General features: G+C 45.0%; 1 protein-coding gene across 6 annotated transcripts; it reads right to left on the bottom strand.

The window, feature by feature from the left end:
- Window positions 1-1,388: 1,388 nt before the first annotated feature.
- On the bottom strand, window positions 1,389-90,877 carry TNRC6C (trinucleotide repeat containing adaptor 6C). Of its 6 annotated transcripts, none has more exons than XM_088523434.1 (23): window positions 90,563-90,877; window positions 74,296-74,395; window positions 74,052-74,073; window positions 51,162-51,473; window positions 34,287-36,878; window positions 27,708-27,914; window positions 26,469-26,635; window positions 25,139-25,219; window positions 24,441-24,498; window positions 23,943-24,088; window positions 18,633-18,806; window positions 17,240-17,386; window positions 16,691-16,810; window positions 15,373-15,456; window positions 14,811-15,042; window positions 13,161-13,328; window positions 11,645-11,836; window positions 11,351-11,494; window positions 8,630-8,746; window positions 6,298-6,492; window positions 4,956-5,026; window positions 4,114-4,253; window positions 1,389-2,957 (listed from the first exon to the last, which is right to left on the bottom strand). In XM_088523434.1, exons 2-23 carry the CDS (start codon window positions 74,356-74,358, stop codon window positions 2,594-2,596), a joined length of 5,796 nt encoding a protein of 1,931 aa, XP_088379560.1. In that variant the 5' UTR covers window positions 74,359-74,395; window positions 90,563-90,877; the 3' UTR covers window positions 1,389-2,593. The 6 variants fall into 6 exon arrangements, with proteins under 6 accessions (XP_088379560.1, XP_088379561.1, XP_088379559.1 ...); XM_088523435.1 differs by having other exon boundaries at window positions 18,633-18,782; window positions 27,708-27,917; XM_088523433.1 differs by having other exon boundaries at window positions 27,708-27,917.
- Window positions 90,878-144,179: the final 53,302 nt, after the last annotated feature.

The following is a 144,179-nucleotide window of genomic DNA, read 5'->3' on the forward strand; positions in this document are numbered from 1 at the left end:
ACCAGGAGTTTTTCTACAACTCAATGCTAAACTTCAGCATGGAAAATTGTATGTAAACACGCACATACACACATACATATTTTATATAAGAGTGTGTGTGTGTGTATATATATATATATAAAATATATATGTAGGAGGCGTGTAATGGCAATGAGATGCAATTACTCTGAGGAAAAGTTATTCAGCTAAATACACTACTAAAACTTGAGAGAGAGAGAGAAAAAACAAGTCTTGAACCCAGTTTGTGCATAGTTCATGATCCTCTATAAAACCAGCTTTTGTTAATTTGCAATCTTGCAGGACCCTTTAAATCTGATAAAACCATTAAAAAGCTAATCTTCCAAAACAAGAAACAAAAAACAAAAAACAAAAAAGTAATGCACAAGTTTCCTGATCCAAGCAGGCAGGGAGCACAATGTTCATATATTTTTTTAAAACATACTTGACATGTATGTTATTCCATTGTCTTTCTTCCTTTCAAAACAATCAAAACATTGATTTTTTTTAAACATAAAGCAATTTTTAATATATAAAGCACTCTTCAAACATCTATTTCTTTTGAGTCCATTATTTGGTAAATATGTAACTGCTACACATTAGATTAGGTATTTTCTTCTTTCTTACTGTCTTTTTTTATTTTGTTTTTTTTTTTAAATTTTTTTAATAATATCTTCAGTGCTAGGAGTTGGGTTTTAAAAATACATGAAATGGTGTGGAGTTGCTCCTCGGGAAACCCGGCTTTCCTGAGACATCTTCCACCATGTGCAAGATAGTGATCACAAAGTTTTCGCCACTTTGACGAAGAGGAGGAAAACAACAACAAAAATAGTACACAGCAATGGCCAAAGAAAAGAATAATACATCAACACTGTTCAATCCCAGAGCTCTGAAGTAGCATATCTTCATTCTGAAAATAGTTTTCTTTACGATGGAAGTCTTTTTTTTTTTCTTTTTCTTTTTTTTCTTTTTTAATTCCTTTTTTTTTTATGTTAAAGTCTGAAGGAGAAAAAAAGGTCTGTAAACAGGTGGGAGCCAAAACTCCTGGCTCCTCCAAAAGCAGTCAAAACCTATGTCCAAGTGCTTGTTTCTGTTCCTGCTTGCAAGGGAACTATCCATTCTTTACAATTATCTATGGCCACAGTTCAACAAGAGTATTTTTTTTCTTTAAACTTTATATTCCGAATGGAAAAAACGGTGCAATACTCCGGTAATAATTTTCTTGCATTAGTCCACAATAAAAAGCCGCTAAAGGTAGATATACATATTATTCTCCAGAGATACACACTGTAATTTTTAAAATGCGATAAGAGTCCTTGAGTAAACATTTACACGTGAATTGTCGCCAGCCCCTTCTATCAGTTTCTTTTTTTTTTTTCTTTTTTTAAAAATCTTTTTAACATCATAGAATTAGTTACAAGAAGGGCTGCGGACACTCAGTGCAAAGTTAGAAGCTAATAACAATTAAACATTTGACCAATGAGCAAACAAAAAGCATATACTGAATAAAAGGAAAACAAGAAATTCACACGTTTTCAGTTAAAACACACGCGGCCGCACACACAAGCACACGCACACACACACGTCTGTCCCAACAAAACATATAGTCCGAACTTAAAAAAAGCAATCCTTAGAGCCTGTTTTTTTGTGTACTGATGCCAACCTGGAAGTGTAATAATTAGACTTAGAAAGTGTTCACATTTTGTTATTGGCCTGCTGGATTCAAGTATATTTGCATGTTTGATATGTTTTTTTTTCTTTTTTTTTGTGTTTTTTTTGTGTTTTTTTTTAAACTTTTCTAGATTTTGGGGGATTAAAAAAATGCCATGGAAAAAAAGTCATGAAAACAAGGGTAAATGTGCATAGGCAGATCCATGGGAGTAGTGGACACAGAGATACCCCGACCCCCCGCCCGCCTACCCCGTCCCCCCAGTTCAACCTGTACAGTCAATAGTCACTGTTCAGATTCCTTCCGTGCCGGTACCAATGCTAAATATCACACTTCACCCCTTCTGATTACTGGGTCCGCCTCCGGTAATGTGCATAAGAGTCACAGGCTCATTTTTAAATAGGCTTGAGTTCCCCCCACCCCGTCCCTCCCCATCCTGTGTCGACAAAATAACCCTTTCCAGCCCCAATTCTGAAAAGTGCCCTTCATGATAGACCTATTCTAAGCAGCTTTTAGACTCGGTTTGTAAAATATCACCGTACGAACAGGAAAAAAAAAAAAAAAAAAGACGACGTGAAACAAAACCAACCAAACAAAAAGTCATTGGGGCAGGGGGGAAAGGGGACTAAAACGTGTCGCTAGCACGGGACACTGACCAAAACCAGCCCATACTGTTGCCTTAACAGTTCACAAGGGCTTCTGCAGTCTCAGCTTCGATATTGGACAGAGGTACTGAAAAAAAAAATAGGGCTGCCAGTCTCATCTGTTAAAGCTGGGTTCTTCGCTAAGCCCGGGACTGGAAAGGGTTACGATGTTTTTTTTTTTTTCCATTTTTATATTTTTGTTGTTGTTCCATTTCGTTTCTCCATTAGTGCTGCTGATTGTGCCTTCCGCCGCGGGGCCTCTCCTGCTGCGGCCGCCGCTCTCCTAGATGGACTCGCCGCTGAGGAGGTCCCCGGGGAGCAGCGTGTTGAGCGGCGTGGGGCTGCCGATGACGCGGCCGTCGTCGGCGCTGGGGGGGCCCCACAGGCTGCTGGAGTACTGGGGGACGCCGCCCCACAGCAGGTCGCTGCTGCCCTTGGCGCCCAGGCAGGGCGCGGGCCAGTGGCCGCCGTCGCCGCGCACCAGCCCGTGGCCGCCGCCGCTGCCGCCGGAGCCCAGGCGGCCCTGGCCGCCGCCGCCCGACTGCCAGCTGGAGGTGGGCGGCAGCGGCTGCCCCTGCGCCAGGAAGCGGTTCACCTCCTCCTCGCCGGCGAACTCCGCCAGGATGGTAGTGTTGCCCAGGACGCACCTGGCCGGGGAGAGAGGGAAGGGGGTGAGCGCGGGGCCGCCGCGTCGCGCGCCACCTCGTTGTGGCGCCCGGCCGCCTCAGCGCACGGCGGCGGCGCGCCAGCTTCGGCAGCGACTGAGAGCCACCCAGGACCGCGCTTCATAGCAAACCCCTCAGCTCTTCCCCTTACCTTGCCCTCCCCAAGTACATTTTGATATTTAGATCCAGGAATTTGTTGTGTATTTTAAAATCAACTAACTAGATGAAGAGCTGTAAACTGATTCATGCTTCAATGCAACTCACTGTTCAGCCCTGCGAAGTGGAAGGCTTTTTCACTTAATTTCTTAAAACGTCACTTTGCTCTAGCATTGCGTTCAATTTCTAAGTGTTTGTATCCCAAGACACAACAACAGTTGCATGACTGATGGAATGGGTGCAGCATTGTCCCAAGAATCTAACACTTACTTTCTTCTGGCATTTGTTTGGCAACCCAAGAACTTCCAAAAATGAAAGAAAGACAAAGCCACCGGTGCACCAGATTCGCTACTTCAGTCTCACAACTGCATGGCATGAAACTCAGAACATATGTATGATGACTATACTTTTGTTGAAATAAAAACTGGTCTGTAAGCAAGCACTAGCAATGTTTGAGGGGGCTCTGGCCGCCATCCCCTGAATGCAGGCTCTTGCTGGGTTGCCATCAAAAACAAGTATCTTTTCTTAGTTTTATGATGTCAGTAACTGATTTCAAACCAACTCTGAATACTGAAATTAAAAGCAGTGGCCACATGATTTTACTGCAATCATACCGTAATTTATCAATCAGCTCTGTTATTCCTTTTCATACAAATCTAACTTCCCTTTTGCTGGCCTGGAAGGTCTAGATTGCTGAGGAATTCAAGATCCTTGCCACAGAAGTCCTAGAGGTGACAGCTCCTTACGGAGCACATGCTTAATGGTGAATATCTATTATTGCAATGACCTCTCAACGAGTAGTGCACGCAATCGAGTGTCCTGCAATCACTGTATTCCTCTGTGCAACTTTCTCAATAGGCAATATCCAAAATCAGATTAAACTAGTGATCAGTTCTGAATCCCAGCAAACAAATACTTAAAAAAAATAGGCCCTGGGATGTAACTGGCCTCATAAGTAAGGAAAGACAGGGCAAAAACGTACATATGCAAAGACTTTTGGGCCTTGGCTGCCTCTTCCTTGGAACTGTATCGGACCACAGCGTTCCCTTGGGTCAGGTTCAGGTGGAATGTTATTAGAGGGCCATGCTGCAAACACAGTGTCCGCAGTGTGGAACCATCGATCTGGTAAGAGAGCAAGGACAAATGGTTATTTGCATTTCTGTGATTTTACTTGCAATGCTTGCTAACCAAACACTTCTAAAAGCAAAGAAGTGCACTTAAAAGAAAAAGATCATTCTACAACATCACTTTAGCTATAGATTGTCTTGACAGAAGTGAGGCATCCTGTCTTTTCAAGACTTCTCTATAGTCTAGAGCACAACATTTTCCAGTTCTGGTGATACTAGCTGTATTTATCACAAAAAGTCTACAGATAAGTCAAAGGAAAAACAAATTGTTCATAAATATAACATTTTTTTTCCCAGATCACTTTGGATGTCTGCATTCATTGCTTTCCCGCTTATGTTCCTCCTTATGAATGAATGATTCTGTGGGAGGATGAGAGGATTCGACAGACTCGAGAAAAATCAACAGGAAACAAAGCTTAAATCTCTGAATCTGCCTTCAGGTATCATTCACTTCCAAACTTACACACATGCATAATTTGTGTACAAAGAATGACTAATTACATACTCTTGAAGTTCACATTTGACTCTGTAAGAGCTTCACTGATTCCCTGTATAAGACAGATACTCGTAACAAATGCAGAATAATGTATTTTCCTTTCAAATAAACTAAATGGCCAAGGTTGATAAGTGTTCTTCCCATTCTTTCTTAAGTAGAAGAGGTTTCTTTTCATACCTAGCTACATATAATGGCATTTACCTGGGGTGTGAGGTTTCGAAGAACCAGCCAGCTGCTTGTTCTTCCTGAGCTGTCAGTACTCCATGCAGAACCTACAAAATGGCACACAAAATATTTTGCCATGATATAGACAAGCACACAGCAATAAGGAAACTCATCTGGAATTGCAACATAATAGCAAGTGTAATTGCTACCGAAAAACAATTTAACAACAGTTTACCCCCGTGTTGATTTATTGCCTTCTCTGAAATGAAAGGCTGCTGAATGAAAAGCTAGTTCTGTTACATGTAAAAGATCTGTGGCATTTTCCACATTTCCAAAATAGCTACTAGAAAACAAGAGGATGCAGGTATGTCACTGCCACTAACTGCATCTGCAGGTCACAGCAGAGTTAAACTGGAAGAAACCTTTTAAAAGCTATTCAGATGTCCAAGCTCAGATTGCTGCTTGCTCTTAAGGATTTTTATAGCACTGCAGCACTCTGCTGTCCTGCCAGTGATACATTACTGTGTATGAACGTTTTCAAAAGAGGTATTTCCGCACTGACAATGTTCTGATTAAAGATCCCGGGATACAACCGGCGAAACCTGCTTTTCCAAGCTCAGCCTGGTGTTTTACAATGAGGACCTGAACAGGCTTGACATTTATTAGTGGCATTTGAAAAACCGCAGTACTTCTCCAGTCACGTGGGTGACCAGGCTCTGGCTCCCGAGAGGATCCGGCACCTGCACTGTGCGCCCACCAGGTGGGGTTTTGATGAGGAAAGCAGACACAAAATCATGAAAACCACACAAAAAATGGCAACAGCAGGGAAGAACATTCGATTCCAAGCTCACTGAGGCCAGATTAATAAAACAGATAGACAAAATAGGTGGAACATTTATTTTGGAGCAGACAACACTCTGTAAACAAGCATGATACGTGTTGACAGAGCCATACTCATCATTTCCCTAATTCGAAATTAAACAAAATAATCGCACCTAAAGAAAGAGACTGCATGAAAAAAGTAAGGTGCTCCTGAGAGTCCTGCAGTCCCTCAGGTCCTAAATACTTCACCAATGTATCCAGAAGCTATTTTTAAAAGTTAACAGAATGGAATAAAAACCTTGTTGGAGTGAAATTATTTGGCAATTCATTGGCAAAATTACTAATACGATCACCTGACTGATGACAGTTCGATTTACATCCTATCCCACGTATCCACCCCTGAAACAGATGTGACCTTGTTCATACTGAGCCTCAAGTACTTGCAGCCTAATCCAGAACTCTGGACGAGGGTTCCCCGCTGTACCACAGAGAACGGACATGAACAGCCACAGAATGAAGGCCTTGAATTAATATAAAATACAGAATCCAGAAGTACCGGAGGAGTAAGAGCTGGTCCAACCCAGTGGACTGGCACCCCATGTAGATGATGGCTTGGCGTTGGTTAAGCCTGGAGGTGGTCTTGTAGGAGCAGTAGTGTTTCTGGGTACCTTCCAGAGTTCATGGGATAGAGAGGCTTGCGTGTGAGAGATTGGGCCAGAGGACCATGTTGACTTGATGTCTGACAATTTACCTGCAACAGAAAAAAAAATATGTGTATTGCTAGCTAGCAACAGGGTTTAAACTAAACAGGATGGGTGATCTTCAGGCTTCTGCAACAACTGTGTTTTTTCCATCTATGTAGGAGAGAAACAGAATAAAAGGCATAAATCCTACTCCCATTGAATTTAATTATACTACTGTTTACATTTTCAAATATTTTAGTATACTTTTTATACTGTATACTTTATATACAGTCCCCTTGTTTCTACCTCCTAGTATTTCTCTTTCTCATAAAAGACTGCACAACACAAAAAAGACTAAAGGATAGACCTAAGCATTTGAAATCTAATTTCATCAGAATTAAAATGAAACTTCAAAATACTCTCACAGGTTGAATAGAATTTAACCACTTTTTGTACTCAACTCATTTTATCTAAAATAAAGCAACTTCAGAGCTTTATAAAATAAGAGACAAACATGAGAATAAAAAGTACAATTTTGCACTCAGAGCTTCACATAAAATTGAATCAATTTATAGATACTGAAATACAACCTGCAGAAACACCTCTGGATTTGCACCCCGTAACAACACATGTGCTGAAAGTGGGGAGTCCAGCTGCCTTGTCACAGCACATTCCCACTGTCACTACCACCAGCAGCACACGGGTGACCAGAAGGGCCTGCGATGGTCGCAGCGCTGCACCTTCTGCCATAGCAGAATTGTTGTATTTATGCTGGCTCAATGCCTTTCCGTCAGCTGCAGCAGGGAATTGGTCTGCCCCAGTCCAAGATGCAAAACTGACACATAAAATTTTTTAAAACCAGATTTGAATGGGCAGACTAAGGGCTTTGCAGTTAGGCAGAGAGGTTTTGATAGCAGCTCTCGAGTCTAATTTACCGATCACCAAACCATGGCCTCAATTTTACTATTTATATTATGATTTTATATTGAATTATAATAATTTGAGCAAGAGGGCAATAAGTCCTCAGACTTTCTGCAAACTATAGTAACAAAAAGCATTTAGCATGATGGGTGAGAAATTAACAGGAGAAAAAGGGGGGGCAGGGGAAGGAAGCAGCCTGATTTTTAGAACTCCGAGCAGCTCAGCTTGCAATTCAAGCATGATACGTACATGTTACCGCAGATTAGATGTTGCTATGCCACTACTTCTCATGGGGTTAACACAAAGATTAGATGAGATTGCAAAAAAATAATAGCAAATAAAGAAGAAATGCATAGCAGTTAGAAGAAAAGCAAGCCACCGCTTTCATTTTCTTTGCTCTCATTGGAGCAAAACCTTTTAAACAAAAGCTTTTTCTGTTCTGAGAGCATGAAGTGCATTCTGCAGTTTGACCTGGAGGTTGCAGCTTCATTTATTCAAAGTGGAGGTTTTCTTTGATTAAATACAATACTGATAATACAATCCATACATCAGCCCCTGCACATTTTTCTAATGGGATAAATTAGATATTTAGGTAGCCAGGTAGCAACCAAAGTTTCTGTGACTTGCAGAGAGAGAGGCTTCAGAATTAACAGCTCATTAAAAAGATTGGGACAAGTCACGTTATCTAGACCATCTGCAAGCTCAGGCATATAGGGTGCATCAGGCTTCGGATTGGCTATTTAAAGACTTTTAAACATATGCTTAATCTACTTAAGAGGACACACCCACAAAATAAACCTGTTCTTTAGGAAGCTTCCTAAAGCAAACAAACAAACAACCCCCTCCACAACAGAGCACCTCCTACTAAACCTTTTCCTAAGTTAAAGATGGTTCAGCTTTAAATGTGAATTTATTAACAGTTATTTCAGATCCGTGCTTACTGGAAAGGTCTGATAACAGTGTTACTACCGAGGTCCTACAGAATAGGACATACCTCCATCAAAGCTGCAATGGAAACTGTAATTAAGAGATCTAGATACCAACCCGCAGTGACAGCATATGGCAGCACGTGGAGTAAATACATTTTTCCTTAGCACAATTCCAGGCATGCCACACAATGCTCAGAGCCCAAGAGTTGCCAGGGGCTGCCTAACTACCACAGGACTTAAAAAAATGTGCTTGTGTCTACAGTAGCACCACTGTAATAACTGGGAAGGAGCACTTTTCTAGGGCCTTTTTCCAGAACGTGGAGGAATGGGAAGGTAGAAAGGCCGTGTTTCGTACCTGCAATGCTAGGTGCGGATGCAATGCTGCTGAAAGAGCTACTGTAGCCGGAGGCACTAAGCGGCCAGGCACTCGATGAAGGCAGCGTGGCATTCTGAGATGATGTTGGGGATGACCCTGCAGAACCAGCAAAGAAGCAGCTAAGAAAGATGGCCATAATGAGGTTTGGTGTGACGCAACTCGATCGTGTGCAAATACAAACCATGCAAGTTATTGTCCTGAATCGGCCTGGTCTCTGAAGTCTAGGAATGAAATGTTGTAGAAAGCATGATAAAGTGAAGCAGAAGTCTTCAGTGGAAAAGAAAAGGCTGCCATAGTGGCAAACGTATTAGTGCCTGTGCAGAAGACAAATCCTGCATTTCCTTTTAATATGCACAGCTCTAAAATATCAGCATTAAACTGTTTAGTCTCAAGGAACAGGCATTATTTATAAAGGTTTTTTACCGACTGACTTGAGCGATGGCAACTGTAGATGAGCACAGATGTATATGATAAACTAACCTCTTACCATGGGTGATTTGTCCTAAATTACTTGAGGTAAGCACTTTCACATTCTAAAGCCCACACAGATCTTTATTTTTTGTAGACTTGTGGTAAAACAAAGATATATTTTAGCAGTCTCTTTCCAAACTAGTAACATTAAAGGAAACAGCCTGAAACCATCTTGGTAAATCATTTACAATCTGAGGATCTATCTAAGCATACATACAATTTCCTAACTGGCAGCAAATGAAAGAAACTGAACATAAAATAAAATATCTTCATTATGAAGACCAAAAGAGTTGGAAGTGCTCTCTCTAGGCACCAACAAAAATAAAGTGTGTATCTCGGGTGATTTATCATTACTGACATACAGCGATACTCAAGTGTCTTTAACCGACTAATAAAAATAGGCAAGTTCTTTGGGAAAAGGCACAGAGTGATGCACTGAGGTACATAAAAGGGAGGACATAAAAGGACAATCTGATCTCTCAGAGTTCAATAAACGACATAGGTTACATGTTCAGCTGTAGCAAAACCCAAACTTTACTTTATCCAGACTTATTGGGTCCCACAGGACACACCAAAACAGACACGAGTCTCAAGCAGAATAGCTAAATATCAAGGTCTTCTCTTGCTATAACCCATTCCCTACGCAGACACCTCTCTGGAAGCCTGGGGGAAAGGGAACTGTGCCCCTAGATTCAGCAGATCCTACGCTCGCAGTGCTGGAAAGGATCCTGATTTCATTGACTAAGACTTCTAGCTTGCAGCAGATGTTCCTGTAAACCTTCATTAGCCATCAGGGCAAGCCAAAGCCGAGCTCAGGTTTTGTGTATTTGCTCTGCAGAATGTTTAATATTTGAAGCTGGTCTCTTCCCAGCCACGTGCCATGAAAAGTTCCTATCTCACACGAAGCGGTGCTTACAAGAGTGCTGTGGATTTTTAAAATGCAAACGCCTAGACTTACACGCCTACCAGAAACTGATTCTGCAATGACACGTTAATTAAAATTATATTATTTACATTAAAAAGATAAAAAGCTGATGAGGAAAGGAAGCTATGGACTCCAACAGGCACTGCTTTTCACAAGGTTTTTTCTCTTGGAAGCTCTTTACTTCTGCAAAGGTCATCTACTGACATTCAGTTATGTAGTTTAATTATTTCTTTGTCCATAGATAAGATTACATACTGACAGAGCTAGCATGCATTTTCCTTCTATAAAGGAATAAGACCTGCAGGAGCTGTCATCAGACATACAGGTGTAGCTCTGCAACGCTGTGTTTTTGGCCTAAAGGGAGAATTTCTCAGATGCATCTGATCTCAACTTTGGCTGAATTACATTTTTGTACTGTTCTATTTAGCACTGAAAAGATCACTTCAAACGTTTCCAGTTGCCTGCAACTGAAAGTACACTGGGGTCATTAAGAGTTAATTCATCATTATACATGTACATGAATACTTGATGTTTCAGCTTAAATAAAGATTCCTTTCTGGCAGTTTCAAAGCCAGTGAGAGACACAACTTCACATTACTCCAGGCAATGAAACTCCAATGTCTCCCCTCCCTCAGGTTCCATGTCCTTCCACCTAAACTAACAAGCTCAGACCTGGAAACCAGTTTCAAGGGCAATTCTCATTTTTAAGATGTGCTGATATCACCCATTTAACTACTCTAACAAAATACACATTTTTAATCTTGTCAAGTCCTTCTGACAACCTGACTAGAAACCTCCTGTGCATACTACAGTGCTCTAACAGACACTTTTCTTCAGATTACTTGCCTCTTGTGACATACTAATCACAATTAGACCAAGCCATCTTTCATATAATCCACCCTCACTGGTAAACAGTATCGCCCTACTGCTTAATCCTGGAGAATGCCCTTTTAATTTTGGACTAGACACACCTGGAACAAAGGAAATGGAAATGGCACTGGGAAATTACTAGTTTACAAGCTAATTCCCTTTTTTTTTCCTCATCTTTGAGGGTTTTTAGGTTAACACAGGTCTAATTCCTTTTCCTGATTGAGCTTTTAATGGGGCAACAACTGTGTGTGACAGCAGCTTGCTGCATCTGCAACAACTGTGGAAATTGTTAATACTTTATGACTATTTCATATAGGGTCAAAGATTGGTCAGTATGTGGAGCAAAATCTTGTGCAAAATAAAGTGTCAGGCATTACAGAGCGTAGCAGAACTTCCAGGGACCATGAACGTTCCTAAGAAGTCTGTGTGTTTACCTCCACTTTTGAGAAGATAGCGATTAACATCCTGTATGGTGGTGTTTATGGTGGGCCCAGTCGGAACGCTTCCAGGAGTAACATCAGGGTCATTTTCAGGGTCAATGTTCTGCAGGCCTTTCCATGGCACTCCTGGATGAAATTCTGTTCCAAAAATTAAAAAAACCAATAGGAGATAAGGTCATAATTGTTCATTCTAAATTCTTCTGGAGGTAAGAGGGTTCAATAGACAAAGTCAATGATAGTTTTCAAGGAGATGAGGAAGTTTAATGTGAAAGTTTCATGTTTTCTTACCTGGTGGCCAGTTTATGCTGGAGCCGTTGGAAATTTTATCACTATCAGTTTTGGCACGTGACCAGCTGTGAGGAACAGCTACGGGTGGACTGGCTGGTGACTCACTGTTTTGGATCAGATCATACCGGCCGTAGGAGTCATCAATGGAGGACTTTCCCGGAGGACCAATACTTAAACCTCCAGGGATAGCACCTGAAATGAACAGCACGAAAAAGCGTTGTTTAGGACAGGACTGATTTTTCAGTATTGAATTTCTTCTGAACCTACATTTGATTATTATGCTCTTTTCTCTTTTCAAAACTTTTTTCAAAACTCTTTTCCACAAAAGAAAAAAAAAGTAAACACAGCATGCAGGGCTTAACAGCTTTACAGCCTTACTAGGGATTACAACTGTGGCGTGTACTAGTAGTACATTAATATAGGCGTTCTGGCTAGCTAAAGAAATTCAGATTAGTTCACCACCAGAAAGACACTAAGTGATTCAAATAATTACTAAGCCTGTAAACAGAAATTTGCTGAGGCAGCATATTAAGAAATATCACTGCAGGCAATGCCCTGCGCTCATCCTTCCTTACATATTCATTACTGGCTGCGTGGCTGACTTGAAACGGCAGTTCTGGGGTTCTTACAAATTATCACACAGCAATTTGGCATCAGAAGTACAACTGCGTGCAAGAAAAGAAATCAAAAGCACTGCAATGTAAAATACATTGCGCTGCTGATAATAAAAAACAGGTTAAAGTAAAGTTCATGGAGCATTCTGTTCTAAAAGGACTAGGAAAAAATGACTCAGGATATCGGATACTGATAGAGATAAAGGTATCAGATGCAATTAAAAGCATGTATCTGTAAAGCTTTTTCAAACTGTCAGGGTAACTCTTTGGAATCCAGGTGGTTTTGTGTGTGTGTGCATGTGTTTTTTCTGTTTTTAAAATCAGCTCATCCCATGGGGAAAAAAAAGACTAATTGTACAACAGATTAGCAATTACCTCTAGAACACCATAATGTCTGTGTCCCTCCTTCCCAATGTACATACATATATATATATATATATATATATAAAAATATACATATGTATCATACAATCCTTTGTGCCTTCATGCCTGACCAGCTGTGAAAGGTTGATGAAGTCTTGATTGAGATGCATTGGAAAAAAACGTGAGAGAAAGCCTTGGAACAAGGATGTGCAGATCTGGAGTAAAGCGAAGCTTATGGAAGATGTTTGCATACCAGAACTAATGGTTTGCTTCACTTGAAATCCCATTTTCTAACCAATATCATTCACCAAATGAAAAAAGGATTTTTACACAAAGGCAGTAGCAGAAAGTGAAGATTTTCTGCCTATTGAGCATGACTACAGAAACCATTTGAAAACATTACAGCCTGAAAGGGTGCTTTGTAGCAATCTTTTATCAACTCTGAACGAAAAAAAAAAAAAAAAAGAAATAAAAGTGCAATTCCAGTGTGACTCAAGTCTCAAAAAGGCCAATGGACACGGAGGATACGCGTGGCATACCGTGCTTGCTGGAGTTCTGGTCAAGCGAAGAAGCAGCACTAGACAGATTATCCATTGAGTTGGGGTGTGTCCACTGAGGAAGGCGAGACTGGGACTGAGAAGTGTCCTTCACTGACAAACCACCAGTAATGTCCATGTTATTTACATTCATGTTCGGGTTCAGTCCAGCTAAGGTGAAATAGGTCGTTAGATACACACAAGGGTGGATTAATAAAAGGTAACTTTTTGCACTCAAAATTCCAGTCAAAGGAATTACAAAACAATTATTCTCAAATATATTTATATATGTGTAGCAATTTACATTTTCAGTCTGCTGAAAGAATTTTTTGCTTTTGTGGGGAAATCAATCTACAGCGAATTCGGAAATTTTTAAGACATTGCTAAGAGGAAAAACACAAACATACATACATATACAAATATATTTTAACGCTGCCAGTATTTTTACTTTCCTACAGTTGTCCCAGAAAAGCCATTCTGTAAGAACACACTGGAACGCGAAGTTTAAATTAGCGAAGAATTTGAATCAATTCGTTGCTAAACCAAAGTATTCCTGGCACACCTTTATCTTGCAGATCATTTTAGCTTGCTAGCAGCGTTAAAAACTCCTCAAAGTGAGTAACTTACCAGTCATACAGAAAATCAGCTGTTATTCAACAGAGCAGGCATTATACTACTTGGCTATATATTTGAATACAGAGAATAAAATCACGCAGACTAGAGATTTAATTTCTATATTCATGTAAGTTAGGGAAGAATTTTGACAGGCTTCCATGATGTGGGCCTGGATTCTTTTAGATATATAATTGTGAGCATTAGCAGATCACAGACAGCTGAAATATGAGAGGAAATTCTTAGTGTTGGCCCTTAATTCATAAATGCTTTTGCCTTTTGGCACTCCTGCTCTAACAGCTCCCCACAGCAGTTACAGTTACCTTTTTATTAGCTACATGACAGATAAAGCTTGGCAATTCTGTTGTACAGAGCACAAAGAATGGTACAAAGAGATTACATTAACTCCCCTGTGTCGTAAGTGAAGTCTATGGCACAGACCAAACAACCCTAGAAAACAAGTTGCTCTGTTCAACCTATCTCCAAGTTGGATCAACTATTTTGAAATCGTATCTCACTGATCTGTCTAACCTACCACAAATGATCAGTGATGAAGATTTCAGAGCCCTCTCAGGCAATTTATTTCAGTACTTTCCTTAGATTAAGTGATCCTTGATCTTCAACTAGATCTCCTTTGATACAAGAAAAGATTATTACCTCTTGCCTCAGCCACAGTAGACATGCAAAATTTCTTTGAAGCTATTATTTAAATTTCTGAATGTGGCTGCATGTCTCCTGAGTCTTCTCTTTAGATTGCAACAACCAAAGAGTTTCATTTTTCTTTACTTGTCACATTTTTGAAATGTCTAATCACTTGCACTATTCTCCTTCTTCAGGGAAAGAGTATAGGTGAGCAAATATGGCTCACCTGTACAGCTACTAGACCAACATGGACTACTATGACTTAATCATTTTGATGTTGCTTAATAAATAAGACTTCTGAATTTCATTTTTTATGTCCAGAGAAGTCGGACACTGAAAGAACAAAACACAAATTCTTTGCCTTTTCAACACTGAATGGCTTTGATGAAGGACACCCACCAAGAGGGTAAGGAGCAAAGGTGTTCGGTGAAGACTGTTGCTCTTTGGTCTGCAGGTCAGGTAGGCCGGGAGCCTGGGGATGGGGTGAAAAGCTATCCATGGCTGATTTGCCTGCAGAGGGGTGCAAAGATAGATGTGGAGGGGGAGGCTGCTGCTTCATAAGCAGGGCCTGGGCCAGCTGGCGCTGGTGCTGCTGGATCTGCTGCTGCATGTTATTGATTGTACGTGCAACCTGGCAACAAAAAAAGAGAAAGAAGGAATAAATGCACAGAGGAACAAAGGGACACTGGACTTCTTGTGCCACTTTTTTGCATTGAAATAACACAACAGATCTCTCTTTACAAGTAAAATTCGACTGAATTGAGAATTGAATAGCTTTCTTCCAATAACTGAATGCTGTGAGGCAGAGTTATTATTCTAGTATTCCGTCCTTTTTATTATTCAAATCATGCTCTGTGTAATTGTTTCGAAGGATACTTTAGCTGGTTTGGTGCAACACAAGACAATCTCTGCTACTGAAATTAAACTCTAATGGTGAAATTAAGTTAGCTGTTAAACCTACTTGCTGCTCCTGTTGTCTCATGGGTCCGGAAACATTGCGCTGAGCCTGTAACATCTGCTGCTGGATTTGTAAACGTTGGTACGCCTGCAAGATGGGAAGGAGAGGTCAGGGGTCTGGCCACACACAACAAGCCTGACATGCCTGCCTGACACTGCTCCTGTAAATTATAAAATAGTAAAGACCCAACTCCTGGAGTTTTCTGAAAGCTGCTAATGAAACAAAAGCAACAATATTGAAATAAATATTCAAAAATATTTTTAAAACACATTAAGTCTAAAATATATATTAAGTTCAGAGGCTTTTTTCCAAAATCAAACACAAGAATGAAATTACTGATGAGTTAGTTCTGACAGAACATTGCATTTAATCAGTTTAAAGTCAAAATCAAAATTAAACCATATAGCAATAATCATAAGCTTATTTACATTAAATGTATCCTTACACCAAAAAATATCCCCAATATTAATGTGGTTAATTGGGCAGGATAGTCTTTTTTCAATGTATTCTTTCTCTGGATTGCATGAATTTAAAATGCAAATTGATTTCTGCATAGGTATTTTTCAAATACCTTTGTGCTGCCTCATTATCACTCTGGTATGAGACCAACTCTGTTCTCCTCAAAACTGGGAAAGCAGATCCAAAATGAGTCGTGGTGACAAACACTAACAGAAGGTTTCAACAGCCATCACATGACATTAGCTACTGAGGTAATTTGTCACATGCAATTAGCAAGATATATCAGTTTTGCTTTAAAAAAAACATCAAATCTGAATATGTATTTATCAATCATTTTACTTTTAAATGTAGCAGCAGTACGTAGCCCTTCAAAAACAAGTTGTTCTTAGCATATGATGTGATTCCATCATTACAAGAAATGTATCCCACACCTTATTATTTATTAAGGCAACTGAATGACGTTCTTCAGGTGACTAAAGCTGCCCAAATTTCTCTCCTTATGCTGTGACAGATACGCAGAAGTTTCACAGTTGGTCAATCAGTTAGATATGTTGGCATTTAATACACACATTAACGCTGTTTTCAGGATATACTGTCTTACTCACACCAGCGTGACTACAACTGCTTTTTGGATTTCACTGATTAGTTTTAAAGGGTAATTATTCTACAAATGCCTATTTATAAAGCCTGAGGTATAAAACATGATTTTGTTTCTTTAAGAAGAGACTCTATCAAACAAAACACCATCTGACTTGTCTCAAAGCTATGTCACTCCCATTTACGAATTTAGTTAGCATTTCTCCTGTTATCTTCATGCCTCCAGTTCTCATTCAGAGCTTACTTACCACGTCTTTTAACTTACCAGCTGCAGCTGATAGAGCTGGTTCAACATCGTCATATGCTGAGGATTAATTGGCGAGGTTAATAGTGCAGGGTTGAGACCAATGTTTTTTGCTGCAAACTGCAAAAGCTGTGCTTGAACCTGGAAGAAAGAGGTGCATTAAATACTGTGTATTCGCTGCTAACAGTGACAACACTGTAAACCATAAATAAAGAGTCACAAGACATTGGCTGAATAACATGACTATTCTCAGAGTTTGCATATGAACCATCAAAAAATAACAGGAGGCTAAAATACAAATCTCAGTAACAGCAGCCGTTACAGAAAAAAAAAGCAGAGAACAAACCCCTGAGCATTCTAAAAATACTGTTGATGCAAAAAAAGGAAGGAAAGAATCTGCATAGACTGACAACATATGAGAACCTAGCAATGCTCATGAGCTAGTAAATAAACACAGAAACTGCAAGGAAGCAGCATAGTCAAGAACACGAGAGAACCAAAATGGAGAAGAGAAAGCACATAGGAAACTCCAGGAAAAGGGAAAATCTGGAAGAGGAAGTTTCATCTAACCTGAGGGGATAGAAACTGAGGCACTTGAGCACGAAGACTAGGCTGGGATGAATTAAGAGGTTGCACTGGCGGTTGCTGCGGCTGTTGCATGGTCCTGGCTTGTGCTGCTCCGCTATTGCCAAACATACCCAGATTGCCACTCGGTATCTGCAAAGGACAACAGAGGCACTGGCATTTAAACGCACCCTCCAACACCCAGCCTGGATGGTACTTGCCTGCACAGCCTTCATCCTCAATGCCTAAGGCAGGCGTGAATAAACAGAGTGATATATGCAGCTTTATTGACTACCAGGTTTAGAATTAGGCATGCCAAAGATCACCATAAATCCACAGCAGCCCAAACCTGCCAACACTTTGCACGATGTCCGCGCACAAGGCGGGATGTCCATTATATCAAGCACAACCCCAGTGGGTCACGAGATGAACGACGAGAAGCACTTGCCAAATGTCTTTGTACTGATGTGGGAAGGGGTAGGAGAATTAAGTCATTAAGCTCTCAGCATCCTAAATGCTAAATTATTAATGCTGTTCTTGTACACAGTCATTTTCCAAAGCCACTGATGATGGGCATAATATTAGTGCTGTCTCCCCTTCTCAAAGGTATGTTTAATGGGCTGCAAATGCTGGACAAGCATTACCTCAAGAAAAGTGGTTCTAAGCACTTTACTACATTTAAATATGAGTTAACCTAAATAGAATATAGGTAGTCAAGGCCACAGCAGAATGACATATAGAGTTATTCTGTGTTGCTTTTTCCTGTCTTTGCAGGTACAGGATTTTATGACAAAAGTGACCTTTCAGGAGTTTATGACCTCTTGGTGTTTATAAATCAGTCTCCACCCCTGAGTGTTGAGGAATCTCCCCTTCCATTTCCTTTTCCCCCTCAGTCCCTTTCTGCGCGCTCTGTCGCGGGGCCCGAGCATCCCTCCTGTCACGCTGGTTTAGGTGGCCAGCAGTTGCTTTCTTCCACCTGCCAAAGCTACGAGCTGCCTTGACAGCTACGAGAGGAACAAAAAGAGCAATCGCTCCTCAGCCAGCTCGTCGCTGAATAACCATGCCAGCCAGCAGAGAGGAACTGCAGCCACCCCTGGGACAAGCAGCAACGCCTCCCAAAGAGAAAGCTCCATCACGGCAAGGCTGCACAGTCCACTGGTGTCAATCCATAACACGAGAGCCTCCTCTCAATGGCTGCATGTAATTAGGAGGCTAATTACACCCAAGCACTTGTTTTACATCCATAAAGCAGAAACGTTTATGCGGCAGGTGCTTTCTCCGCTGTTTTATCCCCCCACCCCGTGCACAAAGATCGAGTCCTTGTTTCTGCCTGGAGCCAGTTCCAAAGGGAGCTGAAAGGAGTGGGAAGGCGAGCTGTGGTCTCTGCAAGCGGCCTTACCTGTCTAGAAGAATTCAAGTTTTGCATGCCCAGCCCTGAGGCAATCCCGCCCAGGGTCTGATTAGGGAGTGCACTGTTTGAAAGGGGGAGCTTCAGGCTTGGTGAAGGCAAAAATGGTGAAGTAGTGGGCTCTTCCACTAGGCCGCCATCCTGATTGGAGAAACAAAGGGTGAGCTGCGCGCGGCGCCCGGCAGGGCAGCGCACAGAGCCGTTTCCCATGGGAATATAACAGGGCGTGGATGAGCAAAAAGATAAAAAAAAAAAAAAGTTAAAAAAAAGAAGAAGAAAAAAAAGAGGTATGAATAATAAGGAATGAAAAAGTATGGGGTGGAGGAAGAAGAAAAAAGAGAAACAGGGTTAAGGTGCTGTTTTTCTTTAGGCTGTTGCAGCTATATACGCACGCACGCACGCACGCGGTCCCCCCGCGCGGAGCAGGGCCGGGCACGGAGCTGCCCACGCTGCCTCCGCGGGCGCCCCGGGGGTGCACAGGGAATCTGGGAATACTCATGCAGGGCCGACTGATAGCCACTGCGAAACGCTCCTCTCCAGTGGCACAAAATTATTCTAAAGCAGTAAATTATGTTGCCTGTAGAGTCTTTTAAAGAAGGTTAAGACACTGCCTCACCCTCCCCTCAACATGTCCCCCTGCCCCAGGGAGAACCTAGATTAGGACAAGGGATGAGCAGTCCCCCTGCTCATCAACCACTGAACAAGGACGTGGTGCAGGCGGCAGCCCCGGCACACACCGAGTCAGAAGACACATTAAATCACACAACCCCCAGCCCAAGAGGTACAAATCCAGGTCTTATTACAGCAAGGCACTGCCTTGTGTGTCAGACAGGGCTGCGAAGGCTGCAGCAAGCAGGATCAAGTAACACCACGCACCGAGGCCAGCGCCAGAACTATGCAGGGCGAAAAAAAATCCTTAATTTGCCTCGTGCCAGACAAGATATTTTTAAGGCAGTATCTTCACTGCCAAAGAAAGGCTTTTTATAGCTGAGGAGCGAGGTTACTTCAACTGATAAGCCTAAGCTCTCAACAGACTGAGATACTGAAAAACATCTTTTGTTAAAAAAAACAGATCGCTCCTCCAACCAGATACCCAAACAAATGACCTAATGCACTAGGCACTAAGTACATGTGGCATTCTAAGTTAACCCTGAAAAAACACATTAGTGAGGGCTGCCCTTCAATGCAAAGGAGAAGTTTCTCTATGAGCAGGCGCTGCAGTGCGTGGGGCGGCACCCAGCTCTCCGCAGCCGGACACTGACATTTTCTAATGCTATCCCCAAGGTCCTGCAGCCCGGGATACCTGACGTGCTGCTGGACAGCAGTCACGCTCTACAAACAACTGCAGCTTGCATGACAGGAACAGGTTCAAGGACTTCTCCCCGCATCATGGACATGTGTTTGCACATGTCCTTCCCCCTGGCTGCCACCCTTTCACTTGGTTTTAATCTTTCACTGTGAATTTCTTGCTGGACAAATCTGCACTCTTACAAATGGAACAGAAATTAATTCACTGCTTCTGTATTTTAGTCTGTCAACAAGAAGGACTCACCATCCTCAGCCTACACTAGGTGAAATTGTTACCACCGACAATCACTTATAACTCATTACTTTTCAGTTTCTATATTCTTTAATTGTACCAATCATGCCAAATCCAGCACAGGATTTATTTCTTTGAAAAAAATTCATGTAAAATCCTGCAGGGATAGCATTTCCTTCTACACTTATCCAATGCAATGCACAATAATGGTGCTTAATTATTTGAAGGCTTTGGAAAGTATCTTGGAAGAATCCTGTGTACCAAATATTACAGACTGAAAGCAGCATCACTCAGTGGTTTTGATCCCGGTGAGATACGGACAATTTAACACAGGATTCCTGAACACTCTGGCAGTCCCTTGCCAACAACTGCCACCTCATGAATCAAAACGGCCCAACAGATGGACGCCAGACTGCAGAAAGTGCCAAAGGGCTTCAACGAAGTCAGCTACAAAAGTAGCTGAAAAGACATGTAACTTTTTAAAAAACGGAAACAAAATCCTCTTTCAAAGAAGGAAGCTAAAGAAACGAAATTTCACCTTAAAAAAGGATTCCGTCAACCTAACAGAAGTCATAAGAAAACTGCAAGAGGCATAATGCCTGGAAATGAGTTTAACATCAGTATTTTTATTTTTGGTAATAGAAGAATTGGAAAGACAATGAAATGATAAAAAATGTCATTCAGCTTCTCAAAGACCAAAAAGCTATCAACACTCACTAAAGACAACTAGGAAGGATAAGGTTGAAAAAATCCCCATACTATTTGTATTAAAAAGAGGAAATAGTCTAGTCAGCTAGAAAGAACTTTTGTGGAAGAGCCTGACTGCAGTCAACACTCATCAAGACTTGTAGGCCTGGTTTTCTCATCAAAGGGGAAGAAAAGCTGGTCAACAAATAACATAATATTGAAAAGCAGGTTTCCTTTGTAAGGGAAGTATTTCATACAGGCTCCTCTATTCCCCAAAATTTGAAAGACAGTCTGGAAGGAGCATCAGGGCAAAGGTTAAGACAGGATTCGAGGCTGGCAATCCAGGAGAAAGCATAAAAAAGCAAAGCTAGAGGACAGCTGCAAGGGGAAGATGATATGTTTTCACTCTGCTCTGCTTTCCTCACCTTGATAAACATGTCACATCTTTTCAATGGTCTACAACACAGCAGTAGCATCAAACTGTGCTAAAAAAAAGTTAAACAAAACCTCTTTATAGTTCAGGATTTTCAGTAGAAGAGTGGGCCAGTTGTGATCATCACCAACCACCAGTCTCTTCCGAGCTTGGAAGAAACTCATTTCTTCAAGAAGAAACATTGCTCAGTAGCTGCAATGAGAACACACCCCCAAGTTGAGTCCTAACACACAGAGTGATACCCAACCCAAACGTCTGTATGTCACAAAAAGATGCTTTGAAGTACTCTGGACTACCGGGATTTTTTTTTTCTTTTTTATTCTGTTTGCTTTTAGAAATTTGATGGCTCCAGAAGACATCAGGTAGCATCTTCAAGCAAACTTGATACCTAAGTACTCAACTCCTAGTAAAAGATAAAGTGGCTGAGATCATGGTATATATAGGGTAGTGCTAGGCTGGATCTTATTTTCTTGAAGCCACTGGGTTTTCTCCCTTCTCTTTTCACGGTGCTACAGGGCAAGATCCTGAAAAATCAATACAATTAACAAAGCAGAGTAAAGAGTATGTGTGGCAAAGCTCTGAGGAACAAGTCCGGGCAGAAATTCAAAGGAGATGTTTAGCTGCACACACCAATTCGTGCAACTTCTTTATCTGAATAAATGAGCGCTGACTTTATCTTTCAAAGAAAATGCAGTGGAAGCAGCATTGAGACCTATATGAGTTGAAAGAATCAGCTGAAAGAGCAGGAGCAACGAGCACATGAGCCCAGTTTTCAAGTTCACCAGCAACAGAAATTTTCCATAACTTACTGGAGACTTGGCAAAGCCAAATAAAAGGCCAGTGGCTCCATAAGACAACAGGTAAAATCAGGAACGTTGGCTCAGATGCTTCATGCAGCTGTGGCAGAGAAGGACGACCTAATCGGGAAATGAGGCAGCTCCACGTTCATGCTCTGAAATAGGGCCTCAAAAGGGCAAAAAAGGAAGTTTTGAAGAAGAGGAGCTGCTCTAGCAGCAGGAGGTGTAAATATGGAAAGAATATATTTGGAAAAATCTACCCTATTCTTAGAGTAGAGACTATGATTCTTCAATCCACTTAGGAACTTGCTCAGCACTGTGATAACAAGCACATTTTGGAATCACAATTATTTCCTTCATTATAAGGAAGCCACTGTGACAGATCATGGCTAGACTGACAGATTTTGCTAGCTGTATGAATATGAATGATTTTAGTACTCCCTTTTCAATACTTGTGTTTAACATATGTTTCCATAATTATGCGTTATGCTGCATATAATGAACCTCTCTCTTTGGCAATAATGTTACTATTCAAGATACTGTTAAACTAGGAAAGAGAAGGTTAATTGGCACACATGCACTAATTTTGTGCCTTTCGTCAAGAGAAGGATCCTTCAATTAACATATTCATTCAGATTCACCATAGACAAATAGATTTGCCACAATTAAGAATAAACAATGAACTTTAGAATGGCAGGAAGAGAAAAAGAAGAAAGAAGATCTGGCTTGAGTTTGATATGCTGAAAATAATACATTCAGCTAGTCCGGAATAAGGAAGGACAATATACAAGCCATCATACCACTAAAATGAGTAGGGAGTCCTGAGGAACAAAGTGTTACTCCAGAAATGGAAAAGCATATTTCTAATGTACTCATCGATAGAGGAAACTACCAAGATACTACACTAAGAAGCACTGTGACAGCATTTGAACTATCACAACTTTTGCAAGGACCCTCTCAAGGAAATCTTACAGATGCACTACTTTTTCCCTTATTAATCTAAATAAGTTGTATCGTGCTTTGTTTTTAAATCAAATCAACTTGTTTACAGCCTGCACTGCCCCAGAACAAACACACAGGTAACTTCTTAGCCTGCAAAGACAACAGAAACAGTAACGGTTGCCATCAAAAGGTCTGCGTTGCTCAGTTGTTCTACTCTTAACACCTGCATCTGAAGAGCCACTGTTTTTCTTATCACGGTACCTGGGAACCATACCATACCATAATTTAAAAGACAGCACTTTAGTTAAGATTACAAGGGAAAGCACAGGGCAGAGGACCATGAAAATAATTATTATTCAGGGTCCATGAAACTTTTAATAAATCTGTGCTAACACGACTAGATGTCTTTACTACCTCACATCCTGTGAACAACCCACATAAAATTAATTGGTTTCAGTGCAGTTTGCGTAAGGCACTGCCTTCCACATTCAGGAACAAAAAAAAAACCCAATTCATTCACTGTCTTTACTGCCAATTCAAATAATCCGTGAAAAAAAAGAATGGCATCGCAGACTGCCCTTCCTCTATTAATCATTTTCTGGGGGATTATGAGGTGCCCCAGTGGGTCAGTGTTCAGGACTTTATCTCAGGCTGTAAACTGCATCTTCCACTGAAGAGCTGGCTGCACTGTTCCCTATGTCTTTTTTTTAGGCACTCTGTTTTTTGGACACCACTAATTTCTGTAGCTTTCTACTCAGCCTCAGTCATTACCAAGTCCTGGAAAAATGGTCACTGAGCTTTCTAAACAGGCCATGGAAATTATCAGTACTTCTACATCATGTACAATTTTGACTTGTCAGCCATAGCCATATTCCTGACCTTATCCATATTTCTGAGCTTACCTTGTCAAGGAAGGTGGGGCGGTCCATGGAAGACTCTTTGGAGATTGGTGGTGGGCGGCAGCCAAGGGGTTTGGTGACCATTCCATTGTAGTCGGTCACTCCCATTCCACGCTTGTCCATTTCCACCTTCTTTTCCAGCAGAGCACCTTCACACAAAGCAAGGATGGATTTTCAGTGCTTCGAAAAACAACGGTGACGCAAAGAGACTGGATTTGTCAGGACTCTGAACACCAAAACACGCTAGAAACTATTTCTAAATCTGTTGCAAATCACTCCTGTTCTAACAGAAAACTATATATTTTGCCTTTGGAAGCACCTTCACACCTCTGCCCATCTTGATTGAAACTCTCAGTGCTTTGCATTACAAAAAGCCCAAACAATCTAAAAAAACATTAAAAATGAAGTTATCCAATTAAACTGGATACAATCAAACTCCAGAATCATGAATGTTTTTCAGTTGCATTAAAGAAAAAAAAAATTAGTTACACAGCTACTTACTCATGGCCTGATCGAGATTCATATTGTTGCTCTTCAAGGCCTCTTCCGCTGGCTCTCTCTGTTAACAATATGCATTAAGTCAAAAGAAAAAGTAACCACACTTATATAACTTCAAAACAAACCGGAAAAACAGATATGCCTCTTAAATACTTAATTTAATATTTACTAAGTGGCACAAATGATGCTTATACATGTTTTCCCTGCTTTGACCAGTTCCCACATAGATCCAGTTGTTTGTTTGTGAAGTAACAGTTGTACAAGGTCAAGTCATATTCATCTTTTATTAAAATATTTCCTATTTTCTGTGGTTAAATTAAGTATCGCTACTATATGCCTCTCTTAGCAAGCAAACAAAGAAAAAAAATCAGCACACAGCTATACTCTAATTCCATCTGTTAATAAGGGATTGGGGAACTGATGCGTAATTACTGAAGTTCAGAACAACCCCTGTTGTTACAAAACTCAGGAAGTTCTATAAATGTCATCAAGTCTATTAGCAAGTCCTCTCAAAGAGCATTCTATTAATTTAGAGCAAACTTCTGAAATAAGGGAAAATGCCTAAATGCAGATAAGAGAACTAATTCCTTGAAAAGATGAAGACTAATTATCTTTTGTAGCTATAGCCTGAAACACCAGAAAAAGAACTAGCTGCTACAGAAGCTGAGCCATGGAGATGCTGAAACGCGAACACTACTCACAGGGAAGCCCATGTCTGTGAGCTGTTTTATCAGACGGTTCATGATCCAGGCCTCATCTTGCTTGCTAGATGTCTTCATGCCCTGAGTTAAGGAAGTGGGAAATGTCATTAATGGTCTATTTTCTAGAAGCATGCTAATGACATATAGATCAAATATATGACCAGTTTTCCCTCTCAATAGCATATGCTACTGCAAGCTCTGTTAGTGCAGATATTTATATCATATACAGGAAGCCTGCAAACAAAATAGCTAAGATTCTTTTCCCCCACAGAGCATAAATATTTCCTCTCAGTTGCATGGCTGTTGAATGGACTATTTACTATTTGGTTTGCATTGAAGCTACCTTTAATTTTTTCATCTTTATTCTTGATGGAAAAACATGATGAAATAATAACAAAAAAATCTGAAACAGCATAAAGTCCCTGAAAAACATTCTCCCAAATGACTTTGCAACCTGGAAGGTAAGAACGTTATGCCTATTCAGCATATTTTTTAAAAAACACACAAGAACGCTTAGACTTTAAAAGAGCTCTTTAGCTTTTCTCTTGCAAAATCCTCAGGAAGAGCTTTTCAGTTCAACTCTTCAGAAATTCCCAAGAGACAAGTGCCCAGTTGTTTTGGGGTGCGGCCATTGTGAAAAAACAGCCATCCTTCACCAAATCACTGGCTAATCACACCGGCTAACGGAACAGCAGACTGACTGGCTAAATGTAGTCCTAACCCCTTTGATTTGAGGGCTGGCTTTTTCCTGACATAAAACCTCTGTGCAATGGAAAACATCCTAACGTAACTGCACATGCCCTCGGTTGCATGTGGCATTAATACAAATCTACTTTTGTTCTCCTAACAGTCCCACACCGTAGGATTATCCATTCCTTTTTGCTAAGTAGAAAATAGTTTTTGCTAGACCACTTCACCACAGGCTACAGTTTGGCTTTCTGGCACCATGGAAAGCGTCTCAAAGTCCTCTTTATGATTTTTCCATTTGCTTTGCTAACACGCTATTATCTCCTCAGAGCACATAAAAGTTTATAAAAATCACAGAAAACAAAAAGAGGAACAAGGAACCCTCCAGAGCACGCAAAAAGTGAAAGACTTCAAGAGTAATGTGTATGTTGGTCCTTATAAGTAGCAGCTTTTACTTTATTTGTAAGCAAAGCGGTACTTAAATCCGCTTCCCACTATCATCAAGTACATTTTCATCATTCCTAAGGGAATAGATTTCCATTCAATCCAAAGTATTAATGTTAGCAAGAATATATGCAATAGCCAATGTTAGAAATGCTGCAGTTCTATGGATTTTTAGAGACTATCCTCATTTTTGACCTACCTTTTGAAGTCCTTTCTTCGGGGCATTCCCCCAGGAATTACAGGAGGAGCTGCTCTCTTGAGAGGCAGTATTATTCCACATATCTCCTTCTTCATCTTCCCACTGACTAGTACTGAGATTCACTTCATCCCCACCACTGCCCCAGCCTTCTTGCATAGATTTTGAAGCTGGAGGGAGTGGAGAGAGGGAGAAGAAAAGAAGATCACTCCACCTGCTGCAAATTTTACAGTAACATCCCTTTACTATGCCCTATACAAACATCTAAGTATTTTCAGGAGATTCAAAAATGAGCTTATTTGGCATTAAACTATAAGGACTCTTTCCTTGAAGCTATCAAAAAAGAAACATACTCTAAAACTGTCATAAAAGAAAAAAATTCTGTAACAGCAGGTTGTCTTTCTCCTGAACAAGTAAGATCGTTCAAATCTCCCGAGGAACAATACGACCACGCACCGATGACACAATTTTGCTTTCCACAAATCTCACCATTTTAGCTGCCATTTTCTTTCCAATGAGCAAAACTGAATTTCAAGGCTACCAGCTGTCAGAAGCAAACTCATCTGGACCTCAAAAGAACGAGGGCTGAAGCGGGCTAACAGGAACACTTTACACTAACTGATTTGCTTGAGGTGCTGCTGCTTGTTTTCTGCTCTGCTCAAAGGCTGTCCTAACACTTTTTAAGACCTCCCATCCCTCTCTTCAGGTTTTTGGGACTATGCAATTCTCTCTCAGTACCCTGTTTTGCAGAAGTGGAGCTTAAAGACCACCACAGGCAAAAGAAACTGCTAAAAACCACTGTAGCCTCCAAGGTAGTGGAAGAAGGAATGCTTTTATAACTTAGGAGTTTCAAAGCAACAGGTAGCTCAGGATGTTCCTGAACCTGTGAACAGTTTTAAGAGATGAAGAGGACATCCTCCACTTCCTTCACTTTCACAGAATAGTGAAGTTTTGACAAGTCATTCTCAGGTGTTTCTTCTCCCACCAAAATCACTATAATGAGCATAATTGAATCTCCTGGGCAAATTCACTGTATTTCTATTTTTAAATGTATTATCATGGGAGAGAATTTGGTATCTGGAATGTTAAAGTTTTGAGACAGCTTCTGGACAACAAAAAACACAGCCTTTGATTTAAATGCACATAAAACCAGAAGAAATCAATGCTTTGGGGGAACACAAGCAGCAGTAAAGGCCTGTACTCCTGTGTCGTTCCGCGGGGCGTCTCTCCGAGCGCGCTCACCTGGTTTGCACAGCGCTGGGGCAGCAGCTGGAGCGGTTGCTCTTCCGTAGGGCCCTGCCGGCTCGGCAGGATTCTCTCCCCACCCGGTCCCCGTGCTGGGGGGCTTCCCCCACGCCGAAGTGCCGTTGTCAACCGCAGCGGAGGGGGAGGACGGCTCTCCCCAGGAGGCTTCGCTCTTCGCGTGGACAGTAGGCATTTCGCCCCAGCCTGCTGAAACAAGGCAAAGTGCAAAGGTTTTTTTGTCCATCATTTGCTCTCAAAAGCCTTTTTCTTGAGCAAAGAGCAGCACAAAGATACGGATCATTTTTCAGCATCAGCAGGAGCAGGCAGGCTGCTGTGCAAGCACCAGGTCTCGTGGGAAGGTATCTGTGTTACCACCTTAAGTGGTCACGGTTTATATATGTTGAAGTTAGTCCCTAAACCTTTTATTAGTTTATGACTCATGGCTGAGCATGCTCCCTACACACACCTTCATGCTGAAGCTCCGCATTAGAATCCATATGGCTTTTCCAGCCCAACTGGATGTGAGTGCACTCAGAACCCAGAGCACAAATGAGGAATACACATAGGAGTCACTGTCATCCAACCGGGCATCACTTTAATTCATGAGAAGGTGTAAGCTACTCGAAAGGAATGTCTTTAGCCTGACTTGAATTTAATGAACTTAAATCCATAGGGCAGTGATTTTACTTCTGATGCTGAATATACCAAGCCCAGGCATGCGGCTTTTGAGCCATTAAGAGCAACATGGAGCGACACTGAAAAAGCTTAAACCAGATTTTAAATTACAGTTACTTCTGTTTTTTTTTCCTGCACACAGGGGTTCAGCATTTCTGTTGCACATGAACATTTGAGATATATATTTTTTTAAAGTCTTTCAAAAGATTTTTTTCTCCCCAAAACAATATGCAGCTAGGACACCTTCCTACCTTCATGGAAGACCTGTTCGTTTTAGCAGATTTTTCATAAGACAGATTTTGATCATACATGAAACTCCTTTTAAAGACCATATAAATGTATATTTATACACTGGACATAAAAACACACATAAGTATATGTACACAAAAATCCATATAAATGGATACATTTATACAAAGTATACATAAATAAATATTATACTTAAACAACATATTATATGAATTATTTAAATAACACACATATAAAAATAATGTAAGTAAATATATGTATAATATACAAATAACTTGTGTCTATTATAAATGGATATACACGTATGTATACATGTATATATAAAACAAGTCATACATAACAGCAAGAAAACAATTTTCTTATGATTACTTCATTTCTACACCAACAGATACCCAAGAACGTGGACAGCGACAAGGAATCACTTGAGCACATGGGCTAAGCAAGAGGGTTTCCTCAAGCTACGTGTTTATGTTCACTGGAAGTCGTTGCTGGACTTGCTGACTTCAACAGCAATTCTGCTACTGGAAGCTGCTGTCAACGTGCAGTCAATAACATTTTGGATACTACTTAGCCAACAGTGGAAGAAAAGCCTAAAATCCTTATTTAAGATTGTTCCTTGCATCTTTAAGAAAACTAAGTTAAGCAGCATTTTATTTGAATTTCTTTCTCACTACTCAGGAGACAGTTGTCAGACAACTGCATGGATTTATTTTAATTACACGGCATCTGAAAGGGATTAACTGCACACAAATGAAGCAAATAAGCAAAGCACGTCCGAAGGGCCGCCCCGGCGGCAAAGGCAGAGCGGGCAGAAGAGCAGCATTTCTCTGCATTCATGCAAACTCCACTGGAAACTATAAGCACCCATAAAATCAACCACAGAACACAATTCATATGCTGAATTGCTAAAGTGGGCCAGTTTGTGGAATTAAAAAAGGAATTGGACCATTCGTTCCTGTAAATTCAATAACATTGATTAAAGAGCACAGATGTGCAACGCCAGGTCATTTTTGCCTTAAGTGCAACGAGGAGTAAATATTATGGGATTAGAAATAATGAGATAGTCTTCGCTAAGATAATACTTGTAACTACAAACAAACAAACAAAATTCATTAAAATAAACATTTGGAAAAGAATCTTGACAGATTGAATTAAATTCAGGAAACTAGTTTATAAAAGCAGAAGGCTATTGCAGAATTTATATACTCCAAAAATTAACCTCTATGCAAATTCTAGCATATTTGTCAATTATGAATCTGTTTTTTCTGTCCAAGAGGCAACTTCTTTCTTAATGTTGTTATTTTTTTGCCATCTTTTTATGATTCTACACGACTGCTCCATTTTAGAAGCTTGAAGGGACGCACAAGGTCACACTTGCAAATGGATGTTGCAAAATGCTGCAGGTAGCAGGAAATTTATTTCCTTTGCATTCTGCTAACGAAGTCTTTTTAATATTTGTCCTTGATTTTCAGAATAACCTCGTAAGACTTTTCACACCCAGGTGAACTATCAGACAGCTCCGTGCAAAGAGCTTGCCCCAGGCTACGCGGTGCTTTCCAGTACCATACAGCTCACAACGAAGGAAGTTTGCAGACTATATTACAGAAGATCAAGTGAATGCAAGAAATTACTGTTAAAAGTTTCTTTATACCACTGTTTGGAAGGATAACAAGGATAATAATGTGATTTTTTTTTAATGTAGCTAGATTTTCCTGAGAAAAAGCTCCTTTTTTAAAAAGAGATCTGGATGAATGTTGTTTTTAAACAGAGTAAACTCTGTTAAAGGGTTCTTTGGCAGGAGAGTGAGCTTTTAATATGGACATTTTTAAACACTCAGAATTGCAAGAAACAAAAAGATCAGAGTGAGTAATAAATACGGACACATCGGCAGTTTGTCTTATAGAAAAAACAAAACAAAACATAATTAACGCTGGGCCCCAGCCAACAGGAAATCCTCAAGGGAAAGTAAAATGTTAGCTAAACTTTGGCAGGATACAGTTGTTTTCCCTCAAAATAACCCTATAGCCATTTGGATAACAGGAATTGTTTTCCTTGAAGTTGCTTGGTTTGTGATAAATAGCGGAAGCGTCTAACTACAACAGAGGCAAATTTCATACTAGGACCTTCTGTAGACGAAAAAGGATGAGATTCTGCAGCAAAATGAGATTACTTCCTCAATATTCACTAGTTGGTCTAAGAATAATGGAAATGAGCCATGAAAAGGTGCGCGGGGGGGAGGCTGCATGTTTCCAAGCGCCGCCCATGAGCCTTGACCTTTCATGTTGTCATTTTCCAAAGGGTTCCCGTCCCCGCAGCCCGGGAGCTGCTCCCAGCAGGAGCTGGCAGCTCTGCAGTCCGTACGCACGGAGCCGGCGTTCCGCAGGGCCGGCGCCCTCGAAGCGAAGGAGGGCAGAGCTCTGTGGAACCCCCAGGACTCCCTCGTTCCAGGGCTGAGCGCCCTCCACAGCACGTCAGGTTTTTCCAGAGGCATCCTAAGGGAGCTCCAAGCGGATCTTGTTTCCAATCCACTCTAACGCAATTCAATGAAAGTACTCTTGCATTCTTTGCTTCATGCAAATGACATATTATGAATGATATTTAAGTTGCCACCCAGATGATAGTACAAAATGATAAAAGAAAGAGAGGAGGACTTCAGAGCTTTCAGGATTTGGAGCTGTTTAAAATTTCAATTATTTACGCTCTAGGATCTCCAGAGACCTTAACTCTCACTATAAAAGTGCCATAGGTAAATCTACATTATCTTCTATCAGTTCCTTCTTTCAGAGGGACGGCTGGAATCCTGCCAGTCTCCACCTATCCCATATGAACAGGGGGATGACAGGGCCATTTCCGAGCACTTGGAGGACAGTCTGTGGCTCTCCAGGATCCAGCAATTTCTCTCTCTTGCTCATTCCCTACCTGTTAAACTTCTCCGTCCTCACTCTCCTGTATGAAATTTGGAAGAGTTAAGAGTGCTGCTAAGAATTATACACAAGTAATTTAGGTTAACATTTAATCTAAGTCAAAACCACTAGCTCTTTGCTTGTTTTCTCAAATAACTCTCCAGTGGTTTCGGAGGAAGTCCCTAAAACCAGACAGGAGTCCATTTATCACATTAGCTACCCACATTTTGTTTTTTTACAACACAAAAAGAAACTCCTTGGAGCATTTTCATCAAGTGTGTCCCAACATCTGCTTCCCATTACTGGCTTTTCATTTCTGTATGCAAGGAATTTTGAGAACTGCTGGGGACGGGTGACAACCTGAATAACAAGACTGTGACTTGCCCTCTCTTTCTAAACTGATGTAGTATAAACTTGAAACCCCACACGACCGCTGTTCCCTGGTGAACAGTTAACCGGGGCTACGCGGCGTCATGATAAAACATCGTTTTGCTTTGAGCATGTGTGTGCTGCCTTACAGCTGCACCACAGGCTTCCCTGCTAGCACAGCAGGAGAATCCAGCACTTGCTCCTCTTGATGTTCCCTGAATAAGGGCCAATGATAAAAGGGATTGGCAAGGCACATCGTCACCCCTGCGCGAAGTTCAACCGCCAACGTTAATGCCGTGTTCCCACAGCTGGAGCATCTTACACCACCACTCATCAGTGCGCTACAGTTCTGCCTTTCCTTACACATAATCATACCCTTTTCACACAACTACTGTGCAAGGAAAAGGACTGCTGTGCTACTATCTATTCCCAGAGGAAATTCCAGCGATTTTTAAATGCCAATTCTCAAATTGTGAAAGATTCCAAACACTAGATTTTCCTCTGCAAGGTGTTAAGATTATATGAGCAGCATGAACGATGCGGCCTTATCCGTGAACGGTTTTACAAGCACAAGCATAATCAGGCAAAAATCAGTTTAAAGCAAACAAACAGGCAAATACTTCAACGACAGCACAATTCAGAAACGTCAAGGAAGTTTAAGGGAAGGAAAGAGGGAAATTTAGTTTCAGGCAAATTAGAATTAGGCATCGAACATGTTGCACAGACCGCTCGCAAACTCCTTTCAAGTTCTCCTTTTGAATCTCATGTCACTGTATTAAAACACATACCCTCGACTGTTAAAAGACTGAGCCAAAGCAGGGAACACGAGACTATTTTTATACAGATGTTACAGTAAGCCTGAATTATTTCAGAACACTGGCAAGAGAATAAAAATGACAAAAATTAAGAAGTGAAAACAGATCCCACTTGGAGATAAGCACAATTAAAAAGGCTATATTTAGCCACGACCAAGTCAAAACAAAAACTTAGGAGACGGCATTGGATGGAAGGATTTCATACAGAATGGCAAGATGAGATTTCTTTTGAGAAGTCTGTGGGACGTCATGTAGAAAGGCCTTCCAGTAACTTCTGGTTAAAACTCTGCTCTCTTAATGCATTTGTTTTCTTTTTCTTCCTCCTTGGTTATCTACAACAGTACCTTGTTTTCAAAGGAAAAAAAATCCCATAGTTTCTATTCCTAAAAACCTGCAATTGGTACACCTGTTCACCCTGAGCAGTGACATCTTTAACCAATCTTCAACTCCATGAAAAACATAGAAATCTGGGATATTATCCATGTTTGTGACCCAAAGGCTGGAGAAAAATAATTTCTATAAAAGACAACAAACAGAAGACACAGAACAGCAACAGCCTAAACCCATGCAACTCTTAAAAAAAACTGTGTCTGTTGCCAAGAGATACGGTTTGTAGAAAAGAAACAGATGCAGAGTGTCTAAACAAGAACAAAGACTGAAAAAATAGAAGCAGAAGGCAAATAAAAGGAAAAAAGGGTTAACAAAATATGCAAACCCCGCAATGGTCGAATTTAAAGAAGCTGCTAAAACAAAGTATCGTCTCACTGTGAAGAAATAAATATAGACCAAGAATCTAAGAACCCGGCATTTTCTTAATCTGATTTTTTTTAAAGTTTTGCTTGCCTTCATTGTGCAGCCAGTAAAAAATCCTTGCAATTCTTCCTGGACTTTTAATTAGTTATTTTGAATACTTTGAATTAAGAAGATTAATAATTGTATGTCCAGTTCTATGGGCCTTGTTATAAGACAAGAAATTAATACTGCTTCAGTAGTAATGATTAAATTTCTGCAATTTTTTTTCTGCTGAGCTTGAGCAATACTGACTTCAAGTTTAAGAGGAGATCTTGACTTGGGTTTCCTGATGCTCTCTTTCCGCATATGGGTTAAATATAATTAAATCTCTCTCTTTTTTTTTTTTAACAGAATTCCACAAGCTTCTCAGTGGATTTCACAGCATGTCCTCCAGATCAGCAGGATTTCAATTGCTAAATGCACCAAGTGGGAACTTCCAAAGGAAGCATGGACTTTATTAATGCCAGCGAATGTAACACAATCAAATAATGTAAGTTCCCATGAGCGACAGCTGTTTGAAAAACTCAGAAAATTGTTATACGACAACCAGAGCGAACAAAGTGAATAAAGAAAAAATACCAAGCGGATGACATTCTGTTAAACATTGTCATTTGTTTTATGTATTCAAAAGTTGCTCTTCCCTATTCGAAAGTTACCTGTTTATTCCTCCAAAAAAAGGGGGGGGGGAGTGGGCAATAAGAAAACCAGATTTAAAATCTTTGAGTTTCACCTCTGTTTCAAAAGCAAATAGAACAATTTTCATATTTTCATACCTGGACCAAGCAGCGGGGAGCGGTTCGGCTGGGCACTTGACTGGTGCGATGGCTGCGGTTCAACCATGTTCGTGTTGATAATGGTGCTCGTGGTGGTGGTATTGGTTGTGGTACTGCTCTGGATTATAGGATTATTTCTATCCCACATGTTTACAGTCTTGTTGTTGTTGTAGTTCGGGTCGCCCCAAGCTGAGGTACCATCATCAATTTCCATCTTGCGGCGAATGGACGGAGGAGACGGCTCTTCCCAGCCAGTTGCCTCACAGTTCTCTTTTTGTTTGGCTGGCACTGGCCCCCCAACCCACCCCGACCCCGTCTGTTTGACAGAAGCAGCTCCTCCCCAGTTGCTCACATTGCTCTCCTGGGGTTTATTAGCCCAGTTTTGCTGGGGGCCTGGTTTTAGAGATTCCCCCCAACTTGTACCTGTATTAGCCTTGCTGTTTGTGCCATTTCCCCACCCACTGGTCCCAGACCTTGCGGAATCATTCCAACCAGACCCGGATCTATTGTCAGAATCCCATCCAGATCCATTCTTCTTCCCATCACCCAAATGTCCGGGAACAGATGATGAATCTGCCCAATCTCCACCACCCGAAGTCCAGCTTGGATTTGATTTCTGTCCATCTCCCCAGTTTTGAGATTTGGGCTTCTGAGGTTCACCCCAGGTGGGTGATTTGTCCTCCTGATTTGCGGTCCCACTCCAAGCGTGGCCGCTTTTGGCAGCAGCAGCATTAGTAACAGTAGTAGAGCTTGCTGACTCTCCCCATCCCCCTGGGCCATTTGGTGCTTTGTTGTTACTGTCTCCCCAACCTGTGTTTGTTGGAACAGCCGCAGGTGGAGAGTTGACCCACCCGGATACTGAAGAGGTATTTGTACTGTTCATGATGGACCCATCGTTCTTCCCCCCTGAGTTTGAAGATTGAGTAGCTGCACAACCCCAGGCCTCTGTTCCATTGTCATTCTTCCGTTCGGACCTTGGGGACTCTTCAAATTCCCAGGCAGTGTTTTGCTTTACAGGGGTCTGTCCCCACCCTGTATTGGACAGGACCCTGGGGTCAAGGTCATTTCTTGGCAACTGAACTTGCCCTTGGTCGATCATCCCTTTGTCTCTCCTCCTGCCTTCTCCAGCCCCCTCCCTCCCAGCGCTGCCTTCATTTTGGCTCCCACCGCTGTCGTTGCTTCCTTCGCTAGCTGCGGTGCCGGACGCTGCAGCTTTGGCCCAGGAGTTCATTTGTTCGTTGCCCTGCTGCACGGCAGGATTGGGACCGGGAACGCTAGAGCTATCCCACCCCGTTGATCCTTTCCCGCTGATGTCGCTAGTGGAATGCTGGTTTGAGGCCTTGCCCCACTCGCCGTTGACGCCGTTGCTGGCGTTGCGGCTGGGGTGGCCCCAAGCTCCAGAATGCATCCCCCCAACAGCACCGCTGCCACTGCCCCTTCCCCACGCCAGGACCCCAGGACCAGCGGGAGGCCCCGAATCCCACGCGCTTGCTCCATTTCCTTCCTTTTGCACAGCACTGCTGGATCCGTTTTGTTTAGCACTTAATGCTGAGTTCACAGTGTCTCCATTCCCCTGACTGAACCCAGAATTGCTGTTTCCTGTGGCAGGATTACCTGGGGACATCCCCCACACTGAACTGCCCATTCCTTCACCATTGCCCCCACTGACTTGAGAAACTGATGTTCCGTTAGCACCAGGAAGGCCTTGCAGGTGGGGCGGGATGATGGCCCCCATACCAACAGCCATCCCCCAGTTTGGCAGTCCATTTGTCTGCATTGCATTGATAGGGTTTGGTGAAGAGTTCATGGTGTTAGTGTTATTTGGTCCATCAGTGTTAAGGTTCTGAGGTTGTACGCTGAAAGACACATTCTGAGAAGTGGACGTTTGTGGTTCTGTGCTCTCTTGCGGCAGCAAGTTTCCCCAGGCACCTAAGGCGCCTGTCGGGTTCCCATTCTGGTTGCCCATGTTCTGACCTATGGCACTGACCGGACTGCAAATACTGGAAGGGTTGCCTGCTCCCACAGTTCCTTCATGTCCAAGTACAGGCCAGGCAGCTGGATTGGCATTAGGGTTAAGGTTAAGATTAATGCCAGCATTTGAGTTGGAAGCACCCCAGCAGTTTTGACTTCTACCATCTCCAAGCATGTTGTCCATCTTTCCATCCCCACCGCTGGCAGAGCAGTGAGCTAGGCCAGAGCTGGGGCCTGCAGCCACCCCCCACACTCTGGCCGCGTTGCCGTTGCCGTTTGCTCCACCAGCTCCAAGGGCACTCTGGTTAGAAGTGCTTTGGACGAGTGCTCCGTTGGCGCCATTATTGCCATTAGTTTTCTTTGTATGTCCAGTGAAGTTGCCTTGGGCACTCCCTGTAGCCATGCTACTGTTCTCTGAGCCACAGTTGGAGGCAGAGTCAGTGTCTGTAGTACATTCTGAGGCAGATTCAGTCTCAGCTCCTGTAATGGAAGGCCACGCTTCCTTGTCAGTCCTGTCTATTATCACTTTATCCCAGCTGCAGTTGCCGTCACTCCGGAAAGTGGGCTGCTGTCCCCAGTGGGAATTTTCATAATGGTCTCCCAATCCACTGTGACTGAGATCTGAAAGGATCCAACAAGGTTAAAAATGAGTCCACTGCTCCAAGCACCATGAAAAAAAAAAAACCCTAGCAAGGACTATCGTAGACTATTGTACCACTCAAAGTTAAACTCAGAATTATGTTAACAGAAGTGTGGATTGCATTTCTTGAAGTGAAACAGCAGATTTCTTTGCTACCATAAAACACCATGCTCATATTTATGTTTCTTATTCTGTCCAAACTCTCAATTAAAATGAAAGCATTTGGGTTTAGGGCAGACTAATAAAAATGTTTTGCATTTCTGGATACATCAGTAAAAGAATAAACAGATAATATATATGGATAGCAATTATACAATTGACAGGAAAAACCTAAAGAGCAAAGTCGAAAAAGATGCTCTAGGAGATCTTGAGGAGACTCTTGTCATTTATTTTGGCACGATCAATTCTCATTCTTCAAAGAACCACCATAAAAGAGTATCTAACAAAAAGTCTGAACTGTCCACCAGTCATTGCTTATAACAACACAGGCACAGCCCCATCACCACATACTTCATTTAGGTTTTTCTCAAACCTTTCTGTACACAGACAACTACTGACAGTCGGCTTATCTATTCTGTGTCAATTATGCATTTAAAAAAACATTCGTTTAACTTGCTTCTTGGCAGAGAACATAAACTTTCCTAAATAAGTCCGTTTTGCCAGGCAGTTGAACTCTTAAAAGTGTTCAAGTCCCCCTGCAAATCCTTTAACCTGCACGTACAGTCCAGTTTTTTTCCCAAACCAAAGAAAATAAACGTTACCTTGTGAAGATACTCGGAATGCAGGGTTTTCATAGTACTTCCCACACCTTTAAATAACTATGCTCACCCAAAAATTTAACCCAGAGCTCTTCAACGTCTACTTGCTTGCTAGAGTACGGAATTTAATAAACTGCAAGATGAGGCAATTTCAAGCTCACTTCGGGTTATGAATCTGAAGCTTTTATTTATACGCTGATTGCTCTGTACAAGAGAGTTTGAGTACAAATTGCTTCATTTTCTTCCCAAAGAACCTTTATTGCAAATTGTTCAGTGAGGTCCTAGGGATACTGACTAACGGCAACCTGCAGCACGGTTCTTCTAACTTTCTAACTGGTTTTCTGAATAACGGAGAAACCGTGCCTGAACGGTACGTTATGAATTCTGAATATCAATTATTTTTACTTGCTGTAACCCTGCAATAACACAACTTCTTTTTTTTTATGCTCTATTATTCTAGATTAGATTTGAATACGAAATGCAAGAACTATTTTGTGGGCAATTGGTATACCAGCCTCCTCAACGAGCTGTTAATAGCAGATGCCTAATATATATTAATGTAACTCGCTCTTCCTTAATGGCCTCCAGATAAAAGCATTCCAATACCTGGAAAAATTTATTCTAAGAATAAAAAGAGCTTCCTCTCTCAAACCCAGCCCAGTTATTCACACATTTCACTTGTAGCTTTTCAAGCATTTAGTAGACAAGACCGATTACTCAAGTTGCCTAATGAAGATCAGCAATGAGGAAAGAACACTCTAAAGCAGGACAGTCTCTATCGCCATTCTTTGCTTTTTTCTTTTTAAATCCTTAGGTGTTGTAGTTGTTCAAATGTCCTAACGCTCTGACTAAACCTTCAATCTCAGTACTTCCCTAAACTTTTATTTTTGAAGATGCCTCTACGGGACAGTCTAAGACAGGCTCGCCAGCTTAGGATGGACCAGAAGGAGACAGCAGAATTTTTCCATGAGAGAGACCTTCAAGTATGTCAGTATCTAAGAGCTCCAGCTCTCATCCTCACAAATGCAACTTCCACCAATGCATTCAAGGATATTTTTGGAAGAGAGAAAACTGCTGTATAGAAGAATTTGCATTTAAAAACTCATAATATAGACAGGAATGCTATGGAATGCTCATGTCACATGAGCCAGGAAGAAACTGAAAGCTCATCTATTAATTCAGAAGTATTTTTAGAGCAGAGTTCCTGAAAGTCAAACTGAATTTCAGCTAAGTACTACATCGAAATTTATGATTAGAGGGAAGAAGTGTTCCACAGAAAGAACAAAATAATTGAGGCTTTTATGGCAGATCCAAAGAGAAAATATAATATGAGAGGAGCCAGATTTACCTGGCTTTTCTCCTATGCACAGTGGCTGGAAAGGAAGAAAGCATCATATTATTCCCAGACAAAACTGAATGGGGACATTGCAGGTCTGCAACGGTGCCAGAGATGAAGGAGGAGGCTGAAAACTTATCTCATAATCCAGGTTTGCTATGCAGGTGCTAAACAGAGACCAGAATCTTAGGTAAGACACGCAACATGAAAGAAAGCCAGTGAAATGACTTAAAAAGGGTTGACAGGGTCAGAAAAAATGAGCCAAGCAGCATTTTCAGCAGAGTAAAAATAACAAAGGAAGAAAGGGGCAGCAGGCGAGGCCAGAAGATAAGAAGCTGAGGTAACCAAGGAATCAGATAAGAGGAGTTATGTGAGATTTTTTTCCAACACTGTGGGCGGTGAGATTCAGCAGTACATTTCAGACTGCCAGAAAGATTTAGAAGTGGCTTGAAATGTATAGGTCCAATAAAAAAAACCTCTTGTCAAAGCTGCCATGGCGGGTCCGCGAGCGCCCGGCAGAAGGAGGCTGCTGCCCAAGGCAAGCGAGAGCGTCTGCGAGGGCCGGCCTGCCAAGAAGGATCAAGGCCCCGCGCAACGCGGCACCTCGGCGCCCGCGACGGGAAGACCCGCAACACGGGATGGGAAGAAGCTGCTTCAATCTTTTTTTTTTTTTCCTTCTTTTTATTAACAGAAGTGATTGTGAAAGTCCTACTCAAAGATGAAATCGCTTGAAGGGAGAAGGTAAAGAAAAGGGGAGGATATGGAAAAAGTTGGTGACTAAACAGAGCTGTGGAAGATTCCTGAGAGTTACGAAGCAAAATGATTCATCAAGTGAGATACTAGGATTCTGAGGGATGGAGAAATAAGGGAAAAAAAAAAAGAAAAAAAAAACCCACGAGAGGAATTCTTTTGAAGGGGTTACAGATCAACAGATACTGCCAGGTATCATTGGTGCAGTTGCTTTTACTGAGATTCATATACACCCACTATCAATAACCACTGACTGATCTCAAAGCAGCCGCCTTGATAAGGGCTCACAGAAATCTGTTATACGACATAAGATAGGGAATCGTCACGGTACCTGTCCTGGACATTCCCCATTCCGCGGCCTGCTCAGTGTCATCAGGCTGAGCTCGCACAAGTAATACACTAAAAAAAAAAAAAAAAAAGGAAAAAAAAAGCCCAAACAATCTGGCAAAAATCTAAATCCAAATCCAAATCCTTCCGGTATAACACGAACAGCAGTAGGATTATCTGCTACAACACAAATAAAAGGGGAAAAAAAGAAAGAAAGGAATGCACTCAGACAAAGATGGTTTCTTGGAGATTTAAGGCAGATGCTGTTCCAAAAGCTACTTCAGTTACCAGCTTTCTAAACTGTCTGGCTTCAGCTTCTGGACTACATCAGTGAGTCTCAAAAATGCCTGGGAAAACCTGAGGGTGGTTCCCACGTAGCTGAGGACCTGCCGGAGCAGACGACTCGCAAGAGCTCTTTAGAAGCAGCAACTTTCTTCTAGTCTCAGCCTGCAGGACTTGATTCGTTTTTCGGAGAGACACAGTCACTGCGCAGTGCCCGAACGTCACTGGCCAGCTCCAACACCAGGACGCTGCTGCCATAAACCCAGCAGTAACAGGACAACCGAGAGGCAAATGAAGAGAGTGGAAAAGAATGCACAAAATAAACACACAAGCTACAAAAATCCGTGACTTCAGTCCTGGAGAAAAATAACAGTTTGAGTACAGACCCCGGAGAGAGTAATTTTTATATTCCTGCCTCTGGAAGCAAATAAACAAGAGACATTTTTCCATTTTCTCTACTTCCCTTCTCCTTGAGAATAAATAACTAAACAGTAGCTCAGAGTACTACTTAATCCATGAGGATTTAAAATATACAGGCAAACTAATGAAAAGGAAAAATCTTTTTAATGATTAAATCTAAGGAAATTTTCCCTCTCCTTTTTTTTAAAAAAAGTAGAAATTCCCTCCAACATTCTAAGAAACTAAGTCTTCATAAAAATTGCCAATATTTTCTTCTGTTTTATTTTCAAAGCTGTTCAACTGAAATGGGGAAGCCATTAAAAATATTAGTTCTTGAGAACTGGTTCCCCTTTCACTGCAGGCTGTCAGGAGCATTTCTAGCTTTCCTCCAGGAACAGAATGAAGATTTTGAGCAACACATCAGGCACAAGAACCACAAGTATTTTATATTAGCAGGTCTTAGTACTGGTGAGTCACAAATGTGAAACCGACTTTTAAAGTAGCATTTTGTGTTAGAAAAGCTGAAATGTGCATCTTTCATAAAATAATGCTCCTTTGATGAGCAAAATTTCTTCAGCAGTTGTGAAGGAAAAATTAATCTAATACTAACATTTAAGCATAAACACCCAACTTCTGTCAAATTGCAACAGAACTGATACCTGAAAAATGCACAGCCTGGATCAGCATTAGCAATAAGAGTTATTTATAATATCCTTAGTAGGGAGAGGGAAGATTACTGGTATTACTAAGTATTGTACTCAATACGCTTTGCAAACTTTGATTCAGTGCTTACTAAAAATAGAAACCATTTCTGCCTGCGCTCCGTAATTAGTATGAATAATTAGTTGTAAAAACAGTTTAATGTTGACATAGATTACAAGCATAAGCTGCGAGAGTGAAATGTGAGAAACGCTTGTATGGGTTTCTTTGAAATAATTATTGAAACAATACTTTGCCAGAACAAGCTGTTTATCTGAAACGTAGATCCACCTCTGAAAATGTGTTTGAGAGGAGAATTTCTTTTCATTTTTATTCAGCTGAGTTAAAAATAAGTGCGTCTTCCCAACTCCAATTACTGTAATTAGTTTGAACTGTGCACAGTGAAATTAGGCATCCTCAGCTGTAATGCAACATTCAGCTGATTTACGAACCAAAGCATGGAGAGGGTGTGAAATGGCAAAGCCTGACATAAATATTTAATGAGAACCATGTTATTAATAAAGTTGTGTTTATCCCTTTTTAAATCAAATCTAATAGAGACTTCCTTCCTTGCCCCCCTCCCCCAATACTAATTTTATTTTGCAATTCATTTTAGTCAGCATAAAAGCAATGAGATTCATTGGCTCGATTTGTCCTGCCGAAATGACACATTACAGACTGTCTTGTCTTTAGCTTTGACAAGCACAAGAGAGAAATATCCTGGAGGCTGGGGACAGCCCTGGGCGGGGGGTTTAATTATCATGCAAAGTTTAAGGGTTCCGAGCAGGTAAGCTCAACAGAAAGGCGTGTTAGTACCTCCCCCCTGCAAAAAGAAATAATTTTCACTTCAAAAAATTAGCCAAGCTTCAAAACAGACTACACATGACTTTTTTAATTCTCAATTAAACGGGAACTGCCAGAAGCAGTTGAAGTGCTAGAGCAAATATAGTTTATAAAAATCAACAAGATGCAAGCATCAATTCCGAGAAACAAAATACAGCAAAGTAGCAAATCTGTGAGTGACAGTGCTAATATTTAAGGGTACCAGGCACATTTAGATATATCCATATACAGTCTAAAGCTCAGGACCAATTTGAAAACTGCCATCGATTGGAAGTAACTTAGGAAGCCAACTTACAGCAAGTCTCATTTTATGAAATCTTGGAAAGCAGATGTAACGTGGGAAGACAGAAATGGAAGCACTGAATAAAACAGCTTTATTTATTCCAAGACTAAGCCATCGCTAAGTGCCCAAGTGGGAAAGGCTGTTACCCCGCTTTAATTTGCTGCACTACGACATTAAAACGTAGCTCATTTCCTCTGATGCTGGAACCCTTTAAACGCATTAGCAAAACAAGCACAAATAAAACAACAGCTTTCACAATTAGTAGGGATTCCTCTGAACGCTACCTCTACAAAGCAGAAACAGCAGGAGAAAATGCCAGACAATTTCATCTTTCTGCTCAGTGCAACATATCTCTAGCAAGCAGCTCGCTGCGAAGACGCCATTTTATCAAACCTGAAACGCAGCCAAAAAGCTCAGGACGCTGCGCTGCTGCTCTGCCTCTGAAATGTTATGTAATAAATTGATTTAACAGAAGCAGATGCTATTTTCTCAGGCTTAGGGTTACTTTTTTCCTTCCCTTTTCTCTCTTTACCTCCTCTCCTCCTCCTTTGGCTCTGAAAAAAAAGGGCTGTCGGGTAATAAAATACCTGCAGGAAGGAGCCGCCCCACCATCCTAGGAGACGCTACATTGCGTGCAGAGCTGCTGCTACTGCTGCTGCCTCTGCGCTCTCCAGGGCTCTCGGCTTCAACATGTCGGCCGTGCACAGCGCAAGCCTCATCCTGTCGAGCTGCCAAGAAAAAGCGCTCCGTGCAGGCGTGCGCCCGCACAACCTGCGCGCTCGGCCGGGCCTCGGCCGCGCTGGCTATGGAAATGCCCTTGGCGCGCGCGCCCGCCTCCCCCGGCCCCTCGCGGCGCGCCCCAGCGCCAGGTTAAGGTATCAGCGCAGTGGGATTTTTTTAAGCTTTGATTATCTAATTGCGGCTGACACTAAACCGATCTGCCTTCCTCCCTCTCTGAACTCCCGCGACTGTCACGGACCATTTTCGCCGCGGGACCCGGCGGCAATTAGCGGCGCGGCCGCTTTTCCGCCTGCGTCTTGAAAGTCAGCCAAGCGAGCGGGGCGCGCGGTGCTGCCGGCGCGGCCGCCCCCGCCGCGGCCTCCCCTGCCCGCGTCGCCGCCGCGGCCTCGCGTCCCCGCCTCGCGCTGAGGCGGCGGCGCAGGAGCCCCGGGGCGCCGAGCGTGGCCCCCGGGGGCCACCACAGGTTGTTACCTTGAGGACATCAGGACAGCATGAAGAGAAGCGGGGCAGGGTGTGTGGGAAAAACAAGCTCGATGTTTTCAGGAGGTGCCTGACACTTATTTTGATGATGACCTACACTGAGACCTTGCATCAAGGCATATACAAAAACGTTAAAATATATCCACTCCCAGGATTTCTCACATACCCCTTCACAATAATCTGGTGTTTCCTTCCTCCTCCTGCTATCTGTCCCATACATACTAATTGCACGTTTGCCTGTTGTGATTCCGCTCAGGTGGACTTCCCGCCTGAGACTTTTTCCCAGGATTGCACCTAACTTTGCCCACGTTTCCAGAACTGCTGCCACCAAAGCAGCACCCTTGAAAATAGCAAGTTTCTTTGTGAGGACACTTATTTTCTGCTTCTTTGCAGTAACCTCTCATGACTGGATGGCTACAATTTCATTTTAAAAACAACAGCAGAATGAAAATAATAACAAATCCATCCTTTTCCTTGCTTCTGCTCCACTCACACAAATCTTTCAATGGCAATCCTGAATCAAGTTTGACATTCAATTCTGCAAACTGTTTCATGTCGGAATACTGTTGTGATTATATTGCACTGATATCAATTATACACGGCTGAAATTTTCATTACCTAAAATTATGCCACAAGACAACTTCTGACATTTCCACATTTCTTGAAGCTTTGTTGCCAACAGAGCAAACTTTTTCTGCAGCCTATTTCATCATATGGATGCAGGTGTTCATAAGTGGTACCTAATCCGGTGACCTATGTTCACCAGACCAGGACATGTAAGAAAACACAGAACAGATTCCAAAGGCTGGGGGCAAAACAAAGCAGTTTCTACTCCAGCGGCTGCTGCAATGCCTGGCAGGGCCTTTTGTGAGCTCCATCTTCTAACAACTTCTACAGAGGGTGAGTCTGATAGGATTTGAAAATGCCATTTTCAAAAGCTACAGAAAGAAATCAAAGATCTCCTCTTCCAGGTATTGATGTGTCTCTAGCTACCCTACCTCCGTACAGTGAAGGACATAAAAGAGGGAATTCAAGATGTTCTGCAGACCTTTCGCCTGACCTGAGCAACCAGTCCTGGCACGTGTTTAGGGACGTTTGCTCAACCTGTCAGGGAAGTCCCCCTGCAACAGGGGCTTCACATAGTACTGGAGTGCTCCCTCTCATTTAAATACTTTTGGTATGGGCACAATTTTCCTAAGGCCTTATTTTCATCTCTCCTCTTCATATTTAAGTCTAGCGCTCCTATTTTGATACATCATAGGCATACAAAACACGCAATTCTCGTCTTTGTAGCAGTCTTTTAGGTATGCCTTTTAGGCATTTACAGCTCAAGAGTCTTCTCTAGTGTTAGGATTTTTCGGGAACATTTATTGGATTTTATCATCATTATTTGGTATTGTAAGTCTGTCTTCCAGTTGCCTTGCAATCTTTTCTAGCTTGGTATCATTCAAAAAATTTAATGCAAGATGCACTTTATAGCCAAATGACTGACGTCAGCATTAAAGAGTACAACTGCACAATCTCACCTGAAACGTTCCCATTTTGCCAGCAAAGGACTGAGAGTCAGCTGGGTCACAGACCAAGCGAAAATGCATTTAAGGCCCTGTTGATGGCATCTAACAACAGGCCTCCCCGTTGATCAAACCAATTCTCTTGGTCTTGCTCGTTATTTAATGGACTCAAGAAACAGTTGCCTTTCTGTTCTTTATTTTTTATTTTAATAACTAGAACTTATTTAAGACTTGCTTCGTGTAGTACCAGACCTACCAATTTCTTGAGTTGTATGAAATGCCTCCCTTTCTCAGGACGACACACTCATGCCTACTCCTGTTGACCCTGACTCTCCACTAGCAGAGACAGGAACTGCTATTTCGTCTTTTCACATCTTTGGGTCAGGGAATTTTGCACGCTTAGGAGCTTGCCGGCCTGTTTGCCTCCTGGCCTTTTTTCCCCAGCAAACACCTGGGCCATTTATTTATCTGGCTGCCACTAAATCACAGCCTTCTCCGGCAGAACCACAGAGAGAATACAGACCTACCAATTCCAAAGGACATACAATTGTCATTAAGTCATGCTGCTTTTGCACAGCCATTCTCTCTGAAAATCAGGACAGAGAAAATACAAAGACATCTCAGTTATTTATCCCTCCACAAATTTCTCTTTTTTCCATCTACCAGTGAAAAATTCTAATCGCTGTCAAATAGATTTGGAGAAGCAGATTTATTTTTCACGCTCTGCTGCCTGATGTCAGATAACACACACAATGCAGAGAAATTCATTCCCAGGATTAGTTTGATTTTTTTAAAAAAACACTCACTTTTCATTCATAATGTTCACATTTGTGCTCCATAGAGGTTGCCACTTCTCTATGTTCAAAACACTGGGTGGAATTTTTCAAGTTTTTCAGTGGTCAAAAATATCTTTATTAGTCAAGACTTACTTCCCAAATACTTTCCTCACTAGAATATTATTTCAAAAAATGTGGATTGCCTAGGAGCATATGCCAGTATCTGCCTGGCTCTCATCTCTACATGCAATTTAATTTCTTCCTTGCAACCATGCTTTCTCAGTTCCTTTTGTCTAAACATCTATCTGTCCTAGTGACTTTGATAACTTTGATTTCTGGGGATCAGGCTGAACAACAACTGCTACCAAATTCTAGGAAGTCCTGCAGAAAAAAAAAAGAAGAGAAAAACATAACTGTCATCCATGTAAGCTCTGGTGGTATTGAACATCCTCAGTGAGATTCAATAAGACTACCAGCAGAAAGGCTAATCAAAACACAACTATTTTATTTTATACTAATGGTGTAACATCAAATTTGATCCTGCTGGCAGGAGAGCTTTCACTTAGCCACATTGTAGAAAAGTTGTCTACGTGGTAAGATGTAGCTTGAACTGTTACACAAACTACTGTCAAGCAATGCAACGAGTGAAAACTCTTGGGAGTTTTATGGCAGAGGTTCCTATATATAGTTATCTGACTCCCGCAGAAGTAGTAGAAATAGCCAGTTCTGTAGTTAAGTCACCAACATGTAAGTAAGCTCCCTCAGTCAGGAACAACAGTCATTAAATAATAATGCATGTCTTCAGGGCATTAGGTAATACCCACACAGCTACAGCAGAGAGAACCTGCTTTAAAACAGGTCACTGTTGTAATTTTATCTTATTATCTTATTCCTCTTGTAGACCCCTATTTTAACTAAAAAAAAAGGCAGAACTGAATAAAAAAAAATAAAAAAAACCTATTTATATTTTTTGCATCCTTCTAGAGAAAAATACAAACGTATTCAACATGTCCTGTACAAAAGTATTCCTTTGCAGCATAGCTATGCAACAACTCCTGAAAGCCTAGGTTTATAAAATATTTTAAAATCCAGAATCCTTCTCCATTTATATTACTGCTCATCATGAATATTGCTTTACATCTCTCCCTTCGAAGTTTTTCCACCTTTCTAACAGAATACGAGATATTAGAAGTGACTTGGATTAGTGATTTTGATGTAATGGTGATTAGCACTGATTCCCATTTCAGAAACAAACAAAACAGTTCTTTCATATGCATAAAATGAACATATACCATCTGACCACAAAGCAGTGGGAAAAACTGCTACATATAGAAAATCTGCAATGTAAACAAATATACTATCTTTCTATTCTCTATTTTATACTTAAATCTAAAGCTCTATTTTACACTTAAATAGTGCTTAACATTGTAATCATTACAGGTAAAAGAGCGGCTATATGAAGGACCCAAAAGAAAAGTGAAATGCAATTACTGCAGGGTTGTTTTCTGCAACTTTCTGACTCAAAGATATTCTGATAGGGGAATTACACAATATAAGCATAAGGTTCATAGGAACAGATAAAGTTCAGCTAATAATCCCCCAGAAGCAGTTTTCAGCATCTTCTCTGGAGATCTTCCAAACCCGCTTGGACGCAGTCCTGTGCCACGTGCTCTAGGTGACCCTGCGTGTGCAGGGGGTTGGACTAGGTGATCTCTAGAGGTCCCTTCCAACCTTAAGGAATCTGTGCTTCTATTCATGATTCTCTGATTTCAGGTGCTTTTTTAAGAGTTAATCTTCACGGAAAGCAGGCCAGCCCGTATTCCCAACGCGCCTCCCGCAGGGCTGGCTGCGCAGGCCTCGCCTCGGCCCGCGCGGCGCGGGAGACGCGGAACTGCCCGTTCCAACAGGCCTCGGCGAGCACGAATGTCACTACGACTTTGTTACACCTGATGAAATACCTGTTTGCCGAAGTTGTTCTGCATTTTCCAACTGTGTTAGATGGTTTTGGAAGAGATTACCTCTCCTTGTAAACTTGTCTCCCAGTTTGTCCTTTCAAGCACAGAAAACTGCTCTATTTCTGCGAGGCAGAACGCAGTGGAAGGGTAGGAAGCAGGAAGGAACATAACATGGGATGGTTTAAACACTAAGCTTTCCTTATTCTTGCTTCCCAGAAAACGCTCCCAAACAAAGCTAATATTAACGTGCTTATGATAGGAGCTGCAAGCATTCTACACATTGATACTCTGCAACTTTTTACTGTCCACACTTGCTTCGAAACGCACGTGACAGGCCACAACCACGCAGACACAAATAACAGCCAATGAAATCTTGAAACATGAAATCAAACTTCCCGCTTCATAGAAAAAGAGAAAAGAAGTTCAGCACGCAGCCCAGCACCAGCCCACAGCGGGAAAACAACAGGGCTCTGTCGCTGCTACAGAATTCCCACTTCCCAGAACACAACACGCACAGCACTCCAGCAGGGTCACTCTTCCACAATGATTCTGTGTTCTATAGTATTCTAACTGCTCTATGGATTATTTGCATTCCTTTCTTCTAGGCTTTGGAAAAATATGTTACAGAGCCACAGTGCCACAAAATATTCTACTCGCCATAGAAAAAACGTGCAGAAGTTCCCTGCTACCTCCATGCAGGACACGGGACATTTCTTTAGAGTTGATGGACATTGGTTTCTCATTGCTGAATGGCAGAAAAGCAAAAGGTATCTTCAAGAAAATCTTATTACTACTTCTGATCTTTGTTCTTAAAAATCCTCAAATGCACAGTGGTTGCCTGGAGATTACTAGACAAACTTTATACATTGTAAAGAAACAAAGGAGAAAACAGTACTTCTTATTTTTGTTCTCCCGTGGAACTTTCCAGAAATTAAAATTCTTGCAGATCACATGGCAAAAGAAACATTCCTGTAATGCCTGGCTTCAAGAAGGCAAGTTAACTATTTGCCACATAGATTGGTGCTAGTTGAGAAAACGCAGAATGAATTGGGAATACCGATGGGCTTTGTGTGTCGAGGTAGCTCGACTGGAGTGTTGGCTAATGACAGTCCCACACAAAGTGCTCTGAAGTAGTAATTTTATGATAGTTACCAATAAATGACTGTTTTGAAGACAAAAAGACAGAAACAAACAAAAAATAATTCACTCTCTAATCTACTTCACTGATATCTCCAAATAATAAATAAATCATGAGAAAAGTGCATAAGGTGTCATTAATTCTTACTGCTGCTCATCATGTGTCCAAAGGATTTATATATGGATACTTGCTTGGACAAAACCCAGTATAGGTCCAACAAACTCATGTATTTTCAAAATACACTATTTTATATGAACATACATGAATGGAAGAGAATTAGAATGTATTTCAGAGAAATATTCAGCCAGGCTGCTTAAAATGGGGGGTCTGAAATGTGTTTAAATTCATGTGGTACCTAGTGAGCCTCCAATTTACTCTTGATTTAGCTTTCAAGATACACATATGGATCAAATTGTTCAATTATATCATTCCTTCCCTTCACTTCCCTGGAGAACTTTTACCTCCAACAGCTTTTTAGTAAATGAAACATGCAGAGAGCTGGAGCTACATATTGAAAGGAATATAGTCCTTAATGGCAATAAAATGAGGAAGCAGGAAAGTTTCCTTCTGGCAAAGTATTGCTCACTCAGAATGCTCATTTAAAAATAAAAAATCTGTATTTTCATAGTCACAAAAATATGAACTAGTTTGAACTAAATTTCATCAAAAATTCATAGCTTAAGTGCTGGAGGGGTTCAGGACTTTGAATCTACACATCTCCGGAGAGGTAACACACTGCTCTGTGGAAAGAAACTGAGGTGCGGGGTGAGGACACCACGTGCCTGTGAGCCACATCTGCTCCTATCACTACAGAGGGATCTAAAAAAAGAAGAAAAAGACTCTTAGGTGCCCTTGGAGGATAGAAATTCTCTCCGAGGTTACTTAAAGCACAACAGTTCAAAAAGCTTTGGCCTTCCCTGGATACTCTTCTTACTTCCTTGCTCTTTATGCTCATCGAGGTGAAGAGCAGGCCAGTAGGAGAGATCAATTTTGAGAAGATTGCCAACACATGTATTTCACGGCTGCAGAGGTCCCTGAGGAGCGAGCGAGGCCACGCTCCTTGCTGGCAGCCAGGTGCGCAGTGCTGTGGTTATGCAGCCAGCTAGGTATCTTATTTTTCTCCTTTAACTGCTCTTACCTAGCAAAGGAGCTGCTCCACCTGCTGGAAATAGAAGCAAATGAGCTCTGCTATTCAGCGGCATCTTTCTACGAGGAAGATACAACTACCCTTGCATAAACAAGAACCTGACTAGTTTGACCTTGCACAGGAATCACAGCCTGATTTTTTTAAAAAAAAAAAACCAAAGCCTTCGCAAATGCTTTTATAGCAAATTAAATGTGGCTTGTCTTGTTGTGCACAGTATGCATCACACTACAAAGCCAAGATGCTGCTACACGGCTCCCACTTTTAGTAGCCTCTACTATATTCTGAGTTTTTCTGACTGTTACAGAGAAGCAGCATCTATCCAGCCAGGGGTGAACAAGACTATATATACCATTCATTAACTAGATTAATCTCCACTATAAAAATATACAAGATCTCTATCACAGAGAGCAAATGAGAGGAGAGCTGCTTATTTGCTCATCATCAGCAAACGAATTCTTACAGAAGGGAGCTGAGACACCGATTTCCCCCATGGGCTATTCCCAAAAGCCAACAGGCCTTTTTCCTATTTTAAAAAAGCCTAGGATACAGAACTACTCTTCCCAAAATACTATTTTCCAAACCTGAGGAAAGCAGCTGGGAGCATGAGCACGTACAGGTACAGAAGCATCCCGGCACCACGTAAGCAGCGTTCACATTCCTGATTTATAAACAGTTTTACACAAAACACTCTTCAAAGAGCACTGACGTTGCCAAGGAAAGACCAGCAAAGACTTGGCAAAACCCAAACCAGTGCCGTTTCTCTGAGAATGATGACAGAAATAAGTGGCATTGCCGAGGGTGCTAAAGCAACAGAAACCAGGGCCGGGCCTGGGGCTTACCCGTGGGGGTCTTGCTGGGGTGCTGCTGTCCGCCGGCTCCCGGCTGCGGAGGAGGACTGGCCCCTTGCGCGGGGCTGGCGCCGGCGAGCGTCCCCGCGGGCAGCGGCTGCCCCCGCTTTAGGAGCTGCTTCTGTTCCTGCTGGCGGAAGCGCGGAGGCACCTCTCGGGGCAGGTAGCGCGAGGCCGGCGGCTGCTGCCCGCTCGCGGGTGCCCGCTTGCCATTGCTGCTGCTGGCAATAGTGCTGGTGGAAGGACTGGTACCGCTACCGGCAGCTTGGGGCTGGCTTAAACTGGTCTTAATAGGTTCTGGCACTGGGGAAGACAAAAGCAAAAAAAAAGGTTAAAATTAGCTTTTATGAGCGATAGTTTTAAAGGCTTTTTCTTCCTCATCTCCCCAAAGTCTGTTTGAAGCAGAAATATGCTCAACAGTGAATCTCAGAGCTGGTTTATAATGCATATAGCCTCCCAAAGCATTTTATTTAACAACTTTGAAGCCTATGGCTAAGCTCATTCATCTCATAGTGCTGCGACCTCGTAGTGATGTCTCTTCTGCGCGGGACACGGCTGAGGAAGGCCACGCACTCAGCTGCTCCCATGAGCCCAGGGGTCTTCTCTGGAAGCGGCCAAGGACTCCTGCCTTCACGGGCACTTTCCCCCCTTCCCGTGATCCCCTCAGCCAGCAGCACGTCCTAGGAGAGGCGCTGGAGAAGCTGCTAACCAGATCGCGGGGCTGCCCAGGCATTAAAGAGGGCAAGGGAGAAAACCCAAGGTCCCGCTGACGCACGGATACACAACTAAGTCCACACAGAGCTGCAAGTGGTAACCGTTCCCCTACCGTGGTTTGTTACAAATATAATCGTGTCCAGGTGGCTTATATTGAACATGATTTAGGAAAGCACAGCTCTAAGAAGGAAAATGGAACACTGGTTTCCTATTAAATCTATGACAAAGTGAATGAAAACGCTTCTTAGATGCTTTCAGTTCCAGCATTCCTAGGACTTCTTGGGTCATAGCCAAAGCAAGATGCCTAACAACACTTACCCAGGAACATGCTGAGAAATTAATTACTGTACAGAACAGTGATTTAAATGGAAAAGGAGTATGTTTTGGGGGAAAAAGGCTTTATGTAATGAATAGTTATAAAGAACGATTTCTAATAAACAACAGTTTTCTTCAGTCCATCTTTACCCAATCTGTAGATTTAGGTATCTGTGCATATAATGTGTACATATACTGACGCCCAAGTTTGTTCCATATATTGGGTTTTTAATGCTCTCAGGTAACCTACTCAACACATTATTTTGAAGGACGATAAAAGAGAGCTTTCAAAAAGTTATAATTAAAATTCTGGCCATAGTTAGTTCCTTTGAAAGGAAAGGGTGAATGACCCTGCACATCTCTTCTACCATGACAAGTCCATCATTTCAGGTTTTTGTTAAATAGTGTCTTACAAAAAGAGTCAAGTTTTTTTTCTATCACAAGAATCATTACAGCATTTTTGAAAAGTTAAATAATACTGTTTCTCTGCAAAACATTTCTCATTTTTAAACAGATACTGAAATGTAGCAACCAAAGAAAGTAAACCACATTTCAATTTCATATTAAAGGTACATATTTGCAAAAACATTAAAAAAGTGGAGTTGGGGACGAAAATAGACTAGACACTTACTGATTCATGCTTCACAAATGACTAGAGGAAAAATATTTTTCATCTGCAATAAGAAGCATCGACTGAAGCTGCAAAAGGATTCAAACATGTTCAATACAAACTTTGTTTTTGTCATTACAGCAATATTTTGAATAATAAAAAAGATTTGGTCTTTGAAAGAGAGGTACAAATTCCCATTATATGCTGAGCACGTACTTTCCGGGTACCAACCAGGTCACTGTTTCGCAGAAATATACTCCCATAAACGTTCCTTTAGTTCTTAATACATGCATTGCATGTACACAGGGGAGAGGCGTTTGTGAGCAGAGTTGACACTGCACAGAAATAAATACGACACAGCTATTTGTACGCCAGCACTTCAACGCAAGACCAACGTGTACTTCTCTTAAATCTTTCCAGTGTAAAACTCTTCAACACATTAAATGCTTTCCTAACTGCTCCTTTCCATAGCTTTAGCCTCTTCTTTACTAGCTGGAAGAAATACCATGTCCAATAAACATCAGATAAGTTAACATGGCATTGCCGCTCCTTGGGTGTGGGGGCGGCAGGGAGGAGGGGGCGGCCACCGACAGAACTAGAGGAAACGGCTGGAAAGTGAAACACCAAAAGTTCCACAGGAACTTCAGGAAAAATTTCTTGCCAGTGAGGGTGACAGAGCACTGGAACAGGCTGCCCAGAGAGGTTGTGGAGTCTCCTTCTCTGGAGATCTTCAAACCCGCTTGGACGCAGCCCTGTGCCACGTGCTCTAGGTGACCCTGCATGTGCAGGGGGGTTGGACTAGATGATCTCTAGAGTCCCTTCCAACATTAAGGATTCTATGACTCTCTATGACTACGTTTTAAAATAGGATAAATTTTGGTTATTCTTTTCTTGAACGAAATACATTAAACCATGAAAGCTTAACGCAATTTCCAGGTTTCCAATGGCCCCTCAGAAACAAGCTCCTGCTCCACGCGCTGATGCCGTCGCTACCCCAGGCCTCTCTGCTCTTGTGGTCTTCACTTCAACCTTTCTTTCAAGCCTTCCAGGACAGCTAACTCTCCCTATAGGTTCTGCAGACATGTGGCATGCCACAGGTTACACCTTGCCTGAAATAAGGAGGCCAAAGGCACCCCAGTCGGCAGCAGATTCGCCGGCACGGCCTGGCACGGAGACGTTGGCCACGAATGGCGCCCAGTTCCTCACACCAACTGGCTGGGGACGCTCACCCTGCCCCAACAGAGGCCCGTGGGGCTTCCTAGGGGCACATCACAAAAACGGCCAGCCGTGGCTGAATTGTGTTTTATACAGCTCTATGTATTAGCCAGAGACGGCACCCTGCAGGCCCGGCCGCGGGAAGGACACGGCAGACAGGGCCCAGTAGTGCAGAGGATGGTGGCAAAGTGAGCGGGTAGTTTGAGAGGTAAAAACACGCCGAGCTCAACGGCAAGCTCGACCTCGAGCAGTAAACTGAGCTCTTATCTTGGAGGCCTGAACAATTTCACCTATGTTTATTTCTGTAATAAAGAACTAAGCTGGGTTATAAAAACCTGAAAAGCACCAGAAGCCTCTTGACAGCAGAGAATAAAACCTCCTGTGCAAAACACAGGAAAAGTCTTGGAAATGGCAACACAGTCTAAGTCTCACAATTAAAATATAGATTAAAAGCTTGACGATATGCAGAATACCACGTAGAACTGAAAATTACTTTGTTCCTACAATAATTCTATTCTCCACATAATCCAAAATATTATTTAGTTTTAATTGCGTTCTTTTCAATTACTGTTGACTTTAACGTTTCACCTGGCCTTTGAAAGATATAGCATATACCATAAATTAAACTGATCCTCTTAGCAAGGAGCAATCCTGCGGGACATGAACCACTGTCAAGTTCTTTCCGGACAAGAAAAGTAGGAAATTCATAGCTGTTACTTGGTGGCAATATAGGATATGCAATCAAATATCAGATTTACTATGCAGAAAACTCAGGTTCAGGCTATTACCACCTGCGATTCCCATTTGGATAAGTCTGAATCACCTTATATTTGGGCAAGCTCAGAATTTGCATCTAAATGTCTGTTTTCTAAAGTTGATTTGGTATCAAAAGACAATTCCTGCTAAGTTTTGTTCCTTTTCTCCAATCAAAAGTACAATTTCTGTAAGTATCTTTTTAAAATCTTTTTGAACTAAAGGAACTAAACATTCTCATTTCATTTGGGAGATGCAAAGCAAAAGTAGGAAAACAAAGAGAGCTTGAAAATAGTTTTGAAATCTGAAATAGCCAGGTAGCATTTTAAAGGCATTATATTCTTAGTATTATAAAATAATCACAAATGATAGTTCCAAATAGCATAGGTATGTATATACATACTAAAAAACAAATTCCTCATGTCATAAAATACGTGTTAATTTTTGTTTTAAAGAGCAAGGCAGCGTTACTGCAAATGTGTAGCTACAGAAACCTCATTTCAGTCCAAGAAATAATGTTTCTTGTAAATGCTTGACTCCTGTATGAGGGAATTGAACAAAGAAAATCAAAGTATCAAACATGCTGCATTGCAGAATGGAATATTTCTGCATATTAATAAAACTGATTCTCTTGTGATCAATACATCAAAGTGTTTTTCCATTTGGTACTCCAAAATCTTCTGGAAATCAGTAAGCCAGGAGAATCTCTTGCAAGGATACCACGTATATATTTGTGGTAGCTGGAAAACAACCATTTGATTGCATCATCTGTAGGAAATAAGCCAAAAGCATCAGCAACACAGCAAAGGGCTTAATGCCCAAACTAGCTTTGTGGCAGGCTGTAATCTAGCACCCAAACACACTAATAACATCTGCAGTATATTTGTTGCAAAATAATGCAGCATGTACCTAATTCTGCAATACGAGCCCGTTCAAAGCGTCCGTGCTGCATTTTGTCACATTGTCACCCAACACCCATCCTCACAACTTCGCCACCAGCCCTTGGGGCGCCACCTTCACCCCACGGGCGCATCCCGAAACGCGGGATGGACAGATGCACCATGGACAACAACCTCTCGCTTGGCGCCTCCGGGGGCGAAGGGAGAGCTGCAGCCCTGGGCGCTACACGTTTAACGACCCCACGGCCCCCCGAGGAGCAGCCTCCCTAGCCCTTCACCAGAAAATAATACACAGCTCGGGCTCATGTTACTGGGGCAGCAGCTGCTTGAAATCCAGAAATCAAAATTCACCCTCCGATGCCGAGTTTTGCAACCTGAAAACATCTCCCCTGGTTTGCTTTAGCATTTAATGCAATATGATTTTCATAACTATTGCGAACTAAAAGAGCTAAAGCAAAAAAATCTTTAATTAGAACCTTGCAAAAATACAATTAAAGACATTTAAAAATAAAAGCCTTGCCATTGCTTGCTCTTAAGATGTCTGTGATGGGTATCTGCTGACTGCACGTTCTAACGACTGTACGTACACCAAACAATGGGCTTGCTTGTAATAATTATCAGTACTTAATGGTATCTAAACTTCTTAATCCAATTTTACCCCAACAAATCCAATAATTACTCCAGATGCTTTTTGATGATTACAATCTCTGGAATCCCAACTGCATAAAAAGTGTTACGAGCAATTGTAGGTGGATTTTATTAATATAATGAATGGGATCAGTCTACCAGATTCCAATTACAACAACAGCATTTAAGTGCATTTCGATGACATAAGGCAAGGAGAGGCATAAATGAAACCGCCTCAGCCCCATACAGCTGATTTATGGCAGCTTTTCCCCTCCATCCACTTCATTAACTTTTCCCTACGTTCCCGAACACGCAGGGCTATAGAAGTTGCGTCCTGGAAGGCGCCGTCGCACTGGAGGAGAAACGGTTAAATCCCAGCGCCGCATTCCCGGCCGCTGCCGTGCCAGGATTTATTTACAGCTCCGATTAAACGCGGCGGCTCCGTTACAAAGTGCGGGATGTGAGCGGAATTTGTGATTACGGGCCGGCGCTGCCTCGCCGCGTGAACGCATCGCGCCCGCGCGTTATCCGCAGCCCCCCGCGGGGGTCATTGTGCGACGGCTTTAGGAATTCCGTGCAGGAAACAGATGGATCCCATAATTCTGAGCTATTCTCCCAGCCAATCATAGGGGCATTTTTCCCCCCTCTGTCTTGCTTCCCTCTCTCCAAGCGAGCTGTAATGAAGCCGCTTCCTCCCTGTCTGCACCTACATGGGCTGCAAAACAAACGCTGCTCGTTAAGGCCCCCGTGCAAGGGCAAATGCTCTTTGTAAGGTGGGGCAGCCCCCTGTACATGAACCCCCCTCTGAAGGCAGGAACTCACCCCGCTCGGCTGAAGGGAAAACGCTCAGGATTGCAGAGGGCAAAAAGAGACTGCCCTATTTGCAAGAAATTCATTTATTTGCTGCAAAAAAGTCTTCCTCTAGGTGGGAAAAAATAATAATAAAAAAGTGCTGTCCCCCCCCCCCCTCCACTTTGAAAGGATGAATTTTCATTTAGGAAATTACCTCCTTTGTCTACCCAGCGCTGAGATTTTTTATCCACAGTGACATCTACTGGCAAAAGTAAAGGTGTTTTGTTAACCTATTATATAAAAGCCTATTACTTCTTAATGCTTCTCTGCAGAAGTGGGGGCATTTTCCGTCTCCGCTCTTCCCCAAGAACACGAACCTCTCCCGAAAAAAGTAAAAGAACAAGAATATGTCCCCCAGAAAATGTTACAGTCTAAAGCCAAAACAAATTGCAAAATAAATGTATAACAGTCCTCATGATGGGGCTTTGAATATATGCCCAGTAGCTGCTGCTTGATAATAAAGCCTGCAAGTCAGGACTGAAAGTAAAAATACATGTATTATTGTAGCCTTAACAGCAGTTATTTAAAGAAATACTTCAATTTTGTATTACTCCCTGAACATACCATTTATTAAATACTGAGATAATCTAAAATCTTTTCCTGGCTTGACTTGATTTTCCACCTCCATTTTAGCTCACAGCTGAGCGTGGCCCATCTCCAGCTTCCTCTCCCCTTCTCCTGAATTTTGCAACATTTCCAGCCTCCTTTCCCTATTCTTTCAACATCTCTCAACATAACCTACCTTCTCCAGTTTAGTCTGCAGATTTCTCTCACTTTAAGCAGGCCTTCGATGCAGAACTTGATCTTCGTTTTTGCCTTTGCTTATGCAGCACCCTAAGCTTCAAGGGAATAAAACTACGTAGTTATTAGCACTGTTTTTGGATGCTGAATACTCAGCTGGTGCAGCCAGAGGGGCCAACGCTGGAGAAGAGGAGCAGACCTCAGCTCTGGCCGTGCACCCCAGAAGTAGAACGGCCTTTGTTTACAACCACATCATATGTGAAAAGTGGTTTTTACTTTATTATTATTTTTTTTACAATAACAAGACAAAGAAATCTTAAAAATTTGATTCTGAAAAAGTCGGGATTTTTATTGTCCTGGAAATTATTCCTCCTTGCTGCAGGGGAAGGCCTTCTTGCCTGTTCGGGAGTAGCTTTAAATCGTGATTAAACCACTGCCTGGTGGAGCTCTCCAGCCCCAGCTAAATGCCTTAGGTCCTGGATGACAAGTTATCCTTTCCCATGGAGGAAATCAACCCTCTCTCTGCAGCCCCTCTTCTCTGCAGTCTGGTCCGTTCACCTGAGCACATTTCACAGGCTTCAGCGAGATACAAACGTAATTTATTCTAGAGCCCTACTCAGATAGATGATGATTGCATGAAGTTAGCAGATAACTACCCATCATAAATTGATATATATTAAACACTGAAATTTATTTGTTATCTACTGAGTGGATTTCAATTCAGTCAAAAATTAATTCCTAATTTTGATGCTGGAAAACCTCCTTAGAAAGTATGTCAGCCAGAAAGATTTTTACAGCCAGCTGTGGAAACCAATATTTTATGAGGAAATCGTAATACCTTATGGGCCCCACATGACAAGTCGGTCACAAATCATCTTCCCAAGAGTGAGACTTCCCATATTGCTCCTTTCAAAGGAAAGCTTCTATTTTAATCTTTATTCCTGATGCTGCTACAATCATATCAATGATAAACGTGAGCTGAAAAGAGTATTCAATTTGGTTGTACTTTGCCATCTTTGAAGTACTAAACACTCTTTTCTTAAACACACACTGGTATTAATGGTACCGTGGCTTGTTCAAAGCTGCGGGTGGGTTGACTGGCCAGCTGGCAAACTCCATGGAAGAGGTAACTGCAAAATTCCCATCAGGAATTGCCTCCAGACCTCGGCACATAGGTAGGAAAGGGAAGCAATGGCATTGATTAATCTCTGCACCTAGCTGCACCTGTCCATGAGGTCTGCTGGAATCCTCCATCGCCAAAATACCTGCAAATTGGGTCAAAATCAGCCAAGGTTTGAAGGCTAAATGGGGAAACCGAGTCAGGAATGCAACCCCATAAACCTTATTTCCTCAGGAAGGTAGAGCCAATATATACACAGTTTTAAGAATGCTCTTATTTAAGAGCATTCTTCCATGGTTCGATGCAAAGTGTCCGTAAAACTACCATTCTGCACCATTTTGATACAATTTAAGATTCCAAATTCTCTTAAAAAAAAAAACTTTCAGAAAAAAATCTAAAAATTAAAGAAATGCAAGTCACAAATCTCAGACTAACGGAGAAAAGTGCCTGAATTAGTTTATTTTAAATGGATATCTGCTTAGCTACTGATGGAAAAAAATAAAAGAGCACAGTATCTGTGCAAACAAAGAGCCTTAAACATTTCTGCATAAACCAGGAAGCCTCGCAAACAAAACCTCTCTAAATCACCAGCACAAAAACTCTACGGCCGCTTTCTTCTGGTAATTGCTCCTTTTCAGGTAATTCCACATTCTTTGGGCATCCTTCCCTACCCACATGAACCGGCTCCTTCCCTTCCTCCTCTCCTGGTGCCGCTTTGGCTCCTCCTGGCAGTTCACATGTTTCAACCTAGTCGGAATAAACCTGCCTTTGCCCTCACTTGTCTTCACTCAGGCCCGGTCCAAGGAACTTCTCAACCTAATCTCCATCCCTGCAAACTAAGCAGTAAAAGCTTTGGAGATTTCTAGTGGTATTTTTGGGCTAGAACGCACTAATTTCATTCAGCTTTACTCCACTCAGACCCAAGCATCTGCTTCGTTCAAACTGAAATTCTGCCTGTTTTCCCACGTTTTGTTTTGGTGTCTCATCATCTACCACAGATAATTCTCTAAACCTTAGATTTGTAGGGGTTTATGACAGGTGGTTCTTGCCTGATATTGTCACAAGCAAGTTGCAGAAATGCAAGTTAAACGTAAAACTGGTTGAAATATTCTCCAGGAGAACTAACAGCTTCCTGTCAAAATGGAAGTGTCTTCCGAAAAGATTCAACAGAGGTTTGATCTGAGCCTGTGCTGCTCAGTATTTTCATTAACAACTGGCAGATGGACTCAAGAATGTCCTTATTAAATCTGCAAATGACACCAAGCTGCGGAGGAGCAAGCCGGGGTGTCAAATTTGCTGCAGGATACGACCAGAATTGAGCAATTATAACATGGAGAAGTGGTCTGAAAACAAAGCAAAGGACCATGATGCAGTGAGGGGAGTCGAGCTATGCTGCTATGCTGCAGGAAGATGAAATGCAAAACAGCAAACGAGTGACCCCACTGCCGTTCTGCAAAAAAGATGCAATGTTCACAGCAGCTCCCAAGCTGAAGCGAAGTAAAAAGGTCAGGCTGCTGAAAGAAGACGAGCTTTGTGATGGAATAAATAACCAGCTCCCGGGCGTATAAAGCAGCCCTTCTCCTGCAGCCTGGCATCCTCGAGTCTGAACTCCAACACTGTTCCCGTTGTGGCCGGCGGCCCTGGCACGGACACAGGGAGCACCTGGAAGGAGGCCGGGGAGTGCAGGGCCGCCCCGAACGGCGGGGCCGGCTGCAGGGCCCCGCAGAACCCGGCAGGGTCACGGGGACCAACAGCAGCCGGGGGACCAAGATCCGCGTTTCCAACGGCAAGGGCAATTCGGGATTAGGATGGCCATACAGGTTGGGTCGTCTTCTCGGGGCAGGAGGACACAGCAGACGACCTCTCGAGATCCTTTCTGGCCTTATTTTCTACACTGCTACAACTAAATGGAAGCTCCGGAGCCATTTCACTAACTTTGCCCGTTTTCCTCCGTGGTTGCACAGAAACTCTTTTGTTCCTCTTGATTTTCCGAGCGTTGTCCTCAGCTTCTCCTGGGTTTTAATCGAGATGTGGAAGACCTGGTCTTCCTTCTCCAGCCATCCAGAGCTTATCCAGAGTCTCTCCATACTGCTCCTGATTAAGTTCAGAACTTCATACCGCCCGATTTCCAAGGCCTCTTTTGCTGCAGAGATGCACAGCTTGCTTTTTGTGACACAACATATATATGTATTTTTATTTTTTTTTCAATCACATGCTACATCATACTGTGCCAGTTTATTATACAGCAGCCTTGTCAAGTATATTTACATTTTTTCACAGCTTCTTGTATTTTCCTCCTTGTTTTTGTGCTAAGCTAGCACTGATTATAATTTTGATTTTAAAATGACAATTAATTAGCTGGGCCATTTTTAATCCTAACGGGCATTAAAACAGCTAATTAGTTTGATAGGTAGCTATCAAGACTAGTTTGATAATCCAGAGCAAGCACAATGCTATTCAGCACCATGCTCTTCCAAGCCATACTTGCAACACAGCATTTATGAATCCAGGCAACCCAAATTCCAGCTCACCATGCAATTCTCTTGACCTGCCAACCTTTCCAAATACAAATCAATAAATATTCAGAAAGTGGTCTCCAGACTACCCTCTATCCTGACGCACCAACCTCTGATGTTTCAACATCAACACATTTCATCTTTCTGACATATCACCATATATTTAACTTAGACATCACATATGCGGACTCTTCTCCCTCAACAGGACACTGACATGAGCAAGCCAACCTGTCTATTAAAAAAAGAAAATAACAAAGCTATGTAAAGTTTTGCTATTGCTCACATTAAGGAACAAAAACACTAAGAATGGTCTAAAATGGGCAGACGGGAGAGAGTCACAACTGGGACTGAAGTGCAAGAAACGCAAGGACAAAGCGGGAGGCGAGAGGTCCAAGTAGGGCTTAGCTGGAATACGGGAGCATTTGCAGGCTTCTCCTAAGAGGGATTCACACTAAGCAAGTTCAGCCTTCTTGGTAGCCGGGAAGTCATGTTTCTTAGATACCTCCCCACAGGAGAGCAAAAAAAGATTCACACTTAGACCCCCATCGAGTCAGTTTGGAAAGACCCACCAGGGAGTTTTGCAGACATCCAGGCTCAAAAGCTGCCTCATGGTCAACTTATCATCCACCATGACACCCAGGTCTTTCTCCGCAGAGCTGATGAGGTTCCCCTCTCGCCTCTCCTGCTGCCCTCTTGAATCCTTCCTAACCGCTGCTGCAGCAGCCCCATCGGTAACTCCAGGTTGAGAAGGCAGGGAACGACGCAGAGCTTTAACCTACACAAGGCTGATGCTGTCACCACTGCAAGCACCAGCGGGAAAAGCCAAGCACACAGTAATTCAGCACACTAAATAACTCCATACCAAGGCACATAGGAAGTCTGGCAGGCCAGGAATCGAATCTTTTAATTTCAAGCTGACTGAGCACATTTAATATCATTACACAAAGTTTTACACACAGTTTTCAAATTTAATGATTTTTTAAAATATCTTTACTAGTGTCGCTAAGTCACTCTGAAAACATTCCCTCTTTTTATTTCAATAGGGCCACTACCCACACAGGTTGAATAGTAAATGTTCTTTACAGTAGAAATCTGCTTGTTGCTAAACCACCTGTGCAAATGAATATGGAAATTCAGTTCACACTAATTAGTGTGTTCATAAAGCAATTAACAATTTAAAAAAAAAAACGAAATACCCATTAACTTACTGTAAACAAGAGTTAAAAATCTCATTCGCACCTTGGACAGGGATACATCTACAGGCTACAGTCTGCATCAACACATCTTGGAACTTGTTTAAAACTCAGTACAGAAAACAGGGCAACCTGGTGGACTATCTGCTTGCAGGTTAACCTGGAGTTCTTACATTCAAGTAGACAGAGACAAGAATCCTATTACAAACACGCCTCTGCTTTAGGAAGTGATTAGGTTTGAAGCAGCTGGGACTAGACGACCTCTAGAGGTCCCTTCCAACCTTCAGCATTCTGTGATTCTACGATTTCTCCAATTATTTTATATCTATTTTGGGGAGGAGCAGACCACATTGTTATTTCACTCCTTTTAGACATTTTTATTAATGTATCAGGGCCAACTGCTTGAGGAATACGGGCCTGTAGGTGAAGGTAACGCACCCTGCATGATCCTGGGAAATTCCGTGTACTCACGCTGGCAGCGCTGCTGGCATCACAGGCCTAGGGGCACGTGTCAGATTTTCCAGAGCCCAACGTAAACACTAAGGCTTGGCCCTATGGCCACGTACATTACTGCTATCACACAAATATTTTAAGCGCAATACTAAAAAAGGAACAATTCTGCGGGCAAGAACAGTGTTGGTTATCAGCTGGTAAGAGAAGCCTGCGATTTTGGCACATCTCTAAGTTCATACTCTAGCACAACAGAAGCCTTAAGAACTGTTTGTACTGCAGCCCTACAGCCCAGGGCTACTTGGGCCATCATTTTATACCGGTGCCAGCACAGGTTGGAGCACGGAGCAGCTTCCCCTCCTGCTCGGCCATGGGGATAGACTCCAAGGGTCAGGCAGCATTACCCAGATGAATGCTACACCTAGCTGTCTCAAAACTCAAACTGGAATATTTTGGCCTTAGATTTCAAGATTTGAATCTTTATCAGCCTAACTGACACTAGTAGGAAACTATGAAGCGTTCATTTATATTTACCTTAACAAAATTAGCTTGGAAGTGAACCCAGCAAGGCTCTTAAAGATGTACAGGAGTAAGGACATTGCCATCCCTTTAGGAGGCTGCAGTTTACAAACTTTCACCAATTTTCTCCCTAGAAAAATACTTGGAAGTTCCGCATCCTCTTTCGGATGTGATTCATAATACTGGAAACACAAGAAGCCCCATGGAAACGGCAGTCTTTTGTCTTCAGAAGTGAAAGGATTAGAAAAATCTGGACCTCCGAAAATCAGAGCAAGCGATTCCTTATGCAGATAAACCCAATTACAGTCATGCAAAAAACCCACCACTAGCCAAGTCTGATTTCCTGCATACTGATCTAGAAGGAAAAAAGAAAACATACCCAAATTAAAATTTGCATTTCAGCTCTTTTAATATTGCCTTTTAAATTGAAGCATGACTTTTAAGATGCAAATGCTGTTTTTCTGAGCAAGTTTCCAAATACATACAGCCTCTTCACTGCAAGTTTTGGTTTTGAACGAAGAGTTCAACTAGCTGATAGCAAAGCCTGGGCTCACACAGGATCAGAAGCAAACTCATTAATTCAGCTTAAGTCAAACACATTTTTTACGTCTCCAGGGCCATCATGAATTCACACCATATATGACGACCAGGATTTAAATTATTGACAAAGAAAACTGTTCTTGTAGTTTTCAGGCTTTCCTCTTCTCAAATTCCTCATAAAAATTTGCTAGAGAGAAGCTACCTCGATTCAGCCTCCTATTTTGCAACTGCTCTACAATGAGGCCAGAGCTGCTCCGTTCGCTCTGTGAACGCGGTGTCGCAGCAACCCTCTTTTGGGAGGGCAGTGCTGTCCCTCGCTGCCCGGTCATTCCTTCACAGGCTTCTCCCTCTTCCTTGCAAAGCCCCTTTGGAATCTCTAAGGATTTAAACAAGGGAGTTCCCCAAAACCGCCGAGAACAGGGAAGGGGAAGAGCAAGCGCGGAGCGCGGCCTCCGCGTGCGGCGGTGCCGGGCCTCGACCAAGGCGGGCGGCCGTCCTTGTTGTTGGGGTTGACGCTCCCGGTTGACGGGACCGTCACCATGGCAACTTTCCGGGAGGGACTCGCGAGGCGCCCAAACCAAATCCCAGCTAAATTAACTTATTGCATGTCACCAGTGAGAAATGACTCTTCAGAGGTAATTCTCTGCACTAATATGTAATAGAGTTAACTCTCTAAATTGAATTAAATTAATTAAATGCCACTCCCAGTAAATCAGATTCTATTACGGGAGTGTTAAAAGAAATTAAAGATGTTTTAATAAAGATTACTAATAATAACTTAATATTATTACTTCGGTTTAATTCAAAAATTCTGCTCAGTTTATTTTAGACACATGTCTTCTTACTAGGAAGGAATACCCAATTATCCCCCATACGCTACTCGCACATATTTCCTATAGTCTATTTCCTTAAGCTTAGCCAGAGAACTGTTCACTTGGGAAATATATGAAACTCAAAGGCTTTCCCCCTCTCTACACTTAAGTTTTTAGCAATTTCCCAAGCCTTCTAAAACTGTGTTCATCTTCCAAAGACATTTATTTCTGCTGAAAACTTTTTGGTAATACACAGTACTGCAGAGGGGAAAAGACCATACTTGCTCTGGGAGGTCAAGAAAATAACTATTCTTTGACGCCTTTACAGATCTGGCTAACAATATGTTATCATCTTAACCTTTTAAAATACTGTTTCTTGCACATTAGGAAAGGATAATCAGCCATCTCCATTTCCCAGTGTAAATAATGAACAGGTTATAATTGTAAACCGAGGGTATTAATGCTGTACCAGATGACCCAGACTTTATTATTAACGGATATTAAAGAGTCACTCAAACAATTCAGGCAAAAATGGGCCTTATGGAGCATTAACGATCCTATGGAATTACAGACAACCTTTTAAGTATTATTACTTGAGCTTTAAAAAAGAAACGCTCCCGCTACGAGCTATAAGAGAGAGCTATTGACAGCAGGGGGAGCACGAGGTATTTCCACATCTGCCACTGCCAGAGATGGCCTTGACGTCAGTTCTGTAAAAACCCAAACACCAGGTTCATCTCAAGTTCCCTTAAACACATAGGAAATTCAAGGCTTCCATGAAAAGAATACCATGTAAGGTATGGCAGATAAATATTCTAGAACATTTTCCTGTTCTCCATTAAAAAGCAGACATAAAATTAGATGTGAATAGCAAAGATGCATCTTGCCCCGAATTCCAAGAAAAGATGCCAAAATTTTATAACAACAGCGTAACGAAGAGGTGTACTGGATTTCTGAAGGTTACTCTCAAGGAAAGGTAAGGCAGAGACACAGGTTCTGAGTTTTGATGTTTGGAAGGAATAAGACCCAAGAAAGGGCGTCTGAAAAGCGGCGACTGAAGACCTCCCGCTTGACCTCCCACAGGGCACCGGACAACATCAGAAATACAACTATGCCACAAAGGAGAAGAAGTTACTGTTAGGAGACAGCAGATAGGATCCATCCAAATTCATGCCTCGCTATGTCTGACACAACATCGAAGCTACTCGGTTCTGCTTTCCAGCTGGAGACTCTCGCTTGCTGAGGAGAGTCCCTGGTCCGCAGCGGCGTCAGACACTGCCGAGTTTCCGATGTGAATCAGGGAAAGAACAAAAGCGAGGCTGGACAGTCCATCACCCCCAACTACGCAGCCCACTCCACGGAAAGTGCGTGTCATCCACTGGACTGTATGGATGGTGTGAGGAAAGACTGAAGAAATCAGCACTGTTAAGTAAAAGAGTGTACACAAAAGACTACCTCAGAGGAGGGGAAATATCTGCCGTGTGTAGGACAAAGCAGGTGAGAAGCAATGGGGTTAAACTATAGGAAAGATGGCTCAGGCAAAATATGAATAATAAGTTCCCAACGATAAACAGATCATTTTTCAAAAACATCTGTTGGGCCTGCCTTGCAGTGGGAGATGAATGAGATGGGATTACCTGTTCTAAAAGGTTGTACCTAGTTCTGCGATTCCGAAATTTTGAGTTTTCTGTGGGGTACTCCACCAATTCTGGAGTTTAGTAACTCAAAAGTGAAACAAAAGTCCACAAGGGCCTGCATGGCCTTGGAAAGGCTATAAAGATCTGTCTCTGCACACATTGGTGAAGAAAGCAAAGGCAACCAGTTTAGAAGTTCTGTCCAAAGTCTTAAAGGCAGCTGAAAACAGGAGGATGGATCTTCAGAGAACTCTAAGGTATCACTGGGAAGAATGATGCTGCCAAGATGAGAAGCAGCAATCGAGAGTGTGGAGCTTACCTCAACTTCAGCTGTTCCTCTTGGGCAAACAAGAATCAAGTTGCTGACGTGCTCAGGGCAGCCAAGGAGTTCCCCGAGCGCTTGGCATCGCAATTAAACGCAGCTCCCACGAGGCTGCTTCGCACGGAGCACTGCCGCCGTGCCGCGAAGCGAGGCAGGGACACGAGGGCCTCCTCTGGAGGGGACCTTGGACCTAGCAGCAGCCTCATGAGTAACCACCACCTTGCAGGAAGTTAGCACTGCCTAAACCAGTTCAAGAACAACCTGAATGAGCAGGTGCACGAGGCAGAACCGACAGAACGCTTCAGAGCGTGAGCTAGTTACACAGACATTTTAAATAGTCCTATAGATTTGTAAAGTATGGGCTACCATCTTTAACAACGCGGGAGAAGCATTAAAATTACCTTGCAAAACACAAGGTTAGGAGGCAGACTAAGTTCTCAGAGTAGAGGAATGTTCAACACCAGGTAGTCAACAGAACACAAGGTCCCTCAGGCTAAAGATGCCATGAACAGTGTAAAAGAGGCAAAACACCTTTTCGTTTCCCTATTGCTAAAATAATGTTTTCCAGGATTGATATAGACTATCTCAACAATGTGCACTAGTGTCAAAAAGGCAGACATCTTTCTTATGAAAGGCATCAAGAAAGGTGAAGCTAGAGAGCTAGGGTTCAACTCAAACCCATTTTCTGGACAAAGCTGAGCTTATACATATTCCCTCACCTGGTGCAGCCCCCCGAGCTTATGGCTTGCAGATCTTGCAGATATTACTACATTGACGTGGGACACAACCATCCTGGGGTAGTAAGATCTAATCTGATACTGGAAAGTGGTCACTACGCTGCAGGAAAACATAAAGCAGATGGGTTTCCACAGAGATGGCATCACGGCAACTGCAAAGAGAATTTCTCATGAAAGAATGATCTAAGCGGGACGGGCCTTAAGGCAGAGAAGAGCGAGCCTTGAAGCACATGTCTGCTTCAAATGTGTTTAAAAGGTAATAACAGATCCTGCCTCAGGAAGGAAAGGAGGATTGACCTGATAACATAGGTGAACAGTGCCGTTCACCAGGAAACAAACTGCAGAGTGGGTAGGAAGAGAGATGCAGGGGTGCCCTGGTCCACGACTCTCCACAGCCACCGCGTGTAGTGATGAGATAAGCCAGAAAAGTGCATCAGATTTCAAGTACCTGGGCATATACGCTCTGATGGAAAAGAAGTATCAGACAAAATGCCACTGCAAAATAATTACTTTCTAAGCAAAGTGATTAAAGAAGGCAAGCTACTATCTGAACTAATGTAATGCCAGAATGTGCTCAGTTTGATCAGCTCACAGTTTACATATTTCAATATACTGCAGTAGGCAATGCCCATTAGTGGAATGGAGGTCTATTACCACTACGAGCAGACAAACAGCTACGAAACGGCGTGCAGATTGATCACAACTACCCCTACTGCCATTGCGTGGCTGTTCCAAGTTATATAGAATATACAGTAGTCAACAAGTGCATTGGCCGCTGTTTTGGTTTTCAGAGAGCCAGCAAGGGATTATCCGAGAGGCACTGCCACCAAGAGGTACCTGCAGAATTAGGCCTAGATTAGAAAAGCCAAACTGATGTCATCTAACTTGCTCTAATTCTTTCTTCCCAGAGTACTCGAGCAGGGATAACGTCCCAGACTTAAAATTCATTACGTAATGGACAACACAGTGAGAAATCTGATGAAAACACGTAGTCCTGCTGCCTTCGAACCCTAACCACATTTAGTTCATTTGAAAAATACTTGTAATTAACTAGGTCAGTGTTTGAAAGCTCCAATTTTCAAAAACTTGAGAACAGGAGCAGAGGAGAGAAAAAAAAAAAAAGAAAAACAGGTAAAGTTGCCACCATCCCTGAATTTGAATTTTGACCATTTCCAAACTGGCAGAAAAGATGAAGCACCTGAAGACCAGAGCGGGCTGGCTGTAATTAGGTGATGAGCACATTCCTGCATGTGCAGGATGACAAACCGCCGATGAGGATCTCTGCGGAGGACACGCTCAGGAGCCAGTCCTAAAGTTAATGAAGGGTCTCTGACTTGAGCTCCTGGTTACATCTCTATCCCCAAATGAGGAATCTAGGAAGTCTTCAAGGCAGCCACTATTGAAGGTATTAATGGTGCTCACTTGGGCCTTAAGAGCAAGAAGTAATTTTAGGCAAACAAGCCAGAGCACTCTGCATCACTGTAGAGGTGCAGCTGTGCTGTACATCCTGCTCAGAGCAGGAGCACATTGGGAAGAACATATACTCAGAAAAAAACTTGAGGCTTTTATTATTATTATTATTATTAAAGTTTTTGCCCCAAAACATAGTTTTTGTGCCTCCCTGCCCAAAAGGAGGCTTGCTCAACATTTGGAGAGTCTAACATAGAGCTAGAGAAGACCCAGCCTTCCGAATTCTGCATTCTTAAAATAGCAAGACACCAGTTATCACAGAAAAACTTTATCCTCTTTGATAAAGCCCTTAACATATGGCATTAGGTTATCATTACATTAACCAAATTACCACATATTAAGATCTAATTGAAGAACTTATTGTGGCGTTCCCTTCCTCCTACAATGATGATTTATGGCACATTTTGTCACTACAATATTAAGCAGTTCAGAACAAACAGCACTTAAGTAAAAGATGGCAGAGGCAGATATTTAAGCATAAGCTATAAATACTCAGATGAGTCAGAGGTCACAAGTCTGTTGTAAATCATACTTGATTTGTAGGCTGAAACACATTTGTTAATCTTGGATAAAAATCTTTGCTGGGCCCTGCACTCATGCCACACAAACCAAAAACTTGGAGTCCTTAAGTTAGGGGATGGGGTGGTTTTGTTTTTTTCTCTGCAGACTAACCACATTACACACAGTCATAATTCCATGAAAGAACAATGAGAAGTTACTGAAAGAGTCTCCCCTTTCTTGCTTCCAGATGGAACTACAGTCAAAGAACAGACTGCAAGAGCAGCCAGGAAGACCGGGATCATCAGTGCAGTATCCGCAGAGTCGCATTTCCAGCAATACCAGGAGCAGAGCTGAGTGTGGCCTGGAGTTATTCACATCCAAGACCACATATGCAGGAACTTTAAAACAATGCATCTGAGCAGGGTAAGGAAAGAATCCTTTAAAACTGTACAACAATCTACACAGTTGATTTGGTAATGAAAATACCTGGCTCCGAAGGTGTATTATGTCTTTTGTCATCAGACCAGAAATGCCAAAGCAGGAGACTGGATCTCAGAGCTTTCTAGCCATCCTTTTTCAATGTTCATTTATCATACAGTTGACCGTGTTCCTCCAGATAAAATATAAATGATTGCTTACGGTATGAAGAAGAAATGCCATGCTATTTTTAAGAAGTATCTGAAAAAGCAATCAACATTTACGACACCACAAATGTCGAAGGGCCGCAGCTCTGCCAGCCTCTGCAACCTCGCTTCATGCCACGAGCGGAGCACTGCAACTCCCTCCCACGTCCATTTTCTTGGCCACTTGCCATAGACCCACGAAGAAAAGACCTACAGACCATCACGAAGTTCAAAGGGACAGAGCCTCGTCATCTCTGCTTCAGAGTAAAGGAAAAAAAGATTTTCTGGCATTTCTAATCCTTTACCAAAATATTCTCTACGTTCAGCTAGAAAGGGTACATGCTTAACCCTCTCTCTTCCTTATGTTTGCAGATCTGACACTTACCTTCATTGTGGATAATGCTGGAAAAAGAGATGGATGCTTTGTCTCTGACTGGTGGCTGTTAGCGCCACGTTATTAGAGCACTTCGGCTGTTTCATTCCAGCAGGGCATCTCTAACTTCTCCAGACCAAGTGCACAGAAATCAGCTGGGGATGGGAGTAAAGGAGCCAGAGACTCGACCACCTTGGTGCTTTTAAACCCAGAACAAGGCAACTGGAGGAAAAGCAAGAAGCACTGACCTCTGTATTTATCACAAGCTATTTCTGCTGCTAAAAGTCTCCTACAGTTATGAAATAGCGGCCGTTCACCACGCCAGCAGCTATTCGCCGTAGAGTGCACAACTCTCCTTGGCTGCTTCGCAGGATCGTTTCCCTCACAAAAGCCTTTTTACAAAAGAAAATTATTCACCAAGTACGTCTGAAATGGCAAGAGTTTGCACAACTAAAATCAACACTAATAGACTGTGTTTTGTGGTTCTGTTCTTGAAAAAACTGCCACAAAGATCAGTAATATGAAAGTATAAAGCAGAGTGCAATAATAATACATCCACTCCCCATCTCATCCCATTCTGCAGCCCTCCTCTGCTCCTAGGAGGAAGGTTATTCTCATTTGTTTTCGAGATATTGAGAAACACTTCAGTTACTTATCAGTCCTCCAATTTTTTTTTCCTCCTTTCATACATGGCCTACAATTGCTGCCAACAGGGTATTTATTAAGATGCTGCCTAATAAAACTAACAGTAGCCATCAATGCCTCAGGAAAAAAAATCAAGGAGAAGCTTCAGAATGCAGGGAAGGCTGCAAGAGTTGGATCCTTGTTTAAGCAGAAAAAAAAAAAAATTGGAGCTGTTTCAGTAGAAGCCGGCGCTGTGCAGGCGAGCGCTTCCCACCCCGCGCCGGGACGTTGGAGGCGGCTCCAGGCCTCCCGCCGATTGGTGGAAACGGGTGTTTATTTTGGCCGGGTTTGGGGCTCCGCACCCCAGCTGCGAGGCCCGAGGGCTCCGGGCGACGTTGAACCGTCTGCGCCCGCCCACAGGAAGCCTCTTTCCTCCTCGGCAGCTTCTCCTTCCTGAGGCCGGCGCGGGGCCGCAGCCGCCTCGGCTCGGCTGACAGAGAGACTGCAGCCGCACGGACAAGAAAGACCACAACGGTCTGCAGGGCAACCCAAGAGGACTGACTAACCTCCGGCATCGCTCCGCGAGTTCCAGTTTGCCCTGTTCTAGTGCTGCCTCTGTATTTTCACCGAAAATTGCACCTGGTGCCAAATAAAAACAGCACAGATATAAGGTCTGCAACTGGCCAAGAGGCAGTGAACTCCATACCCTGCCGCTAGTTGTAAAATCTTTGCCCTTCTCCAAACACGACCCAAATGGTGGAAGCCACTAACAGAAGTGACCAGTGCGCAAATGCAATGAAGCAATTTGTGTGCGGGTTACCTCATTCTGAGGCAGGATGCAGCTTCCCTAGCACATCTGGGCTATTTCCAGCTTACGACGAAGGTCACAGGGAAAAGGCCGTGCCCATAACGCAGGCGACTACGTTAAGTCATGTTTATAAACACCTTACTTCCCAGAATCTGGTAGAGAAACGCTTTGCAAAAGGCTCAGCTCCTGTACGGTTTTAACCTTTGACTTAACACATCCAGTGCATGAGCATTCAGCATCTCTTGCAGTCAGTTCATGCAGTTTTATTGTACAATCCTGTCTTTACAACAAACTTCTTTTGACTCTTTTCTCACAAATATTGAATAAACAAACAATCCAGGATAAGCCCTGTGTTGCTTTTTAAGCATGCTTGTCATTCTGCCTTGATGGTGAAGCCTCACCAAGAAGCAAAAATGATTTTCAAGCTACTTATGAAACATGCATTAAATATGACTAAATCTTAAAGCAATTAAACTATAGCTATCACAGCAAAGACCCAAAAAGTAAGTATCCCACACAGGAATGCAAAAGACCCCGGGTTTTAATATTCACAGAAATCAACAGTCATTGCATTACCATTTGAAAATAATAAATTTAGTTACTTTGACGACAAAAACATCTGCCATTGAATTATGATATTAAAAAGTCATTAGAATATGTTACAAAACAGCGAAAACGTCTGACACATAAATGAGCTAATAGAGAAATAAAATGTAATATTGTGGAAATAGAAATATTCCATTTGGATAGAAATCAGTCTTATATAACACTTAAGAATTTTTTTACATGTACTCAAGATTTCGAGGCACTAACATCTTTTGCTACCTCCTGAAAGCAAAACCTACTGATATAAGCTATGTAATATGCTACAAATCAGAAGCCACACAAGTCAGATAAAATAATTCCATGTCGCACTTTCCATATGGGAAACAATCACGAAAATGGACACAGCTTCAGTAAACTAACTGTAGTAGTTTCATCATAGTGCAGCACGATTATTTTTCTGAATTCCATATTAATGAAGTGACACAATTTCTGCTGTATAAATACATAAAAAAAAACATTTGAAACGTAAGTTGTTTTGTCAACCCCATATGTTTGCCTTGGCTCTTCTCTAACTCCCAGTCCTGGGAATCTGGGAAGCTCTTCTGGTCTGTCACCTAATTACTCAGCAATTAACTAATTCAGACCTGTTCTACCACGCTCAGCCCCGCGTGGCTGCAGGTAAATCAAAGGACAGGCTGGTTAGAGAGACACTACCTGTACTCTCTTCCTCAGCTTTTCCCAAGACTGTAGCTTCCCCGGCAGTTCTCCCGGAGCACGGATCTAGCAGCTCCCTGCCCCACCGAGAGGAATGCCTTGCTTATCTCCGGGGCTCCCGGGGCCACCACCCGGGGCAAGCCAGTTCAATCCTCCTTGCTCCTTTTCTCATTTCTGTGTGAGTCTTCTCCTTGATGACTGAATGGCTTTCCCATGGATTTGAATTTACTCTCTAATCGAGTAGAAATGTACAGGCAGGAACATGCATGTGTAAGGGGAAAGATTTCCCCTTTTAGGAGGCAATTAGCTGTCATTTGATTTAGCTAAACAACTACTGACAACCAAATGGGAAACTAGATTTGTGTTGGCATTAGTCAAAAACAAATGCTAAGAAACAGAATGCATCATTAACGTATGTATTCATATCAAAAAGGTGTCATATTATACCCAGTAAGACCCCAAAAGAGCAAGCTTATACTGAGAATTCCAATGCACCAAGTCAACTCCTCCAACAAATTTTAGGAAAAAAAACTCCCATCAACAAGATATTCTCTCTCCATCACAAAAAGAACATAAATAAGAAGTAAGGATATATCTTTAAGCAAACTTACGAACAGATCAGATGGTTCACAAAAGAATAAGTGGTAACTTACCTTTGGTTTTTTGTTCAGCAGCCTGAAAAAATAAACAAAAGAAATCAATTACTTAACAAAATTCAAAGTGATAGCTATCAACCTGCAGTTACAATTAGTTTTTTTTTGTAGAAAATGCGTATGCATTATTTGGATGCAGTTTCTGTTAAGCATTTAAGATTTTTTTTTAACTCCATGTGTTATGCATGTAAAAATGGCTACATATGGTAGATATACATTATCAGAAACAGTAACATAAGCAAACCTTTTTCTGAGCACCTTCCTTCTTTTTCTTTTCTTCCTGCTTTTTCTTTTTCTTTTCTTCCATCAAATGTTCCTCTTCTTGTGTTTCTTGTTCTTTCTCCCTGATAAAAATAAAAGATTTGAAAGAGGGTTTTTTTCAGCAAAATAAAGCTTCTCCAGGAAGGCAAATAATCCACACAAACATCACCAGCTTTCTAACTCTCATCGGTAAAAAAAAAAAAAAGGTGTTATCAAAAGCTGTAATAAGAAGATTAAAAAAAAAAAAAAGTCCCAAAATTGAAACCAGTGACAAATGAAATAGTAAGGAATGCAAATTTAAAAGTGATGTGGTGGAATTTATTGAGAATCTCTGTCCCCAAACACTCAAAAGTGCTGTTTAAAATTGGTATGTTTTATCAGGTATGTTTTCCAATGAGATCTTGGTTAAAATTTAAGCAGCTAATTAAGAAGTTGTTCTAAAACAATTAGTTTTATTTGTTGTTTAAAATCAGTGCAAAGTGAGATATTTCTTCAGTTTCCTCTAGCTAAATCTTAAAAAAAGTAATGGAATTACAGGCATCCCAAAATACAAGTTACATTTAAATCCCTTTTAATAGAACAGAATTTAAAACTTGCTTTATTTGCCATTTTTTTCTTCAAATCATGAAGAAAACTTCCAACTTGTTACGCCTTGGTTTTGATACCAGGGCCGTTCCTCGCTGCCCCTGCCTCCTTCCTCTGCGACTCCTCTACTTCCAGCCTTCCCACCCTCCACAGCTGCTTTGCTTCCCAAGTTTTCACACGCACGGTGGATGTTATTTCATCCCTTATGCAGGTAATACACCGTATCAAAGGATTGCCCAAATCAAAGAACAGCAAACATTTTGCTCCATTAAAAATACAATGTATTTTATTACCATATTATCATATCAATTACAACGCAAGAGGTAGAAGTGCCACTCCTAGTGGAAAACCTGTTTTTTTTTTTTTTTTTAATTTCATTTCTGAGTTTAAAATGGCCTCAAATTAACTCCGGAAATGATACTATAATTTTTAATGGAATTCAATTCTCAACACTGATTTACATAATGACACTTCTGAATACATGTGCTTTAAATATGCTTAAAATAGAAATAAAGCTCCAAATGGCCCCTTAGATGGGGACTCTTGCTGTCACTTACAGGCACAAATTAGTCATCTAGGAGCAAAACAAAAGGAAAACAATAAAAATATTGTTATATTAAGTTTAAGTTATGGTAAAGACATGTCTTGTAGTTTTGCTTCTTGACTGACAATTTAATCTCTTTTGCAGGAAATATGTTAAAAAAATCTGAATACAGAGCTCAAGATTTAAAACAGGAATGTCTCAAATGTATTTGTATGGGTTTGCCTATTCCATATAAACAAGACTTGAAGTCAAAAAACATTGAGCATTTTTACAAGTAGGGAACAAGGAGTTCAGTATCTGATCTGTAGGATCTGATACTGCTTTTAAAGATTGCAATTAGTTTATTAAATCCAAGCCTAAAACAACATGATCTTTCAAGTAGGAGACTATGAATGGAGAAGCAAGATGAAATGTGTGTCAGGCTCAGGACAACCTGAGACCTCAAAGGGAAAGGGATGCCTATTACACAAAGGTTTAATAACCCCCATAAAAAGGAAGAAATCCAAGCGGATTTTATTTACTAAACTAAGTTAAAACATCATTTTTTTTTTCCTAGTTGATATCAGACATTTGATCCCTTTCCCATTTGCAGCCCCAGCTGGTATATGGACTTAGCGCTGATGTGGAATTCCATGCAGAATATCTCAATTAGCCTTGGGGGAATATCGGATTCTTAAACCACCTTCCAATGGAGTCTATTTGTGGGAGTCCAGGCAAAGTTATTGCCCAGACTGTGTTTTAGCCCACGGCCTCCTGCGGGAGCCGAGCGCCAGACACGGCCACGGCTCCCTCGCGCCCCTCCGCGTGGCCCAGCTCCAAACCTTGCAGCCTAATGAATTTCATTTGTGTATATTTAAGATGCCAAGCGTTTATTTACATATGGAAATTGTCTGGAATACCTCTTGAAGAGCAGCATGCTCGGGCTCGGTCTGTGGATATCTTCTGGCCAGTTTAACCCAGCGAGAAATTTATTCTGGAATAGCTTTTGCACCTTAAATTTTCACACCCTGCTTTGCACTGGCAAATCCTCCCTAGTTAGTTGTAAAAGCTGGTGTTACTGACATAAATCCTACACATTACCTATATTTGCTCAAGTATTACTCAGGTTTGGACTTGCCAGCCCTGCGCATGCTGCGCTTTTGAACATACGTGGTTTTTGTCAAAAAGATGAACTAAAACTGTAAGAAAGTGACAGTAAATGCCCAAAGGCGACCAAAGCACACGGACCAGGCTTTCTGCAAGCACAGAGCCAGCTCTTTATTATACAGACAGCTTGTGATAAGAGAGGGTAGAGAGAGCCATGGGCAAGGAATAGCAACAGACCTTCTACCAAATTGTCAAAAATCTGGCAGCATTTCTTAGATAGAAATGAAGAAAATTACTCTTCAAGAGATGCTTCAAGATCTGATTCCAAATGGTAAGGAAGAGCTGGTTGAGAAAAGGTGAAAAGCAGCCGAGGGCAGCATCCATAAATCCCGGGTGTTTCCAGTCCTTTGGAAGGTAGAAGGGAAAAAATGAACAACTGGGGAGCAGTGAACGCTGGAAAGGCGGCTTCAATTTACTCAGACAACTGGAAAATACAGTCGCACGGGAAACAGAAGAAAGGTGTTTTTTCTTGGAAATTACCAGGAAACCAAGTGTGAACGGAGATTCCCTACCGCAGCAGGGGCAACAGTAACAGCAAGGCAAGAGCAGCCCTTGATTTCAGGACTGCTAGGATGGATAAAGCAAAACCCTGCACCTAGCTACTAATTTTGTCTTCTGGATCTGCTGAGATGCTTCTAAAATAAACAGCGCCGGAAGGCAGAGTTTGAGCGACATCGGGAAGTATCAGCTTTCCAGCTTTTTTTTTTCCTTTTCAATATCCAGGCTCAGTCACTAATCAAGACTCAGACTGGTCCTTAATTACAACCTCTCCAATCACCTCCAATGAGAAACAAAGATTAGGTTGAATAAACAAGGACGGCTATAAGAGAGCAGCAGAAACAGCGCCTAAGGTCTCCAAAACACCAGTTAATGAGGGGCATTGAAAGAGTGAGACTAAAATACGACACTAAAACGTAAGACTAAAACATCATACATATAATTATGAATAAATAAAGATGGGTAAGGAAATAAGGATTTGTCAACAAAAGCTACATCAAATTAGCCTGTTTTTCTTAGGGAACCGTCAGATGCATGTTTATAAAGGAAGAGAGATGAGGTAACAAAAGTTATTTATTCGCTTTCCAGGCAATGTGTGAAACTTCTTAGTAAGAACACGGTTCCCTGTTTTCTAAGAACAGGGGATGGAACATAACCTAAATGAAACAGCAGCGAGGTGGCTGCCAAACAAGCATAGTCAGCACTTCTCTTTCCAACAGGACAAGGAGAACCAGTGGATTTTGCTGCAGGATGCCACATGGCCAGCAGCACTCAGGATATTTATTAATAACTTCACTGCTGGAAAAAAGTGCGCACTTAAGCTTCCAAAAACGTCAAGTCATCAGGTGGTAACGCATTGCTCTGATTTCCGTTCATCCTTAACGCTGCTTAACTCAAAAGGTAATATGAAAAAGTAGCATAATTTTGTAAGAAAGCAGGCAGGGTCCCACGTTTTGGCAGGAATAACTGCATGCATCCAACATCCACAGCAGAGCAACTAAAAAGACTCTAGAACATGGCAACAAGAAGGATCAGAGCTCAAACGAGCAGAAGCTGTTGGAAAAAAACCCACAAAACTGCTGAGGTTTGGCTTCACCTAATGAGCACAATGGGAGAGAAGAGGACAAATACCCGAAGAAAGGGGTTTTATTATCAAGTAACCCTCAGACAAGTTCAAATTGACTCCTGGACACAAGGAAAACTGGAGTGGAAATCAGAGGCCATTTGGGAAGTAAACACCTCTCAAAAGGAATCAACGAGAGAAAAAACCTCAGATATTTTATTGTGGGCAAGATACATTTATGGAAGGATTACATGAATAGCAGGGATCACATGGCTTGAAAAATAAACCTGTAATTTTGAATTTGGGTGCAAAAATTGTCCCTACAGGAAGGCATGAACGAGGCTTGATGCAGTTCTTAGCTAGTTTTGTTTGACCTCATTTTATAATGGATAATCTCACACTTGCGGGTTTCTAACTGTCGAATTATGACCCTTCCCTGCATGTCTCAGCACCAATATGTAACTTGCCCCGCCAGGGCACTTGTCCCTTTCTCTGAAGCCTCCAGAGTTGATCCACCACCACCGATTACGGGTCTGAAACTTAAACACAGAATTCTTCACAGAAACAGAACACTACTAGAGCTCTTGATGCTGCTCTACTACAACTACGCGTAGTAAACACACGTGTGTATATATAAATATATGCACACATATATATGCCTTTTTTTTTTTTTTAAACAGGGTACTGAGGTCTTCACATCTATGATGCTCTCCAGAGCCTCCTCCACAGGTGCTGGTAACTGAGGAGTTAGACTGAACTACACACTCCTTTCCAGGTCTTCTTCAAATCGCAGCACAGACAACTTAATTCCCTCCTGAAACTGCACAGGGGCAAAATACAGCTGCAGCTTGAAGAGACACAAGAAACACTACAGCCTTAGTTGTGAGCGGGATGTGAAGAAGAAAAGACTCAATTACAATTCTTATTGAAACTACAGGGAGACTTCAGGTTGTCCAGAAGACTAAACTAATAACCCTAACTTTCAATCTGTAGAACAGAAATTTCATGAGAAGAAAAAAAGAAAACCTGTTTTACACACGCAATCTAAAGGCTGCATCTTCCACAGCACCTGGGACCTCTAACAGCGACACTCTGCATTATTAGCTAAATAGCAATTAAATAGTGACAGTGCAGAGAGGAAAATGCCAAATACTATTTACTTCAAAACCTAAACTCTCTCTAGCCTACCCAGGGTTAACTCACTGCGACCCTACTATATAGACACATATTGGGAAAACAATTTTAAGCTTATTTATCATGACATAATGAAGCAAATTACACTAGAATAAAAATAAAGCAGACTGAATAGTAACTTTCATTCAATGCAAGGAGTTTTTTTTTTTTCAGACAGGAGATCAGAACTTGATTTAGCCTCTAATAGCTAATTAAATAGACACTAGAACTGGGACAAACTCCTGAACAGAAAAAGTCCTTACAAATACCCAAATTTGGATACCCAAAGCTGTAGGGCAGCCTTCTAGAATTTCCGAAGAGCCTATATTTAAGCCTTGACCCAATCTCCACATTTGCAGGGTTTGGGGTTTTGTTTTTGTGCCACAGACCTCCTTTCGCTCACTCTCTCTGGGCTAGTTACGGGACAGCCAGTTAAGCACTGCGACTTCCCGCAGCGGGAACAGCTCCGTAGACACGTTATGTCTATGCCCATGGATCTGTAACGCAAAACTGTCAGCGCTCCTCGGAGCTATCTAGAGCACCTGAGAACTGCCCTCTCCTCATTTCAGGAGATTTTACTACCTGGGACTAGCTCTAGTCTGCCCCCATGCACTGAATACCTCCCGGCCCAGGGAAAGCACGCGTGGACACCCAGCTAAGCTTCACCGAAAGGAGCAGAGCTGACGCACTCCAGAACTGCTCCATGATGTGAAGCAAAAGCATCTGCTGATGCTCCGAGCTGAGGCCGATCGTCTGGTTACACACGAACTGATCCAAATTAATGCCCTCCTGTAGAGGAGCCTAGAGCGCCCGCGCCTGCTGTCACCCAGAGAGGTTGCCTTAGCACGAGGTGTTGCTGTCCATAGTGCCTGGCTATTTCACAGAATCATAGAATCACAGAATGCTCAAGGTTGGAAGGGACCTCTAGAGATCATCTAGTCCAACCCCTCTGCACATGCAGGGTCACCTAGAGCACGTGGCACAGGACTGCGTCCAAGCGGGTTTGAAGATCTCCAGAGAAGGAGACTCCACAACCTCTCTGGGCAGCCTGTTCCAGTGCTCTGTCACCCTCACTGGCAAGAATTTTTTCCTGAAGTTCCTGTGGAACTTTTGGTGTTTCAGTTTGTGGCCATTTCCTCTAGTTCTGTCGGTGGCCAGCAGTGAAAAGAGGCCAGCACCATCCTCCTCACGGCCTCCCTTGAGGTACTTCTAGACACTGCTCAGGTCCCCTTAACCTTCTCTTCTCCAGCTGAACAGGCCCAGCTCCCTCAGCCTCTCCTCATAGGGCAGATGTTCCAGGTCCCTGATCATCCTTGTATTTCCAGGATGAGACATGGAGTCAGAAGGGAAAGCCAAATGTGAGCTGGAGTGCTGCACACAAGCCCCTCACCAACATGAGGGCTACAAGCATAAACCACACCAGAATTTATTTCCTTGGTCTGCTAAGAACACCCCAACAGGCCCCATGCCATGCACTGCATCAGGCACTCACAACTCGGGCTAAGGACCAAGTAAAAAGACAAAACTAAAGGCTTTCTACTCACACCCAGAGAGATCAAATCAAAAGAACAGGGAACATGCTAGGAGCAGCGACTCCCATCCTGCAGCAAATAGGGAAAATTAAGCCACACAGCAGCAAATATAACTAGATTTAGTCCCTTGACCTTGCCCTGCCTCCCTCCCAGGCCTGACAATATTTATTAGCTGTTGATAGAGCACCTGGGTCAGAGCTTTCCCCCAGTCTCCCTGGGACACACTAAGCAAAGGCAAACACTTGGCCTAGATATCCACATGTAGGGTTTCAGCTTCAGCTTTGCAATCTCTTTTGTCCCTCGCTGGGTACCACCAAGGACTGATGTTTGCTATTTTGGTACCCACATCCCAACACAGGCAAAGCCCCCAAAGCAAGTTGTTCAACTAGAGAGCGTTCACAAACTGACCCAGAAACAGACGCAGCCTTAGGACAAGTTTCTGGCTCGGACTAAGCTTAGCTTGAAGAACATGGCTTGTGCTTGATGGACATGACGAACATCTGGAGTGAGAGGTACCCAGCTCAGAGCAGCCACAGCCCAGGCTCACCCATCCGTCGCCAGACCCATGAACCAGCTCCAGTGGGATTAAAAAGCCTTGGAAGGTGAGGTGTGGAAGGAAAGAACTTCTTGTTTCGGTAAGACTCCCTGAAGAAAAACGCTTGTGCATTCCCTGCATTTCCCTCGCTCCTACCAACAGCCAGGGAAACTGCACCAAGCAATTCCAGCAGTAACATCAAGCGGGCGCAGACACACCAGGGCTCCTGCACGTGCCACTCCACTACAGATCTGCCCGGCTCACAGGGCCTCCTCACGTCTCTTCCAAACTGATTTTTTTTACGGTTGTAAAAGCGACCCGCAGCCGTGTGGCAGGAGGCCGCAAGAGCCGATCCCTGGGGCATCGCGTCCGCGGCAGCTCACTGCAGCACCAGGCGCAGCCCTCACGTGGCACCTGAGGGGACACAAGTGACAGGGAGGCCCAAAGGCAGCTGAGCCGCCAGGGCACCACACGCTGCCAGAGAGGGACCTGCAGCAGAGAGCACGAGGACGGGGGCTTCACAGGAAGGATGTGTCTCTAGAGTGAGAAAAATCACGCTGTTCCCCATCACGCCGTAGGGCTCGAAACTAAGCTCCGCCAGCAGGACCACTGAGCACCCTCCTCCTGCATTTTTTAATTTGGTGGGTGAGCTCATTGACTATTGGAGTTGCTGTCTTTAAAGTTTTCCAAATGCCGTTCTATTTAAAGCCCCTGTGAAGAAGGAATTCAATTTATCAAGTGAATGAAAGAAGAATTCTTAGCAGGAACCCTGGTGAGCTAATCAAGAGTCACAATAAAATGTCAGGGGTCCTGCAACTCTCAACAGGAGGTTAACACCAAATTCGAGCAGGCAAAAGGAAGAATATTGGTTCATGACAAAACATGCTATGGACTAATAAGTGCACTCTAAAATATGCACTGCAAGTATATGAAAGCTTAAGGATAAGCCAAGAAAACAATCTGTTATGCACACTTTTTATATATCCCTAGTACAAAAATCAAAATATTGTGCCACATCCATTCCATTCAACACAGAAAAAAAATTTTGAAGCAATTTGATTTTGTTCTGCCGTATCTACATTTGCGATGTTGTTTTGAAAATTCATACAGCAATGTAGTTGAAATCATATAATTTGTACGTATCTGTACCATTCTGCACCTAACCCCAATGGGCTGAAAACCAAAACCACAAAGTTCAAAACAGTGCTGAGTGTATCGTCCAAAACCCAAGGACACAGGAGGCCCAAGACAGCACTTTTGTCTTGGCAAATCTGCCAAAATTTAAAAGGTGACCTCTCTATAGCTGCAAAGGTAACCCGGATTTCCACTACATACCTGAAGTTTCAAACTTCTCTATTCCTCAGTCTCACTTTATGCAGGAAAAGGACATGGATACCAGCTGGATTACCAGTAATAAATCTAACAACCAATTATGTAACAGCTGAAGGAGAAGACAGGGAAAGGAGATGGCCATAAATGACCTTCTAGGACAGGAAAACCAGTTGCAGTCAACACCATTTTGGAAATCAATTTATGGTCAAGTCAATCATAGCAATAACTATGTTAGGCTTTCAGTTATTCCATGAAAAGCCCCAGGGGAGGGGACAAAAACCCTCAGAAGTGTTGTCAAAAGGTCTTTAAGTGCATTAGCTGATCAGTAGATGCAGATAGAATTCCATAAAGATCCCTTCTTGCTTGCCTGGATACTGACAGAGGGACAGGGGAATTGCAGCTTCAATGCAGCTGGACTATCAGCTTGTCGCAGCATCATTCGGTTACAATAGATGCTATCTGACAAGCTGTTATTTGCTTCAAAAGCATGGCTTTGTTGCTGTAATATTTCATCTAAAATTTGTGAAGAACACTTCATCTTCATGAATACAAGGCAAAATTAGAGTTGTTTTTAACAGAACATTATGTAATGATCTAAAAATATAAGCACTGCTCTATTTAATTACCATGCACAAATGTGATAACACAGCATAAAGACTGACATCGCCGGATAATGCATTGTTGATGCCCAAAGAGACTTATTTAACATGGATTATTCTTTCCAGAAGTAAAGGATTTCAAAAAGCTTGATTAGAAAAAACCATTACAGACACTGTAAAACTTACGCATTCACCCAGCTCCTCTAAGTCCCCTATAATGGCAGTTAAATGTGAAATATCCTATTCAGAGCCTCTCTCCCTGTATGCACACATATGCATAGCAGCAAGTTTTATGATGATCGTACTAGAAAACATTAAATAGCATCTAGATTGCGACTACCAGGCTCTTCTCCTTCCATATAGGAACACGATGCTCCTTTATTTTTGTATTTTTTAAGAAGTCTTTAAAAGATAAGCAAGTACCTCTTCATATTTTATGCCAATTAATAATAAGCAAAGAAACCAAACTGCTTCACAAGGAGGAAAGTTATCAGGAGCTTTAGGAAGAGATATGACCAACACTCTTACACCAGTGGGTTATTTCTAACAGCAAGTTTTTGCAGAATCATAAAAAAAAAGGATGTTACAGCAGTCTTTGCTTACAAAGGTGCAGCCACAACATCCTAAGGAGATGAACAGGTTAAGATTTGCAGAGATATAACATATTTATTATGCAGGCAGGCAGTAAAAGACAAACTTGGGCTATGCCTACGGTATTAGAAGAGTTTAACTCCATCTCACACAAATCATCATCTACTGAGCTGTTTTTCTGGACTTATGTACAGGTCATTCAAATATATTACAAGTCACGTCAAAGCCATCACTCAGCAGGCAGGTTTTCAGGTGTGAAAACAAACAAATTGGTTTGGTAAATAGCAAGTTCCTTCATCTCTTGTAAAACTATTCAATCTCTAAATTAAAATGGATGTTTTATTATTACTTCTAATTAACATCCTCATGCTTAAGCACATGTTAACTTAGACTGAGGAAGCCATTGCTGCAAAACCACAGATAAAAATTCTCCCTGAGGTTTGACCAGTTGTTTTCCCAGTTTTATGTTAACCTTAAATTACAGTGATTCACCTGCAGTAACCCAAACCTCTGGAGGCACTTCTGTTTATGCTTTTCCTTTGTATTTTTATCTCATTAAAAATACTCTTTACCTCAGAGAGCTCCCTATAGCGGAAATCATAGGGGTCAAAACCTCCAGGTTCTTTATCTGTAATTTCAATAGGAAAAAAGCCTGTCTGATTTAATGACTATTTATTCTCTGGAGTTACCAGCAACTGTTGCCACAAGACTGCAGTGTCTCTTCAGTAAAGAAGAAACCACTTCTGTTTTTCCTTCTGTTTAAAAAAAAAAAAAAAAAAAAAAAGTAAATGGCATCTGTGCACTTGACATTTTTGCATTCTCATAGAACAGCTATTTTGCAGGAATGGTTAGTATTAAAATACTGGACTGATGCTCCTTTCTTTCCCAGTAATTAGCTACTGTTCAAAAACTTGCACCTCCAGTGTCAGTAAAGGCAACACCAGCCATAAACCCATTTGGGAACTCAAAAAACTAAAGGATCTGACTGCCTAAGATCAGAGTAGAGCCGAAAATTAGACTGACACCCCCAAATACCAGGCAGAGCTAAGCACGAGTCAGCTGGAACTAAAAGTTTAACCAATCGGTATACATCCTGGCTGCGTAAAATGGTATCCAAAGCAGCATAAGCGACACACGCTTTAAAAAAAAAAAAAAAAAAAAAAAAAAAAAAAAAAAGCCTAATTAAAAGCTCTTCTTTCCATCAGGAATTCTTGCAAAACTGTAAACTTCAAGTAGAAAACATACAGTACAGGCTGGACACAGGAAGGGAAAAATGAATAGGAGGAAAATGAAACAGGCAGGAGAAAACCAAAAAGGCCAGTCTGGATCTTCCCTGAGCAAGATTAAAACAAAGGCACCTCCACCACCCCTTTGGGAAGTCCTGCGGGGAGAACAGGCACAGATCCCATTAACCAGGAGCTAGGGAAAGAAGCGGCCTGGATCTGCCTTACTGGGAAATGCCCATGGGGAGACACCAAACACTTCACAGCCCGGGGAGTTTGTTTATTTCAGGGAGGATTTTTTTTTGGAGGGGGAGAATATCTTCTTATAGAAGAACCTTATAAAGGGCTGGTAGTTGAGGGATAACTACGCTGAAACCCATAAACACATTTTTCTCTAGGGCTCAATTACTACAAAGGATGCCAATCGACTTGACAAGTCAATTTTTCTCCCAAGTAAAATATCTAATTCTCCAGCAACTCAGTGCTTACAACTAAAAAAAAAATATTAAAAAAGCCATGAGATAAATATTAGCAATTTTTAACACAAAGAAATAAGCATCAACGTTTCGCATAAATGAGCTTCTGAAAGTATAATTTCACGATTGAAATCTAAATAAACGTGACTCTGGTTTTCGATTCTATTTTTTTCTAATAGATGTACATTTCAAAACCCAGGAAAAAATAAATGCAAGCTGCAGATCGCTGTTTATTACAAATGACCTCCACAGCCCTCAAAGACAAGCTATAAAGCTGTGTGCAAAGCTAGACAATCTGGGCACCCAGCCATAAAGCATCACTGCTGCAGCCCAGATAACCGCTCGCGCCGCCGAGCCATCGCTGGCTGCAACCCCACAGGGAAGAGCTCCAGAAAGCAGAGCGCGCTACCGCCAAGGCTCCTCGGCTTTTACGGGCTTGAATCACAACTGCAGCCGGGGCTTCGGCGCTGAAAAGCTACAGGGCTGGTTCACGGTGGGGCTGAGACCACAACCAGGCACGTTTTGACGCTTGGCACTCTGAACTGTGAGGCTTGCACACGGCTAGTTATTCTGCAGTCGTTCGGTGAAATTCGGGGTGTCTCCATGAAGAGGCTTTTTCATTTGGATGAGGAGACAGATGTTACATTAAAAAAAAAAAAAAAGATGAGATGCATCTTTTAAAATACTGCAGGATTTTTTTGCAAGCACTGCCCTTTGATGCAGTCTTAAAAAGCACTGTAACCATTCTGTACAAGACTTATTATAATCAAATTTAGACTTCTTTTATGTTTTGAGCAGGAGATTTTAAGACATGTTAGTGCCAAAGGATGGCATTGTGCAAGGAAAGTTTCAGAAAATACGGCTACAACCATGCACCAGAATCCACTGTGAGGATTAACCACATATAAATTCTGATAAAATAAGCGTACATATGGCCACATCTGCTAATGAAGATGTAAAACTAAGGCAAGCTTTTTGGTAGACACAAATTTCATACCCAGTTCAGATTCCTAAAGCAAGATTAAATAACACTCTGATTCTTCTGCTTTCATACATTAGGAATAATCATTTTTCATTTTCCCACTAGCATTTACCAGTGAAGAGACTGTGCAAAGCACATAGATCATTTAGTAATGCAATTTACTGTCACTTCTAGATCATCTCCCCACTCAATAAAGTATATTTCTCTTCTAAATACTATTTGCCCTAGCTGATATCTTCATAATACAGCTGAAAACCTCCAGCCATTATCACTAGAAGGCATCAGCTGATCCTAAATTGGCTACACTGCAGCGTCACAGGCATTTAAGAGGTTTCCTTATCATTCATCTTTAATACTACGGGATTGACAGGCTCCTACCTGCAGCTTCTAGGCCAAAGGGAAACCTTCTAATGGTATTACCATTATCTTGTAATCTGCATTTTAAACAATTAAAACAATAGCACTTTCGTGTTACACATCTCCACTGTAACCAAAGATGATAAATTTTTAATCGGTTCTCACATTCAAAGTCCTAGAGAGCACCAATTTTTTTTTAAACAAGCAATATCCAATTCCGCATGCAAGCTGCTCTACCGTCAAGCAGAATTAGCAGAGTAACTGGCTCTAAAATACAAATAATCAGCACAGACTAATTCATTTAGCTGGGAAGGGCTGTTTTATTTTTAAATATGCACTTCTAGTCGATAGCATCTAGCAATGCTTTCCAGCTGAAAGCCTCTTTTTACTCAAGCAAAGGATGGCTCCACCCCTGACCTCCTCCTCCAGCTACTTTTGGAAAGGGGCCAGGCAAGAGCATTTGGAAAAGCGCGTGTTTATCTCGGCAAGGCCAGCTGCTTGGAGGAAATAAATGTAAGTTAACATATTACCCGTTCCCACGTACCCCGCCTCGCTTTAGTCGTTGCACTAAAACTGAAAGTAAAACACTGCTATTGGACTTTCGTAGCAGGCTTCCCATTAACGGTGTCTATGGTACGTACGGTATCAGAACCGGCTGTAAAACTGCAGCTCGGGTTGAGTGAACAGCAGGCACTAATTCCCTCACACGATGAATGTGATTTCCTGGCACTTCTGAATGAAATACAGAAAAACTAGGAGATTTCTAGAGTAATCAGCATGCATCCTTTCTACAAGGTTCACATTCAAGGGGCTACAAAAATGCACAGCTTCCCCTGACAAAATCTTTGCCCTTCCCTGGTCTTTGTTTCCCTAGCTGGGCCAGGTATGGAAACTCGGAGCAATCCAGCACAGAGGTTTTGGATTAAAAACACTGCTGTGTCCAAACAATTATTTTGTTTCTCATAAAGAGAAACTACATCTGCTTATTTTTGAAGGGCTTAAAGCGTTTCTTTAAAGGATGGTGTTACCTTTTTTCCTGCAGACACGAGCAAATGACACCAAAAGCATAGCTTTTTATTTAGTTGGAAGGCAAAATGCCTAAATAAACCAATAAAAGACCCTCCCGAGCTAGAGGAAGATTTCTCATTCATCCTCACAGCCTTGGAGATAGCCAAAAAAGGAGATGAACAAGGTGAACGCGGGTCTAATCACAAGCACCACAGACAGGTTTTGAAGGATGTAAGGACCTGCCAGGTCAAGAGTGTAAACCTTGAAGGTACCAAATGCTTCTTAACACTGAGCCAAGTCGAGGTTGGGCTCCTGGAACAAATGCCACTGGCACAGAGCAAGGCTCCCCGCCAGGACGTGCGTGGGAAGCGGGACTTGCGCCGCACGCCCGTGACAGACCACTAATTGCAAGATAGAACAGACTGCAATTTCCATAAGTGCACACACAAACCAAACCTTTATGGCAATTCACATGCCACCACTTATGTCCGTCAATATAAGAATCCACACGCATGCTGAATAAAAACCATCAATAAATCCCAAGTGGTTGATACTGTAATCCAAGAGAGTACCAAACAACAACCCTAGTTTGCACCATTTCCTGAGTTTTTTTTTTAATCAGAAAAAAAATATTTTGCCCAAAACACAGAATATTGTCCAAAATACAGCTTGCATTAATATCCGTTAGCCTCATCCTTAAACATTAAGGGTACAGAGCTACCCTCCAAGTCCAGACCCATCACTTTCTGATGGCAGCAACCGTTCACCGAGAGGGAACTGGGACCATTTTCACTTCACATGCTCAGTGCCAGTCTGATAACTTCTAAGGATGATGCATCTGCCAAAAACCAAAAGATAATGGCGAAAAGGTCCAAGGCATCCTATTACCAACCCCCCAAGCTCTCAGGTCCACTCCAAAAGTTTAAATTAAGCCAATTTACTGTATTTTTCTTTCGAGACTCAGTAGAATCAGAAGAAACTGATCCAATCCATAGCACCTTCTCTTTTAATCTCACCCCCCAAGAAACGCTGGTCCTACCAATTAAAGTAGCAGTCCCTTACAGGTCAAAGGAGCTTTTCAAACTGATATTTATACTTTAACATTTAGGGAATGGTTCCAGGAGACAGAGGGGAAACAGCAGTGTTTACAGGTCTGTCAACTCAGCATTTCAAGCCCACCACCAAAGCAGTGACAGATGCCTGAAGCCTCCACCTCCCTGGAAAACACACTGGGAAGAAGCACTAGGGTCTCCTCTTCCAGCCTTTTCTTAAATAGGAAGGAGTTGCACGCAAGAGGAAATTACATTTTAAATTCCAGGCTTGGGTGAACCCAAGATTTTAAGAAAATCGCTTCAGGAATGAATATTCACAGCTGCCCATCATCCAGGCACATCCGCACTGTGCTGAGTCCTGCAGCCCCACCAGCATCCACCTGGTTTAAAGGTCTGCATCACGGAGCAGCCCAACAACCACCACCATTACCGGACTTCACCTCCCTTACCCAGGCCAACCTCCAACACAGATTTTAGTGTACAAATTAGTGTCAAATTTAGTGTCCAAATAAGTGGTTTTGTGTATACATGTGAGGAGAAAATAGGCAACAAAATGGGCACAACAACTTCTAAATTTACAGCTGCTGTTTTATCAATTGAACAAATTGATGTAACGGCCACCAAACACTCGAGTTTTATCTGAAATTACAGCAGCCACCAAGTGCGCTCAGCAGCATTATAATATTTAACGAAAAATGGGAAAAACCCAATTGAGGCATCCATTATCTATGCATTCATATCGTTCAATAAATCCCATAATTGGACCTTCAACTAATTACATATTAAGAAGATTAACCTTTGACACAACTTGTGATATAAACAAAGAAGGCCCAAACAATTAATAAATTTCAGTGTTTTGAGATTTCTGAGGTGAACAGCTGAGCGCTCCCCATTCTCCTCCCTTGCGGTGCTGCAGTTCAGGGTATAAATCCAGATTATGTTCTCCCCCACCTCGGGATGACACTCTGGGCTTTGCAAGAAGCCCGTTCCCTGGATATCTAGGAGGAAATTACAGTAGTTCCCTATAAGCTCATTAAGGAGGGGAGAACAGGAAAAGGATCTGGAGACCTGAACTTTGGGCCAAAAGGAGAGAGCTGGACAAGGCTCCACACTCCGGAGGGCGATTCCCAGCACCTCGGCCGCTCGCGCCGCTCTCTGCGGCAGCTTTTGCACATGCAGGTCATAAAGCAAACGCACACAGCGGTGTCTGCAACAGCAGCACCTCCAACGCCTGCAGCCCAAAGGAAACACTTCATACCCAGATAAAACTCCTGCGAGTTATTCTGCACAACTACTGAAAATAGAAAAAAAAATACACGTAAAAATACAAATTCTAAAGCATTTTCACTTAAAGCTAAGTGTGTATCTATGATAACAATGGATTTTTAAGTTATTTCGTGGTGCAATTTGCTTCACTGACATAGTAAGAAGAATAAATAAACAAACAAATCCTGTTTCAGAGTCGTGGGGAAAGGTCTGCACCGGCTTAGCAGGTCTCTTCCCTTCCTAACTTGTGCTTGTCCCAGGTGCAGGGAGGCCATCACCCCCTCTTACCTTTTAGTCTTTCCTTTATGGGGCTCTTTGGCAGCTTTCGGTTCAGTCTCAGTCTTGCTGTAAGGAAACAAGCGAGTATTTTGTCTAGCGTGGGGGGGTCTTTCTGACGTGTTCCTTTTTGTTGTTTTAATGTTTTTTTTTAAAGTGTACCCGTAATTTCACGAATCTGAATACGAAAAAAAAATCTCACACGGCCAAAAAATTCAGTTTTTTTGTTGTTGTCGTCGTTTGTTTACCCCGCACACAAGGGAAAAAAAAATCTGCCACACAGGAGAAGAAGGGAAAAAAATAAAACCACAACAACAACAGATCGACAAGAAAACACTATCCAAGTAGAAAAGCGAAGAGCTTCAGTGTTATCCAGCCCGGAGAAGTGCAGCAAAGGCAGGTCCGATTCCCGAACAAGCTCCCGGTTTCCAGGGGCTCCGCTCGCGCTACGCGCTGCAGCGAGGCCGCCGGCCGCGGGTCCCGTGCGCGCGGCCCGGCGGGCGCTCAGTCCGCATCGAGCGGCGCCGAGGGCGGAGGAGACGGGGGGTAAAAAGTGCAAATTAAAAAGGGCCGGGGGGACGCGCGGGACCCCCCCTGCAGGGGCGCGGCGCCGCGCGGGGGACCCGCAGTCTCATGGGGCGCCGCGCGGCGGGGGAGCCTCGCGGTCTCTGCCGGGCGGAGCGGGGAGCGCGGCGGGAGGCTCCGGCGGCCGCTGCCGCAGGGAGGGCAGCCGAGGAGGAGGATCCGGCGGCGCCTCGCGGGGAGCCCCCAGGGGGCAGCGGGGGGAACCCAACAGTCTCTCCGCGGCTCCCGGCGGGGTGGGCAGAGCCCGCGGGGTCCTCGGCGGGATGCGGGGCCGGGGCGCCGCGGGTAGGAGCAGGACAGGGCCGGTCGCTCTTTCCACCGCCGCTCGCTCTCGGCTCGCGCGCTCAGGGCCGCGCAGCCGCCGCGCTCCGCCTCGCCGCCGCCGCGCCCGGGAGCTGCGCTGCCGCCGCCGCCGCCATTTTGCTGCTCACTGACAAGAACCCGCCGGGCAGCGCGAGAGCGCGCGCGCCCCCCTCCCCCGCGCAGGGACCGCCCCCCGCGCGCGCCCACGTGACGTAGGCGCCCCTGCCGCATGCAAATGAGCGCGGCGGCGCCGGCCAACCAGCGGCGAGGCCGCTGGCCACGCCCCCCTCCTTGGCCACGCCCCCTCCTCCCCCGCCCGGCGGCGGCGGCAGCGCGCGCTCCCGCTGCGGCCCCGCCCGCCGCGACCCCCCCCCCTCCAGCGGCGGGACGGACACGGGGACACAGGGATACAGGGATACAGGGATACAGGGACACGGGGACACGGGGACACCCGCCATGTGCACCCTGCACACCGGGGTCGGTGCATTCACCCCGCGCCCCCGCCGCGGGACACGGCCCGCGCCCGGCCCGCGCCGTGTGGGCACATAGCTATAGGCAGCTACGCGGATGCATGTGTGTGTATATACGCGTGCACGGCTGCCTTGGCATGTTTGCACATATGCACGGATGTGTATATTTACATACACACACGTAGATATCCACAATACGCTTTCCATAGGGTGCCAGGCCACGCACCGCCGCCTGCACCCAGAAAAATTCCCTGTTTCAACGAAACCAATGGCTACGCAGCTGTTGTTGAACAGCACAAAACTACAGGGAAGCAAGCGCGTGGTCTGGGGGGAATGTCCGTGGTTCTGGCCAACAGGACGGCACCTGGAGCGGGGCAGGGGCGGAATAAGGAATAAATAAATAAATAAAGGAATAAATAAATAAATAAATAAATAAATAAAACAACTGGGATGCAGCCCTGGTGGGTCCCTTGGCCACTGGAGGGAGCCCATATTGTGCTGGCGCGCGGAAGACCAAAAATGATAGAATCCGAAATACCAGATTGCTGGAGTCGGAATCAAGTGTCGTCTCCAAGTCAGCGCGTGAGCTATGTGCATGCAAAATGGTACAAAATCAGGTTTAAATGCCCCCTTTTGCTTCTTCAGTACAAAGAAATGGAAACATGATTAAAGAATGTGGGTTTTTCCCCCTGCACAATTGGAATGTCCGTCCTGGAGCAAATCTGCACCCGTGACGTGGGGACGGCAGAGGGGTGGGAATGTCACCAAACACATCCTGCCCCTCAGCCTCTTCCCTGGCCAGTGCTCTCGCTCCAAGGTGATGCTCCGAGGAAGGGTTCCGTATGGCACCAGAACGGCACCATCCTGTTCTTTACCCCCTTGCTGGGACCATGCCCAGGTGGGAGAACCCAACACTGGGACAGTTGTTCCCAGCTATCCAATGTCCTCTCCCTGGCCTTGTGGTGCGACCTGGACCAGCAGAGCTTCCAAGCCTCCACACTGGCCTTGGGGCAGAAGGGCCTTCCAAAAACACAGATGCTGGAGGGGCAAGTCCAACCCGGCAAGCACCACCGCAGCAGTCTGAAAGACCTTCCACTCTCTGAGGTGGTTCCCCCTCTTTGCATAAAAATCGAGTGTTTACAAGACCAGCCCAGGAAGGGTAAATCTGCATCCAGTTCCTCACCTGTCCATCCCACGACAGACTGGGGCATCAATCTGCCTGGCAAGGAACAAAACCAAAGTGTTTTCCATCCTTGCTCTCCAAGCACAGAAACTGCACGAACAAGAACACGAGTGTCCTGAGGCCAGTGAGCAAGCAAGGGGCACATGCCCATGTAGCAAGCTGGCCCCTGCCCGCAGCAGCTACGCTCCTTATCAAGAGCTGTTTAGCATTAAATGCATAACCTGCCCTCAAGAGAGGGCAGAGCCCAGGACCCACCCGCATGGCACTGAGCTGGGTCCACAGGCAGGAAAAGCCTCTATTTTCCCCAGTGATTCCAAGGAAAGGTCTCTCTCACTCAGGTTTTTACCTTCACAATTATTAATTATAGGTAAAGGGCTGTGAAATGTAAAATGAAGCCAGAGGACATCAGAGCTTCTCCTTAGAGAATGAGAGGCTTTGTGCAAGCAGAGGTAACACAAGACCATGCTGGTGGCATCTCGCTTCACCAAAGGTGCAAGGGGTGGAAAAGCTGGCAGGACTTTGGCCAAGCAAAGCAAGGCAGGCAGGTGAGCAGAAAGAGTCCGCATGCGACTACAGATGTTGCAAGAAATCCATTGCAAAGTGCACAAAACACCAGAAATACCAAAGTTGCTAAGTTGCTGCTGGCAAGCTGACATGGGGAACAGCAAGCCAAGACTGTAATAAAAACCCTGAAGCAGAAAGGAAAGGAAAGGTCACCTAAATCAGTTAGGATGAGTTTCCTCAATTAACTGGTAGATTTAATTTGTTCGGGTCACCTGAGAAATAAATACAGCATCCCTAACAATATGAGATCCATTTCTGATGCCCAGGTTTGGCATATAAGTTTTCTGTGCCTTCTTGCATCCTGCCTAAAAGCTGGGTATTACAATTTTCTTTCTGTCTAAAGGAACTTCATCTACATGTCTCTAGCTATCCTTCAGGGTCTTCAAGGTAATTTTTTTTTTGATTTTTTTTGGTCTAAGCAACCAGGAAAAATTCTTATAGTGTAGATTTTGTTTGTTTGTTTGTTTGTTTTTGTAATGAGCTTTTTGCTTGATCATTCTGATGAACTGTTAACCTTTCTTCAAAGGTGGTAAAGTGTTTGGGTAAGAAAAGGAACCAGGGCTTCTTTGTTGAAAAGGCCTTTCAAAAATAGGCTTTTGTTTTCGAGACTCCTTCAGATTTTTATTTTCATCCCACACAGAACCTCATGCATATAAAGCACTTAGAAATTATATACACAGCATTCTCAAAACTCAGATGTTTTTGATTTTCGTTACCTGTTTGCAGATCTCTTATTCTGGCTGAAGGAAATCAGAGCTGGAGTCAGTGCACAAAAAGCTGTTTTTCCTGTAAATACCAGTCCGGCCTTTTTGACATGGACAATTCTAACAGCTGCACCCAAACAACAATCCGGGAGGACAATAATTCTTCTGGGAGAAGCGTTAGAAAGACGAACATCTTCTAGCATCCCACCAAGCATCAAAGCAGCAGTGAAAGAACTGGCAAATAAAGGGACCGTGTGCTCAGGCCAGCCCCTACCCCATCACTTCCTCCACAAGCCAGCGTCAGCCAAACACCTTTTCATTACGAGCGGCAACAGCCGTCGGTGCCGTTTCGCCGCAGAGCTCTCCAAATGACACATCTGACCTCAAACGCTAGGGATGCAGCATGTCAGCACACGTGTGGCTTCACTGTCCTGCACGGTGCATGGGGGGATTTCTTTACACCACTGTATGCAGCTGCCACTCTAGCACATCGCGTTCTACGGGTGACGGGTCCAATGCTAAAAGAGTTTGTCCCAATATTCTGGTTAACCAGGAGAGGAATAATTTGACCTCCCTAAGGTCTTCCTGAATTTTCACCGGGTCGTAACATCCACTTCCTTCTTTCTTTGATCGTGCCATGGCCAGTGGCTGCTGCCTTCCATCCCATTAGTGGCAAAGAACATTTTCAAGACAGGTGACACCAGGAGAGGAAGAGAAGGTCACCAAGGTGGACACTGAGGTCCTGAGTCAAGACCTGGCTCCCACTGCAGCCTGTCGCTAGCGGAGTCAGTCAGAGCGTGAAGAATTTATTGACACCCACCCACCACCCCTAAAGTTTTATGGCAATATAGATCCATTAGAAACCCATTTTGCAGAGGTATTAAAATAATGAAGGTGAGAACTGAGAGGGCAGCATGCTCCTTTGAAAAGCCACTGATCATAATATACTGCTTTAAAGAAAGTTATCATGCAGTCCTCTTAAAGAAAGTTATCAATTAGTCACTCTATCAGACATAGGAGAATTGTTCCCTGAAGAGGATTTTAGGAAGAAAGCCATAGACTAAGTGATGAATTTATCAATAGGGGTTGCCTAGCTCCTTGGATTAAGACGATGTGGCGCAGGGGATTCAGAGACACTCTGAAGTCGGCGCAATAACCTGCTACCTCCCAAGAGGTTCGTGGAGACACTGCCCTCCTGTGAAGACATCCCTGTGGGGCGAAAGAAACTGCAGCAAAGCCCCCAAAGCCCTCGCTCATTGCTACTCCCGTACAAGGTGGTCTCTGTCCGGCAGCCACGCGCGCAGGGATGACATGCGACGGGTCCCTAGAGGGACTATCCAGGCACGGCGCAGAGCTAGCGCGTGGCCACCAGCTTGAGGCACAAGGGCTCAAATCTGCCTCTCCCTGCCAACCCGGTGCCACGATTTTTGCTTGGGAATGCTATCTTGTGCCTTCCTCCCCCAAAATGTTTTCAACCAACTGTAACTTGCTGTGTAAGAGCAAAGCACCATGGATTTCCCAATGAAGAGGCCTACTGAAACTGTGGGACACCGCGGCTGGTGTAAAGCACACATCAACCAGCATCTAGGAGGTGCAAGGGGATGATTTGTCCTTATCTGCTGCTGCACTGTTAAAGGCCTTGGGGCAAAGCAACGGACAATGAAAGGACAAGAATCGAGGATTCACCAGTCCATCAGGAAGACTTTAAAAAGCCTTTATATACCCTGCAATACTCTTGCTCTGCTCTACGCAGCAGTCACTTGGCCGCACAGGATGCACAGCGCCTGGATCAACATGCCAGCAGATTCCCTCAGTCCCAGCTCAAATCTTCATTCCAGATTGGCTGCAAAGGTTTCGTTTTGTTTGGTTTTCCTCATCTGTTTCATATTGCCTCTCCTGCAGCAGGGTCCTGGGACACCACAGGGAGCTGCTGCGTCTGTGCTGGCGCTCGGTGAAGGGCCCCGAGCGGCCTGGCCGTGCGGGATGCCCTGTTCCTCTCAGGACTCAGCCCTTGCTTCCCACCTCCCGAAGCTCCGCTTGGCCGAGCAGCCACGCGGTTTGGCTGCCCGCATGTGGCACAGGGCACATAACCTCCCACAAAATCCTTTTCTTGGTGGAGAAACAACATTCGGCAGCTCAGCAGCCCGGGGCACATTCCCGTCCTGGCAGTCGGAGGGAGGCAACACACAAGATGGAGGATCCAGTACACAAAGGCTGTTTTCTCTGTTAACTTGGGGACAAGCACAGTATTTCTGTTTAATCAGAACAAAACTGCAGAGCACTTTGACTCACATCTATGCTCCTCAGTGCAAACGCATTTAGCGACCACGGGATGCCCTCGGCCAGCGCGATGTGGCCCCTGTCACAACCACGGGCACGCGGCCCGCGCCACGCTCAGCACAGGGGCTCCGCAAAGCCCTGACAAATTGCTAAACTCTCCCGAGATAAATAATCGCAAACAAAAATATTTGTGTTTACTGTGGGGATTTGTCTGTGCATAATTATGCATTAGTCATTACGAGGACTACAGGAGAGTTTTACACATGTAAATATGCTCAGTTAATTAGGCGGGACTGGTTTTGGTATGTGTCTTCTCTGCAGTCTGAGCCTGAAGTCATCAAACGCTCCCAGGTCACGATTTGGGTTGAATGAGATTGGTGAGGAAAGTGGTTCTCTCCTCTGTAATATAGCTCTAGTCAGCAATATATCTCTCTTTAAAATATTTCTTGCAGCTTTCTGTTAACGGCACAAGGTGCTTCATGCACAGTGTGCTGCAATATAACCTTCACATGGCTCCCTCTCGTACTCGCCTTCAAGGATAGTCAGATATATTTCTCAGATAATACAATATAAGCCATTATTTTTTCCTGAAACATTTTAAGTGCAGCAGCTTTTAGTAATCTTCCAGCATCTTCTGCTATGTATGACAGAGTCTATTAATGTCATTTGCATGAGAAGTACACAATAAATCATTCCTGCACAGTTTAGTACAGGTTAAGTCTAACAGTCTAACAGTGAATTTCTATGAGAAAATCAGAGCAGCTCATCAAATGGTGTAAATCAGCATGGCTCCATCAAAGATACTGAGTCACACAAACTAATAACTTGGCCCTTGGGAAAGCTTTAGGCAAAAAAAGCAGCAGAGGAAGAGCACGGTTTCTCCTACACGTTAAGGACTTCCTTCTGTGAGGACTCCTTCGACAACTGCACGAAGAGAGGATGACAAGAGAGGCGGCCCAAAGTCGTCGCTGTCTTGGTAGTGCTCTTTGGCTCTGCAACACTCTCATTCAAGCCAAAGGTTTAATTGGCAGTAAAAGAGGATTTTTAAGAAGGTCCAGTTAACTCCTCATCTCCACTTTGCTGGTTGGTTCTCCTCTATGGTCTTCACGTAGGGAGGGATTGTGCTGTCCGGGATCGGAGGGCTTCCCATCCATGCCCTGCTGCCATGGACAAGTCTACTCTGTCCAGCCCAGAAAGAGGTTTCAGCCCAAACTAGAGGGTCCCTTCTTTGAGGGTGCCTTAGTCAGGACAGACCGACCTTTTTAAATGCTCATTTTTAAATGCAGCAGATGGAATGTGTTCAGCTTGCTCAGCTCCGACTGATCTCAGCAGACATGAATCTTCTAAGCGTTCAGGTACAATAGGGAAGTTGCATGTTCCCAGGCTATTTATTTGCTACTTACAAAGAACATCATTTGGAATGCACTGGCTAAATAAGAATTAATTGTGTTAAAAATTCAGGTTAACGAATGCTGTAAGAAGTCGTCTTAAGGGAAATACAAAAAGAAAAAAAGAAAAACGGGCACTAATGATTAGAGCAAAACCCTGATGTTAGGAGGACTCGGTCTCTGTGGAAGCGGGTTACTCATCTTTTCCAGAAGATACATGCATGCATTGCAAAATGTTTATTTTGTACTCTCTGAAGTGGTTAATCTACGTGCAGAGCAATGAAAAGGTGGCTTATTAGGCTAATTGCTAATAAAAAAAAAAAAAGAAAAAACAGAACTACTGTGAGCAAATATTTAAAAACAGACGCAGAAGGCTGTGGAAACAAACACAATCTCTTTTTTTTTTTCCCCGTGAAGTTTTCCCACCAGAAATCACGCAGTTCAAAGAGACGTCCGGTTAATGCGGTACCTCCAGGCTCCCTGCGCTGGAGCTGTTCATTAGCCGCTCCGTAATTCTGTGATGCAGAACTGGATTAATGGAAAGGTGACTGGGAAGCCGCTGAGGGACCTGCTAATGATACCGCTCCGTCCTCAGAGAAGTCCTCTCCAGCCTTGCCCATGCGAGGCAAAACACACGCCAGCAGGATGCGATGCCACATTAGCACCAGAAAACACTTTGGAGAGGGAAAGAAGATGTCATTGCAGAGTGGTACTGGGAGCTGGCGAAACCCAAGATGGAAAAATAATTGCATGCCTGTTTTTTAATACAACAGGATTCCCCCAAGCTCATTAAAGCAGATGGAAGTTTTAAAACCTGTATTACTTTAAAAATTAATTTACGGCTGTGGGGCCCACTGGCCCAGAGAACATTAAAATGATAAATCCAGAAAGGTGATGTGAGCAGGAAGGAGCGTCGCTTTGGTCACAGCACGGCCGCTCAGGCAGGACGGGGACGTGGTACAGTTTTGTTAGATGCCCTCCGTGGTTCCTCCTGTCGTGTTGTTTCTGGGGTTAACCCAGATTTTAGAAGATTAGAACAAATATTAAATTTTCCCCCGAATGACACGTGTTCCTGAAAGGCTGTCGGAGCCTCTCTGCTTTGTTCGATCCCAGTTTAGGAAGGGACCTAATGCCTCCACCCTGGGCAGCACGGAGGCCCTGCAGAAAGAGCAGAAATGGCAAAATGCCCCAAGGCTGCAAACAGATCTGCAAATAGAGCTGGGCGCTCCCGGCAAGCATGTGAAAACAAAACTTAGGGACATGGTTTGACAGGCATGGTGTTAAGAGCTTACGGTTAGGCTCCATGATCTTGAAGGCCTTTTCCAGCTGTAAAGATTCCACGAGTCTACGAAAAGGCTATTTGGGTTTATATACACAGCTTTTATCTCCTTAATGCTCTGTAGCCCTTACAGTTACCTGCAGCCCTTTGGAACATCTAGCACCAGCAAAATACCCCACAAAATCCACATATACCATGTCGGTGCAAGGTGTTGCAGGATTGCACCCTTCCAGCTGGAAGGGAGGCCTCTAAACAACCTGCAACAAATAGGTGTGTGCATATATACGTGTGTATATATATATATATATGTATAAATTACTTACAGGCACCAAGGGAGCGCGCTCAGGGGGTGCTAGCGCGGCTCCCGCGCCTGCTCTCCGCGCAGCCCGCGCAGCGCTCCCGACCCCGCGCCCTGGCCCACTGTGCTTCGCTCTCCGGGCAAGGCTCCTCTCCTTGTTCATTTATCCACTTGTTTCCCTGCAGAGAGGCAGTGGTTGGAGGAGAAAGAGCATGTTTTTTTGGTGCACAGAGCAAGCAATTTACTTTTCGAGGTTGTCTGCCAAAACCACATTCCTGCTCCAGCTTCCACTGCACACGGAGGGGAGGCCAAGCTCAGGCTGATTTTGCTCGACCGGTTCTGCTCCCTGGGCCACGTGCGAGGGCTGAGCTCGCTCAAGGTTGAGATGTTCTTTCCACCTTTACATCTGAGCAGGGAAAGAAAAACCACAAGGTTTCCTCTGCAGTCAGCAAGACCCAATACATTCACTTGTTTTCTTTCAAGAGCACGCCTTTTAATTTAAAAAAAAAAAATCACCCTGGTCTAATTGGGGAATAAACTTAGCAACTGCGTTTAAGGATGAAGTGAGAAGGGGAAGGATGAAAGTAAATCATCCAATGATTCCTGGTTAATACCTGCACATGCTGTCCCTCTGCCTGCAAAACAGCACTGAAATGCTCAAGACAGACGCCAGAGGATTTTCCATGCTTGAACGGATGCGGAGGCAATGTCATGGTGTGATGGCACCTTGCCAAGCCTCCCCACCACCTGACCTTGCTTGTCTCCTGGCTTAGGAACATCTCCCAGCCTGGACTTGCCTCTAATGCAAGAGTGCCCCTCGCCATGGGCACTTAGTGCTGCTACGAAAGCTTTAGGCAGCTTAAACCAGCTTCCTGCACAGCTGGTTTTCCCTTGCCAGTGCTGCTGGGGGGCCTCAGATCTGCTGCCTTCCTCCCACCTCTGCTCTTCCCCATAGCTGCAAAGCCAGGCGTGAGCAGCACCTCTCCTGCCGCGCTGCTGGCTCCCCTCTCATTTCCAGTGGTTGTGTCACATCAAGGACAATTAAAAATACATCGGATCCTAGATGGCTTTTCCATGTACACGATTGCCCCGGGTCCTGAAGGGAGGTGATGCAACCCCCCTGCAGAAGGGACGAGCAGGGAGAGGGCAAAGAGGGCTCCGAGGGGCCCCTTTTACCAGCAGTGCTGGAGATGATTGAATTAAGTCTCTTGGCTAAGTTTTTTTCTCCTTTTCGTGGATCTTAAGTCCCCATCATTGCACCCTCAGAGCTTGACACGCAGCTTCCTAACACCCAGCCAGGCAGCTCTGCCCTCCTCCCCGGCGCTGGCACAGGCAGGTAGGCACCGCCTGGCTCAGGAAGCGAGTGTCTTTAGGGCAAATATCTCCTTCCACAGAGAGGAGAGGGATTTGTCTTTCTGCATGCAGAGAAGATAAAAAAAAAAAAAAAGAGGGAGAAAAAAAAGAAAAAAGACAAAAGCTTATTATATACCAGAATACCTTCCTCCCTCACCAAAGGTCAAACTTGGATCCAATTTCAGTCAGGAGGGAGACGTCTGTCAGACAGGCACTAATCACTATTTAGTATTCATATTCACCTATTAGAAGCTCCATGCTGTAAACATGTCTATGAATTAACAAGGCATCTGGCCTCTCTTATACAATATGAGCAGCTTGGATCATGAAGTGTCTGCAGAAAATAAAAAGTGCCTTCCATCTGTCTCTCCCAAATATCACTGCTATCACCAAAGCAAACACAACAGCTCTTCCAAAGGGCTGCACCCCCTCCCGCAGAACGTGTTAGTCAAACAAAACCAAGCGTTTCACTAAGAGCCTCTGACAGCTCTGAGACTGCTGAAATTAAGAACAGTGGGGGGAAAAAATAGCTAAAAAGCAACCAGCAAAACCTTCCTAATGAGGAAGGCTCTCCTTGGCGCTGTGACAGGCTCTGCCAGTGCCGTCCTGAGGGCAGAGCTGCCTGGCCAAAACGCCCAGGCACTCGGCCAGGGCAGAGCCCCCCTTCCTGCACCCTCCTGCTGGCAAAAACGGGGATGTCAGGCAGGGAATAACGTCCTTGGCGCTGGGATCGCAAGTGGCACGGAGGTCCCAATGGGACCTGAATGTCCCTGGCATTTACCCCTTGGGCCATGTTTGTGCTTGTGGTGGAAGAGGTTGATGCCACTTCGTGGTTCCAGAGGGCCTGTAGAAGGACCTCAGTCTTGCCAGTCCCACACCATGAAAAAGGCAAAATCCAGCAAGCTCTGCTGGGGCTGGCAGCCTTAAACCTGATCCGAACAAGACGGAGCCTGTACACTGCGCTGGGATGGCTTGGATGAGCAGCAAAAATAAATAATATAAATATGATTTATGTAAATTAGTCTGCATGCCACTTGCCAGAAAAGACAGCATTTTAAGCATGCATATCTTCAAGGAGTAAATAAGAGCTCTGTTTGCCTGCTGGCCCTGGAGGGACAGTTTTTCCTGCCCCGCTTCCTGCTCGAGGCTCTCCTGGTTTTCCCTTGGGTCCCTCCAACCTCAAGCTGCTCCTGTTTGCATTTCCCACATTTCCCTCTCTGTCTTCCCCTGGTTTCCAAATCCATTTTGGACTTCAGTTTTCACTTTTATCTGTTGCTGCTGCAAGTACTGTGTGCTCCTTTTCCCTTTCCAGGTTGGAAAAGAATTGCTAAAAGGCCAACTCTTTGGATCCGCAGACTTTGCAGTCACGATTGCACCCTGGCCATAGGGCTCTGTTGTTGAGGACCGCTTGTTTTGTGGACCCAACATGCAGACCTAACTCAGTGAGAAACCCTGGCAGCCTCCTGAATCAGGCCTAGTACATTTGGAATCATGACCACAAATATTTGCAGTTTCCAAAGGAAAAAAAAAAAGGAAAGAAAAAAAAAAGAAAACAAACAAAAAAACAACTGGCCAAACAAACCCAACGTTGCTGCAGCTGCTATGCTGGGACCTGAAAATGCAGGTTCCGAAAATACCTGTATGTGTCATTTGCCATGCAAATATTTCAAAGAAATAATTCAGTTTGTTTCTCAAGAAGACATGGTGGAAGAGCAGCCTGGGGCTGAAGCAGCCCAGAGCAGCTGGGGTTGAGCTGAGATTTGGAATGAGGGAGAAGGCAGAAAACGGAAGGGAAGCAAAGTGCAGGAGGGGAATTTTTAGTTTTCTGTGAGATGAAACGGCCAACCACGCAGATCCAAAGCTAAGGACCTGAAGCCAGCCCAGCTGGGGGCCTGGGGACTGCAGAAAGGTCTCCTGATCAAGCGTTCCCATTCAGAACATCACCAGGATCTGTCAGCACCTCCCTTTGCCTGGGGAGAAGCTTTTGAAAAAGGGATTTTTTTGCCATAAGGACTGCTACACCATGCCGACCTCCTGCACCACAGAGAACATCACCAAGGCTTTCACGCTGGGGACGCGCCAGCTCCGTGTTCCCTCCTGTTCCCATGGGACAGGGTGGCCATGGAGGACACTCCCTGGCGCTGCCCACTGGCCACACGGTTCCTGACCCCAAGCCCTGGGCCCACCAAAATCCACCGGGAATTTGTCAGGGGCCAGAACGGGGACAGGCTCAGGCTGCGGGCGCCCAAGGAAACTCGTCAAGCATGAAAGCTAATTTAGGAGGAGCTCAGCGCCTTGCGTTCGGAGACACGGAGCAAGGCAAAGGCATGACAGGGTTTGGTATATTTTAACTGAATTATGGTCCACTAGGGACTGAGCTAAGACCACAAACATTATTTCACTTTCTAGCAAAGCTGCAGTGATGAATATGGGTTTCAGAGGAGAAAAGCTGGGTGGTTCTTGTTTCTAATCTTGAATCATTCCTCCTCCTTTAGAGGTTAAGCATGAATATTGTGGTACACGGATGCTAAAACAAAGGCTGACATCCCCTGGTGCTGCACACAGGATGGCAGGTAACTGCAGTAAAGCTTAAACCGTACATATCAAAATGCCACAGATTTTTGCAGCAGGCTCCGTTAAAAATATTCTGTTTAATTGATTTTTTTGTTAAAAAAATCTATTATGCTGCTCTAGGCTTGGCTATTGATCTGCAGGGCTGCAGAAGTAATGAAGAAGCCTGCAAATCAATAAGGCCAAAGTATATCTCAAACTGTATCTGCTCCACCAGCACGACGGGGATGTGGCCAGTCAAATTCCCCAGACGGGGCTGCGAGTCTGAACAAACCTGTTCTGGGGACGGCTAAGATTTATTTCTATTGGCATAAACATAACTAATGAAAGCCCAGCGACTCTTCACTTCCATGAAAGCAGATAATATATCGCGCTGCTCACAATGAGATGAGCAAGAACACATTTGCAAAGGAGAGGGCAAAGGAAAAACCACCCCTCCCTCCACCGCGAGCTCCGTTTTGTTCTTAGTGCCCTTGATTCTCCTCCACCTCCTTCTCCCCCCAGCCAGGATAATATTTCTCCTCGGAGCCCTTGCATGGGCTTCAACATGGCTTTTACAAGTCTCTAAGGCTGGAATTTTAGGTTTTCTTTTATCCCTCACTGTCAGGATGGAGTAGGTAGGCAGCTAAAATCACAGGCTGATAATACTGTTTGGGGCTAGTGACCTTATCTTATCTTGTTCCTATTACTCATATTACCTTTGATAAGCCAGCCGGGGTGGCGCGCGAGGCAGCTGCAAGCAAGCGACCTCACTGAAGTTGAGATGACTCTTTGCTGTGATGGAAGAGCTGGACTGACGCAGAGCTACTGCGAACCCGGCTGGCACTTTCCACGCGAGCCCTTCCCTTCCTGCCCGGCTCGGCACCGAGGGCCGGCGCTTGCTGGCGCTGCCTCTGCCAAGGGTTGCGAGGGCGATGGACATGGCAGGCCTTGGACACCCAGACACGGGCGCACGCTCGCCCGGCCCTGCTGGGCCCGCTGCTCCACTGGTGCTGCCTCTGCCAAGGGTTGCGATGGACATCGCGGGCCTCGGACACCCAGACACGGGCGCACGCTCGCCCGGCCCTGCTGGGCCCGCTGCTCCACTGGTGCTGCCTCTGCCAAGGGTTGCGATGGACATCACGGGCCTTGGACACCCAGACAGGGGCGCACGCTCGCCTGGCCCTGCTGGGCCCGCTGCTCCACCCATGCTGCCTCTGCCAAGGGTTGCGATGGACATCGCGGGCCTTGGACACCCAGACATGAGCGCACGCTCGCCCGGCCCTGCTGGGCCTGCTGCTCCACCAGCGCTGCCCGCAGCGAGGGGCAGAGGCACCAAGTGCCCCCCGGAGCGATGTGACTACAGCTCATGTTGGGCCTGTTCTCTTGGTGCCCACCTTTTTTTATTATTTTTAACTCCCTGATAGCTCAAACCAGCACAGCCACCGGCATAACGGCAGCTTTGCCCCTGTAAAAGGGCCTGTTCCTGCATCGCTCCTTCGCTGGTGCTGGCAGCAGCCCCACGCGCCTGCGGATCAGCCCCTGCCGCCAGGTCGCGACTGTCACTGCCACTTACCGCTTCAGTCTCTTCGAACTTGCAAATTAATCTAATTTTTTTTCCCTTTTTTTTTTTTTTTTTGAACCTCCGAAGTTTAAAAATATGGTAATGCAATTAGCGGCTTTGGCAGGCTAATGAAGCCACTTTAAATCCTTGCAAAAATACCATTAAAAGAGAATGCTTAAGAGCCTCTTCAAACTTTCCAAAACGTGAAGTACGTTCGTATTCAGAAGATGCCAATCTAGTCTCCTTTCTCCAAGGTTCAAGATTAATTAGGGACTTGTTTAGTGCATGAATGAGGAAACAAATGAACTCTTGGATCGCAGAGCAGTGGAACCAATTTTTTAATCATTTTTTTTTCTTTACAATTACATTCCTATCAAGAAAGTCTTCATTAGACTTTCTGTCACAGGACGACATCATGTCAGGTAACTATTACATGCGCTTGGCTTCCACCCAAAGATGGAGCAATATGAATTTTCTCAGAAATAAATACAGGAGATATATATTTAACACAGTATTTTCTCATTAAAATGCTATTGCATTTTCATAATAAATAGATATAAGCCTTCTTCCAAGACTCCCTCAAAACAAATGATTTGGAAAAGACCATCTTCCCCTTCCTAAAACCAGCCTTGGTATTTAAAGATTACCTTAGAGAAATACATTAATGCCTGATACAAGCAGCACTACAGAATAGAGCGAGATTGCTAAGGTAAGCAATAAGAGATATGAAGGGAGTGAATATGATTGAGACTAATTGTTAAAGAATGAGTTTTGCATATTTAGCAAAGGAGAAAGGGAAAAGTGCTCTGGCTTTCTCAATGACCTACAAACTGCCTTGATGATCAATCACTTTGGTTAATCCCATCCATAAAGCGGTTTGGAGCTGGATCAAAATTGTACCCAAACTCAGTTGCAGCCCTACGCCTGCCCACTGCGTTCAGCATGAGCGAGTTCACTTTTCATTGCTCTCTCTTGCCATGTACTATGTTTGTTTTGATGGTGAGAGTTTCCCCAGGAAGAAATAAGGCATTAAAATAGAATAATTTGCAAAAAGAAAGAAAAAAAAGGCCTCGTGCATTGTCATTTTGGGGTAAATCTGCTTGCTGTGGTCATGCTCAGAAAGGGAAGCAAAACTCATGCAAGGCCCTATTGCAAAGTAAAGGCACACGAGCACCAAGGCAAGAGCAAACGCCAGAGCCACCCTTTCTGCACTGCTGGTTACACGCTTGTACTTATTAAAAAGTTTAATTGCAGTTAGGTGAGCTGTGTCCGCAGCACAGCCTCACGTCACCGTATCAGGACCCAGGGATCAGGCAGCCTTCACTCCATGGCTCTTCAGAGAGGAGCCCACGTGCCGCAAAATGCCTCTTTCTTTCCACAAGTGATTGAGAGCATGAAGATTCACCCTATAACCCAGGACAGAGGCTTGGGGAGAAATGGGAAATACGTAACGATGACTGGCAGGTCTACTGTTTTCCATTAGTACCAATTTATCATTAGTTAGACCTCTACCGAGGTGAACAGATAATGTTTGCTTAAGTGAAAAGGCAGGGGTATAACTTTTGTAGCTGATTTGTTCATTTCTACCTCTCTCGTGTCCTCTGAGCAATTGCAGATCAGATTTACACTTCCCAGGACATATTTCTGTGGTTATTTATAAATAAAGTATTGCATCACCTCTTGACCACACTCCCTAACCTCATTCCCATGGGGTAGGGCCATAAAGTCCATGCAGTAGATACTCTTGGTGAAAGGGGCAGACAGCAACAGTGATTTCACTCATTATTTCCTTAAAATTACCAAAATATTTTAAAAATATATGGGGGAGGAAGAGAATTTACTCAAAGATTGTGAGCACTTGTGCTATCTTTTAATAGTTAGCAAGACCAGCTACAGAAATCTGCTGTGTCTCAGAACTGACTGGTAGAAGCTGTGTGAAGAAATCTCCAACCTATCAACCTTACCTGATGTTACCAGGTGTAATGAAGACTCCAGATTCATTTTTGCCTGTCTTATTCACTGGGCAGTTGCTCTATAAGCTCTTTAAGTCCCTCTGTTAAGGTGGAGAGCACGTGCACTGCCTTTCCACTCATCTTCCAGCCTGCTCTGCTGTGTCTCATCGAAGGGCAGGGAGTGCAGAAACTCAGCCCAGGTTGCTGATGTTCTCAAAATATCCTCAAATAAACCCCAATTCCTGGAGCTGTGGAACACTGCAAGAGGTGTTATTGTCATTGATAAAAGCTCTATTAATAAAAGCAGGCAGGAAGGGGGATCTGGCCCTCCCCTTTCTGCTGCAAAAAGAAACAGGGAAACATGACCCAAGTGCCATGAAAAAGGAAGCAAAGAGTGTCAGGTGAATAAAAAGAAGACCCTTGTGCTGCTTGATTAAAAAGACAAACAGACTCCAGCTTTTTGACACTAGGCTCAAGTTTTTTCATCAGCCTTGGCCTTTTGCGCTGCCTCTCCCTGGTGCAGGTCCTAATTACTTGGTTAACACGACCCTCTGTTTATCTATCGCCGGCTCCGGCACCGAGTCCTCGGCAAGCAGAAAGCTCCAGCTCTCCCCTTTCACGTGAGCCGGACACCCCGAGCGATGCAACCAGCCGTGTGAACACAGAGCCGTTGCAGAAGGGGAGGAGAGCCAAAGTTCTGCACGAAACAGAAGAAAAGGATTGGGGAACCTGGTGGAAGAGACAGGGGACAATAAAAGGCTGTGCCAAATAAACGTGGTGCTCGGAGCACTCGCACAGACCTCGGCAAGGCGCGATTTGCACTCGGCAGCCGCACTGTCACGGGTCACTTATTTGCATCAAAATGACAAGAGACTTGATTGAAAGAAAAGAAGGGTCATGCTAATCTACCAGTCTGCTCCCTGCCTCATTATAATCCCGATAGCCTTGAACCAAATTCCACGCAACTCTGGGGATGCTTTGTTCCAATGCAAGCCAAAATTTTGTGCTTAGAACTATCCATGGGACAAAATACCAGTTTGCACTAAATAATTGTTTACTTGGTCCCTGCCATACAGCTGTGAGTGAAAACGGGATCAAGTAAAAGCTGAAGCTGGGAGGATGGGACTGCATTTGAATGGGAGTTTGGAAATCAGACTGACTACAAAGACCAGGCACTTTTTTTTTTCAGTGCAGACGCATTTTCTTTGGTGCTTTGTGACCACTGCTTTATTCTGAGCCGTGTGGCCAGGCAAAGTCTTGCTGAGAGGGGAGGCCCGGGGTTTAGAAAGCAAAGGGTGAGAGGGGGTGGGCTTGTCTTTAAAATGTTGGCCTCTGTCTGCTGGAGCTAGACAGGGGAAATATTGTATATGTGCTTCGATGTTTTGCTAGTTCTCACAGCATTGGATCACTCCGACTCTTGGCAAAGCTTCAGCAAGTTTCGGGAAAAGGTCCCTGAGCAATGGTCGGAGAGCAGCACATTTTGGAAGCAGCGCACGGAAGGAATGAGCTTGGGCTTTTTGCAATTCGGGAACAGGGAGGAAGCTTGTGCAGCTGGACTCTAAATAACCAGGTTTAGCGTGGTCTGCAAATACACAAAACCTGCTACCCTGAACCCTGCTGCTCTGATAGAGTTTTAATAGCTTCTGCAATAAAAACCAGTGAGTCCCAAAGGAGGGCTCTCCGTTTATTCAGAAAGAGGTTGCTAAATTCCTATACACAACGGATGCCACTGCTGGAATACGTGCTTTACTATCCTAGCAGCTCTCCTTCCTGCCAGCCAGGTGAAGGCACGGAATATAATTATGTATGTAATCAGATTTGCAAGGTTAACCGCCCTGCATCGTAAATACACAGGGATTTATGACCATAGAGTTGTGCTACCTAAGGCTTTGAGAGAAACGTGCCATGCCTTCTCTCTGGCTCCCGAAAAAAGCGAAAGAAAGATATCAAGATCTAGAAATGGCTGTGCCATAATGGAAGATCCTCAATAGACTTGGTTTAATCACATATTTCTATCATTTCCTGAGCCTTATTGAGGCAAGAAAGGTGTTAAACTGGGCAGTGAGCCCCTTCACCCCCGTTTCTGCACGACCGCTCTGCACTTCGCTCATCCTCGGCAGTGCAGCAGACCCGGCTGTTTTCCCTCGTCCCTTCCTACTTCTCTCTGCCACTTTCCATGGCATTTTCCTGAATTAACCCAGCATTGTGCTTTATAAGTGCAGGCTGAAACATATATATTTATATAAAAGTCCTATCTAAATAAAAACTTGTGGCAGCTGACATTTCTTGCACGCACCAGGACCCACGTGAGGCCTTGTAAGTCCTTTTTTATCTTTAAAGACGAGTCAAAATTGCAGCTACCAGGCGGAGCAAGTGCCCCGCAGAGGGATGGAGACAACGCGATGCTCCCGCTGCCACGAGGGACACCCGGCCGGGGACGCCCCTCAGGGACCCCCGATGCCAGGGATGGGGGGACAGACGCGTCACCAGGACACGGCTGAAGCCTCCGTCACCCGCTGGCAGCGCCCAGCACAGGTCCCCAGGACTCTGCTCCCTGCTCTCACTGCCTGTCCCCCCTTTCCCAGCAGAGCAGCTCCAGTAATTCTGGCTCCTGGCATCTTCCAGGCGCTTCCCTGCCTCTTCCCAGCCCTGCAGCCTGTTTTTCTGCAGCTTTGTTTGCAGCAGATGGTCTCAGTGCACGGCAGGAACCCACTCATCCCTCTGCAGATCAGCCACAACATAGATAAGGCCGTACTCAAAGCAGTGTCTCCGACCCAAATTAGGCTGAAGAACAGACTCCCCAAGCAGAGAGGCTGAACCAAATCAGGAGACCAATGTGTTACATGAGAGGCATCTCCTCCTCCTACTCTGGGTGTCCCGATTTGGTTGGCATCGCAGAGAGGTGCCCCAGACCTTCTGCAGGACGTGTCCCCCGCAATCCAGGTCATGCAGCAATCACCAGTTGCCACCTGTTTCTCCTCCAAGGGAGACCTGGAGGTCTCTGCTCCAGGCCCTAAAACATTTCCAAGAGGGCTGAGTCAGAAGAGGCCTCTCAATGCAAAACCTCTGCAACCTTCACATATGCTGACCTGACTCCAAAAAGCCACCCAATACCTGTTTTGAGAAATGAGGATGCTAAAAGAGCTTCCAAAACGCATGGCAATACTGGTGCCCAAGCACACTTGGAGCACACCCCAGCGCTGCTCCAGAGGACGGGACGAAGGCAAGCGGGACCACAAGTGTCACTGCAGAGACTGCCAGCTCTGCACTTGCGGCACAGTTTGTGACACACACACAGTGCCGAAACACCGGAAGGCAACCAAACCACTGCTGTGTTTTGCAGACTTGCACGGGTAGCTTGTGCTGGCTCCGAGCACGGACGTGTCTGGAGGTTGCTCTGAAGTCGAGCAGGATGTGAGAAGCACGCTCAGCTTCTGCTTTCATGTGCACCTGCAGCGGGGCCTGGGGCTCCTGCACTGCTGCTGTCCCCAGCAGGGCTGCTGGACACCCTGCACGGCCCGGAGGCAACGTCTGCGCTGCGCTCCGCTGGGATTCTCTGGACAATCCCGCCCGCTTCCCATCGTGGTGTTCAACGTTTCTTCACGAAGCCAGATGCTGCCGTTCGCTCTCTAAGCCCTTACGGCTGCGATGCCCGAGATAAGAGAGGCTGCAACAAACGCGGAGAACCCGCAAGGCCCAGGAAATAGGAAGAGCTGCAGAGCCAGAAGTGTAAAGGGTTCAGAGGTGATCACAAGGAGGAACCTGGTAGGATGTGCGAAGAAAAAGTGAAGCACTAAGGTGAAGGTGATGACCGAAGTGAAACCCAGCTGGTCTTCACACCTCGTGACCATAACACAGTGACACCAGGTGGGTGCCACCAGCTGCACCCACTCGTGGAATGGAACTCATCAGGATTGAAGCACTGTGGATGCACCCACCTGGCTACGCGTGGAAGAAAAAGGGCATTTTGTACATTTTATTTTAAAGAAAGTCCTCTCCCATTTCTATCCCCTCGCACTGGTACCCCCATCTCCTTTCCTTTCACGCTGGCCTCCTGCTCCTCGCGCAGGCGAGGCCATGAGCCTCTGCCTTGGGGCAGGCCACTGCCTGCCTGCTTTGAAAACAGCAACACTGGGATCATGAACAGCCAAAGCTGAGCTATTTTATGGAGCTCATCCGAGATTTCCATCGGAGATATCACTGCGATTAGCACCACTGTCCTTTACAGGGCTCCTGAGGTCATGCATATGCTAGAAAAGAACTTCTTGCACTTACATTCGGTGCTGATGAGAAAGGAGTGCATAATCTAGTCTTTTAGGAGACCAGTATCCTTGGCAAGAGCCTACAGACGGGAAAGGAATCAAGGCCAGGACGAGGTAACACAGGATACACAGGCTGCGAAGGGCAGAGCGTCACCGAGAAGGGTGCAGAGACTGCGGCCACGGGAGTCACTGCCTTTCAAAAGAACTACTGCTTGCCAAAACAGCCCCTCTTGGCTACAAACCGCCGCCCTACAGCCATGAACAACGTTGGTGGGGACGGTGCCTTGGCCCCAGACTGGGGGCATTGCCATGGGAGTCAGGAGGCCTGCGCTGCACTGCCAGCCCAGGCCATTTCTAGCGGGATTTTTGTCCAGTGAAAATGTTCCAGCCTCTATCCACCACCCAGAAATGCTCTTTTCTTTGCAAATGTGTGCAGGATGGCACTTGCACTGCTTTACTGCAGATTCAAAGGGTCTTTTTAAAATGATTGCTATTCACCCTGCAGCTGCCTGCAGCTCCAATGCAAGGCGAAGGGAAAGCTTGCCACGCTCTTTGCAAGGTGACAGTCCCGCTCCTGCCAGCACCGCACAAAACGCGACCTCTCTCTCAGCCCCGCGCCCAGCATCGGCTAGAACCTCTTTGGGAAACACTGGCCTATTTTAGGGGCTGGAATTTGGAGGAGGCCGCAATCCTCGTACTGTGCCCAGGACACTGCTGCCACTCGCATCGGCACAAAACGATGAAAGGACACGGATTGCCGCGCGAGTTTTCCAAGGGGATCCAATTAAAAACACAAGGCTAAGCAAAAACGTTCAAAGAATTGTAAAAAATCACTGCAATGTCCTTTCAAGTGAAGATCTCACCTTTCATAACGTGCTGGATCTCAGTGCAGCCCAGCGAGTCTCTTGAAGTGGGCATCAGAGAGAAATGTACAATTAAAATCCAGCACGAATCAGTGTGTTGGTAGTTCCAACTGCCCCGCGCCACCACGCTGGGGACCCGCCAGGCCCAAACCCCTGCTTTTGCCTTGCACAGATCCCGGGGGCCGCTCCGGCCGCTGGGAACACCCTGCCCCGCTGCAGCTTTCGCAGCCTCTGGAGCAAACCGCTCTGTCGGATGCCGGGAGCACGGCCTTGCGGGGGGCGGGAGGCCCCTTCCCAAGGATGCTGCAGTGGATGGGGGCGCAGCGGGTGCTCCTGCGCTCCCTGCCGTGTCTTGAGGCCGTGTGGGCAAGTGGGCGCCAGGGATTGGACCCACAACACCCTCCCTGTCACCAAGCGGACGCGCGCGGTGCCCAGCACTGCCCAGGGACCAGCCCGCTGCCGAGGGGGCTCCGGGTGCTGCCAGCGTTCGGCAGCGCCTTCCTGAGAAGCCAGGATGAGGATGGGCCGGCCACATCCGATCGCACAGGAGTGCCGCCGCGCAGCGTGCGCACAGACCCGACCACAGCACACAGCAAATGAAGAGGGACACAGCGCCGCGGTCGTGCTCCCCACGGACGGGGCGGACGACTCGGGGGCGCTTCCCGGGCCGGCAGGATCCGTCTGCAACGGGCCGCAGCGGAGCAAAGCAGCTGCGTGGCTGCCCAGCGCCGAGCAGCCGCGTCGGTGCCCTCGCAGGGACCCGACTGCCGAGGAGGGCCCCGCGGCGCCGCGCGGAAGGCAGCTGCTTATCCACCCATCCCTGCCACGCCGCCCTCGTCCTCCCTGCCGGCCTTTACGCCTTGTAGTCAAAGACACTGCGGCGCAGAGGGGAAATGCAGTGGGGTGAGCCGGGGGGAACCGCAGCGGGGCTCAGGTTTGCTCATGAGATGCCCTGTTGGCCGGGGAACCTGGTACCCAACAAAATGCCACATGCCCCAGAGCTTCCCCTTTGCTCCAGCACAAGTGTCCCCTGCCCCCGGGTGGGAGCCGAGAAGGCTGCAGCTCAAGGTGGTTGCTTAGAGGTAGCCGTGGTCCTCACCAAGTCAACGCCCTGCGAGACACCAGCAGCTCAATCCTTGGAGGCCAGAGAAGGGGAAGGGTTTGTAATTAATGCCTGCAAGATTTTACACTCATCCGGAGCTGCTAACAGCCCTTGAAGGCTGGTAAACATCGGGGAGAGCAATTAGCAGCACGCTCTGCCTCGGAGGAGCCCTGCCAAAGCAGCGAGCGCCTCTTCCAAGGGTGCAGAAACTCTGTCCCGGGCCAGGCCTTGGTGACATCTAACGTCAAGCTTGCCAAGTGCTTTCGTTACAAATCTCAGCTTCTGGTTGCTTCGGTGTGACTGAGCCATCCTGGTGCTTCCTGCGCTCGGTGTCTGCCCTGCACGGGGAGGGGTTTGGAAATTCTGAGCAGAAATAGGGCAGCTGCTCTCAAGAAGGCGCCCGATAAAGGGCAAGTCATTACAGAGACATTAGAATGTTTCCAGCCACTTGAAAAACAAACGCGTCTTTAATGCTTGCGGTTTGGAGGAGCAACAGGAGGCTGCGCGGCCGCCTCGGCACAGGCCCCTTCCCACCAACCCCATCTCCTGCACAAATCAGATCTGACAAATCTAAAGCTGGAGGAAATCAAGACGTGACGATGAGGGACAATCTCAGGCCAAATCTGTTAAATTATCTTCCCCTTTTGCTGTCAGGTCTCATTTGCTCTCGCAACACCGGCTCCCACCCCTGCCCAGACAGTTCCCATCTCCCTCCTGCTAAATCTCCCACCGTCTTTTCCTCTTCTCCAGTCCCTCCTCATCCTCACAAGGCTTCTCCTCCCGGTGTCCCCAGTACCCAGGTTCGGCCCTGGGAGACCTGGAACACCGCGGGATCAACTTGTTTGCAGCAGGAACATGAGCACACAAACACCTGCAGGATGCCACATCTTCCCATCCTCTTCCCAGCCCCAGGGTGGCATGGACGCACCCAGCCAGGCTATGGGGACAGGTAATTCTTAGCAAAGCAAAACCCGGGGGCTTTCTTAAACACTCAAGCTTTAAATCAAGCAGAACTGTTGCTTGCTCCAAAGGCAAATATCCCAGGCAACAGGTTTTGGAGGCGTTCGTGCAGCAAAACCCCGGCATGTGATAGCAATCACGTTGCATAACCCACATTTCTTATCTCACCTCTCTAAAGGGCGTCCCGAGGACTTTATCCCCCCAGTTTTCCCAGGCTTATAGAAAAGATGTATTGAATCTAATGAGATAACACGTACAAGAAAACAGCAAGGGCTGCTCCTGCCCATTGGAAACTTGGTCCTTCTTGACTGGTGGGAACAATGGATGATTATCAATGATCTGTGCAAATGGGAGATGATGGCCAGCCTAGAGAGATGCTCTGCTGTTCGCAGCCGCCTCCACACTGCAAGTACCTGTGCATTTCTGTCTCTTCTCTTTCTTTTTTTTTCAGTGTTTTTTGTTGTTGTTAAAGAACTCCCTCTCTTACACAAACCAAATCACAGAACCTCCAGCAGTTCCCCATTAAAACAACATTTGGTGGCATTTTAATCTCCAAAGGTAATGTAGATATTTGTCATTTCTGATCTCCCCTCTCTGCAACTGTCCGCGGATGACGAGAGCCGTGAAATTGCTCCTGCCAGGGAGGGAGATGAAAATTAACCCCGTGCCCATCGGGTGCCTCCGCGGAGCCCTGCCCGAGCCAGCCGCGAGCAGGGCCCCGGGGCCGCCAGCCCCGCGGTCCGCGCGCCGCAGCCCCGCGCTAGCACGTAATAAACTCCACCGCACTACCAGATTGCCTTAAACCCCGCGCTTCCTTTCCGATTCTCATTTGCTCTGCCTTTCACGCTGCTTTCTCATGTATAAAAGGGGAACCGGGGGGGAAAGAAAGAAAAGAGAAAGACACACGAGCACCTGAATATCTTTTTTCATATACCTGCTGCTGCTACCGCTCGGTGCCGAATCGGAATAGAAGCGGATGGGAGGGAGATGGGGAAGGATGAATAACATTTCATGCCCTGTAGTCAAACATAATTTCAGGCAGGAAACGAGCAGGGACTGGTAAGATGGCTCATCCTGTTAGGCAGCTAATGCGCACTTCAGAACCCGCGCTTTGAAGACGAGGGTCTAATTTCCAGGGTGCAATTACAAGGGTGGTAATAGCGTTCCAGAAAATGGGGTCACCTTCTGGGGGTGGGGTGGTGGAGGGTTCGATAAGGGGCTTGTTAGCGGCCCAGCAGGAGGGAGGCCCGGGGCTCCTGGGTTGACAGACGCAGCTAAATTGGCTTCTGCCGGACTTCAGTGCTCTGCAGCCCTTCCTCCGAGCAGCACGCGGAGCTGTGCCGTGTCGCGGAGCACTGGGGAGGCTGCTGCTGCTGCGAGCCCTTTCCACGCTCCCGCCGCCTCCAGCCCGCGGCCGTGAGCGCTGGCAGGTTGTTGGGCACCATTTGTGGTCTTGGTGTCCTACAGCCAAGCGTTTCCCGAGGATTTTCACATGGGTCCTCCTTTAGACATCAAAACCTGACTTTCTGGCGCGTCAAAAGCCAGCGTCTGTGCTGCAGTCAGTGGAATGACTGCAGGTCTAGTTCTACGTAGCAATGGTTATTATGGGTCACAGTACCAAAAGGCTCAGCACAGAGGGTGCTTTTGGAAGACGAGTCAGTTCTGGCGGTTTCTAACAGCCGATTCTCTTCTGAGCCTGGGAAGACACGGGAATGTTATATCCCACTCTGCAAGTAGCATAACTCAACATGGACTAAAGAAGCAGCACCCATGGGGTCCCTCAGCAGTGCTGGAGACCACAGTGGTCCCCCAGCTCAGCCTGAAGCCTGAATAACAGTCTCCAGATGGAATTTATTGCAATTCTGCTCTGACCCAAGCTTACCACAGGTCAGATTTGCAAAGGTTTTTAGGCACCTAAAGAGGCAAATAGGCACCTAGCAAGATTTTTGAAAGCAGCTAAGAAGATTAGATATCCAATTCCCCTTGGACTCTGAGATCTAGGCATCAAGCCTGCTTAGGCTCCTTGAGAAATTCCTTCAGAAATTTAACTGTTTGGGTTGAAATTTTCTACAGCAAGTGGGTGCCTCTCAGAATTTTCCCATTGAAACCTTCAGCCTCTGCAGTACAGCCATCTTTTTGCTGGAGGGAAATAGGGAAAAATATATTGTTTTTGCCATGGTAAGAAATTCTTGGAACAGTTCTTCATGCTTTGGAGCAGGATCTTGAAACTTCTTCACACATGCTACAACGCAGACAGCAATGCGGGAAGCTCCCACACAAATCTCTGCTCACCCAGAAAGGCACCTGGAGGAGAGGAAACTCCATAATCCTGTGTTTTCCATTTCTTTTGGATATCTGCACCAGGATTTTACCCTCGGCTCCCCTTGCCCTCTATCCCAGTCCAAGTGAAGCTCAACATCTTTCTTCTTCCCTTTCTGCAGAGCGTTGCTTGGCCCGCTCATACCCACATCGAATTTATACTTCTCCACTCTGTTTGCTGCCTGCAGTTCATGGTAAATATCTTAAAGGTGCTAATGATTTTTTTTAAGACCCAAACTGTCTGATGTTTTTCCAGCTCATTTCCTGCTGCTATCTCCCCAAATCCAGCAAGCAGCAATGACACGTCTGAGACAGAAAATGGGATTATGATGAACAGAGTGAACACCGACAACGTGTGGACAACATGAAGCATTTGTGGCCTCTTTTCTTTGCCTTTCCCTTCTGCAAGTAGCTGGAGAAGGGCATTTCCTGAGGCTGGAGCCACGAGAGATAACACCTTTCAGCACCTCAGCCACCCCAAATTCAGTGAGAATCCTGGTGGCAGAGATGGCAATTTAGAAAGCACCTTCACAGAATATATGTATGAAATACGTGTTTTTTTTTCCCTAAAATTTACAATTCAAACTTCTGCTAGTGTAGAGATTAACTCAGTCTCCAAAGTCTTACTGATGCAGTATTGCTTCTACAGAAATTTGCCGTTGGGTTTGATGCAGGCTGGAGTCCCAGCCGGGATTCGAGCCCTGCTGCAAATGCACAGCAGAGAGAGGAAGCTTCTAGGACTTACCTGCTCCAGACAAGCAGAGTTTTATATTTTAATAGACAAAAGCAGTAAGTGGGGAAGAAAAGGAAAAGTGTCTCTGTTCAGCCAGTGAGATTGGGTGACTTGCCTCAAGTTACCCAGTAGAAGGGGGAATTCAACGCAAATCTTCCAACACTGGTCCCGTGTCTCACACCCACGCTTGGTCCCCATTCCCTGGGAGGGACGACACGCTGATCCCTTCCGTGCCGCCTTCATACTGCAGCAGACAGCAAGGACAGGCAACCCCCACCCATCCTCGCTGCTCTTGAACATCCCACCCTTCTCCTGGTTCAACCTCTTCACACCAGGTACCAAGCCCTGCCTCCAGCCTGGTCCTCCCAGCCCCAGCAAAGCGCTCAGCTGCATCACACCGAAACCAGCAGCTTCTCCCTGCAGGCTTTGTTAGAACTAAACTTCAAGCCATGCAACTTGTGCTCCAATCAAAGACACTTTGGAAAGAAAATCAATACTTTTCAGAGGGAAAAAATAGGCAAAAATTCTATCATTTAATGAGCCTGTATTATGTATTTTGCAAACCCTGGAAGTAAGCATCTTCCTGCTGACTACAATCAACTTTGAGAGATGAAGAGCAGATTTTTCTGGAGTCCTCCATTCCCCTATGAAATGTGTGCCTGGAAGGGGGAGGGGAGTGGAAAACAGCTGGCAGTTTAGATGAAAAAATGTATTGAATATGCTAAGCATGTGATTATCAAAGGTTCATAACTCAGTCGAATCAAAACCAATTTCTTTCAGAACAATGAGATACACTTCTCAGCGAAGGTTCTTCCCAGGCCAAGTTTCATCTTTCAGAAAGACCACACTGTAACTACTTCTTGTATAATAATAATAATAATAATAATAATAATAATAATAATAAAGGGGGACTTTTTACCACCTTCATGTTTCAATCAACCAATCTGATCTTGCCCAAATATTCCAGCTATCCATCTTTATACGGAGACGCAAACCTGGAAAACTTCAGCTTGCCCAAGAGCTGAAGGTGTGGAACAGTTATGTGCAAATCTGCCCAGTTGATTAAAGGCGGCGTTGTCCCCATGCTGGGCAATCTCCTACCCCTTTTCTGGCTGATTTAGACTTTCATCTCTTTAGAGAGGGAACTACAGAAAAATGGTACATCTCTGCTCAGCACTGAGCACACCTGAATCTTGACCTGCTTGCTTCCTAGGCACTCGCACAACAATTAGGAACAAATAAACTGGGTAATAAATAGAGCAACGGAGGGCCAGCACAGCTCAATCTTTGTGTTTCTCTGCTCCCCAGCTCCTGCTCTGCTCCTAACATCTTTCTCTTCTCCCGTGCAACAAAATGCTTTCAAAAGCACCACGCAAAGTCCCTGCCGCGTCTCTGTGCTGGGTAACCGCCAGCGCTCAGGGCTTGCTCAGGGCTTGCTCGGCTGCCTCCCCAGCCTCCCTGGAGCATCCTGTACCCGGTGCACGAGTGGGTGCTCGTAGGTGCACAGCACACACGGATGGACCCGCAGCCCCGAGCACCGCTGCAGAGCGCCTCCATGCTGTAGTGTTAACGTGTTTCTCCTCGCTTGGTCATGGCAGATGCGAATGCCTGGCGGTGGCTCCCAGCCTGTGCACATGAAATGCAGCCTCTCCAGCCTTGCGATGAGGCCGTGAGCACCCGGGGCCTTGCTGGCACCCAGTCCCTGCCTGGGATTGCTGCAGCCCAGGGAGACGAGGGAGGAGGAGAGCCGCAAGGGAAGGAGCAATGACTTGCCCATAGTCACCCCCCAGGTCAAATGGGGACGTTGCTTCTTCCAGCCTCACAGCAACCGCTCCCGCCAGTGAGCAGACCCGAGGGACAGGTCCCTGCGGAGGGACCCAGCCAGCCCCAGCGCCCATGTCCTGCTCTGACATGTCCCAGGTCGTGTCCCCGGGTCCGTCTGTGCCTGTGCCGTGACTGCGCTCCCGCAGTGGCGACAGACCCGAGGAGCCGCCCGGGAACGCGCAGTCTCCCTCTGAGCAGGCTCCCATGGGCTTTGTTCAGCCCTTCCCAGCACCAGCTGGGAATTCCTGAGCTGCCCAGCGCTGAAAAGATATTTAAATTGCAGTCGTGCTCCTGGGCTCCTGCACATACTCCCAGACAAAGGCGAGCCCGGCTCAACAAGCCGGCATTATTTTCCCTCCTGGAGACACATGCGTTTCTAGCTCCATGTGACTTACTCTGGGTTAAGGAAAAGCAAAGCGGGGACAAATTAAAAGCCCCCTGAGTGCAAACCAGAGCATGGGGAAGAAGCAGCTGCTTTCTCTGCATGAAGGCAGGTGTCTTAGCAATGAGCTCCTGAGATTGTGCTGCCAAAGGGCTACGGCATCATCCTGGGACCATGAACTAAGCCAAAGCTTTCCCGGTTCTGCTCATGTGCCTCCATGAGCCACATGCTCTCCCCAGCCCCATGGCATGCAGAGGAGGAACAGGGGTGCTCTGCAGCAGTGCCTGCCGCTTTCTTTTACCTTGGCCTTCATCAGCCCCAGCGAGTGCTCCCATCCAAACCGGGCTCTGCTCCAAGCCAGCCTGGCCCCATGTGCAGCCTTGCCAGAGCAGGCTGGATTTCAGCATCGCGCCGCCCCAAAGCAGCAGTTTTGCCTCTTTTCAGTGGCAATTCCCAGGTTGTTTTAGCCTGGCACTGAGGACAGCACTCGCAGGCGGGGCCTAAACCACACCAAAGCTGATGAAAACATTGGCATGATTTCTAGCAAAATGAAACAGCCAGATTCCCCATACAGCCCCCCATACAGTCAAGGTCCTTGAAAACACATTTCTGAAGAGATGTCCCCATGTTTGTCCCTTACAGATGCCTAAATGCAGCCCTGTACCTGTGCTAGATGGTGACAGTGAAGGGGACTGCGTGGCCGTGCAGGTCCTTGCAGAGGGGTGCTCATCTCTGAAGCTCATTTACTGTAAAATCTGGTGTTTTTCCCCCCGCCGTGGGGGAGAGAAGGCAGCAGCACATTTTGAAACATGTAACGAGTCTTGCTCGATAGCCCAGCATTTGAAGCTGAACGTATTTATCAACCAGCTTGCTTAAGGGCTCCATGGACAAGCAATACCCCGACATTGATCCCTGGAGATCACTTCGAGGTCACCTCGATCAGCGCTCCATAGCAGCAGATACTGCCTTAAAAAGATAATAACTCTGCACAAATAATAAAAAACCTAGTAACTGGGCAGGCCTGTTACCTGCTCGCATGGGACGGCAGGCCGGAGACGAGCCCGGCCGCCCTCGGTGCCGCCGGCTGCAGCCGGAGCTGCTCCTGCTTCCAGCTGAGGCCAAGCAGATGCGAGAAGCAGGGCCAGACCAAGGTGCTGTTTCACCGCGTGGCTCCAGCTGAGGCGAGAGCTGCCCATGTCCCCTTGCTGCTTCGCAAGCCCAGTTGCGCCGGGGTCCGGACACTTCCGTAGCGCTGGAAGGGCTCAGTGGGCTCCGCAGTGCCCAGCTGATGACTGAGGGCACGGACACAACGGATCGCTCCCGAGCACCGACGGCTCCGGGGCTAGACCCTGCGTTTTGACTGAAAACGGGCACGCGAGACGGCAGCCCCGTCTCGCAACTGGGAGCAACTGGGGCAGCAACGCCGACCTGGAAACGCATCGGCTCAACCAAGTCCTTCCTGGGAGAGAAAGGAAGCGAATGCTGCGGGGTTTGCCACAGAGGGCAAACCAGTCACCTAAGTGACGCAAAAATAAAGGCACTGCCCTCCAGGCCGCAGCAGAGCAGCCCCAGCCTCCCCTTCCCACAACCCCACCAGGATTACGGTTTTAAAAAGCACTTTCTCCTAAATGTGGGAGGAAGATTGCTCGAGCTTTCATGCGTTCACTGCTATATTGTATTGTTGCTGCTTTTAACATGTTTCGCTCAGTTAAATGGTAACTGATGACAGCTACACACTTAAATCCTTCGGTGTTTTTATCATGGATTTATATATATATATATATATATATATATATGGATGTATCCTATAAAGAACAGCACACTGCAAGGCCTCTTACCATATCAAAAACAACAAAAAGTACCCTATTTTTGTGTAAAGTATCAAAGCAATAACGTGTGCCATGCAGCAGAGCCAGCCTATCAGAGGTTTATCGGGTTTTATTGGCCTTGGGCAACTCTGCACACGACGGTCTTTAGAGTGACATGGAATTTATTAAACTTTTCCACAGCCCGACAGTCTTCTCCCAGCTCTTCCCCACCCCCAAGCTCTTTCCTTTTGAAAAATGATTTCTGCCAATCTTGTGCTTCTAAATTTTTTTCTCCCCTGCCTTTTTTTCCTTTTTTTCTCTTTTTTTTTTAATTTCTTTTTTTCCCCTCTCTTTTTAATTTTATTTTTTTTAATCGCCGGTCACTGGAGTGCATCTTCAAGCATCTATTTAAAGAACCCCATTAAGGTCCCACGGCAACAAAAAAAAAAAAAAAAAAAGAGAGAGAAAAGCAAAAACCAGCCACGCAGCCCATTACCACCCGGTTCAGCCTTACTGCACTACATTACTCGATATGACAAGCTCTGCATATATATAACACGCACCACACGTGTGGTTTTTTTTTTTTCTTTTTTCTTTTTTCTTCCTGGATAGCCTAATTTAGGCTTTGTGTGGTGCCCTGCAATAAATTTCCTCTTCCAGACAATAGCCTGTCGCCTGCGTCTGCCTGCCCGTTCACCGTGCGGGCTGTGGCGAGCGGCGGCTCCAGCGGTGCGGGTGGATCCAGCGGTGCCGGCAGCCGTGCTGAGGCCCTCGAGGGGCTGTCGGGATCTCTGTGCGGCTGCTCCCTGGCTCCCTGTCTCCCCAAACTCCTGTTTCTATAGCTCTTTCCAGCTTGGCTGTAAAAATCCCCTTGCTACCGTCTTCTTGAACTCGTTTTTCGTAACTCTTGGCTTGTCCCTTGGGGGCGACCTGCCTGCCCCAGGCTAAGGAAGCAGCACGGGTGACCCGCTCAGCAGGACATGGCCCAACCAAGCCTTGCGACGACCAACACTTGGGTCTGCCACCGTCTTGCAGCACCTCCTGGACACCCGTCACGTGCCTGCAGACGAACACAGCGTCGCTGCAGACACCGCTGAAAGGCCATCACCGCAGGCCAGCAGCCGGGGGGAACACGCTGCCTCCCTCCTATCCTGCACCCAGGCTTGGCTGTTACCTTCATGTGAATGCTACTTGTTCCTCAGAAGGCCAGTGATGTGGTAACTGCCGCACAAAAGGGGCTAGACCCTGCCCTCATCAGGTAACAATCCAACCTGATATTATTATTATTAAAAGTAAGCAAACGCTGAAGCAATGTGTACCCACACATACACACACACTGACACATTTCCCTTCCACACCGAATTTCAAACTGCTGTAGAGGGACCCCCCCTTCTCTCTCCTCACAGCTGCCACAAGCAGGGGCGGCTCCGCGCGAAGCCCGGCCGTGCGGCGGGGACGGCCCCGCGCTGCCGCTTCCCGGGCGTTGGGCAACGCTGTGTGCGGCGCGCCCGCACCCCGGCTGCCCTCCCTCTCCTTCCTTCCCCTTCTCTGCGGCGCTGGCGCCGCGCTCGCGCCAGCCGGGCTGCCTGCGGTGGCAGAGGTGAAACGTTTTTTCCACCCGCTCCAGACACGGTGCCTGCTCTCCCGCCCATGGCCCCGCGACACGGGGTGTCGGAGGTGCTCGAGACCACGGCGCTCATGCAAACATGCGTCAGGGGAGCCAGGAAGGCACAAGGTGGCCCCTGCAGCTCCTGTTCACAATCCTCTGGAAGATAATGGCAAAAATAGTGGCTATTTGCTCTTGCTGGCAGCAGGAGGGGCAGCAGAAGCCCAGCGTTGAGCTCAGGCTCGATGCCGGGAGCAGCCCGTGGCAGCACCGAGGCCCTGGCGCTGTCCCACAGCAGCTCTGCACTTTGGGCCGTTTGCTCTTCCTCTAATGCTGTCGCAGAGGGATGGGACCCATCCTGACCCTATTGACCCTTCCTCATCCAAGCTGACAACTGAAGACCCCAAACACATTAGTGGTCTCCCAAAACACAGCACAAGGAGGATGGAGAAAGCAGCTCCGGGCACAGAGCCACCAGGCATTTCCTTCTCGAGCTGCTCGTGGGTTGCCCTGCAAGCACATGTATCACAACCAGCGTTGCCCCACACCACTTCCCCTTGGGGGAATTATCTGTTAAAAACCTGTTTTCACTGCAGTGAAACGTGGGCAAAGCCTGAACCGCAGCAGCAAACAGGGCTTTGCAGAGCAGAAGCTTAATCTGGTGATACTGCGGGGGCATCAAAAGGACACACAGCAGTGGGATGTGGGGAGGCAGTAGAAATTGGTGCTTTAGTTTCATTTCTTAAAAACAGCTGCCAGGCTCTCATGCCAAAATGTTGGTGTGATCTTCCTTCTCCAAATCCCTGTCTTAAACTGAACATTTACGGAAAGGTTATAAAAGCTACAGCATCAAAGTGCAGGTGACCAAGAGTTCTGAAATCAGTAAGTTCACCTGGAAATCCAAGTGAAATGGAAAAAATGGAGAGGCCATCAGAGTCTACGGAGGGTCCTGTAGGGATAGAGGCAGATGCATGGCCACACTAAGATGTGAGGTGTCTTCAGTGCTGCTTACACAGACGCGCACAGCTGGAACCCCCTGCATGTAGAGAGGAAACTGGCTCCTGGATGGGACTTGCTAACCGACACCCAGACCCCACACGACGGGTGTGGGAGACCGGCACCACCTGGGGAAACAGGAATTATATCAGCGCCCTTTCTCAGATGGCAACCCTGCTGGTTTCCATGGGAGGATTGTCTGCTCTTCCTCCAGACACACAAAAGTGTCTACATCTGAGCTAGTCAGCAAGACTGCCCTTGGGAAAACGAGCGCTTTTAAAGCACAGTGCATCTGACCTATTTTCTGACATTCACCTGTGAGAGGAATCGTGTGCTAGCAGTGCCTACCAGCTATGCGGGGACCCTGGATAAACAACTCTGCTGAAGCTGTCTACATTTGGACAGTTGAGTCCAGCTCCAGCTGCAGTAACCTGGCAGTCTATGGCAGATTCTGCATAGAAGCAACTACTAAAATGATGTTTACTTCACTTCCTATCCGATGCTTGGCCACCTTTCAACAGTTTACTCACCTGCTTCTCATGTCAGAAGGTAACACTAAAGACAAAGCACTCGTTTAGACATGGCTGGCTAAGATAAAAAGCAGAGAAAGAGAGTAGGAATAAATCACAGCATGCCAGACAGGACCCACCGCAGGAATCACCCGTAGGACTTTACTCCTGCGCGTTCACCTAACACTAGCTGCAACACCACAGGTGGGGTTAGGTCATGTGTCATCTTGTGACAACACAAAAGCACTGTTTACTTTAAAATAACAATAACAACAAAGAGATTTGTCAGGATTGATGAGAGGGCAAGAGGCTGAGCTGTGGGACAGGTATTGCAAATTTAGCATGTGAATCCAAAGAACCATACAACCATTTAGCTGATCTTTGGCAGTTAGTCCCAAATAAACGCTCCAAATAGGAAGACCTCAGCCCCTTTGATTCAAAAGCCAAATGAACAAGTGACAGTAAGTGACAAACTAAGGCAGCAGAATCTGCGCAAAGACATAAAGCAGGAGACACTCCAGAGAGCTCGTCCTCGTGCACAAGAAAACGTATGGTGCTCGGCTGGGTAGCTAAGTGAAAAAAGAAATAAATAAAGCAACATCATGGGGATATAAATAAGTCAAAGGAGTTAGCACATAGCTGTCTAGCAGCAGCTTCAAATGAAGATCTCACATTTTTCACCAAGCTGCAAACTGCTAAAAATAAATAAATAAATAAATAAATAACCCTCTATATTTGTGCCATTTCCAGGGATTCAGTAGCTTGACTGTTACAGGCAGAAAAACAATCCCTCCTGCCAGTAACACAGCCCAGGAAGACGAGCACTGCTTCCTAGCAGGCTACAACGAAACCTTCACCATGTCTGCACTGTATGGCTGCTTTTGGCATATGGCAGTCCCTAGGTAGATAAGGGCATGATTTTTTTTCTCCCAGAGTTGCGAGTTTTTCCGGGATTAAAATAGCCACTAATTAAAAGATTGCACAGGTAGCAGGACAGCTCAATGTCTGAAACACACTCAGGAAACAGAAAGGAGTTGAAGCTGCTGCAGGGTGAGAGTGGGTCCATCCCAGCGGCATCCCCGATCCCAGGCTTCACCCTGGCCGCTCTCCTTGCCCAGGAGGCCCAGGACAGCAGAAGGGCTAGGAAGGAGACGGTGGGTTGGACAAGGTATCCTGGGGGCTCAGCAATCCCTGAAAGGGCTCATCAGTGACCCAAGCCCAATGTGCACTCCCCGCAGCATGACGGTGACACACAGCGAGATGAGTCCAGCAGATAAGTGGGGTATGAGGAACATAACACCACAGCCGCACAGGGATCTTCTAGCAAAGACTGTTGGTGGAACCGGCTCCTCAATAGACCCAAAGGAAACTTGTCCCCGCCAAAAACCTCAGAAAGTCCCAGCCCAGCCTACTGACGAGAAGATCTCCTGCCCTCTCCTGCTTTCTCTGGGTTCCCCCTTGTGCCTGTAAGTACACACTGGAGGTGGGAGCTTGTTGCTCCGGTTGACTCCTCTTCATCCTCTTCACTTCCAGTTAACTTACCAGAAGCTGGAGTATCAGAGACTGCGCTATCTTGATATTTAACAGATATCTCTCTGTCATTCTTTTTTTTTTTCTTTATTAAATAAAGAAATAAACCAGCATCTCCTTGCCCTCGAAAAGCTTTCAACAAGATGGATAAATATATATAATTAGCCAAGGAGCGAGCAAACTCCAGCGAATACAATACATCCTGTGAGACAACCCTCCATTAAAAGCCTCGTTGTTTAAACTTCAATATTTTAGCAAAAGTGACAATAGAAACACGGAGAAAAGCATTTATTTTATGCTTTTTACTTGATCTCTTCAAATAGGTTCATCAGATAATTTTCTGACAATTTTGCATGCCTTGGATATCCCGTCCTCTCTCCACAAATCCCTGTTTTTTCCAGCTCTCCTTGCTAAACTCGAGTGCAAGGCTGTAGCAGGGATTTCCCACTTTTGCAGTCCCTTCTTGCCCGTCTGGTCTCATAGAGCTGCCCCGAAGATGCACGGTCGGCAACACCACACGCTCGCGAGGCAACAGGGCTCCGTTCCTAAGATACGGGATCTTACCAAGAGCCGTAACAAAAGAACAATGACATTTACATAACCTCGCGCAACGCGGACTGAAGGGGCCTGGCCAACTACTTGTGCAGGCTGACAAAGTCCATACAATTTATATGCCCTGTTCTGCTGACCTGCTTTGCCAGCTTGGCAAGCTGCCACTGCGAAAGCCGTGTTAAGCAGAGGGAAAAAAAAATCCCTACTCAACTAGTCAGCCAGGTGCTGTGCATTTTGTGAGCGCCCGCCCGCACGCAAACGCACGAGCGGCTGCAAGAAGGGGAACCAGGAACGCGGTTTGCACAGTGCCGTGCACGCCGTGAGAGCTGCGTTCTCCCCACGTGCAGCCCCCTCGAGCAAACAGAAATAGCCCACTGGAAAAGAGAAACCAGGGGCACGAGCCAGAGAGAGGTCTGGCTTTTTTGCATTGTTTCCTTCAGAGATTAGATTTGGACTGACTGCAAACATCAGCACGTCGCACGCCCAGGGGAATTAGCTGCTGATCTTATTCCTCCTGCCCTGGTAAACAGCGCTGAGCTGCTGATGCAACGGGCAGACCTCGTACGCCATGGAAGCCGCAGCTCAGGATGCGTCGTTGCCAGCAGCAGCCTGGTATCCAGGGCTGCTGTACCAAGCAGACCCGCAACATTTCCCTAGAGAAGAGGCATTTGTTCATTTTCCCTGTCTGCTAATTTAAAGATGTGAATGTTAGTCCTGCATGCTAGAACTTAGCCACGGACATTTAGATAGATGCGTAATTTAAACACACACGACCGCAGCTTTCTTAGAGCACAAGGGGATCAGTTAATGGAAATGATTCCTCAAAGCCCTAGATAAAAGAAGGGGATAGTTGAAGTATTCACTCAGGCTAAACAAAACACACTCATCTGTATGTGCCCTAGGTCTTGAGATGAGCCAGATCATATCCAAACTGGCCCCTTCCAGAGCAACAGAAAGAGGAAAATCAGGGATCCAAATTCTCAAGAGCTCTGGAGTATTCTCCAGAATAAAAAAAATCTTTTTTTTTTTTGTTGGGTTTAGCATGACAACATAACCATATCTTTTAAAGTACAGGCCACAAGTCAGGCACACAGCTGTGAAGAGCCTCATCAGACTCAGTCCTCATCAACTTTTTCTTGGCCAAGGCAATTTGTGACATTTACAGATCTCTATATAATCTCAACGTGCATTAAAATGACCTTAATGGAAGGATGGAATGGAATGGAAGGATGAGGTCAAATACTGAGGTAGCAGCCAATCCAAAATCGACTTCTCTTCTCTTGTATTTTAGTCTTTGAACTAAGTGTAAACCAAACTCAGCACACAAAAATAAACACATATTAGTTGGTTGCTGGTTCATGCTCTCCAGGATTTTCACAAAGTTGCCCTGAAAATACTGCTTTGCCACAGTAGTTTATGGTTGTTCTACTATTGCCACAATTACCTGTCTTTACAATCAAAATTATCTTGGAACAAGAAAATGGCTACTCAGAAATTAAACAACGTCCCTGATGGGATAATGAAAGTTCTCCTGGACTTTCACTTCCAAATACTGAAAAAAATGCAAGTGAATTTGTTGCAATTCAGACCACAGAAGACCATCTACCATTAAATCAAATCTTAACACTCATATTAGGACCATAACAACCTAATGTACAGAAGGAAGTTCTCAGCCAAACCTAGAGCCACAGAAAGGCTGCTACGAAACATTACCATGTGCCTAAATCAGGCACTAAAACCAGACAGATGAGGCACTTCCATAAATTCTTCCAAAGCTCATAAAATAAATGACACTTTGCATCTTTAGACACACAAAAAACTTAGAAAATCAGGGGTGAATTGCCCTATTCCTCCACTGACTAAAAGGCAACCCACAGAAACCAGCTCACCATTAAATGGCAAAGAGAGGAAAGCACAAGCTCATGCATAAAGAGCAGGGGACCTGCAGCCTTCCTTCTGCTGCTGCCCAAATGCCTCAGCGCTTGCTTCACCCAAGGATGAAGAATGAGTGGACCGAGCTCCAGCAAGACGGAGGAAAGTATTTTTGGTTCTCAGCAAAAGGTCATTGCCAGTGAACCAAAAGTACCATCTGAAGGTTCCACTCAGCTCAGCACACAGCACTGCTCTGGGGTCTTTGCTGAGACTTGTTTTCAAAAAGCATTGCCCTTGGCAGCTTCTATTCTACCAGCCCCAGGTTTGGGCACTCTTCCTCTTGGCTTAGGCTCCAACAGTATTGCAGCTAACCATGAAGTTGCATGACTTTTCTCCTCTGGAACAAAATTCTTCATACTAGAAGTACAGCTCATGAGCGTGAGAAACAACCTGGGGGAGACAAAACCTAGAGCAAACCAGAAACTGAGAGTCACTGCAAAACCTACCACTTCTGCTTCAAATGCTACATGCATGTCTTTGACCTGCCTTTCCCCAGCAGAAGTACACAGCAACCAATACATTTAAAACATGTTTTGTTTTGTTTTCTAAAATAACCCCTACCAAAACAAGACACTCCACTGCACACACTTCTTCCCCTGGGGAGATGATGAAAGAACAGAGAAAACATGTGAGGGACGTTAGTCACGTTGCTCAGTGTGCTACAGGAAGGGGCTCAGAGCCCCATACAAACACAGACTCAGATGCTACAGAGAAGAACGGGGCACTTCTTGCTTTGATCTAGTGCATTAGAACCAAATATATATATGTATATATGTGTGTACACATGTGCACGCTGTCTATATAATATGTACACATACACACAATTACATAGAATAACCTATTTATAGTTTAACATTTTGTTGTAGTTCAGCAACTCTACGATTTTATGAATTAGACGCTAGACTTACTAATGGCCAGAAGAGCTGCAGATATTTCCCTTTGCTGAGCACCTGGCTGGCATATATGGGCTCCATCTACATGCCCTGGCAGGACCAGGCCCTTATCTGATGGTGTGGAATTAGGTCTAATACTGTAATCCTTCCTTCCTGAAACACGGAATAAAGGGATCACAGCCAGGGTTTTGACTCAAACTGATTTACACCTGGCCTGCGAAGCTCTCGGGGAAGGAGATGGGGCAGGCTGCTAAAATCAGGTGCGTGGGTGAGGGCCTGACCTAGCCCCGCTGCAGATACCAGGCAGCCTCAACCTCTCTGGGGTGCTGAAATGAAGCGGCTGAAGAAAACGGCCCTGGGAAAAAGTGTTGCGGAGGCAGAAGGAGATCAGATTCCTGCAGGAATATGCACAGCACCAACCTGATGAGCTGCCTCCTACTTGCTGTTCCTCGCTGTCCTAATGCAGCCAGGGGCTGTGCAATGGGCATCGAGGGCAGGGACTGCCCCTGCACCTGCGCTGGCCAAGGCACATGGCCCTTGGCCTCGCCTCCCTTCCCTCCTCCTCATCTCCCGCCAGCAGCAGTCCCAGCCTATCACCCCAGCACCACACACGCTCCTACTTTGCCCTCATGGCTCTTTCACGGCCCTCTGCGAGCCCCTTCAAGCAGACACCATGGGATCACCGTGGGGCCGTCCCAGTCAGCTAGTGCTGGGGAAGGTCGGGGAAGGCAGTGGTGGCTCAGGGCCATGGCAGCCGGGGGGATTAGGCATGACAGGCCCAAGCAAAGTCCTCCTCACAGAGCACGCGAGGCGCCAGCGCCACAGCCTCTCGCTCGTGTTCCCCCTTCACCTCACGCAGAGCCACGCGAGCTGGGCCGCCATGCCCCGCCGCAGGGGCTCAGTGCTGCCGCCCGGTGCCGTGCCGGGCTTCGCTCCCTCAGAAGATAACCCCGTGCCAGCTCCCACTGTCACCCGGCTCCTAACCGGGCTGGCACAGCCTTCTGCCCGTCAGTATCATCCCACCTCCCACCGTTCCTGCCCTGAAGCATGAGGTGTTGGTACCTCCCATGCTTTTATATCTCCTCTCAAGCAGGTCTGGATATCCACATCCACTTTTAGCTCTTTTTCAATCCTGTTAACCTCCTCAGTCAGCCTGGAGCTGCAGGTGAGTCGTAGCAGTTATTACTGTGGAAAAAAATAGATTCTTGATGCCTTTCAGTCCCACCGGGTGCTTCCTGATCTCTGTTTCACAAGAGAAGGGGATGACAAGTGCCTGATTTACCTCCTCTGTGCCACTTACTATCTACTTGGTTTATGAGCATGGATCGTATCCCCTCATACTTACCTCATCTTTAAAATAAATGTTCCTGCCCATCCTTCAGTCTCTCCTCACATGGAAGTCTTTTAGTGTGTCCTATAACTTTTGTTGCCTATCTCTTGACCCCTTCTATTATTTCCACTATATCGTTTTGAGAGTGACTAGAAATGAGCATAGTATTCCCAGCCACTGATTTATGTGCTGGCATTATAATGCTCTCAGCAATATTTTTAAACCCATTTTTCCTCAGATTTTCTTTGCTTCTCTGGTGGCTGCCTTACACTGCGAGTGGAGGTTTTTGCACAGATGTCTCTGTTGATGCTTTCTTCTTCCCAAATGGTTACAACTAATTTGGAACTTGGCATCAGGCTCCACGGCTCCTTCCTATGCGCAGACCCCATGCACTTCCCTGCTCCACCTCCACACACTGCCCAACCTGCTTCATTAGACCCTTGTGAAGTTCTCCACACTATCTTGACTAAGTAAAATAAATCTGAGGCACTTATAATTTTCCTGGTGCTTTTTTCCCCAGATCATTAAGAAATATATGTCTCAATACTAGGTCTGGTATACAACTCCATTGCACCCTGCTGTTAAATCTTTGGCATAATTCTTTCACCTGTTGTGTCTTAGATGGTTTCTCACCCATGACAGTATTTTGCCTTTCATCCAGCATCAACTTAACTTTCCTTTAATTAGCCTTTACTGAAGGACTTTCCCAAAGTCTAGGGCATTAGACAGACAGGCTAGTCATCTCACCATAACTGGACTTCCTCTGAATATGTTGGTCACGAGCCATTACACAGGCACAAGTAAGTTTTTTATCAGGAGCTTCAAAGCTCACCAGGACAGCCGTACTCCTGACCACAGGCAGAGCCCATGGCCTCTCGTGCAAGTAAAGATCACAGCCTGTCTTGTCCGTCTCTGCAGTGAACTCAAGAGGTTCAATGCAGTGCAGTCCTGTTTCCTTGCTATTAGCTAATATTTCCCTGCTATTAGCTAACATGTTGGGGGACTACCCATCACACAGTCCCTGAAGCAGAGGACTTTCCCTTCCTCTCTGGCACAAAACATTTGGGAGCAGAACAAAGGCAAGACGTGGTAAACAGGTTGGGAAACCCTAAATGGGGATCCTGGACACAGAGAGAAGGAGCATGGCAATAAGGCGCAATAGTGTAAGCAGCAGGGAAACAGCATGGACCAGCAGATCTTTGGGGTAAAAGGGAGCTCAGCTCTGCAGGATGAAGAAATCTGCTCACTTGAGAGAGAGATCTTCCCTGCAACCAGCACGAGCACCCCTGAGCCCAGACACGTGCTGCCGATGCATGCCCACTCCTCAGGTGCCCTTGGACAGCTGCTCCAAGGAGACCGGCCTTTTACCATCACTTGCTTTTTGACAAAAAGGCTTCTTGTCTTCCCCTCTCCTCTATCCAGCATAATTGGTTATATTCAAGGTCACCACTCCTGAAAGGTATTTTGGCCAGACAAGAGTCCCCCTTTTTCACTAGGCACAGCAATACGTGCCAAGCTGGATGCCTGAGAGAGACAGGCCAAGCCAAACCCTCCTAATTTTTATAGGAACTGAAAATATGTTTCCCCATCACAAAGTATGTTTCTATTCAAATCAGTATCAGCCATTCAGCAAGATACCTGCCTTCCTGCATTTATTTTACAATAACAAAGCTGTCCTCAGCTCTTTAGGGCTGGTATTTTTATTTTATTTAGTTAGTATTTTTAAACATTACTGCTGTTATAATAAATGTTAACTATTTGTGCATAGCCCTGAGAGCCTTGGCAGGGGCCTTTCTATGTGCAAAATAACAGCAAATCATAATAAATAATAATAATAAATTATTATGGTTGATTACAAGGGAATGTGCTCCATTTTATAAGCTCTAGACCACCTACAGCTCACAAAATATAATGGGAAACATTAAGCCTTTAACTGGTTTTATACATTCCCTTCCCCCGCTTCCACTCCCCATGTTCTGTAATAGATTTACAAACACTATAAGAAAAAAAAATCTTCCCTTATAAGAATAGCATCAAAATTCTCCTCAGCCTTCCAGCTGCTGAGTGTTTCTGAAGCCTTCAGTGAAATGCAATTAGTATCTTTTACCGCCTGCCTTCTGGGGATACTGACATTATTATCTTATTGCAGTTTCACCTTGACATGCAGATCACAAGGCAGCGAGCTGGATTCCGTCTCGAGACGGCGTGAATTGTGGCACTGCCACAGATGGCTCAGAGATTTGCAGAAAAGAGAAGGAGGCAAAAAGGAAAGGAGAGCCATTTTCTCGACTCGATAGATCTTGGCTTTAAAAACGTACAAATGAATGATACGGGGGAGGAACTGCTCCTCCTCAGCCCTTAGCAGCACAAACAGGGCAGAGCGGCGCTGGTGGGAGGAGGTTTTTGTGAGCCGACTGCCAGAGCTGCCCCCCGGGCCAGCGAGCGGCTCCTGCGAGAGCTGCCAGCGCTCGCGCTGGCGCGGGCTCCGCTCCCCCTCCCGCAAACCCGCCGCATGTTTCAATTCCATATGGATGCACTCCCAAATCCCTGCGTCTCACTGCAAAAGGCAAAAAAGGGAAAGAATGAAAGAAGGGGGGAAAAAACCCTTCAGAATTATTTTATGTCCTTTCAGGAGTGATCACAGGGACATGATGTGCCACGATGTAGCTGCGCGAGCACGCTTGGCCCTATGAAAAGTTGAGTCATCTGGTGGGTAACGTTTGCAGCCACACAAGTCTCCTCTCCGAGGCTTTTGGTGCTTGTGAAAATGTGACAGGAATGTTCAGGTTGTGCAGCCCGGACGAACAAGCTTTTCATCTCTCCGCCAGCCAGCATCTCTCCAAGCCCCCAAGCGCTTTCAGGGGAAGACAGCAGCAATGTCTCCTTCCCCATGCAGCATTCCGGGATTGGGAGTCCCAGCCTAAAGAGTGCCCTTAAGATGGGCAGGAAGGGAGTTTGGGAGGACGAGGGGCATTTTGAGGCCCACGCAGAGTCTCCCCTTAAGCTACTGCATTCCATCCCAAACCCAACACGTCCCACTGACTCGCAACGTCCTTGAACCTGAACCCTTTCCAGGGGTTGAGATAACCATGGCGGAAGAAACAAAGTGCTATTTTATCTTATGTAACAGTGATGTGGAACCATAATGCACGCAATAGGCTCAGGGAGCCTGGCTGGCTTCACCCACCCGAGGTCTGAACCTGGTGTCCGACACTCGTGTATCTGGAGAGACAGTTCTCAGGCGAGACCTGAGGCGGAGCTGAGGAAATCACGTTGTTACAAATGGAGTTAGCAGAAAATCAAGTCTGTTCCCTGCCTTTCTTCCACTTGTTCTTCTCTCTTATTACTCTTAATTAATACTAATTCTCTGCATTCAACACTAATGGTCTCATACCCCTGAGAAACCAATATATGATAACTTTCATGTATTCAAATCTCTCTACCCCTCAAAAGGATGAGATAGGAAGCCTCAAAGGATTCAGAACGAGGAGGAATCTCTCTGGACCGTCTTCTCTCTTTTGAGCTCTGTTATTTTTTTATTCCAATGGGAAATGGGGAGAGAACAGATGCTTTCCTGGTACTTAGCTATTAGCTACTTCCATTTCTTTTCCCATCAAAAATCATCTTACCTAGAAGAGATAGAAAAATGGGACTGACAAATATTCCGAACATTTCAATACTTCCACTAGTTCTCCTCTATCATCCCTATTTCTGACCAGCCTGCTGACTTTAGGTTAGTATTAAAAAAAAAAACAGCTTGCAACTGTATCTATTCAATGCAGCAGGCACAGGTATTTCAAAATTCAAGGGCAGATGTCCAAAAAAAAAAAAAAACTGTAAAGGTTGCCAACAAATAATCATGATACTCTAATCTACAATGACCTCATTTTTTTCCATACAAGTAGGTTTTGGGTTGTTAAAAATTGAGCTGTAAGGAATTAAGCTGCCTCTTACACTTCTTGTAAGATTTTTTCATTTAAAATATTTGGAAACAAATGACAGCTAAACCAACAAAGAAAAAATAAATAAATGAATCTCATTGTTTTACTGATGTTAGACTGGTAAGAGAGGACTGTAAGAATTAGTAATTCCAGAGAGCAACTGGCTAATTTCCAAGGGAATAGGGAGAGGGGGAAGTGAGGAACAGCAGTAATTTACAGCTTAATCCATTTGTATTTCCTCTTTACAGCTCTCATCAGGATTACGAAATGCAAATTATTTATCGTATTTTACTGGCATACCCTTTTAATGCCCTGGCATGTGAAAGCGACGTTTCTGCTATCTGCCAGAAGCCCTGTTTTGTAACTAAAAGACTGTGTCCCTCATGAGTCTTCTATTTTCAAAGGCAAACACCCCTTCAGAACTAGTACAGGCGTTTTTCCTGTTCCACGGTCACGGCACACACCAGCAGCGCCTTAACCCAGACCTCGCGGTTCAGCCACACCAGCAGGCAAATTTCCCTAACCGACTGTTTTCTCCTGTTGTTAGAATCATCATTTGAATGTAACGCAAGTGTAAAAGGACCCTGCTGGTATTAACAAGACTGTTACCTTCAAGAATCTAGGAGATGATCAAATGAAGGAGAAAATTAAATTAAACAAGCAGCACTTAATTACATAGGCTGCTTTTGTATTTCCCCCTTCCTCTATGTAGTAGTTTCCAGCTGAAAATCTCCAAGTGCTTTACAGATGGTAATTAAATCTCAAAACTACTGCAGAGAATGATGCAAGGAAGTGTATGCACTAGGGTCGATCTTGTCAGATTGATTAGGTGTTCACTTCTGTCCAGACCTCTGCGCTGCCTGGACACTCCTTGGAAGTTAACCTGAGTACTGCTCCAACATCTGTAACAAGCGTTTCTGAATGAGCAACCCCATTAAAAGGGAACAACACACCAGGACTACAGCAAGAGGGAGAAGAGGAGTTAGGAGGCTCCCCTTGGGTGTCCGGGCCCATGATCTGGGCTCCAGACCTATCCTGCCGCGGTGCTGGGGCTGGGGAAGGTGTCTTGGATGTCAACCGACACGCTCGGCATGCTGCCTGCTGGGGGCATCCCAGTTACGTGAGCAGAAAAGCGAAGCTTTCCCTGCCCATTCCAACATGTATCCAACCTACAGGCACCCAAACATAGAGGTCACAAGACCTGGCAAGATAATCTCCACTTGGAATGCCACATTCTCTCCGTTACTCCATATGGAGTGTTTCAAACCAAGCAGTTAAATAAGAACATCAATGTTGAAGCCACCAGTGCCTTCCTTCCATTCATTCCCCACCAAATAAATCAACATATGAGGATACTTAGCCTATCCATGAACACATGGGTGGGATATATGACTCAGTCCTTTTCCCTCTGCAGAGAACAGAGCTTACACTATCCCTCCTGTTCCAAAGCAGAAGCCCAAAGCTGCTATTTTACTGATAAAATCCTGTGGTCCTCCGGGTTTTCTCTTCAATGATCTCACAGCAGTATAAAATAACCTAATCTCACCAGGGTTATCCAGGAAGTCAGATCTGGGGCCCAGTGATACCACGCAGCTTCCCATTGATTTCCTTGTCCCATGCAAGACTAACACGTCAGTAGGATGCCTGAGCCTCTCTGCCTTGCAGTTACAGAGCCAAGACTCTTGCAGGGACAAACACCTCATCAAGAAAGACTCATCTATCAGGGTGGATCTCATCCCTGTCAGCAGCCTGGAAGCTGGGATCCACCCTGCCAAGTCTGCCCTTGGGCGCTAAGACACACGAGAGCAACGCGGGCCATACGTCACCACCAAATTGCTTCAGAGAAGACTGGCTTGGTGGCATTTGAGAAGCCCCTGAAGAGCAAATTCAGCATCGTGTGGTTTACAGAGTTGCTCTCTAAAAGGCATGAAAGTGCAGGGTAACGCTCATCTGGTAATCAAAAACATCAGCAGAAGTTTGGTTGGTGGATCCCAGAGATGATAAAAAAATAAAATGTCTTTGGCAGCATAAGCAGAAATCCAGTTGGCACGGATGCTATTGCAACATGGAGGCAATCACAACCATTTGTAAAGAGAGTGATCTTCTGGAAAAGTGTAGCTTCACAGCATGGGAAAGCCAGCTCATTTTTTACAGCCTCTTGATATAAAATGACGCTTGTTAGTCTTGGATTGCTGCTCATAGGCTGCAAGAGCCTGGGAAGTGAGACGCAACACCACAGCACCTTTAATTCCGCTTGTGTTGAATCAGGTGCCATTCTGCAGCTCCCTCAAAGCTGTATAAACAGCAGCACTCTTTGTTTTTCTCTCTGAGTGTGGAGAGGAGATGGCAGAGAGCGGAGGAGACGCGGGACCAGTGACCACCCCACCGTGCACCACCGCCATCTGCCCCAGGCACAGGCTTCTGGCCCGAGGGACTCAGTGGCCTAAGGGGTCTCCTTGCAGCAGACCATGATCGAAAGCGGCTGCTGTCAATATTCTCTTATAAGGAGGAAGCATTTTAAAAGTCAAGAGATATTCGAGATCTTTAATATCCACAATAGCTCTGTGGCTTACCATGATGCTTTGGATACCGCAGGGCTGATTTTTCTCTTATTTATTCCAAGCAAAGCAGCAGGAATCTAGCAGTGTCAGCTGAAGTCCCCTAGCATGGCTCAGCATAAGGAAGAAGAGACACAGGCTGCTCTCAGCTGAAACCAGATTGCAGAACCAGGCAGAAAGTTGATTTTCTATGCTAGCAAAAAATGTTCAAAATGAGACCAAAGCCGGAGCTTGATAGTGTGAGTTAAACAAAATATACAACTGCGAGGGAGAACAGAGAGCAATGAATATTTCGTAGGGTAGTCTTCTTTATAAAGATATATATATTCTTTAAATATTCTTCTTATATATATATATTCTTTATATATTCTTCTTCTTTATAAATATATATATATTTCTTCTTAAAATATGATGATAACATACTTCTGGACCTTAGGAGCCTGACAAGAGAAAGAGGACTTTTAGGGCCATCGCGGCAAAGCGGGATGGGATCTCTCCCGCTCGGAGCTCACGATGCCGGCTTGGCGCCCGGTCCTGCTCCGCGTGCCCTTGGTGCAGGTGCGCGGCGGCCGGGGCGGCGGTGCTAGGGCTGCAGGAAGGTTTGCCCAGACCCACCCTGCCAGTGTTTTCTTTCCTTTTTCTCCTGGCTTTCTGCCCTCTCAAACCTAATGGATACTCCCTCTGTGCCCTCATTGCAAGGAACAGAACAATCTCCCAGTCGTGTTTAAGGCACTGTGGGCACAGGAACTCAACCCATGTCTGGTAACTGAGATCAGGAAACAAAAACCAGCCTACAGCAGCCCTGCAGCGTGTCACGCTTTTGCGCTGCCATCTCCTCCTCCATGCAGCATCGCAGCAGGAACCCAGGCTCCTTCCCAAACCCTGCTGGCAACTGGACTGCACCAAGAAGCAGGAGAAGAGGGAAGTCGCTGTTCCTAGCAGCATTCCCCCCTGGGAATGATCAACTCTGGGAACTTCTTTCCTCTGAGGGTGACAGAGCCCTGGCACAGGCTGCTCAGAGAGGCTGTGGAGGCTCCTTCTCTGGAGATCTTCAAACCTGCCTGGATGCCACCCTGTCCTCATGCTCTTGGTGTCCCTGCTGGAGCAGGGGTTGGACTAGGTGATCTCTAGAGGTCCCTTCCAGCCTCAACTGTTCTGTGATTCTGTGAGATGGTGCCTGCAGTTTCTCTGTGCTCATTCCCAGGAGAGGACTCTGTGGAGGGTCTCGGGTAGATGGAGGGGTTGTTCTCAGGTGGAGTGAACTGGGCCACAGAGAAGGCCGATTTCAGGCAGGGTATGCTCAGGGGGTCCTGTTGTATGAGGCACTCCTCGTTCAGCATTGTCGGGAGTTTGGTTTCATTTCTGGTGATTTTATCAGGTCGATCCTCTGCAGAATCTAGCATCACAGAGGTGAAGAAGGAATTTTCAAGACAGAGCCTTGGTGATAATAATTGAACAGTTTGGGTTTTGACTGATAAGAAAAACTATAATTTTAAGCAGCCATAACTGCCAGTAAAAAATAGGAAATAGGTAGGTCTCATTTGCCAGTGCATCCAGCATTTCCTACACAGATTTCTCTCTCTCCACCCAAGGTATCCAGGAACAAACACGAACCAGCAAAGATTTAATCATTTCCACGCCAAAGACAATATTGTCTTTGGTGCCCAGCATTATGACCGTGGCAGAGGCGATACTTTAATGCCAGTTACTGGTCTGATTGTGTGACACTTCCTGGTACAGACACTCCGACATCCACCTTTTCCGGTGACAAGCACGGGACAAAGAGCCAGGGAGCGCATCTGGACAGCCCTGCGTGTCAGCGCGGGAAGCAGCTACTGACATTCCCACTTCTGCCATCGGACTAAACCCTATTGTTCTCCAGGACTCTCTTGTGTTGCTAAAGGGGATGGATAAAAATAACTCCTGACTCGATTGTTCTGCTATTTATACACCGAAAAGTCAACAACATAAAGGTTACCAGCCCTTGGGCTCTGCTGGAGTTGGTGTCCCTGGGGGTGCCGTGTGGGAGAGCAGCACTAGGCCACGGGGCAGAGGAAATCAGGCGGTGTGAGGATAAAGAAGCTTTTCAGAAGCCCAAATGGCAGATCAGCGTGTAGCTTGCAGGGTAAAGTGACCCATTTGGGCCTTTGTGTTTCCAATGACAAGTCAACCCATAACAATAGGTGGAATCACTCTTTGTTTGGTGGCTGTATTGGAGAACAGGACCCAGCTTTTGACTCCAGAGCACAAGTCTACAGCTTGAAGATGAATTTTAAATCCCTCTCTTCCAGTGCTTGCCAAAGAAACAGAGAAACAGATGGTGCTGAATACAGATGTAAGGCAACCATCATCCAAAGACCATCAAAGAAACCACAGTCCTTCCAGGCATCGAGCCTGTAAGATAACGGGAGGGGGCTTGACAGGGAGACAAAAAACTGGACTTCCTCCGTAATGCGCATTATCCACAGGAGACAAAACTCATCTGCCAAAGCTAGCTTTGCAAAAGGGCCTTGACTTGCTAAGCAACCATTTTATATTAAAATTTTGGTGGGGAAAGCCACCTCATTTAAAGCAGAAGTACCTGAAGCTGGTAAAGTATCTGCATTCCTGTCAGGTAAGCAGCTCCTCTTGAAGCTGCCTGTTACCATGAGCTTTAGTCTGAACCACCCAAAGAAGACAGAAGTCAGCCAGAAGTCAGCCACAAGTGAGGTATCATCTACAAGATTCACTAGGAATATTGCACCATCAGAGTGAAAATTCATTTTCAGAGGGAAAAATATATTTGGATAACACAAATATCTTTCATAATGAAGTTAGTTATGAGCTCTGCTCATTTAATTTGAAATTACCCATTAGCTACTGCACATTAATTATCTACCTGCTTTGCCTTTTTTTTTTCTTTAAGGGTAAAATGTGTTCATTTTAAAGTCAAATAAATGCCAAGAAAATCATACCACCCACTACAATTATGATCAAAATAACCATTTCTTTTGGTAAGTTCCATTGGTTACAGTGGCTCAGAGAAAATGTATTCTGAAGATCACTCACTACTGAACACTTTCCACACTTCTTCCCTCAGTACGCCAGTTATGTTTTTCTCCTTTTATAAGCAGCGTACTTTTTAATAGGGTAATTTGTACTACAAACTCCTAAAAACATGTTTTGATTGTATTTTTTTCACGGTTCCTAAAGCCCTACTTTTGAAACACACACAGATAAAAGGGCTTTGACGTTTTTTATTTCTTTATTTCCAGATTGCTCACTAGAGAGCCAAGAGTCACTCCCTGCCTCTCAATCAAGGTCTGAGTAAAATCTAGACACTTGAATGGGTAATTAGGCTTGTCAAGTTATTTCATAAATGGCAGGAAGACCTAGCTAAATTTTTCCAAAACGCTGACATTATAGGCTTTGTGCAGGCTTTTTTGAAGAATTTAAACACTCCTGAAAATCTACCCCCACCACTGATCACAGTATTTATTGCACATGCGCAGGGATAGAGTAGCTGGTGCTACTCGGCTCGCAGCAAGGCCGAGGCGGGTAAAGGAGCATTGGTCTGGCCCGTCTGCGCAGAGCTGCGCAAGGCTCCTGCGGCGACGCTCCGGTGTCACCTCCTGTCACTTCGCACCTCTCATCCCACCCATCTTCATTTGCCTCCTTCACCCATCTGTTGCATCCCGCCATGAGCCGACATGATGGATGTCGCAGGAGCGGAGCTCTCTTTGCGGTTATTTGTTCATGCCATGAACTTAAGACATCTAATTTAGGGGGTCTGAGATCCCTCAGGTCTCTCACTGCCTTTCGCTGCTTAGCACATGTGGAACTTCTGTTTCCAGAAAGGGTCCTCTGAACCCAAATGCAGGTCTGAAAGCAGATGGGTGAGTACCCTCCATCTGACCTCTCTCAGGAATCTACTTTTTGGAGATACAGAACAACCCAAAGGAAGGTGATGGGTTACCATGGGCTTCTGCAAAACGGGCCACAGAGGAGCCAGAGTGCTCCTGTGCCGAGCTCTGACCCTGCACAGCAAGGGGAAGTTAGGAGTGACCCGTCTGTCCCACAGGATGCTCAGTGGAAGGGCTCTGTATGTAACCTGGAACAAAACACCTGAACTCAACTCCAGCCGCAGACATTTCTGAACATCATCTAAAATATGGATTATATACCCAAGACTTCACAAGCCCTGCCTCCCACCATCATTTGAACATCCTGGTTCTGTCTCTAAACACCTCAGATTTTGTCAAGATTACTGCTTTGTCTCTTTGGCTATTATCTGTAGTAAGAGCCCAACCACACCAAAGAAGATGCTCTTCTCATTTAGTCTGCACATGTGCCCACTTCCCATTCCCAAAGGGATCCTTTCTCTTCAGCTCCTTTCTACCCCCAGAAAAGCCACTCGCATGTCCACAGCTTGGCTGGGCACAGAGTTGTTGCTGAAGGACATGGCTTGGGGAAGATGATTCCCAAAGCATTAGCAGATCCTTGAAAATGCAAAATGCAGCATCTAAATCTGATCTCAGCTTGACATTCCTGTTTCTTAATACCTAATTGCTTGTGATTTATGCCACCAAAGATGATGATGGAGTTAGACCTAGAGCTCCTGACTGGAGGGTAGGGAAGAGTAGTCTGGCAAATAGTCAAGTATAAGGTGGTAAAAGCTATACCAAGTGGTCCCAGCTCTTTTTCCAAGACCAAAACAGGTGTTTTCCCCTTATTAGGCACCCATCTGTGTCACCCAGCTCTAATTAAGCATCTGTTCTCCAAGAGGCTAACAAGTTCTTTTGCTGATAATCCTAACCAGCTTGGCAGCATTATTTATAATACAGCCACGGTGAGTCTCTCCTCTGTTCTGAGTCACTTCATTGTTAGAATAAGATGCAACTGTATCATTATTTTAGGCGACATATAAAATATAATCCAATTATATGGTGGATACATGGAATTCCCAATGACTTGAGAGCACACTGCTTTATTTGGGGGAGGAGGGAAGATTTAAAGAGACAGCTTGTCACTGGGCATCAAAGGATTTGGGATGATATTTAGGATAACAGTTTATAGACATGGAGCAAATCCTATTATGATGCCACATGGCCATCAGGCTGTCACGGTGGCAGGTACATGGCACATCTGAGCACAGATGCCAGCCAGACACAGGGTCATCTGAGAGATGCTGCGTGCTGCCCTCGGCGTGTCCCGAGCTCCGCGGGGACTGGGACGCTTCCGTGTGTATCGGCAGCTGCCCCTAAAGCCTGGACGTGGCGCCTGTGTCTTGCTCTGCTCCACGAGCTCTGCCCTGTGGGAACAGCCTGCTCTTACGGGATGCAAGTTTGGGTCTGCTCTGCAGTCGCTGGAGACCAGAGCAGGGGAAGGAAACATGAATGCTGGATAGAGGAGTAATAGAGAGCAGCGACTGAAGCAGGCACTGCGGGTGTCAGACCCTGCACAGGAGCCCAGCAGTTGCTGGGTGAGCAATAGGATGATCAGGGCCCTGGAACATCTGCCCTATGAGGAGAGGCTGAGGGAGCTGGGCCTGTTCAGCCTGGAGAAGAGAAGGATGAGAGGGGACCTGAGCAGTGTCTAGCAGTACCTCAAGGGAGGCAGTGAGGAGGATGGGGCCGGCCTCTTTTCACTGGTGGTCACCAACAGAACTAGAGGAAACGGCCCCAAATTGAAGCATCCAAAGTTCCACAGGAACTTAAGGACAAATTTCTTCCCAGTGAGGGTGCCAGAGCACTGGAACAGGCTGCCCAGAGAGGTTGTGGAGTCTCCTTCTCTGGAGATCTTCAAAACCTGCTTGGACGCAGTCCTGTGCCACGTGCTCTAGGTGACCCTGCGTGTGCAGGGGGTTGGACTAGATGACCTCGAGAGGTCCCTTCCAACCTTAAGCATTCTGTGATTCCAAGATTCTAATAGCAGTGATGCCTCAGCGTAATCCACCCAACTGCGCTGGCAGAGATTCACTGGACTAGGGGGTTTTACATGAACTCACTGGGTTTTGGTTTAAGCCCAGTGTCCATAGAACAAATAGAGAAAAGAGGCTGAGTTTTCAGAGCTCAGCTGGCCCTGAGGAGCCTTCTGATCCCAGGAAACCACTCAAGGACTTTTTAAAATTTTATTTCTGCCAATGAGTCACAATCAATGGAAGGCCATGGAAAATGGAAAGCTGAGTGCGCTCTCACCCAGGTACCATGGAAACTCCAGAGTGAGGAGTTCAGATGGACATTTAGGGCAACTGTACCAGCCTGGGCAGCAGCCTCCAAGGGGCTGTGAAACTGGCCCAGAATTAACTGTGGCTGAATAGGGAAACTCTGTTATAACCCCGTTCCTGCGGTTACCTGAGGGGCTACGCTCGGCATCGCAGAACATAAGGCAGCACAAACCCATCACTACAACCTTTCTTCAACCTCCAGTAAAACAACGCACTCAGCAAAGAAAAGCTATTCCTTTTTCCCTTTGCCTTTCCTTTTTCTTTGTTTACTCTTTTATCTCAGCAGCCCTCCCAAGTCTATTAGCAAAACTGCCACCAGCAATCCCCCCCCTACCATGCAGCAGCACAGATCTTTTTCTTTGTCATTCTTCTTGCTTCTGGGGGAGCAACGGCTCCCCTTACCTATAGATTGCATATGTAGACACTAGAGGTGCAAGTGCCAATGCCCTAGGCTGGTGCCGGGCACCGCAGGGAGGAGGGCACAGCCAGGAAGTCACCAGCGTCTCAAGCGAGGTGACGCATGCCGAGATACCACCCCACTGTGGCGGATGAGGATTAAAGGAATAAATACAAATTTGCTGAACAGGACAGACTTTCCCTGCACATAATCCCTGGGGAGTTCAGAGGACTAGCAGCAGTCATACATAAAAGCCCTGGATAGTTTACAAAACAAAGGAGATTTATAAGGGTCTCAAAATGCAGGGAAGAAGTAGCCAAATTAAACTGCAGTCTTGCTGCTGCCAAAGGGGTTGCTGTCTTGCAACGAGAATATGACTTCTGTGAGATACTGGGAGTCACAAGACTTCTTTTCCTCTTTTCTTTTGTAAATGCAGTTATTAATCTAGCTAGCG

This window comes from Tinamus guttatus, unplaced genomic scaffold, assembly GCF_059628265.1.
Source record: "Tinamus guttatus ecotype Peru unplaced genomic scaffold, ASM5962826v1 Tinamus_guttatus_pri_ptg000188l, whole genome shotgun sequence".
Taxonomy (NCBI): Eukaryota; Metazoa; Chordata; class Aves; order Tinamiformes; family Tinamidae; genus Tinamus; species Tinamus guttatus.

Excerpts from the sequence above, each read along its gene's own strand:
- TNRC6C (XM_088523433.1), bottom strand. The coding sequence starts at position 74,358 with ATGGAAGAAAAGAAAAAGAAAAAGCAGGAAGAAAAGAAAAAGAAGGAA. Across the intron at positions 17,387-18,632 it reads ACTTGAATTCTTCTAGACAG|ATACCGAGTGGCAATCTGGG; the intron begins GTAAGGCCGCTT and ends TGTCCTTTGCAG. Across the intron at positions 8,747-11,350 it reads CTATCTTCTCAAAAGTGGAG|GGTCATCCCCAACATCATCT; the intron begins GTAAACACACAG and ends CTGGTTCTGCAG.